This window comes from Echiichthys vipera (genome assembly GCF_963691815.1).
Source record: "Echiichthys vipera genome assembly, chromosome: 7".
Taxonomy (NCBI): Eukaryota; Metazoa; Chordata; class Actinopteri; order Perciformes; family Trachinidae; genus Echiichthys; species Echiichthys vipera.
This window is the reverse complement of record NC_139832.1, coordinates 14,864,337-14,989,529: the sequence shown is the minus strand read 5'-3', so window position 1 is coordinate 14,989,529 and position 125,193 is coordinate 14,864,337. Positions and strand designations below refer to the sequence as shown.

At 39.4% G+C, this 125,193-nt stretch overlaps 10 protein-coding genes and 2 pseudogenes across 13 annotated transcripts; 3 read left to right on the top strand and 9 right to left on the bottom strand.

The window, feature by feature from the left end:
• Window positions 1-469: 469 nt before the first annotated feature.
• Window positions 470-9,904, bottom strand: LOC310949112 (protein mono-ADP-ribosyltransferase PARP6-like; the record flags this gene model as incomplete). Its single annotated transcript, XM_083916444.1, has 22 exons — window positions 470-566; window positions 676-760; window positions 857-920; window positions 1,035-1,114; window positions 1,203-1,272; window positions 1,863-1,935; window positions 3,389-3,501; window positions 3,639-3,687; window positions 3,803-3,870; window positions 4,004-4,069; window positions 4,174-4,299; window positions 4,652-4,744; window positions 4,843-4,938; window positions 5,512-5,643; window positions 5,778-5,919; window positions 6,010-6,159; window positions 7,219-7,285; window positions 7,384-7,474; window positions 7,558-7,618; window positions 7,701-7,795; window positions 8,668-8,745; window positions 9,893-9,904. The coding sequence occupies 22 exons, from the start codon at window positions 9,902-9,904 to the stop codon at window positions 470-472; spliced, it is 1,908 nt and encodes a 635-aa protein (XP_083772570.1).
• Window positions 9,905-13,145: 3,241 nt separating this feature from the next.
• pkmb (pyruvate kinase M1/2b) lies at window positions 13,146-20,359 on the top strand. Of its 2 annotated transcripts, none has more exons than XM_083916727.1 (11): window positions 13,146-13,257; window positions 14,537-14,715; window positions 14,804-14,895; window positions 16,185-16,316; window positions 16,433-16,619; window positions 16,738-17,008; window positions 17,091-17,241; window positions 17,327-17,479; window positions 18,618-18,784; window positions 19,423-19,604; window positions 19,775-20,359. In XM_083916727.1, the coding sequence occupies exons 2-11, from the start codon at window positions 14,565-14,567 to the stop codon at window positions 19,879-19,881; spliced, it is 1,593 nt and encodes a 530-aa protein (XP_083772853.1). In that variant the 5' UTR covers window positions 13,146-13,257; window positions 14,537-14,564; the 3' UTR covers window positions 19,882-20,359. The 2 variants fall into 2 exon arrangements, with proteins under 2 accessions (XP_083772853.1, XP_083772852.1); XM_083916726.1 differs by lacking the exon at window positions 13,146-13,257 and adding an exon at window positions 14,182-14,297.
• A 4,081-nt stretch (window positions 20,360-24,440) lies between these two features.
• LOC310949313 (potassium/sodium hyperpolarization-activated cyclic nucleotide-gated channel 4-like) lies at window positions 24,441-37,659 on the bottom strand (the record flags this gene model as incomplete). Its single annotated transcript, XM_083916716.1, has 8 exons — window positions 24,441-25,999; window positions 26,833-26,997; window positions 28,075-28,315; window positions 29,278-29,424; window positions 31,156-31,374; window positions 32,362-32,523; window positions 33,267-33,690; window positions 37,010-37,659. 8 exons carry the CDS (start codon window positions 37,657-37,659, stop codon window positions 24,441-24,443), a joined length of 3,567 nt encoding a protein of 1,188 aa, XP_083772842.1.
• A 5,719-nt stretch (window positions 37,660-43,378) lies between these two features.
• Window positions 43,379-56,980, bottom strand: nptna (neuroplastin a). Its single transcript, XM_083917355.1, has 9 exons — window positions 56,692-56,980; window positions 51,309-51,656; window positions 50,058-50,226; window positions 49,871-49,965; window positions 48,905-49,038; window positions 47,939-48,212; window positions 45,711-45,732; window positions 44,102-44,178; window positions 43,379-43,934 (listed from the first exon to the last, which is right to left on the bottom strand). The coding sequence occupies exons 1-8, from the start codon at window positions 56,780-56,782 to the stop codon at window positions 44,118-44,120; spliced, it is 1,194 nt and encodes a 397-aa protein (XP_083773481.1). The 5' UTR covers window positions 56,783-56,980; the 3' UTR covers window positions 43,379-43,934; window positions 44,102-44,117.
• Window positions 56,981-62,894: 5,914 nt separating this feature from the next.
• On the bottom strand, window positions 62,895-64,509 carry LOC310949541 (UDP-glucuronosyltransferase 2C1-like; the record flags this gene model as incomplete). Its single annotated transcript, XM_083917017.1, has 1 exon — window positions 62,895-64,509. One exon carries the CDS (start codon window positions 64,507-64,509, stop codon window positions 62,905-62,907), a length of 1,605 nt encoding a protein of 534 aa, XP_083773143.1. The 3' UTR covers window positions 62,895-62,904.
• A 2,470-nt stretch (window positions 64,510-66,979) lies between these two features.
• On the bottom strand, window positions 66,980-68,584 carry LOC310948786 (UDP-glucuronosyltransferase 2C1-like; annotated as a pseudogene). Its single transcript has one exon. The product of its transcript is annotated as a UDP-glucuronosyltransferase 2C1-like (transcript).
• Window positions 68,585-70,563: 1,979 nt separating this feature from the next.
• LOC310949111 (UDP-glucuronosyltransferase 2C1-like) lies at window positions 70,564-74,247 on the bottom strand (annotated as a pseudogene). The gene is made up of 3 exons: window positions 74,186-74,247; window positions 71,106-72,674; window positions 70,564-70,578 (listed from the first exon to the last, which is right to left on the bottom strand). The product of its transcript is annotated as a UDP-glucuronosyltransferase 2C1-like (transcript).
• A 729-nt stretch (window positions 74,248-74,976) lies between these two features.
• Window positions 74,977-77,262, bottom strand: LOC310949534 (UDP-glucuronosyltransferase 2C1-like). Its single transcript, XM_083917011.1, has 2 exons — window positions 77,131-77,262; window positions 74,977-76,744 (listed from the first exon to the last, which is right to left on the bottom strand). Exon 2 carries the CDS (start codon window positions 76,723-76,725, stop codon window positions 75,121-75,123), a length of 1,605 nt encoding a protein of 534 aa, XP_083773137.1. The 5' UTR covers window positions 76,726-76,744; window positions 77,131-77,262; the 3' UTR covers window positions 74,977-75,120.
• Window positions 77,263-80,194: 2,932 nt separating this feature from the next.
• On the top strand, window positions 80,195-91,022 carry LOC310949376 (ubiquitin-conjugating enzyme E2 Q2-like). Its single transcript, XM_083916819.1, has 13 exons — window positions 80,195-80,404; window positions 83,305-83,409; window positions 83,957-84,079; window positions 84,166-84,222; window positions 84,332-84,484; window positions 85,985-86,069; window positions 86,178-86,238; window positions 86,330-86,420; window positions 86,513-86,571; window positions 87,842-87,890; window positions 87,976-88,071; window positions 88,336-88,402; window positions 88,493-91,022. Exons 1-13 carry the CDS (start codon window positions 80,246-80,248, stop codon window positions 88,522-88,524), a joined length of 1,137 nt encoding a protein of 378 aa, XP_083772945.1. The 5' UTR covers window positions 80,195-80,245; the 3' UTR covers window positions 88,525-91,022.
• Window positions 91,023-94,918: 3,896 nt separating this feature from the next.
• scamp5a (secretory carrier membrane protein 5a) lies at window positions 94,919-99,554 on the bottom strand (the record flags this gene model as incomplete). Its single annotated transcript, XM_083916786.1, has 7 exons — window positions 99,469-99,554; window positions 98,488-98,566; window positions 98,186-98,305; window positions 97,124-97,280; window positions 96,928-97,029; window positions 96,533-96,650; window positions 94,919-95,107 (listed from the first exon to the last, which is right to left on the bottom strand). Exons 2-7 carry the CDS (start codon window positions 98,492-98,494, stop codon window positions 94,919-94,921), a joined length of 693 nt encoding a protein of 230 aa, XP_083772912.1. The 5' UTR covers window positions 98,495-98,566; window positions 99,469-99,554.
• Window positions 99,555-102,557: 3,003 nt separating this feature from the next.
• On the top strand, window positions 102,558-107,864 carry parp16 (poly (ADP-ribose) polymerase family, member 16). Its single transcript, XM_083916055.1, has 7 exons — window positions 102,558-102,611; window positions 104,003-104,199; window positions 104,978-105,115; window positions 105,203-105,409; window positions 105,602-105,773; window positions 105,877-106,021; window positions 106,946-107,864. The coding sequence occupies exons 2-7, from the start codon at window positions 104,011-104,013 to the stop codon at window positions 107,079-107,081; spliced, it is 987 nt and encodes a 328-aa protein (XP_083772181.1). The 5' UTR covers window positions 102,558-102,611; window positions 104,003-104,010; the 3' UTR covers window positions 107,082-107,864.
• A 6,534-nt stretch (window positions 107,865-114,398) lies between these two features.
• Window positions 114,399-123,833, bottom strand: ctdspl2a (CTD (carboxy-terminal domain, RNA polymerase II, polypeptide A) small phosphatase like 2a). The gene is made up of 12 exons (XM_083917046.1): window positions 123,523-123,833; window positions 121,969-122,180; window positions 121,037-121,340; window positions 120,693-120,920; window positions 119,909-120,002; window positions 119,292-119,403; window positions 119,096-119,182; window positions 118,941-119,003; window positions 118,752-118,831; window positions 117,018-117,144; window positions 116,821-116,916; window positions 114,399-115,948 (listed from the first exon to the last, which is right to left on the bottom strand). The coding sequence occupies exons 2-12, from the start codon at window positions 122,152-122,154 to the stop codon at window positions 115,883-115,885; spliced, it is 1,443 nt and encodes a 480-aa protein (XP_083773172.1). The 5' UTR covers window positions 122,155-122,180; window positions 123,523-123,833; the 3' UTR covers window positions 114,399-115,882.
• Window positions 123,834-125,193: the final 1,360 nt, after the last annotated feature.

Below are 125,193 nucleotides of genomic sequence, written 5' to 3'. Positions count from 1 at the left end.
TACTTACAGACATATAGAATGATAACTTTCATGACAGTTGAGGGGTTTTATTGACTCCGTGTTAGCAATGAAAAAGCCCTCAGTTCCTATTGGTTACACTTCCACCTTGTGGTATAAAACATAAATTACACAAATGACAAAATGGCACTTAAAGATGAGAAGAAAGGAAAATAATGATAGGAAAATAAGCAAATAATGAAAATCTTTATTTTAAAAATGTGTTTATAAAAATGTACAAAATATGTGTTTACAGTACAGAGTAATTACACAGATTAAAAAAACAACAAAAAAAATGTTTACTTCGACTTTTAATGAGATGCCCTCTTCATGCCCTGAACTAGTTTTTATTATTCAAACAAAAGCTGATTAATGTAGCATTGTTTTATGTTCAAAGAAACTAAGATCTATCTTCAGTCATTATAAATAAAATGAAAACTGCACTTTCGTCAGTCATAATTCATTTGTTTTCTCAGCACGGCTTTGAAGCAATTACTTGTAAAATTTCCTTGTGGATCCTGGCTTCCTGAGTGTCAATGTGGGCATCTCCCACCTGGCCGTTCTCATACCTGAGGAAGCCAGAAGCAAAACGCTGTAGAAATTTATAGTGCAGTCTGGAAATTTATCATTACACAAGCAGAAAGGTTTTCCAGCCAGTTCTCTCTCTGCTATACTCACACAAAGAGGAAACGAGTGCACACATGGTCAGATATCGGACACACCCAAATGTTCCCATGTTTTTGAAGGTCCTTAGAAGTTATGACTGTCAAGACATGATGACAACTTTCATAAAACACTGTCAAAAGAGCATTCCAATTATCAAATCATTGCTCCTCGCAACATATTATCTCAAACGTACCTTCACAGAGAGCAATGCAGTTTAGATTCCTGTTTTGCAGAAACCTGGCTAGCCCCGGCTGTTCCTAAGACAAGGAGAGTAAACCGGATGAGATATGAACAAAAACAGAATAAGACTTCCATGTACAGTGTTGAGTTCAGCTAGACACATTTTGGACAAACTGTGAATGATTCTCTACCTGTTTGATTGTGTTTATTTGGTTGTATTTCGTTATGAGTTCTTCTTTGGTAGGCATTTGATGTCGCCCTTTACCCATTTCTGCACAAAGAGGAAGGATCCTGTGAATCTATAAGCCATGGCATTTTGTATGCACAGTATCATGAAACAATATAGTGTGCATTCATACCAGAATATCCAAATGATATGCTTGAGATAGGACTCAGATAGATGCCTTTCCCATATGCAGCACCATGAACCTTGAATAAGAAACAATGTGAACACTTCTGTTAGTTCCAAATCTTTGAATAGGTCTAATTATATTCTATCTATCTATCTATCTATCTATCTATCTATCTATCTATCTATCTATCTATCTATCTATCTATCTATCTATCTATCTATCTATCTATCTATCTATCTATTTATCTATCTATCTATCTATCTATCTATCTATCTATCTATCTATCTATCTATCTATCTATCTATCTATCTATCTATCTATCTATCTATCTATCTATCTATCTATCTATCTATCTGTCTATCTATCTGTCTATCTAACTATCTATCTATCTATCTATCTATCTATCTATCTATCTATCTATCTATCTGTCTATCTATCTATCTATCTATCTATCTATCTATCTATCTATCTATCTATCTGTCTATCTATCTGTCTATCTAACTATCTATCTATCTATCTGTCTATCTATCTATCTATCTATCTATCTATCTATCTATCTATCTATCTATCTGTCTAGCCGTCTATCTATCTGTCTAGCGATCTATCTATCTATCTTAAAGGCTAGCTCAAGGAATACAAACACCCTTTGGTATTTTCATACTCTACCTGTAATTTTGTGCAGGAGGCATTGATCAGCCCATTTCTCAAGATAGAGTGCCAATTTTCAATGTGGGAACCACTGAAAGAAGAGAAGATAGGGTCTGAGCCTATGAAGCAGGGATCATATTTAATTTCAAATGTATCTGTTTCACTCACAGTATTGCACAACTCCAGAAAAGTAGTTTTGAAAAAAGTGATTTGCAATCAAAACACAACTCTATCTACTTATACCGTTAATGAAAAGGAGCAGGGAAAAGAATAATAACAACTTTATATTTTCTTATTATTTTCTTGAACTGAAAAGTATTTATACAACCCTTTATATAATTCTGTAGAGAATTTCACAGTTTGGCGCTGAGGTAGGCTTACACATCTGCTTTAAAGCCGCTCATGCATACTTGGGCTTAAAAGAACATTTCCTTCTATGGACCTCGTCACCTTACAGATTTTCTCAGTCGCTTTTGGTACATTTCTCGAATCATCCTCGAAATTTCCAAAACAGTAAGTGCATTTTTCAAAACAATTCGTACAAATAGCAAAACCCCATGGATAACCTGCAAAAGCCTGTCTCTTGCTCAAAATCCTTAGTTCATCTCTCAAAAGTAAATATCATTGGGATAAGAAGTCAAAATGCTTATTGTTCTGTCAATATAACAGTGTACCCCTGATGGGTGTTCTGATGTAAACTATGGCTAGTTCTGATGACATTTATTGTAAATTGTAAGTTACATCTTAATGTGGGAGATTTGTTGACAGACCATGTCATTGCGATACAGAAAGGAAAAGACAGCACTGCATAACACAAAGAAAACAAAACAAAAGAACATAGGACAATCTCCTTAGGGGAAAACTGTACATACAGCGCTGTAGGAATTGCAGTGCAGTATTCCTACACCTCCTGACGTTACTGTCTGTCGGGGCCATAAAATTCTCTTAATTTAGAAAAAAAGTCTGATGGAAATGTATAGAAATATGCTTGACATATTATGACAACTTGTTCAACGACTTTGCATGTGAAGATTTATGCGATGATCTAATGCCTAAATGTTGTGGGGGGTGAGACTATTCATCAGAGACCCATTATAATACATTTTTTATCAACACGACATAAGCAACTGATGATGTAGGAAACAGCAGTGAATTGTACATAATCATTTGCATGTATGTACCAAAGCGTTTGCAACTTGTTCAAATAAATGAGAAACTGCTTATTTGATGTGCACAACTGACACAATGATGTGAAGATTGAACAAGTAGTTTGGGGAATTTCAATTCTGATCTGAGAAATGTACCAAAGCGTCAGAAAAAAAAACTAAAAACAAGAAACTTTTGTGTTGTATTTCCCGGTAACACACTACTTTTCACCCTGTACATAACTTATAATGTCTGTAAATGAACTAAATACTTAAGGGTTGAATATGTAGAACTTTATTAAAAGCTATATTTAAAAAACAAAAACAAACCCACGGAGCGTTTTGAGGGGTACAGAATGAATGTATTGCTTCAGTGGCAAAGTTTTGTTTTTAACTCACTGGAAAGCGAAGGTGCTGCCATAAAGTTTCCTGGCAGTTTGAAAACGAGCCTCTTTGGATGGAGCGCTGCTGATCAACAGGAACTGATGGGGTGTGTGCATGAACTTAAGTTGCTATTGTGCAAGTGTTAAAAAAAAACGAGAGAGAAGAAATTAAAAGAATAAAGTTAAAATAAAGTTTAAAGTCATGTAATAGTTAACTGCTAATTTGAATTACTAGTACTGTAAAACTGTGAACTGGTCTGTCATACCCTGTTCGGCAGAAGCTTGACAATGTGTGATCTGTTGCTTGCTAAAATCCTGTTGTGAAACATACAAACACACACCTGGATATGAATCTAAGAAACAGTTAGATGCAATGACATATCAAGTTTATGAAACAGAATAAAAAGTGTGTTTTGGTTGTGTCTCTCACCATTGTAGTAAGGGATGAGCCAGTGGGTCTATCTTGTCCATCTGCTTCTTTATTTCAGAATATGGACCCTGGATATGATAAAATACAATTTCATCCATCTGATATGAATACAGCTGTCAAGGAAACATTAGCCAGATTTTCAGGTAATTCTCAGACGACCAGATGTGAATTTTGAAAACAGATCATTTTAAGACCAGTCACCTGTGACATCCTCCTGATCAACAAGACACTGTCCAGCGCCTTTTGCAGCCGGTCGTAGCTCTTTCTCTGCCACAACAAAACAATTCATGATTCCTTTAGGATAATAAAAAACAGCATACTGAATGATTACAAATCAAGCCGGTCATACATTAGGTGAGTTCAGCTGATACCTTAGGATTAAAGGCCAGGGTTTTGGGGTTGCACGGATCAACAACAGAAGGGTACGGTTCAAATATGATGCTCTTGCGTGAAGACTGAAGGGCAGCTCTGCACATTGCCACCAGCAGGTCAATTACCTGTAGAACAACCATAACTGTAATACATCAGTATCAGACTATATAGTGTGTATCAAACTCAATTTCAAAACACTTTATTTTTTCCCATGAGGTGGTGGAAAATTTGCAGAGGTACGTAGAGTAGTAGGCTACAGTAAATATAGGAAAATAAAAAAGACACGTAAAAGATGCAACATGTAAATTCAAAAAGGCTGCAAAAACCAAAATAATAATGACATGAGAATGATAATCTTAGTGCAAAAACAGCTGTGCTCATTATGATAATAATGATAATGATATGAGAATGTTGTCTTGGTGCAATAAAAGCGTAATGCAGTATACAGTATATATGTGTAATATGTGTGTTACAAACCTCTGCACCGGTGGCAACCTCCTCTGTAGCTCCAGACATAACCCCCAGCGTATAAAAGGAAAACACACATAGCTCCCTGGTGCAAACTGCAGGCTACGAACACATACAAAACAAAATAGTTACAATATATATATGAATTAACAGTTATCAGCATTCTGAGTTTCCATTCAGCAGATAAGCCAGGAGTGTACCTTTAACATGGGGCCATTTTGAAACACATGTCGCTCATCACAGACAACACAGTATTCACTCAGCGTGGAGAGTCTCTGCTCAGTATACTTTATTATCTGTCAACACAAGGGACAACACATTTATAGATTTTGGGTGTTGATGTTTCAACTACTCCTTTAACAATGCAATAAAAGTGCCATGGTGCCATGCTAAATCGCTGCTGAACTGCTGTTTATGAAACTGGGTGCAATTACTCATTAATCTCCCCCTCTGACAAAATAAGATAAGATAGAACCTTTATTGATCTGGGTGTTGCAGCTGCACAAAGACAGAAATAACTACAGAGTGAAAATAAAAATAAGAGGTATATAAAACTAGAGAAGAAGAAATAAAAAATGAAAAATGAATTAATATAATAGCAGTGAGTATGCATGTATATGTGTATATGTATATGCAAACACCAGCATACTATATACGTAATATATATTAGTGTTGTCTGTATTAATATAACAAAAATAGAAATATAATACAGAATATGATGGGGTAATAGGGGTGGGGTGATGTAATAGCAGAAACAGTAATTCTATAATAATTATAATATTACAAATAATTCCAACAACAACAACAACAACAACAATAATAATAATAATAATAATAATAATAATAGTACTTGATTTATTGCACTTCACCTGTACCAAGAAGCCGTGCTGCAGCGTTGGGGTGGTCTTACAGTGTCTGATGGCCTGGGAGGAGAAAAGCAGCTCCATCAGCTGTTTGGTACTAAGCTGCGCTGATGACTTGACTGCTGATACCACCACCCTCTGTAGAACAAAAGACACAAACCATTTTATCAAACTAACAGAACTTATTGAGTAATATGAGAAAGATTGCCGTCAACACAGCAGCAACCATAAAATACTCAAGTGAGTGTCACAGAGGTATATTTTGACTTCACCTTCCCACTGGGTGTGTAGGTGAAGAGCTCTCCTGAGGAATTCTTGATGGTGTAGGAAGTTGTATGATTGGTGAAACGGTTTAGTTTCATCGCTGGTGATATGATCCTTGCTTTCACAGCATGCTCCTGCAGCTCACTGGACCTGCTCACATAGGGGATGAGGAAGCAGTGAATAGAGACTTCGGACCAAATCAGCAATAAAATCTGCTAGATTCATTAGATCATTTCATACTTTGATGGTGTAAGCAAGATGTTAAGTCTTGCACGAAATCTCTTAATGGTTCCACTTGGCCTGAACCAGCTGTGTCTTCTCTTCTGTCGGACTACGACGTTCTCATTAGTCAGATGTTTCCACTCCCGGGATAAGAAGACTGTGAGAACACTGGGGACAGAAATTAAGAGTCAGTCTGAGCCATCAGTAGGCCACGAATACCATGTGATTGGGAGAATTACATTTTTCCCTAGACAGTTTGGGTTAAGGTCCAATCCTTGTTAGTATAGTGGGTGTCTGTTCTAATTATTTCTTTGTCAGTTATGTTAGATTATTTCTGTTTCAGTCAGGCTGCCCTGAAAACTCCCTGGAGCCTGTCAAGGCCATGAATCCCTTGGCGCCTTCAATCTTAAAGTCATTTTTTTAGCCATTGAGATGTCTCGATCCACCTTCCAAGTATAAGAATCTGGGCGTTGAGTCTCAGAATTGAGGTGTTTCACGCATTACTTTGTGTTGATGACTCTTCTTACACAACAATACATTCTTCCCTAGCATGGAACTAAAACATTTATCATCTAAAAAGTGACGACGTGGAAGAAGCTTATTACAACATGAATCAAAGCTGGAGTAGGCAGGGATTTTTTTATCTGTTGGGTTATTTTCTTTCCATCATAACCGTTTAGCATTTTGTGACTCAAGTGGAAAACTTCTCGGCTCTGTTTTCAGGTTGTAAAAAATCTATCTGTGATAGGAAATTCAATCACAGGTCGTTTCAGAGAGAAAGAGCGAGAGAGAGAGAGAGAGAGAGAGAGAGAGAGAGAGAGAGAGAGAGAATGCTATGCAGGTCCCTTCGGCTGTTTAAAGCCTTACTCAATGATGGAAAATTCTGCAAAACCTGTTGCTGATCCAGAATTGGCAAATTGTAAATATTTGTAGTTTATTTCCTGTTGAAGCGTATGTGAATGATATCAACTGACAGGAAATAAACCAGGGCCCAAGCTGTTGCCTAGTAATGGGATTTCATTGAAAAGGTATATAGACCTTTTCAATGAAATCCCATTACTAGGCAGCAGCTTGGAGGATGATAGACTAACCAAAAACTATACAGAAAACAATAAAAGACGTGTCAATATCGGCAAAGTGTTTCAGAGATGGAGAGAACATTTTACCTATAGTTTAGTTCCCTGCCCCGTCTATAAATGCCATAAAAGTTATAGTATGAACACTCACTTCTGTAATTGTTTCCTAAGGCTGAAATGATCCTTGTTGGATGGTTGAAAGACTTCGACTGAAGGTGCTGTGGTGAGAAACATCATTTGATCAGGTGCCACATTGACTTACAGTAAATTTAAAAGTATAGTAAATCTGGTTTGCAGCAGTGTTGCTGATGCTCACCAGGTCCATCGAGATACTGAGACGGAGAAAAGTGCAGACGGATAATGATGGGCTCGGATGTGTCAATCCTCCAGGCCTTGGCCACTTCCTCCTGTGGACATCACACAGAGTAATCATACTAAACACATGTCTGTATATTGTACTTTAATTAAATGTATTGTAAATTTAACTTACATCCAAAAAGTTGGCATTTATGTTTAAGTCTACATCCACAGCATCAATTGACCCATACTCCCTAGAAGAAGAAAAGGAAATGAACAATGTAGAAAAGCAGCAGAGATCCGGGGAAGACTGTGAATATGAAAATATGTTCTGACCTGATGGAGACGGCAGAGTCTGAATACAAAGTCCTGACTGTCTCTATGTCAGTATCCAGCTGAGGGTGGTGAGTCAGGTCAGTGGCACAGCTCTCCTGTCGAGAAAAACAACACATTCACCTTCGGGTCCAAACAACTCAGCACAACGGGGGGGCTAAGAAAAAAAGGCTTTTACTCCCCCTTAAATAAACTGTGGGTAAAACTCAACAACCTCTATTTTCTATTTAGCGTTCATAAGCAGCATAAACATGGTTTATAACCTACTGTTACACACTATACTGTAGTTGTAAGCAGATATAAGGAACATTTTAATGCAATTGTCAACTGTATTTGCATAACTACTGTTTCCTAATGAATAGTGCACAATGAATGATTAGATATTCCAGATGTTTAGTATACAAATTAATGATATATGTCTTTATTAATTAATAAATACTTGGATATTGAGTTAAGAAATTGTCATCATAAGTTTTTAACTTATTTATTTAGCTGCTTGTGAATGATCTGTACATATATATATATATATATATATATATATATATGTATATAAAGAGCAAATAAATGCTTCATAACGCACTGTAAATATTTGTTTGTGTGTATAATCAAATATAATAAATATGTTATAGTGTGTCATCAGCCATTTAGTTTATATGCCTGTTTTAGTTTATATCCCTGCCTCAACAGAGAAATCACAATTGTATACAAATACATTATTGTCCTTATCTGCATACTGCTATATAATAGTGTTATAACCATTTATATATAAAGTATATTCTGTTTTCTTGATCTAACAATCCTGCAAAATATGTTAACCAAGGGAGGTCATTCCCTCTTCAACATCCAATGATAACTTGTGATTTTTAATCAAACTTCATATGCAATAACTTCTGTAGATTGTTGACTGATAAAAAACAACTGGGATTGTGCTAATATGACATTCAACCATCCAGCACAAAGAAATGCTTACATGGATTCCACACAGGATCTCCTCTAAGTCACTGTCCTCATCAGTTTGGCTCTCTGACCACTGCTGGCACTCAGTCCCCTGTCGGGTTAACGGGAGAAGCTGTCAATGAAAAGATCCTCTTATTTTCTCCGCTAATTAGTTCCCTCTGTCCACCCAAACAAAGTCAACTAACTGTGCAGCTAAGACTGCCACTGATTTCAACACATATGTAGGTCAAACCTTTGATCAATTATCAAAATTGTTCCTGGTTAGGTCCGACCAACAAATTAATTAATTGGCCAATGATATCAGTTCTGGTAGAAACACGTTTATTGCCTGTCAATGCAAACAACTTGCTACCTTAAACACATATGCAGACTGTGTGATATTAAGAATACAATATGAGCATTAGATGGATATTTAGGGCTTTTAGAGACTCACCATGATCAGTTCTTTAGCATTTCTTCAGTAAATCAACAGTCTGATCCCTCCACTGTGACTGGCAGTAAACATCCTGACGGAGAAACACATGTGACTGCGTTAGTTCAGCTACCTCTACAATATACATATGAACTCACTACTGAACATGCAAATAAATTAATTCCAAAAACAGGAACATGCTTTGCAACAATGTGTTAATGGTGTCAGTGGCACAAAGCCAAAAAAGAAGCTTACCTTTTCTTCCAAAGAGAAACTTGGAGTTTCCACATATTCCACATAAACACTGTAATTATAAAAACAACAGCAACAGCAAAATCCTCAATATGTGACGCTGGAAGAACAAAAGCAATGAATATTCCTGTTTGTTGGCTCGGCTGGCTGCCTGCGTTTAGCCGTCCTCCCCCCCTCTGATTTTGAACAGCAGGAAGTGCCAAATGTTCAGTCTCTGACTTGATTGGCTGCAGGTACTGACGGACTGATCCGCTGAACCTGGTCCAGAGAGAGGAGAGACTGAGGCTGAGACCTGCATCTCAAGGTCTATAGTCAAGACAGTTCTTTATGCACATTTACATTTTCTCTGTCTTATATTTGTGATATGAGTGCTAATCCCTCCACCGCATAGTAAAAGAGGAGAAAAACAAAACAAATCCATCATACTATCATCCAGACTCTTGAAAAGTCAGAATCATGAGTCAGTTTTAAGATGAGAACAGTGAGTGCCCGGTGGCCCATTTGAAGGATGGTGATATGGGAGATGTTTGGCATTTATTAGTCTTCCAGTCTCTCTGCTGCACTGCAGTCTGACCTTAATCGGCATTTACCCTTGTTAGCAGTCACCTGCTGCTCTGCAGTCTGGCCAGATTAGACACTTCTAGGATAACATACATCTGTGCAAGTCTTCTCTTAACAAGTGCTTTTCTCAGACTAATCCACTTAAGACAGGAGTGGGTGTTTGTTATGTGGCCGTGTTTATTTATAGTGTGGACACAATAGCATCAACCCCTGTACTTTACACTAGGCCTATATATGCTGCCATTTCAAGGCTGTTCATCGCAGTAAGAACATGAACTGAATACAAAGCATCTCCTTCTGCTGTGAGCCAACTCATCTCACACATATACTAGACAATTCATAAAATCAATCCAATGAACCCGGCTCAAAAGATTGTTTAAGGCTGCAACTATAGAAGGAACAAAACTTCATATGAACTCCAGAAAGGAATTATTTGTAGTAAGGATATTGATTTAAATTATTTTACATTGTTCAGTTTTTGTGTTGCATCCACCCCCTTCTCATTTGATACACCTACTGTTATATCATAATTTCCAGGCCATATCTGTCCAACCCAGAAGATAAATGTACATCAGGTTGACTGTGAATGATACAGGGATCATATTTCCACAGCAACCAGCTCTTACAAATATCTACTGCATCCGTTTTAGACACATACCACTCAATAATTATCAGGAAATAAGCTGACACAAATACAAGTTGGTATTTAAACAGATCTCTAATTAAGAATTAGATACGTCACTCTTTTGTTTGATAGTGACAGTGGAGACACACACGGGACCTTCGTTATCCCCAGGACACCCGAGGAAGCTAGAGCTCTTTACTTATTCAGCATAAAATCATGTAGACAAACAAACACAAATTAAATACACTTACACAACATCCACATTAGCTTTCTGTTAATGGAAATGATTATGGGATTTAGAAATTTAAAATATGTAAAGAGCATTGAATTTGAAAATGAATTTGAACATGAGGTGCAGCTAAAGTTTGTTCTTTTTTTTTTAAGTCTTTTGACCTTAATTCCAGCACATTTTGTTCTGCAGGTTGACACCAGATGACCACAAGAGAGAGCTGTTGTTGAGAGAGAGAGAGAGAGAGAGAGAGAGAGCGAGAGAGAGAGAGACAGAGACAGAGACAGAGACAGAGACAGAGACAGAGACAGAGACAGACAGACAGACAGACAGAGACAGAAAGAGAAACAGAGCACATTTTGACACTATTTGGCCCTAAACAGAGAACATCCTGGCAGAATACATGAGCCCTGCAGATCCAAAATTCAGGAAATCTGCAGACTCAGTGAGCACAGCCGAGCTTCAGAGGACAAACACAACATGAGGTGGAAGCCGAGCTGCACTTTTTAACTACCTGCCAGCTGCACTAAGACCTCAGAGACATAGATTTCAAAAACATAAAGTGAACTGTGGCATTTCTCTGCAGCCAATGGCTCCACCAACCAGTCCATCTTTAGGTTGCACATGTATCCGTACATGGACGGAGGAAGGTGTAAGTCAGTTTGGAGTCAGATTTCCACCTCTTGGAGAGTCCCAGCATCCATATGTTCCAAGAAGATTAGGGGGTCATAAATGACACATAGGTCCGGATGAAATGCAATGTATGTACAATGTTTTGAACATTTATTTTTTGTTATTGTTCTCTATAAATGTTCATGTATATAATGTACAGGACTCACTACATATTTCTGGCCAAGTTGAGGGACATTTTAACTCTAAATCATTTGTGAGTTCAGTTCAATTAGTTGAAGATCGTAGTTTTTCAACTTCTTGTGCAAAATTATTTTTCATGCTTTTTCAATATCACATCCAATGTCATGCTCAGTATTGCTTTATTTTTTCTAGCTTACTGATTTGCTAAATCTTACTTTTTATTGTTTTTATTAGACCCATGCGTTAACATCACTCCTCATACACTTGACATGTATTTCTGTTTTATTCATATGTATGTCTGTTTTAAAGAAATTAGAATAAAGTTCTACCTTATCTTTTTTAAACAAACCTGAGACTTCCCATCCAAATAATAAATAGAAACAAATATTTTAGATATGTTTGTCTAATTATTAGAATAAATATGTCTGTTATAAAAATATGATATGCAGTAAAGGCAGTTCCCCTATCAGTAGATCAAAATGACTGGATTACTGAACAGAGCTGAGACAGCACATTTTGATTGGATTAAATAACTCTGAGGGGAGTGCACATATGTGTTGAACATGCTACCGGGTGGATCTGGTTTTATGGTGTAGTACAGTATGTTCCTCAGGCTATATGGAGCTGAACATGGCTCAACTATATATATACATTTACCACAACATATACTGAATTCTACTTTTGCTGAAATGGCATAAAAGGAAAAAGGGAAATGAAATTAAATTTCAAATAAATAATAAAGAAAAAACATCAAATATATTTAAATTAAATAAAGAAACAATATTGAAGAAATGATAAAGTCATGACATTGTTGTTGTTGGCCAGGTGTGCATCTGAAGCAGTGTTGGCAAATTATTACCATTTTTTTATTAGATGTTGCATGATGTATCCTGGAAAGTGTGTGTGTTTTTGCATTTGTGCACTCACCAAAGAGCCTCACAACAACAGAAAAGTTGGAAATACATTTTCCATTACACTAATTTAAAGAGCTTGAACCGATTTAAAGTTTGAATTCAGAGTTCAAGTACAAAGGGAAAGTTTAGGGTCAGAGGTCAGTGGTCAGAGGTCAGGGCAGTATAATAAAGGCTGCTCCTAGCACCACAATACAGACATTTAAACATCTATTTATTAAGTTATCAAGGTACAAGCACAGACAACCATAAACCATCTAATACTCGAACACGTTAAAGAAATAACTTCTACTAATAAGGTCAAGATAACATAAAGAAACATAATAATAACATTATTAGTCATAAAAAAAAACCACAAGATACAGCAGAACGACAGGTACATGATTCTTCATTTACAGCAGCAAAGTAGCTGGAAATGGCTACAGTTGAAATTTCATTCAGTTTAGGGGCCTCAGGTCTAAATTGATGGCAGGGTTATGTTTCAGTATCAGCGGAGTGCTCTGTGATTGGCCAGGCGAACAACGCTCGCACCGGTGTTGTATCCTCCCTCAATATCTCTTCTGTAATTTTAGATGGAAATTTAACATTGGATTTGATATTTAAATTTACAATACAACTTCCGTGTGACAAAAAACCCGTTAAACTCCCATTCAAATTGGTAAACGGCGCCTTAACTCTGGCGCACTATAGTCACCAGGCGGTGTTCACGCAGGAAAGTAGTCCCGGTCAGTGAGGGGAATAAAAACTTCCGCTCCAGCAGCTCCAGCGGCGTCTTGGTCTCTGCAAAGTTCACCCAATAGGTGAGTATCAGCAACTAGACTCAACTATATGACAGCTAGAGTGGAGAGGAAATTTTCTATTAGTTTTTCATGTTTGGAACTCATTTCAATCACTGGCCATGTCTTTTGTGCGAAAATGTCCAAACTTATCAATATATTTAAAGTTTTTGTGCATGATCATGATAATTATGCATGAATTAAATTGTATGAATAACCTAGATGTTTCAAATATACAAATAGGCTGTATCTAAAATGTCCCTTTGATCTGGTATATCAGTGCACATGTTTTCACATACATTTCCTTTTTTGCACATGTGCCAGGGTAAAGCCCCACACAGCTGTCTAACTTTAATATGTTCATATATTTTTTATTTATCTGTATTCTGCTCTGGTACTACACCAGTGCTTTGCTTCTTGTGAAGATGAAGACATGTTTTAGAAACTTTCTTTCTTAATTCAATTCATTTATTACATCAGTAGGTTATTCAGTTTTAGCAATTATCTGTTACACGAAAATACCGGCAAGATGGCTGTGTGTGTGTGAGCATATATAAAACACTGTTCTTTAATGTGTAATTATGATACATTTTGACATTTTAACTGATGTTTATATACTGATATATAACAGTTCAAAAATGCTCTCAGCTGCCCATGTTATTTTAGGTGAATGCTGGGGGCAGGAATGGTGTCCAGCACACCCCCACCATGTCTCCATGCACTGACTGACAACACACGTTTGTCATGCATGTTGCATACCTCTATGATAGCCAACTGTACGCTAAATCTGTTGCTTTGTCCTTTGAATGTAAATTGTTTGCATGATCAACCAGCATTGTACCCCAGGTAGCATAGATGATGTGCTTCTGTGTCCTGGAGTTATTCTTTATTTATATAAATCACCTTTAGCCTCTGTCCAGTGATCAGCTCCTCTTCTTCTGCTGCACATAAAGTCCTTCTGGAATGTGGGAGAGTGCAGTCAGGCAGGCACATACTGTTGTTGTTACTCAGCACAGGCTGTTCGGTCAGCTTACACAGTCACTCTGGAAAGGTCATACCTTCCAGTAAGTGTTTACTTTTCCATTAAGATAATTGATAGAATGTTAATAGAATTTCAGATTTACCATCCACACAATATTTATGTGCTCATAATCAGGGATAATTTATTACCTTAATGTAGCTTCTATTACTCTTGGTGTCAGGAGGAATTGTGTCACAATTTAGATTCACCTGGACTGTCCGAGAGGTTGAGTTGTCAAGTACTAATTGATCATCGCACTTGTTTCCTCCTCTGTCTCCACAGGACATTTCCTGCAGACACAGATTCAGTCATGTCGAAGTCAAAGGATATGAGCTCTTCCATCATCCACACCCAGCAGATGCATGCTGCGATGGCGGAAACTTTCATGGAGCATATGTGCCTTCTGGACATCGACTCTGAGCCTGCTGTGTCTCGCAACACTGGCATCATCTGCACGATTGGTAAGAGTCATTTACAAGCCCTGTTATTTCGTTGTATTTTTAAAAATACCATATTTAGCCTTTTATTCATTCACCTGTTTTGACGTAGGACCTGCATCCCGATCTGTGGACATGGCCAAGGAAATGATCAAGTCTGGGATGAACATTGCAAGAATGAACTTCTCTCATGGCACACATGAGGTGCGTTAGAGATGATAAATATTCAACAAATACAGCCCCTGCTTTTTTGTTCTGCATCTCCAAAACTTCACTAAAACGTTCTAGTCTGTTGCATTACACAATCCCAAATGGTGATATTACAGCAGTTGATTTCCCATCGGCTGCAAAAGTAAAAGAAATATCTGCTGTGACATTACTGATTCAAGTGTGTGCAGAGTTTGAACCCATGTGAAGCAGTGCAGCAATTCTTGCTTTGCACTCTGCAAGTGATTCGGAGGTGGATTTGCCCTTTACAGCTGAAGCTGTCCGAGTGACATTACTCTTGTGGCTCTAGTAACTTTCTGTGCCTGTAATGTGATCTATGAGCTTGTACTTACCCCTTCAGTACCGGGTCTGTGTTGTAGCTGGAGATTTGGCCAAGCCAGCTGCATCACAGCCAGCTTTTTGGTCGACCTGACACTACTGACCCTTCCCCTTTAAAAGTCATGGCTCTTTACCTTTATCGCTGTCACCTGAGTGGACGAGCCTGCAAATCTATCATCAACTGTAGTATGACCACACACAGTGGACCTTTGGATCTTCAAAGTCTGTATTTTGTCTGTATTTTGTCAAGTTTTCAGCAACCAAAATAGTAAAATTGATCATCGTAACTCCAGCAAAATCACAACTTAGTGGATATACGATTTGTTATGAGAAGGGCAAAATAGATCTGACCTCTGTCTCATTGGTGTGTCAGTTGTCAGTACAACTATAAATAGGTCTTCTGTGAGTGTCAGCCTCATAGCAACAGTAAAAGTATGAAGCATGAAGTGAGGCCTTCAATATTGACTGAGGACAGTCATAGTAAGCAGACTAGAATTGTACCGTTTCTTGTATGTAGTATGCATTTACCGGCTCCATAGCTGTAGACAAACAGTGTAGCAATTGAACAGGAATCTACAAGTATTTGTCTTTTTTATTTAATTGCTTAAACTCCATTTTTAAACATTTATTTCCCCAAGAGGGATTAATAAAGTATTTTTAACTACTATAGCTCAACTATTTTGGAAACTATTCATGTAATCCCTGACAGCTATTTATGTGCAGCGAAAAATTGTCATGAGTTAAACACGCGTTGCAGTTGTCCTTGTGACTGCATGAACCACCTGTTTGTCCACCTGTTCTTCTAATTAAATTTTAATAATTTAGAGATAATAAACAAGGTATTATGACTAACTTCACCAATGTAAATTCTTTTACTTTTTATGCTATTCTAGTTTTATTGAGGTTTTCAATGTCTTAACATTTGCTTTTCACCCCACATCAAATAGTACCATGCTGAGACCATCAAGAATGTCCGTGATGCAACGGAGAGCTTTGGTGCAGGATCTGCTGACTACAGACCAGTGGCCATCGCTCTGGACACCAAGGGACCAGAGATCAGGACCGGTCTTATCAAGGGCGTGAGTTTCTGTCAAATTACCATTTTTGTTGTCCTGTACAAATAAATGTATGAAGGTTGCATGCTGTGGTTTTCATCCCGAGAATGATCAAGCTCTCTCTCCCTGGTCCTGTTTAGAGCGGCACTGGTGAGGTTGAGCTCAAGAAGGGTGAAACCATCAAGCTCACACTTGACGACCAGTACATGGAGAAATGTGATGAGAAAGTTCTGTGGCTTGACTACAAGAACATCACCAAGGTTGTGCAGACCGGAAGCCACATCTTCGTTGATGATGGTCTGGTTTCCCTCAAGGTTAAAGAAATTGGTAAGCACACAAACAATCATCTGTTTGGTTCATCTTGTGTATCTTCCATGCAGATTTTGCTTTCACCTTTCTGCTTAATGCTAGAAATTAAGTTTCTCTTCATTCTGTGTGTCATAAGGCAACGACTTCCTGATGTGTGAAATTGAGAATGGCGGTACTCTGGGCAGCAAGAAGGGCGTCAACCTGCCTGGTGCTGCTGTTGACCTGCCTGCTCTGTCTGAGAAGGACCTTAAGGACTTGCAGTTTGGCGTGGAGCAGGGCGTTGACATGGTATTCGCCTCCTTTATCCGTAAGGCTGCTGACGTTCACGCTGTCAGGAAAGCGTTGGGCGAGAAGGGTAAGGACATCAAGATCATCAGCAAGCTGGAGAACCACGAGGGAGTGCGCAGGTGGGTGGATTACCAGCGGTGACACTCAAATCAGCACATATCTGAATCTTTTGAAAATCATTTAACTGTTTTTGTCTGGTAGATTCGATGAGATCTTGGAGGCTAGCGATGGTATCATGGTTGCCCGTGGAGACCTGGGTATTGAAATTCCAACAGAGAAGGTCTTCATCGCCCAGAAGATGATGACCGGCAGGTGCATGAGGATGGGCAAGCCCATCACCTGTGCCACACAGGTCTGTGACACCAGTTGGACAATTGTTTTGTGGAAAACAATTTAAAAAGAAAAGTAAAGTTGAAAGTTTCATTGTTTCTCCTCAGATGCTGGAGAGCATGACCAAGAAACCCCGCCCCACTCGCGCTGAGGCCAGCGATGTCGCCAATGCCGTGCTTGATGGCAACGATTGCATCATGCTGAGTGGTGAGACCGCCAAGGGAGACTATCCCCTGGAGGCCGTCCGCACACAGCACATGGTAAGAGCACCATTTACTGATCTTGTTCCTTAATGTTAAAAGACTAACAGAGTTCTTGCACGGTTTGATGATTTTTAAAAATTTGACGTGAAAATGTGCCATCACCCGTCTGTCTCATCTGTTTATGTGTTTGGGGATGTGAGAAAGCCTGCGTTATCGGTAATAAAGCCCTCTAACACTTGTTGTGGCATATGGTGCATTCATGTGCTCTTGGGAAACTGACAAGTCTTAAAGGTTGGCTGCCAAACAGCAATGTTTTAATGACAAAGGCTACCAAATTGGCACGATTAGCATTTACATTGCTGCTGGTAATTTAATGGCTTCGCACTCTTTGGCTTTTTATTATAAGACACACATGTTTGTGCAGACATGAAGCTGCTTGTTACACATAAAAAAAAAAAAAAATAAACTTCTGAAGGAGAATTTTGCTCTTGGTATTGTCAGTCTAATTTGATTGTGTAAGTGTTGACCATGAATATTACATAATAATTTCCTCTAGCTTCTTTCAGAAATTAGAACTGTGCACTATGCGTTTTAATAATTTATTATCATCTGACCACAAGTTCCATGAAGGTGCATGATCAACGTCATGAGTAATAAACAATAAACAAGCACATTGATGAAATATGTTTAACTAAAATGTACTCTCATGACAGAAATACAAACAGACCATGAATACCACGGATGCTTCTCTTGGTGTAAATTGTTTTTTCTAAAACATGTAGAATGAAAAGTAGCTTTCACATTGTGAGCACATCATACCAGCTTGAGTTTTACTAACAGCTTATTTAGAAGGCCTGTTTGTTGAACTTGCTTTGTGTGTCCCTGTTGCACCGCCCCTCCCTCCGTCCATCTGCTCTCATTGTGCTTTAACCGTGTGTTCATATTACTCAATTAGCATGTGTCTGAGGATCTGCAATGCACAGCAACAGTCCCTGGACATCATGGCCGCTGCTGTTGTTTAGCTTCATGTCTCAGTGTGATTTCAGGTATGAAGACCTCAGCATTGAGGTTAACTGCCCCTTTGTTTTGTCCTTTAATATACAAACTAACTCCTGCAGTTGAAACTGGCTGAGTGACTGCAGCTTGACACTATTCTAATCTGTCTGTTTTATTTCTCTTTTCTTCACATGTTCAGATTGCCCGTGAAGCTGAGGCAGCCATGTTCCACAGGCAGATGTTCGAGGAGCTGCGTCGCACCTCTCACCTGACCCGTGACCCCACAGAGACCGTTGCTATTGGCGCTGTCGAGGCTTCCTTCAAGTGCTGTGCCAGCGCCATCATCGTGCTCACTAAGTCCGGCAGGTGAGACTCCGAGAAGTTCACACTGTAAATCTCCCCTATAACGCTCTGAGTCATAATATCCTACGCAGCACCCACTGTGAGCAAAGAAACCGATACATTATAACATCTCTCTATCCCTCCGCCTCCGCTCCCTCTCTAACCCAAGCCCTCTGCTCATGTGAAGTGTGCCAACTTTCATGGCACCCACAATCTCTGCTCCACTTGTGACCTTTTAAGATCTGAACCCTGACATTTTATTAAGTTAATTTTAACTCCCTGTTCATTCCTCTCCACTTGAGTTCATCTTCACAACACATGATACAGAACACGTAGATTGATTTCCCAATGATAATGGCGTAATTAAAGCAGCTATGATTAAAATGTACATATTAACAGTGATCTCTTTACGCTCATTGTATTAGTAGTCCAACTTAAACTGTATTGCTTCACTTTCACCGCCCTCATTGCGTCATTTTCAGCAGCTAAAGAGATAGATATTCACCAAGTTCACCAACTAAACATAAAATGTTTTGTTTTAAAACATGTTCCCACTTCACCTGCAGCTAAAAAATCATTTATGGAAGTTTGCAATTTTATCCACTCGTTTCTTTCAATTGGTACTTTCAGTTCTACAACTCAATAATAATTTGTACCTGCAGGTCTGCTCACATGCTGTCAAAGTACAGACCCCGTGCACCAATCATTGCCGTGACCCGCTGTGGCCAGACCGCCCGCCAGGCCCACCTGTACCGTGGTATCTACCCTGTGCTCTACACCAAGCCCGCCAACGATGTCTGGGCTGAGGACGTCGACCTGCGTGTGAACTTTGCCCTGGAAGTTGGTGAGTGGTGAAGTTGTTTGTTAAAGAATGGATTTTATTATTATTTAGTTTAATAAATAAAACTGTAATGGGGGAATAGATCATTTTGTTAATTGACAATGAAATATATTTTTAATACATTTATTTCATCCTTATTGCCCTACTAACTCCTCTCTTTTCTTTATCCATAGGCAAACACCGCAAATTCTTCAAGTCTGGTGATGTTGCCCTTGTTGTGACCGGCTGGCGCCCAGGCTCCGGTTACACCAACACTATGAGAGTTGTGCTGGTGCCTTGAACTTCATCAAAGGACATTAGTAACAACTCCACCCCCCCTGTCCTGTAACCTGCCTCCTCCCGCGAGTTGGACTTTTTCTTTTCTTTTGGTTTTCATCCCCAGCAAAAAAGTCAAATCCAAGTTGCTCCTTCCAAAGGCTTTTGAAGGGGTCGTTCCCAAACCTGATTCCTGTCTTCCATATCTGTAATTTATCGTCTAAATCCTGCTGCCAGAGACTGAACTCAAACCCTTTTAATGGAAACTCTTCTGTCATGTGTGTGCGCCGACTGGAAATCGCTGTTCCTCTGATTTCACTGTGCACCGTAAAGTACATATTTTGTCATGCCTTGGTTTTTTGGTTCTTTAATTATCCAGGGATAAACATAAATATTTACTATTATTGTCTTCTCAGTGGTTCGTGCTGAACTGAAAGTTGGTACAAAGTGTCATTGTGATCTGGCAAGACGGGTTTCTGTCCATTAAAAGGAATTATTGGGTCTACTGTGTTTGTTTCCCTCTCGTGTCACACTACACTAAGTAGTAACATTTTTTTCATTTTGTATTTTCCATGCTTAGTATTCCAGCAATATTTATTTTTGGGGGTGGGGTATGTTATGCCTTCTGTCATTTAGGGGAGCCGGGGAAGGAAGTACTCAGATCTTTAAATAAGTAAAAGTATAAATACCACAGAGTAGAAATGTTTCATACCGGTAAGTAAAAGTCCTGCATTCAAAACTGTACTAACTGTAAGTAAAAGTTTAAAGGTATTACCATCAAAATATACATAAAGTACCAAAAGTAAAAGTACCCATCATGCAAAATGTTTCAGAGTAGTGTATATCAGTGGTTCTAAAACATTGTACACGACGTACCACCTCAGTAAATATCAGGCTCCCTCAAGTACCACCACTGAGACCAATGTTTAAATATAGCAGCATACACTACTACACACTATTCAGCTACGGAGAGGAAGGTTTATTCCTAATCAGGAGATTATTTATTGTTGACGGTCTTCATCCACAGCCACGCTGTAGGAAGGGTAGCATCAGAACTGACATGTCAGTGTTTTCAAACCATCATTTTACCTCTGCTTACTATCCTACCATCACAGCTTAGCTCGTGACTCATGAACATGACTATACAACAGGCTGATAAATATTACAGGAAATGTTAAACTTATTTTAAATTACATTTCACAGATCTTAAAAGTTTAAAGTTAAAAGTATTTTCTTAGAATTGTATTCATTTAGTGATTAATGTTTCCTTTTTTAATATTTTGAAATTCCTTTGCGTACCACCACAGAGAGCTTGAGTACCACCAGTGGTACAAGATCCACAGTTTGAGAAACAGTGGTGTATATGATATCATTGTATAATAATAACTCATGCATTAGTGTGTTCATCACTTTAATGGGGTGAAGGTAGGGCTAAGCCTTAGTATAGGCTACTGTGGGGTAGCTTTGGATTTTCCCACCAGAAATGAATCAATAATGCATAATGTTACTTTATATTGTTAACCTGAAACTGTAAAGTAACCAGTCACTAAAGCTGTTAGATAAATGACAACAACATTTCCCTCTGAAAAGTAGGGGAGTAGAAATATCAAGTAGCATTAAATGGAAGTTTTCAAATAAAGTAGAACTACCTCTAATTTGTAGTAAAGTACAGTACTTACTATTGAGTAAATGTACTTAATTACTTTCCATCACTGGCCATTAGATAGCATTGTGGGGAGATGACAGGAAACAACGGACAGAGACTTAAATGGAAAAATTACAGACAGTTGTGGCAGATGTACTCAATACCTTTTTACCCTAGTAAAAGTTGCACTCCCATGCTGTTGAAATAATGTTAGTAGTAAAAGTTAGTAGTCCTGCTATGAGGTAATCTTTTACTTATAATTTGGAAAACTATAAGCATAATCCAAAATACATAGCACAAGAAGCACAAATGTAATATGCATAATATGCTCATCACTTTTAACGTTGAAGCTGGTAAAGATGGAGTTTATATTTTGACTTCATACACTGCAAGGTAGCTTTGGAATTTCATCAATAACACATCATAATTTATTAGTCCATTATATTTTGTAATATTAATCTGAATCTGCAAAGTAACTACAGTTGTCAAATAAATGCAGTCTAGTAAAAAATACAATATTTCCCTCTGAAGCAGTAGTAGCAGAAAATTGAAATACTAAATTGAAATACAGGGAGATACTTACTACTAAGTACAAGTATCTCCCTGTCCGGTACGACAGGCTGAGTCAGTGTCTTCCTCCAGATCTAAGTTCAAAACATACCTTTATCACATTGCCTTTCCTGATTTCTCCTGATTCTTTATATATGTGTGTGTGTGTGTGTGTGTGTGTGTGTGTGTGTGTGTGCGTGTGTGTGTATATAGAATATTCTGTTTTGTTTTTACTATTTTTATTTTATGTAGTTCTGTTATTTTGTTATTGCTGTGTTTTTACTTTTCTGCTTTTATCTGAAGCTCTTTGTAACTTGGTTTGGATAAATGTTATATAAATGAAGATATTATATCAGAAAGATATTACTTGAGTAATACTTGAGTAAATGTTCAGCACTCAGACTTTTATGTAATAATGCAATCTTCAAAAGAGTGGAGTTATTAAAGGACAGGGAACAGTTATCAACTCCATGTCAGCAGATAATTTGCTTTGTGGTGAAGTCCCGTAGCTTGCACTCCTGGCTGTTTTGAATGATGGCACTGAACAACACCAAGCGGCTCTCAATTCATAATCCGGCTTAAAGTCTGAAACTTCACCAGCGTTTTATCAGATTCTCCTTACATGCCACTCTCTACTCTTGAAAAGAAATCAACAGTTGGGACGAGCATCGTTGACCATATGTTATTTTATTGCACTGAATTAAGTTGCTAAAATAAAAATATGCCTAACATACGTACATAGGTGATGGAATTCTCAGATTTGTTGGTTAAAAGTCATCAAAAATGAGAAATAAATATATAAATAGATGAATGACAGACACCGCCTCTCCTACACACACCTTTAAGTTGAAAGTAACCTTACACCCGAGCTGAAGCCTCCGGCAGGTGGTGTGGTGGCGCGGGGTTGGAGGAGAATAGTAATGAGGGATTGATCGAGCCCATTGGCAGTGACTGGATAGTGACTGATAGTATCTCTCTTCCCTCGGGGGCGTCAGAGTCAAAGAAAACCCTCAGGTTCAGTAACCAGGCAGTTAAAGCCACCGGACGGGATCCTCCTACAGTTTTGACCTGCTGACCTGCTCACAGTTCATTGCCGGCCACAGAGAGAGAAAGAAGAAGCATCTAAAACACATGAACTTGATAACAAGTAGAACGATCTAAGAGTCTGTTTAAAAAAAAGCAGTCAGTGATACCTCTTATTGAGTCAGCATAGCATCACAAAGCAGCAATTGTTCAACAACAGATGTCAAATCTTACAATCAAATTATGTAAAATCAAAGAGGTAAATATGCAGCAATATGACCCATCAGAGTTTCTTGTTAACCACATTTCCAAGTAACTGCTTTTAGCCCTTTGACTGGTGCAAGAAACATTCAGATCAGTCTCAGTGCATTGCTGGTTTCCGGATGTTCGATTATCCACACACTCTCGTTTTAATCTGTTCTAACTAAAAACAGAATCTCACTCAAGTGCTTCGATTCACAGTACCTTTGCATACCCATAAAAAACAGAGATTATTGCATACTATGCTGATGGCACACAAACAAATGTTCCATACCCAAGGTTTTGTCAGACTGAAATGAGTTGACATCAGCCTTCACAGTGGAAATGTGCGTTGTCTCTGAAACTGGTTGCATTTCCAGTACTCTACAGAAAACCATCATCACCCTTGAGTTCAACACTTTCAAAAATGAATCCCGCTTCTCCCACTCAGACAGACAAACATTACATTACATTCATTACTTCAGTTCTTTGAGTTTGATCTGATTTATGTGACCCATTTGGGTGTGCAATATTGCTGAAACGCTATCTTGGAAGACGTGCCGTCATCAAACCATTAGGTGATCTCTGAAACGAGCAAAGTGCACAGTCTGTTTCTCCTCGAATCTCTTAGAAACCTTGCATTCACACAACACACTCTGTGGTGGGAAGGGACATAAAAAAGGACAATAATTTTTGGTTTCAACCATAACCGGATACAGTTGTGGACAAATTTCCAACTTAACGAGTGTAGCTAAAAGGTTACACAAAAATGAATGGACAATGGGGTTTAAACAAAATACTTCAAACAAATCACACGGTGTGGTTATAATACAATACATAGAACAATTGATATTTTCATGAGGTGATATACAGTATATACCCATCAATAGGTTTGGGATTTTATTACAATATTCAAAGATGCAATATCCTGTAAAAAAAACAAAACATCATTGTCCATAATTATCCTTGATCCATTCAGTCTGATTAAAAATGAAACAACCGATATTCAATCTGTTTGGTATAACACACCCTCCAACTTAAAATTTGACAAAGTAGTGGTTACCATAATGCCAAGCAGGAGGGGAACTCCCGTTTGTTCAGGCATTAAAGGAGGGTGTGTCTGAACCTCACAAGTTGGATGGAAGTTTGGACTGTTTGTGTTCGGTCTCTAACATCTTAGCAGGGGATCTAGTGTGCGGTGAGTGAACGCCAATGGACTCGTTCTGAGGTTCAGGCCCTGAATGTGTCCGACTGATAGGAGCAACTTGACCCGGGATCGGGCTGTATGGTTTACTGACAGCTATGGGGGAGGAGAAGGGGCTGGATGCCCCTGCCACCCTCTCTGAGGAGACGCTCATGGCCAAAGGCCTTTCCTGGTGTATAGAGCTGTGAGAGCCTGAGATAGTCTTTATTTCCTGGGTAAAGAGATCCACCGAGGACTCAGCCCTCTCTTTGGGGGTCCAGGCAACCCTGGAAGGGCATGAGGTCTGAGGGGTTAGTGGGCTGTGAAAGTCCACAGCGCTGGGGAGCTCACTGTGGTAAACTGTCCTTCCTTTCACAGGGCTCTGTATGCTGGGACTGTGGACAGGAGGCGTGTAGCAGGGCGAGGCTTCGGCGGAGCCATACTGGGCCAGGGAGGCGAGGGCCGAGTGCTCAGGGAGAACCTGGGGGAGGAAAACGGATTGGAGACCTGCGAGGCTTTGCTGTGCCAGAGAGGATGCGGCCCCAGCACTGACCGAGTAACCTGGTTGAATAAATCCAGTGGAGGACCGAGTGCTAGTGATGAAGGGAAAGTATGGAAAGTTCCGACCACTGGATGTCACGCCCGCTCTCTCATGACTGTACCCCATCTGCTGTACGGTGGCGTGAGAGGTCTGCTGCAGCTGGCTTAGTATGGGGCCGACTGAGCTGGAGATGAGAGGGTTTATGGTGGAAGAGGAGGGGGCTGGGAATCTCCCTGACAACCTCCCTGGCACCCCCTGCTGGAGTAAACCTATCGGGTGTGGTGGGGTGGTCATAGCACCGTGGAAGGGCTGAGGGTGGAGCTGTGCAGAGCAGGCATAGGAGACAGTGGCCTGGCTGATGGGGAAGACTGAGGCCATGCCAGAGTGGGGAATATGGTGCGGGATCTGGTGCAAGGGCGGAGGGGCCAGAGGCTGCAGGCCACTGGTGAAGATGGGCTGGGACGTCTGCGTGGGTGACACAGGCCCAGTAGTGAGATGCTGTGCCCTGAGGGACGCCAGTGTGGGAGTCTCAATCCCAGATCTGAATAGGTTGGAGCTGGCAGGAGAACTGGGCCCTGAACCACAGCCACTGAACACGTTTGCTCCAGCATGGACTCTCTTTGGATGGCTGGTGGGGTCCTTCAGGGGGGCCGGTGTCAGAGGATGGTGGAAGAGGATGGAAGGCAGCTGGGGGTGGTGGGCTAAGGCCAGAGCAAGCGGGGTGGTGGCAGCAGCCGCCTGGAGCGGAGCCTGAACCAGCGGGGCCCAGATAACCGGGGTGGGCGACGGGGGAGCGGGGACGTGGTGTAGGCTCTGCGGGCTGGACTGGATCAGCTGCGTGCACTGGGCCATGTCACGGTCATGTTGCACTATTCTTTGGATGATCTCGGTCTCTTGGAAGTTAAGCGTGCCTGAACTTTGGTGATGCTGGACTTTATTCTGAAGAACAGAGTTCCGCTTCCCTGTTAAGAAAATACAAATAAGGTCACAAGGACAACTCATCAGCACCACAGCCTTGCCTCTCTTAACTGGAGGGTTTAAATGCGATAGCATAACATGACATATCTACATATCAGCAGCCAATTTACATGGGAGGCGTTACAATGGGCAGTGTGGCTGAAACAGTAAAGACAGAGTGGGATCCAAAACTCCGTCTAGATGAGAGCAAAAAATTGTTAATTAATCCACAGTCCCTTGTATAGAAAGAACTTGATAAGACACTTTTAGTCACATTTAGAAAATGGTGCTGATGAACTATAAACTTCTACTAGAGACTCAAATGGGCATGTATTTCTTTTAAATCGCAACCCTTAGTCCTGTCAGTCCTCCAAACCATTACAGAGTGCAGAGCAAAGACAAAAATATGTGAGTTAAAATATGGACTTTTCAAATTTAATTTGGTTAATATTTTATGGATTTGTTTGAGTATACAAATTATTTGTATTGCATTAATTCATTCATGCATGATTATTGATGCATTAATTATGTTTACCTGATTTACTTAATTAATTACATTTAATTTGTTGAGTGCAAGTATTTCTTTTGATATTTCATATTAAACGTGACATGTTCTGTGAGCAGATGCAGATGCCGTCACATCACTGTAGGTTTCTCAGTTTCTTAGTGTACAACCAATAACATATAATAAAATATGATTCCTCTTATTGAAACTAGACCGGCATCAAATGTCATATATGGAGAAGAAGCAAGCAAAGTGGAATATAAACGCTAAGATAATGAAAAATAATTGACCGTAAAACCTGAATGTGGCTCTTATATACAGGTTTTCTCTCACCTATGCGGTCTAGGCGGTCCAGTGCCACGGTCTCAAAGGCCCTCCTCATCATGGGAAACTCCTCCAGCACCTCGTTGAAGTTGTCCACCGACAGAGAGTACAGACGACAGTAGTTATCTGCTCGCACGCTGGCTGTCCTCCTGCCCCGGGTCAGCAGGCAGATCTCTGCAGGGTGGGAGGGGAAAAAAAGTTGAATTATGTGTACTATTTCTTTAAAACACGTCCTGCGTAGTGCAAGTCAGAGATTTGTTTTTAATGGGTAATTAATATAAAGTGATATAGGATGATTTTTCACTTTTCCCATACAAGTTGTGTGATACATTACAACATTTCTATCATGTTAGATCCATTCACAAAAGGAAACGAAAAAATAGTATTATTAGTGTGAGACGATAAAACATGAAAAGACTCATGCCTCTGAACCCCACAGATGGAGCACTTAATGCAATTTCTGCAGCTTACAGTTTGTCCTGACCTCATCTGTCGTGCCAGATCAGAAAAATAAAAATAATGCGGCATTTAAAAAAAAAAGTAGACATATTTTTGAGGGCAGACATATTGAGGATATAGACACAAACACACACAGACTCACACACTCGCTCTCTCCCTAACACAGTTCCTGTCCTCATTTTCACATCTGTGTTTGTGTGTGTGTGTGTGTGTGTGTGTGTGTGTGTGTGTGTGTGTGTGTGTGTGTGTGTGTGTGTGTGTGTGTGTGTGTGTGTGTGTGTGTGTGTGTATATGTGTGTTCAGCTTTGCGGAGTAGCTTTAAGCCAAAATATAGAATGCTTCATGATTACCATATCATTCTTGTGTCAAATATGCTCGAGTAAACACTAAAATGTGGTTATAAATACTTGTTTGGGTTGTCAGAGTACACCACTTGACTTTGCAAATGCAAGTAAATTAAATTATATTTTTATACTTTCCTGGGGGGCGACGTAAAACAAAAGTTGTGGATTCCAGCCTTAAATATGGCCTTATCAAAAGGGGGAAAACCCCACAGATGGAATCAAAGATCGCAAAGCTTTGCTCCTCTTAGTCCTGACCTTTTAAAGAGATGATGTGGACAGTTTCTCCCAGCTGTAATATTCAGGGAAGTTAATCTGCTGAGTGCCAGAGCAAAAATAAATCAAAACAAATCATCCTATCAGCTCCTTCACATACATTTAAACTGACTCAGTGCCAGCCAGAGAATATATTAGCATGCAGTCCACACCGCAGGTTGTGTGCAGACATTACCTCCAAAATAAGAGCCATCGGACAGCTTGGTGTCTATGCTGCTCTTGGTGATGACACTGACGACGCCGTGCTGTATAAAGTACATCTTATTGCCGATGGTTCCCTCTCTGATGATGTAGTCGCGCGGCTGGAAGACCTCAAAGCGCAGTTTGGTCAGCATGGAGGTGACAAAGTTCGGATCAGCGTTGGCAAACAGAGGCATGGAGGCCACCAGCTTACGACAGTTAAAGTTGATAATCTCCTGCAGAAGACACAAAAAAAGTGTTTCAGATATAAGAGTTGAGGTGTTAATACTTGTGTACATTTCAATCATTATAAAAGCAGGGCGGTTAACGGCTTAGTGCTCTGTTAATGAGATCCTGTGTCCTCATAAAGTCTCCAGCCATTACTAATCAGATTACATGACTATTAACATTATCGTGCAAAGTAAGAGAGGCATAATAATTAACTGTAAACCATTTACATCGAGGATTCTCACTTTATTAATTCACATAACTGCAGCAGAGAAAACAATATAAATAAATAATAATAATATAATAATAATAACACAATTCCCCATATTTAGCATATATACACATTATATTAAAAAAAATTATTGGGTTATGACAAAATACTGTAGTTGTAAACAGATATAAGGACATTTCAAAGTAGTTATTAGTGCTTAGTCATTTTTAATAAGCAGATGTCCTATGAGGAATAGTATTTTATACTATTACAGCTGTGTTGTACCACATTTATACAACAGCCTCCACTTATTGATGCCCACAGCTGGGCGAGTTATAGTTGTTGAGAAATACTTTTATATCTGCTAACATCTGCATTATATGTTGTGTAAACTTTTAGATATTTTAGTAATCTTCTAGTATTTACTACGTATAAGTCTGTTGCTGTCTATTGCTTTGCATTTATGTTTGTTTTGTTTATTACTGCCTGTCTATCTGTTTTTTTTTGTTCATGCAAGGTGATCTTGAGTTTTATGAAAGAATAAAGATAAATAAAATGTATTATTATGTATTGTTTTTTTAAACAGTGAAACATTATTTATGCTAAATACTGCTTATACATTCTAGGCAGAAAGAGTTAAACTCAAGTGTTTTAGTTGGGATAGACATTGAAGCCAACATTATGATGTCTCAGCAGTACACAACAACAACAACAACTACAACAATAACAACAACAACAACAAGGTAGATGACTTCTGACCTCTCGCAGTGGCTCATTCAGCTCCTCCAAAATGCTCTCCTCGTCAAACATCTTGCCCTGATAACGGTGTTCGTAGTAGTCGTGGATCCTCTGGCGCATGTCGGCGGGGAGCTTGTGGAAGGACATGTACTGCTCCACCTGCTTATACTGTAACAACAAACACCAGTCCAATGAATACAGTCATAATATTATTCTAATATTAAAAGTATTTAAGTGAACGACCGCCACAGAAATACTTGCGCCTGTAAGTGAAATGTAACTGCAAGAGAAAATGCAAAGTCATGTCAAAATGAATATATTAAAGTGATTGATGTGTTGGCTCAGAGGTGGACTATAATGTGTCTCATTATGTTAACAGTCAACTGTCAGGCCATCTGTGAAACCTGTCCACTGAGTGATGTTGTGCCTCTGTCCCATCTGACAAATACAGTTGCACTCTGCAGGCTGCAGCTAATAACATTAACTACTGTGTCCTTCAGCGGTGTACTCTACAAGCACAGCACCACGAATGGGCCGTGTACCCAATCTATGTGAGTTATGTCCTGATGGAAGTCGCTGTACTGCTATTATTAATTAGTTCTTTAACTCTCTCCAGTTTTCTTTCTTTTTCTGTGTTCACAATTCACAACAAAGAAAGATTTATGGTAGATGAGTGAAAATTCGCGCAAATACTTTATACGTATCATCGTCACCATTTAAACTGAACTTCGTGGAATAAGTTTTTAAATCCTGAACTTAAATGTCACCACAATATGAGATTTTTATTCCATGATTATTGTCAGGGGAAATATCACTGTTTTCACAATACGGTTATTAATCAGGGAATTTATTTGGCTCTATGGAAGGAAAAAGACACACAAGAACTGGAGTCTTCCTTCAGGTAACTAGCCTCCTTTATTGTACCTCGAATTGAGCATCAAGGGATGATGATGTTTAAACAAATTCACAGTGTTGGACCCTTTGCAATCACTTTAGATGGCACGCTTTACAAATCGGATATCCATCTTCTACAACAACTCTATGGTCATGTAAAATACACACACCATGCCGATTTAAGGCTCTTTGTTTAACACTTCAAGTGTGTGGCTTGCAAGATTCGTTTCTACAGGGCGACAATGTATGCTTATTAGTCTGGGCCTTCTCAGTTCATTTTTGATTTCCAAGGCGTCTTATCAACGGTGCAAAATGCTTCTGGACACAACTGGATAGACTACAACCAATCAAAGCAGCAAAACGGCAATGCTGGCTCAGTGGAGAAGAAGTGGGTAAGAAACGTTCTCACATTACAGCTAAGCAGTACACTAACATGTCTTAATGTGAAATAGGTAACACAGTGACAGAATAACGAGTCATATTTGATCAGCGCTGTCTAGTTTCACAGTTTGACCAGAGTTCCGTGAGCCTGAAAAACTGCGCTGAACAGACCTGCAGACTGGTGAGCTGTGAGTGTAAAATATGTCTGCACGGGAGAGGAGCAAGACGTACGTATCTCCCAGAGCAAATTAAACTGAGTTTGGCAAATTTGTGGATTTCAAGGCTACATCCAGGAGGTTACCCAGAGCCAGCTAAATCACAATCAAAAAATAATTACAAGTAAAAGTCCTGCATTCATAATCTCTTCATGTGCTTCCAGCTCCATCTTTTTTTTTCATCTTTTTTACTTTCTATTTGGGAAATCCATGTTAAACAAAATATTAATCATAGCAGACTAGTTTTTACATAATTTATAACATGTCTGGAGTGGGATTTTAATAAAACTGTTAAATAAATGTAGTGGAGTACAAGTTTAAAGTAGCATAAAACAGAATTACTCTCTTCCTTCTAAAGGAAGATGATTTTCTTTGTCAAATATCAGCCATGCAGATCAAAAACACCAACCTTTTCTTGATACTGCCTCCTGGAGGAGTCCAGAGACTGAATGAGTGCAGTCGCGTGCCCCACAAACATGGCGAAGCAGGTAGCGCCCACAATCATGCTGAGGATGGTGAGCCACACGTCAGCCATGCCAATAGGGGGGTACAGGCCGTACCCGATGCACAGCATGTGACTCATGGCCTTGAACAGAGCGTAGGAGTATTGCTGACCCCAAGTGTCATTCTGTAAGACACGAAGAGGAGGAAAGAGAAAGTTTATCAGCACAACATTAATGCTGCAGCACACTTTTGACAGTTGATTCCCAAGACCACGGGAGACGACACCTTTATTTTCCAAATTTGTTGGCTTTGAAGAACCCTACTGAGGAGCTCAAGTCTATTACAAGTGCCAGTATACCTATCATTATATTCTATATTCAGAGCTGTAACTAATAAAGCTCCTTTATAATATTTGAACATGGTTATGGCTGCACCTAACGAATCTTTTCATTATCAATTAATCTGCCTATTGTATTGTGGCACAAGGTGATGTGTTCTAATATCTTGTTTGATATTTGCTTTTCTATCATGTATGACAAAGAAATGAGGCTGAAACCCAGGGAATGTTTATGTTGTGTTATGTATATGTAAATGTGTTTGCTTAAAAAGTGACTGCAACGATTAATTATTATTAAAATAGCTGCCAGGTCTGTCAGTCGACTAATTGTTGCAGGTTTGAATATGAAAACTGTCTATAGTTTTAAAGCCCCTAAATTTCTATTAAATATCAATAACAAAAATAGGAAGTTGAAGTTTGAAAAAAAAAAAAACACCTTTAAACATTATGTATTTAGAGTTTGATAATAAAAAAAAGCTCTTTAAAGCTCTCAGCTCTTCTGCTTCATCAGGACTCTGTGTGTGTGTGTGTGTGTGTGTGTGTGTATGTGTGTGTGTGTGTGTGTGTGTGTGTGTGTGTGTGTGTGTGTGTGTGTGTGTGTGTGTGTGTGTGTGTGTGTGTGTGTGTTGTGTGTGTGTGTGTGTGTGTGTGTGTGTGTGTGCGTGTGCGTGTGCGTGTGCGTGTGCGTGTGCGTGTGCGTGTGTGTGTGTGTGTGTGTGTGTGTACAATACAAAAGAAATCTCTCATGCCAAACAACTAAAATGATTCTAACTTGGAAGAAAAGTCTGTGTTCATGCAGGACCCCATTATTCATAGTACAACTAGACCACCTACCACCATCTTGTTTCTAGTGACCCAGCAGTCGGCAGGGAAGTCCTGCAGCATGGGAACCAGGAACTGCAGACAGCCATCCCAGTGACACAGTAGCAGCATCATACCAATCAGGTTCATGATGCGCACCATGGCACTGGCCAGGTCATACGTCATATGGAAAACCTGTGACACAGATTATCAGCATTCATGAAAACTGAATCAAGGAAAACACATCTCACTGTACATAAATGTATGATATTCCAATTCTCTCACGCAATCAGAGGATTTGAAATATACAAAAGGTGCTTTGTTGGCCGATGGACACGGGGGTCCTATACCAGACAAGGCTGTTCTTAATCTTCTATAGACCACCAGAGGCTGTTTCAATGTTATGTAATTATCTGCAGGCAACATTAATGGCCTATGGGGAGTGCAGCCAGTTGGAATTATAAAACTGAGATAATGCAGGAAAATATATGTTATGATTGTGTGTGAGCTTCAGAGGGGAAGTAACAACGAACTCTAAAGCTTTAACAATGTATACATTTGTTTTTAAAATACACAGTACTTTCCAGACAAGGTTACTGCTAATGCAAGGGAAACATTTCCGTCAGAGGAACGATTACGATAACTTTCATCATTTATTAATCTGTTTGTTCGATAATGTTGCTTAATCACAGGCTCTCAAGGCATTGTGGTAACTTTAAATTACTTATTTTGTTCAATCAGCATTTCAAAACCCAAATATATTCAGTTTACTATTTAACATAATGGGGGCTGATGTTTTCTTTCGCTTTTTTTCTTTAAAAATACTGCAGATTCATTTTCTGTCAAGTAATTGCTGTACTAAACTAACTGTTGCAGCTCTATTAGTTAATTTGAAGTCTTATATGAAGGTCGAAAGAGCCTGTCCCTGCAGGATCTACCTCTTCCCACTGGTGGATGTAGCGAATCAGTCTGGAGAGGCGCAGCAGCCGCAGCAGACTGAGGATCTTGGTGAACCGGACGATCCTTAGGGCTCGGGCCGTCTTGTAAAAGTCTGAGTCGATGCGTGTCTCCACAATCAGAAAGATGTAGTCCACAGGTATGGAGGAGATGAAATCCACCACGAACCAGCTTTTCAGGTACTTGATCTTAATCTGATGCGGGTCCAGGATGATCTCTGTGTTGTCCTCCTTCACGATGCCTGTGCGGAAATTGAGGACCAGGTCCATGAGGAAGAACGTGTCCGAGACCACGTTGAAGACGATCCAGGGTGGCGTGTGCTCGTCCTTGAAGAAAGTTATACCCACGGGGATGATGATGAGGTTTCCCACCATCAGCAGCAGCATGGTCAGGTCCCAGTAGAACCTGAACCAAATGGACACACACATAACTCATGTTGTAGTTAACAGCAAGCCAAAGTCTTTTAGGGGTTTAAAAATGATATATACATTTTTATGTCTTTTGTTGGAGATTAAAGAATGAAGAAAAGCAAAATGGTTCCAGTTACTAAATGCTTTTCTTTGTCATATATTATAGTTAACTGAATATCTTTGATCTACTGGGAAATTATACAATTTTTGTACATTTTACAGACAAAATGATCAATCAAGATAATAGACACCAGATTAATCAATAATGAAAATAACTAGAAAACACTCGATTTCAGTGCAATACGGGCCTTCTGGCCACAGAGACGGAAAGGAAAATTGGTTATAGAAATGTATCTGATGAGGAAGTATTGATTTTCACGACTAACTAAATCCTAAAGAGTCAGCATCAGAACTGCTTTGATCTATAACTGCATGAAAAAGGGGCTGCATTTAGTTGTTTACAGTTAACTCACCAAATTGCTTTTTTAAGTATTGCAAAACATTGACATTCAAATTCATAGCTTCATTAAGAAATCTATCAAATATGTGCCAACAGCTAAATACAAAATAGTTAGTAGTTACCTGTAGGGCTGTCGCCAATGGTCATTTTTTTCAGGCTGAATGACTTATTTCCAAGAAATGTATGAGCACATTTCTGGTAAACACAATATGTAAAGTGGTGCTTTTGCACCATTTGTGGAGAAACTCAGTTTAACAGATCTGTCAATGAAATCAACTGACAGATTAGTCAACAAAATCAAATGAGTGCTACTTATCTGACACCATACAGACCTGTGAGGACACAGGCATTACACCTCTTGAGGGTACTTAAAGAGTATGTGAGGCAGCATACAGTAGCCGTATCGAGCTGAATGCTTGTTGTAAGGAATGCAAAGGCCTCACCATCTAGTCAACAGGTATAATTAAAAACTTCTGCTCATGCCTGACTGAGAGTAACATTTTCTGGGCTCAAATGAGAGTCCAGGAACAAGGCGTCCAACGGTAGAGATGTGTTTGACCTATTCTAGCGACTTACAGCAAACCTTCACAGGAGAACGTCACAAAAAGAGGGAACCGGTGAGGACATTGTGGCCATTTGTTCTAATCAGCTTTCTGTTGTTCCCTGCCAAACAAAGCATTTGCATTCCTCTCTTCATCTGCCCATTTCTCTCTGTGGTGACACACTGGTCCTAATTGCACTTCCCCTCTCTAGCTAAATCCATCGTTATCTCCTGGGAATCCATGTCATCTCCAGAAGTCAGCTCCCATCAGCCAGATGTTGAGTAGTTAGCATTACTGCTCTGCACACGTCACCGTGCTGCAGTACCCTGGAACAGCTGGACCGAAAAAAAAAAAACCTGCGGGGGGACAGTGCATTACTGCCCCTGCAGACCATCTAGATTGCTCATCAGCTGACTGTGCACGCAGCATTCAAGCAACAAAGATAAGACAACTTGCTGCTTTAATCTGTTACCATAAACAAAAGGCTGACTGTTGAGGGGGTCTCTGGGCCTCTGCTGGTCCAGAGAGGAATCTTGCATTATTTGGGTCAGAGTGCAACTACATTAAAGAGCATGAGAGCACAAAGAGATGGGAGTTACAAGCAAAGTGAACACAAAAAGGCTTAAAATGGTGAAAGAAGCTTAGATCAATCAGGACAGCTGAAAAAGGGATCACATTTGTACTAGAGATACTTATCTCTTGCTGCCAGGGCGCAGCTGAAGCACAACAGCCTGCATGCAGCTCAGTGGCTTAACACACACCTGTACTGTGGCTCAGACCCACCAGCAATCATATTAACCATATTTACGCAGCGTGCCAGTTAAGTATGTCTCCTGCCGTGTCCACGCATAGCTTTAATAAAAGACAGCAGTTACTTATGCTATGAACAACTCAGAGACTGCGTTTCTAAAGGATACAAGGAGAGGTTACACTGTGCCGAGCTGATGCCCAAGTGGTCATGGAAACACGCAGTATGTCAGCACAGAACTGTTACAGTTATCAAAGGAGCGTAGAGTGTTTGCAGGATTGGTCTCGATCGTGTCTCATAAGACAAAAGTAATCATACGGTTTACAACTGTAACTTAAAAAGGACCTGCAGGATAACATTTTCACCTTAAGAGGCCCAAAACCCTGCTCCTGCTCAAAGTGTGACCCAGACCGAGCAAGAAGTAATGACACCTCATACACAGTTAACAGCTGGGTGTCCTGATTCCTCACAGCAGAATTTTTTTTTCATTTCAACCTCTCTTTTTCCATCTCTCTCTCTGTGTGTGCAGCATTTTGCGGCGTGTCCCCTCCCCGTCCACACCATCTCTGCTCCATTACACTAATTGTACTCTAATAATCTCCACTGATGTGTGCTTCTAATATCTCGAATGGTTATGTTACCCTATTTTGATTACCCCATTTCCAAGCCCCTGCTGCACTCTCTGTAATCCATTGCCCTCGCTAAATGATAAAAAAAAAAAAAAAAAGTGTAATTCAGATGAGTGCAAAAAAAAAAACCTGCAGTGACACACATCGGAGCACAACTGGTCGGTGAAAATATGATGACAGTGGGCCTCAAGGTTAAATGTCATGAAAATCCCTTGATGGCGGTGATGAGCAGAGTGCTGGTTTGCATGCAGCGTGCAGTGAAATGTGAAGTGTGCATGTATGATGGTAAATTAGGGAATTACAGTTTGGTAGCACAAATCTACTTTATAGATGGAGAATAACGTGCAGACAATTGGTTGATTAGATTACATATAGCCTATTATTGTGTGAATACAACTGTACACTTCTCTGAGCCAAAAACAAAAGAGGGACTTATATCCTTCATATGTATATGTGTGTATGCCAGTCACTGCGCTTCTAAGAGGATTCGATATGCAAGTCAACTCCTTTATGTTACATCAAATCTTTCTCTGTAAAAATAACCTGTACAATAGTGGCTAAGTCTTTAGAGAAGGATCATTTTGAGAAATTAAGCCATTTATCTATTCAGGTGTGAATGGTTTACTGAAGCTCATTTTATGATACATCTATTTTGCACAGGCTGACCCTCCTAACTGTTATGTTATGGAATTATCATCACCTGATCAAAGAAAACAACTCTGTTATATAGGGTATTGGTGTGTGCTAGGTGTATAGTGGCCTTATCCTATTTAATGGTATTTTATGTCTCATCAGGATCAGGCTTTTCCAGAAATGATGAGTTTTCCTGCATTTGTATACCAAACAAGCCTAAATGTGTGCCAGGGTCGCTGCTTTTTTTTTCTTGTAGGACACCACTGTTTGTAAAGAAAAGGTTTTTCTGTCACATAAATTACCTAAAATCACTGTACGGGTGGATTATCCAGAAGCCAGCAGACTTTACTCGCTCCCTCTCATGCTCCACGGCCCTCTCGCTCCCCAACATCCGCAGGGAGAACTTGTTGACTCCCGGTTGGAGCATCGCCCCAAACTGCCGGTGCATGAAGCCAGCTTGGTACAGCCGGTCGTCCTCGGGTATGATTTGCTCGGTACCCTCCAACTTGATGAAACTTGACTGGTCAAACACAGATTCTTGCCCGGCTGCGCCACTCAGACCACCCGTTGCCCGCTGCTGGGCCCCGGGGCTTTGCTCACCGGGGTAACTCTCGCTGACACCTGCCTCGGGGATGAGGCGCCGATGCTCCGCTGGATCTGACCCGGGAGGATGCCGCCCGGTGATGGAGGAGATGCTGCCCCTAAATAAACGACAGTCCCCGTTCAAGTTGGTCTTCACAGTAACGTCCCTTCCCAAGTCTTCGCTCCTGGCCTCCTCAATGCTCCTGTAACTGCTCGTGGGAGACGGAGGGGACAAATGTTTTAGCCGAATACTTTTCCTCTTAGTGTCCTTGTCGCCGTTGTCTCCTTCGTCAATCACGAAGGGCTTTTGCCCAATGTTTTGCGGCAAGCTGTACAGCCGTTTGCGCATGGAAGACTGGAATCTTTCCATTTTGAGGAAGCTGAAGAAATACGCTTTAAGGATAGCCCGTGGAAACACAGGGATGAATCATGAATCTCATACACTTGAGGTGCCACTGGAGGCAAAACAGTGACGGCGCATCCTCAGGACAGGTTGTATATTATTTGACACTTGGGACGTGCCTCTCTCCTCCGGTTCGAACATTGAGATGCGTCAACAATATGTGGCCGCTTCAATCCGACGGTCATGTGAAAGCGGTGAATGGGAATTCCGTGTAAATCCAGGTAACCACACAGCGTGCAGACGAGAGCGCATCAGGATGCAGCATGCTGAGCGTCGGACGTGCCGGAGTGGGAGAAAGCCGCCGCTGCTGCTGCTGCTGCTGCTGCTGAGCTCCTCAATGACAAAGCATGATCTCCACCCCCCCCCCCCCACACACACACACACACACACACACACACACACACACACACACACACACACACACATACCCCTCCAAGGTGATGCCACACACACACAAACACACACACACACACACACACGCACGCACGCAGCTGGCACATGCATCCAAAGAGCGCTGACATCAGTGACCCATCAGCTTTCCAATAACGTGAATATTGATGGAGCTGATCCCCCCATGCATCATCAGCTTCATATAAGTTTGTCGTCGGGCCTGCATACTGCAGAAACAATAGCCTACTGTGCCAGCCAATTTATATCTGTTCATCCATGAACTGCGTTTATATAAGCATGTATGGTAGATTATAAATAGGTTTCCGCTTTTAAAAAACAAATAATTGCATGTAAATTTAGGCTACACGCGCATTAAAGGCACTGCAGACTAAATGTCCATCAATGTGTTTTCAGTTACACAAAAAACTGCCACTCATACGGTCTTATGAAGGTTTAGCGCAAAGGAAGACTGCGCATTGCACTGATGCATCAGACACAGTATCCGGGATTCACATCCTGACAATTTTGGGGGTAAAAAAGTTTGCGAACTCGGCGCAGACATGGCTCGTTGGTCTAGGGGTATGATTCTCGCTTAGGGTGCGAGAGGTCCCGGGTTCAAATCCCGGACGAGCCCAAGTTTTAGTTTGGGTGATACATTATGTAAAATACAATCTAGGGATAGAGTGAAGTGTTTTAAAAAAGGACTGTTGGACAAATACGGCTCATGTAATTTAGAAATTAGAATAAATACATTTAATAACATTTGTGATTTGTGATATTGGGTTATATAAAGAACAACAAAGTTGACTTGACTTGCAATTGTATCAGCCCTCCGGGTCAATACACTGCCTATCTCTAATCACCTGTAGAGACTGTATTTTCTAATAACTAACTAACATAACTGATATGGTACAGGGGTTGAAACATCTCAATTGAACAGAGGGATTGATTTTGTCCACATTTACATCCACACATCTTCTGATTAACCTTTGAACATACCACTTGAGGAGAGAAGATTGTGAATAATGTTCTAATACTTTCCTTGTTAATGGTGGATATGTTTCGACCTTCATCACTTACTGTGCTGATAATGCACTGAGGTACAACCTGGCAGACGCGTTATTACTCTCAGTGTCTATGTTTCATTTTTATTCCCTGAAGAAGCCATTTTAAGTCATATAGCAAAGTAGTGAAATACTTTCTGGCACTGACCAACATGGAAAATTAATCTGTTGAAAGGTTGTTGACAGCTGTTGTTGCATTACTGCTGCGATGCAAATTTCACCCAATTGATTTAAACCATGCACACAGCAAAATATTACAGGAAGTTGTTTTTTTTCTGCCTGTATAATAACAAATCGCTATGTTTAAATCAAAGTAAGTATTCACACAGTAAGAAAAACAATAAATCATGAATAGCACTTGTTTTTGCATAGATAATTGTTTTATAATAAAGTCGAATTGTGAGATACACAACCCTAACTGCACCATACCAAGAGGGGTTTCTAATATTTTGTCCGTACCTTTTAGAACCGCTAGATACCTGTATGTTCTTTCGTTGACGTGTTGCTGCCAGCTTTTATGTCAATGGGAGTAGACTAAATATAGTTATAGTTTTAACTATGTGTACCTTACGTGTTATGCAGTGGCGATTGCTCTAAGACTAAGAGAAAAAAAAGTCACCCAAAAAAAAATTGTTGAAATATGGCGTTGATCGTGTTTCACATTGTCCAGCAAAGATCTATGGATGTTCTGTACTGCAAGAAAAGAACTGAGTCTCTTCTTGCTTATGTCAAAGAGAAGAGTACAGAGGGGGCTTTCCAGGGAGTCAATGCCAAAGCAGCAGATCTCACATTGGACCCACGAACTTAACCCCAGAGAAAGCGCCGTCTCTCACAATTGCAGGATCCCAAGGAGCGCTACAGAAATCTGTACATGGCCATCCTAGGCAATCTTTCAGAGCAGATACCTCAGCGTTTTGCAAATTTGGAAAGCATGCGCTTCTTAGAATTAGTCAATCCAGGTACATTTGATGAGATGAGACAAGTGTTTCCAGAGGAGGCGTTTCAGACTGTCCTGAACAGCTATGGTCAGTTCTTTGATTCAGGGAGACTGAGGTCTGAACTTCAGGTCCTTCATTCAAACCAGGACTTGCAGGACAACAGGGGAAAGCTGTGTGATTTATTGCTATTTCTGAAAGACATGGAGTTGGACAGACCAAAGCCTCAGCTGTACAAACTGTAGTCATTAGTAGCAACAGTTGGAGCTACATCTTCAGGTGTAGAGAGGAGCTTCTCCTGTTTAAGGCGGTGCAAGTCTTACACCCGCAACACAATGGGCCAAGGCCGTTTAAGCAGCCTAGCTCTGCTGGCCATTGAGAGGACACTGGTCAAGTCCCTGGAAAAGACGCCTAGTTGGTACGACAAGGTCACCGATAATTTTCTTAAAAAGGAACAAAGGGTAGAGTTTACATATAAATAAACAAACACATTTCTGATGTAGGCCAGAATAATGAACTTCCCCTCCTTGAAAGACCAGCAGCCGCCACTGGTGATTTGTATGCTATTTTCACTTTATCACAATGTTCTTACCGTCATGAAATACATATGTCAATTGAATGATTTTAACACTCTTAAAATATAACAATTCACAGAATATCAAAACAGTTGTGAATTTCAACATGCGGGTGGCAAACCAGTAGCAGTCCTCGTAATGTTAGATACAGTACGTGGCCATAAAGATGTTATCAAGCCTCCAGTGCACACATACACAGAGGAACATCATGTGTCCAGCACATTTGACACATGTTCTGGATTTTCAAATGAGGGAGAACAATTTTAAGTGGAAAGCCCATACCAGACAGAGCACGCTATTCAAAGCAGAATTTTTTTATGTTGTAATGTGTTACGTTGTACAACATGTCTAGAGTGGATCTTTTAAAGTAGAATCAGTCTGGTCACAGAGGATTAGGATTTTATTAAGATCCCCATTAGCTGATGCAGAATGTCAGATACTCATGCTGAGGTCCACACAAAACATAAAACATGACAATAAATGAGACAAAATAACCAAATGATGTTAAAATCAGAAAAAAAACAGATGTTTTGTTTATATGCACTAGATTCATAAGCACTAAATATACCTAGAAAGTCACATCTTACAACATACTCCTATACATGAAGTAAGGAGGAGGAAAAGGAGGCAAGCAGCAGAACAACTCGAATGAAAATCTAATGTGTGAATTCATTAAATATACAATTATAAATCTTTCCAACAAAGTTGAAATCAACCCACTAAATATGTTAAAGACAGTCCACTGGCCTGTTTAAGAACTAGTCCATCAGATTTATCTAAACTTCACCTGACTTCTCATTACCCGACTTGGACGTTAATCCACACAGACAGAACTACAAATCATTTTTGTCAAAAGTTGTGTTCCAGTTTTTTTTGTTGTTTTTTTACCAAAGTCACAGATGTGTCCCTGCTCTAGAAATGGACTGCTCTCATTACTGGAGAATCTCACAGACAGATTAATCCAGGACACCATTACATGATGGGAATCAGCTCTAGACAATTAAAAGACCAGTTTTAAGGTATGGAAACAACATTACAGTATTTCATTACTCTCCAGCTGGTAATAGTTAAATGACAGGCCAAAATGGGACCTGACCGCTAGTGCTACAAGGCAATAAAATAGCGCCCCCCTTTGCTGTACTGCTGCAATTTCCCAATGTGCTGCCCACTACTGTTTGAGAATAAAACAGGAGGAAAATACACGTGGTTGCCAATTTATTAGGTATACTGACTAAAAGCCAGATGTAGGTAATATTATATACATATTATTTATATATACACACCCAATTTATATTTCATATTATATATGAGGGTATTATTATGGCTAATATTATGAACACCTCTCAGTATAACATAATACAATTCACAAGCCTGATAAACCCCAGTCTCCAAACTCATCAAGACAACACCTTCATTAAAGATCAGTTCTTTGGCAGGATTGTCTTATTGGGACTGCTTAAGTTTAAGTAGGTGGTCCTAGTAAAATAAGTGTATACCGTTTTTCTGTGCCTTAGTAAAACCCTGAAATGCAAAAGTGCACACAATCATGACGGAAAAATACTGTAATTGCTTGGTACAAAGGTTTAACATACTCTCAATTGCAAATGGAAATGGATCCATTTCATCAATAAATTGGTCTCTGTTCAATACCTGTGCTAAAACCACAGGGCCGCTAATAGTATTGAGAATTTGGAAGTTTGTTCTTTTCAAGCCCATCAGGATTTTGGGAATACTGGGGCAGATGTTTTTCACCTCCATCTATCAAAAATCCCAGAAAAGAAAGAATTAAACCCTGGACGCTTGCAGTATTACATTTTCCATCTTTTTACATTGGATCTGGAGCTTACTTGAAAAATACAGGAAAGAAAAAGTGTAGTATGAGAAGAGTAAAATCCCTGTTTTGTGCATACATTTGGTGCTACTCAATGCACATTGCTTAAGAGAAAAAAAAGAACTGTAAATGAGCCTCAGAGGCTTTTTTCATCCGTTATCGTTGGCCAGATGTTAAAAAGAACTCCAGAAGTGGGATATCAAGTACCTGTTGTTTTTTTTAGAAATCTCAAGTCTTAAGAGATATTTTTTTTCTGGGATTTTCTTTATCACCGAGTGAGGATATTTAATCAAGGTTTGTTGATCCTTGTTCCTCAGATGTGAAGTTCATCCTCATGTTAACCATGTCAAACAGCTGTGAGTCACTGAATACCTCACTAGATGGCAGTGTTCTCAACATGCTCATGTTGTCATGCATTCTCATGGGACGGCCTGTGCGCTTGATTAATGGTACAAATTAATGTCACGATTGTCACAAAAACACTCAACAGACACATTTTATTTTTGGAGATATTTATTCTTAAAAATGAGTCGGGGATCTTGGAATTGCTTCATGTGTGTCAGTCCTGACGTTGGCTTCTTTTGCCGCCTCGCACGTCAGCTGTCGAGAATTCATGCAGCTGTGTAGTATGCCATCAACGCTTTACGGTGATCCTACTAGTTTAAAGCTTTGTCACAGAGAAATCAAAAGCTGCAATGATTTTCAATATATTGATATGGATAATAATTGCATAGGATAATAGCCATGCTGTACATACACATACTTATAAAATAATATGTTAGAATGATTAGTACAGATTTCTTAAAGTAGGTTTATACAGTTTTTCATTATCCTCAACATTTAAGTGCATCATATCATATGAATAGACTTTATATTAACGGTGATCTGATACATAGTTATAGTGATTTAATACATACAGTACATACAGTAAAGTAAAGCTTAATCAAATTTAGAGGGACATTTCAAAGCCCTTAAAATGTCAGATACTTTCTGATAAAGTTGTATGCAGTGGAATGATAAAAACTGTACACAACTGTCATACCGGATTATGGTGGCATCTTCGTTTACATTGCCGAGTTTTGTTTTTCCTCTAGAGCAAACAGTACAGATGATCTAAATGAAGCCACTCTCAGCAAAAAAAAAAGCCATTTCTGTCTCAAACAGAAGGTCAACATCTTGCATGCATTATTTTAGAAGTAGTAAAAATGTAAAATGAGTGGCTAAGAAGGGGGGAAAAAATCATAAGCGTCACCAACTGCATGCAGCAACAATGGTTATAATGTTAATAATTCCATCTTTCATATTCACACCCTCACACAATAAAATCATAAGGCATGCCTCATTGAACTCCACAATCAAACTCCTAATGGCAGATACATCCTATTGACAACAGGTTTGGATTCCCTTCTTTTTTACCTTCATATGGTCAATACATGTGTAATGAAACCTGCAAATGAAGAGAACATTCAACTCATTAGCCCAGTCTGACTGCAGTCGTATTTTGGTTGACAACAGCATTCAGTGAGAAGATCATATGGTGCGGTTGTATTTGTGGCCACAGGCTTGTAACACATATGTACCATCAGGCTTCCCTCCTAATAATTTAATACTTACGCAGCAGACAGGCTGCTCAGTTTGTATTCCTCTGGCGCAGATTCTTGTCTTTGTGATTGTTGGTTGAATTAGTTTTCCTTTGAAAAAGGAAGCAAACACAATCAGTTCATACTGCGTGTATATCAGACGAGTGCTGAAACAATCAGACAATTCATTAATTAGTTGATCGACAGAAAACATTTAGCTGTTGGTGGGGAATATAACATTGGTCTATAAAAACACAGATCTGATTTTCCACTGTTTCACGTCTTTATAAGCAAAATACTTTTGGTTTCTCTGCTCAACTTTTGATGGAAATTTTGCCTCATTTCTGACATTTTAGATACTAAACACTCATTCAGTTTCGAAAACACATCAAAATTGTAGATTAAAGGGGCATTCCCTTGATTGTACACACGGTTAGTAATACTCAGCCTGTAAAAGCAGTTGTCTCTTATAAATTGTCTATTTTGTACCTCCTCGTCCCCTCCGTCTTCCTGCCTGTGACCCAGAAATCAATCTAAGCGTGTCATCTTGAAGGGTGTCTGAGTTCTTTAAATACATCTCGGAGAGAGAGGAACAAAAGAGAGGCGATTTGCCAGAGGAGCTGGGAGCGAGTCTTTCTGGCACTTGTGACGTATAAAAGAGGCCTGACACAGCTGGGATAGACAAACAATGGCAGCCGTGCCACACGTCGTATTTAATGCTGCTTTAAAAAGACGTCTCCGAAGCCATGAAGTCGCATTTTGTTAAATTACTGTTGCCTCCTCTCCTCCTGTCTTTTCCTCACCTCCTCCACTCACACTGCAGGTGAAAGGGACTTAGATTCAAGGAGAGGAATCAAGGATGTCATTAGAAATGAATAGAAGGGAGAGTCTTCTGTGGCTCTGAAGGGAGCATTCAAAAGAAAACTAGGGATGTAACGCCCCTTTAATCAACAATGAAAACAATACTTAATTGCAGGTCTAGTGTATACTCAACAGCTGATATGATGAACACTAATTTTACTTTTCACTGTGGAGCATCCCACACCTGGGTCCAGTTACATATTTGTTTTTGTTGTTTATTCTTAGCAATATTGTTATCCTTCAATGATAAGTCCACAATCTATACACATGCAAACATTTAATAATAATGTAAATATAATGTAGTTGTAAGCAGGGACATTTCTAAATGGTGAATGTAGAGTATGTTTTATTAATAAAACTTATCCAATGAAAACACATTTTATGCCATTACAACCACTGTGTTTTACTTTGTCATTTATTTTCTATTTATATACAAATATATTAAAACGTATCCCTGCTTATAACTGCATTACAGTGTGTTATAAACAATTAAATGTTTGCATAACTTAAAGTAAAGTGTGGCCTTTTTAAGTCTTAGAGTATCATAGGCAGGGATTCCCTAATCGGGACAATTCAAATGGTAACGTAAGCAAAAAAATGACTTTATACTTGACTCCATAGATTTCCTTGTGATTTATATGAATACAGCAAAGCACCATCACATGATGCTCCAAGGAGTGTACACTGAACTCTTAACACAGTCAGGAGTGGATAAATCATAAGCTAAAACAACACACACATTATCAGAGATACGTTATCGAAGGTAAAATGTTTATACTTACACTGGACCTGCGTGGTCATCATCTGATGCAACAAGGGAAAATATGGAGAAATTAAGAAATACAATAATCGCAAGGAAGTTGCACACGTTGATGAAATGACATGTACTTCGTTGGGTTTTTAACAGAAAGCAAGTGTCAAGGACAGCAGCTGCAACTGACACATGGTGCACTATAGTTTTTCAAGAGATTTTATGATTGAACTGTACTGCATGTGTAGACTGTGTTATGGGATGAAAATGTAGCACAAATGAAGAAATTAAAATAGTAAACAACAGGCTGTCGTGCTGCAGGAAAAAACACCCCACAAACACACAGAATGCAGTTAAATCCAGCACACCACATTAAAACAATTACATAAAGACAAAATTCACGTTTAAAAAAAGATATACAGTTGTCATGCAAACAACGAACAGCTGTTCACTCACAGAGATTAGTGAGGAGCGGCTCCATTAATATCAGCCCTCTACTGAGGGTAATAAAGTCACTGAAGCAGCGTGAAACTGCTGCAGTTTGATGCAAAAACATGAAGTTACCGTAAAATAAAATCTTGAAAACAAAAGGTTTTGAGCAGCACTTGAATGTTGAGGCAAAACCGAACCGTGCACTGTGCTGTGAACCGGTAGAAGATGAGGCTGAATGCTTATTGAAATTCATAAAGCATGCAAAGGCTCACACTTACCACAAACATGGTTTAGGTTGTGCAATTTGGGGAAAAGGGGAGGATGGGAGATATTACAACAATCTGTTAAAATATTCATCAGCCAAAGCTAACCTATGTCCAATATGAAGTTTTAAAAAGTCATGCAAGATTTTACTGCATGATTTACGCAATCCACATCCATTTTGTAAGACTGTGAGGACTGTCAAGGTGAATTAAACACCATGTAATGACAATATATTTCTGTTTAATACCACTGACTTACTGACTGACTCTGAGGTGTCATTCGCTGCACGTTGCGTCTAATCAGCATGTGACAACATCAAAATTCAGTTTGAGAGGAAAAGGTCACCCAAATACCATTAATGCATAATTTATGATTATTAGACTCTTGAAAATGAAGTACTCAGTAGCATTAGAAGGTTGTATAGCTAAATTATGTGTCTCTTAGGGATGGGAATCGTGAGCCGGTTCCAGTTGAGAACTGGTAAAAAATTGGAATCAGAACAGGAATCGTACGCCTTCGACCTTAGCAATTCTTTTCATCAATGCTGGCATGTTTTTTCTGACCGTTGCACATTGCAAAATAATGACTACACTAATGCATCTATGCTGCTGGAAACTTGCAACAAGAAGGAGTCATGGAGAGAGTAGTTTACTGTCCAAAGCCTGTGAATGTTCTCATTTGTCCAGGTCATCGTTATCCATAAAGCAATTTCAGTCAAAAGCAACTGGGCTTGGTTATTTGTCTAGGAAGATGTTTCACCTCTCATCCAAGAGGCTTCATCAGTTCATGTACGCATCTGACCAGGCTGGGACTGGTCCTAGACAAATAACCAAGTCCAGTTGCTTTTGACTGAAATTGCGTTCAAAAGCGTGGCATTATTATATAGCACCATGCATGCAGGCAAACCTCAAAACCTAAATAAAAAAGAAAGCTTTACAAATATTATGTCATTTAATATACGCTGTGTTTGGACTTAGCTTATACTTAAAAAACCTGTGTAGGTTTCCACGCAGAAAATCATTCAGGAATCAATAAGGGAATGGATAATGAATTGGGCCGATAAACAGAATTGATACTAGCGTTGGTGTCAATAAAATCTTATAATTTCCCATTCATAGTCCCTCTTGTGGTTAAGCTTGCAGCCACTTGGGGACAGCACAAGGTCCCTGGAAAGCTGTTAATAATTTAAACTATCCACTGCAGTATCATATTTCTCATGAATATTAAATGCATGAAATTGTCCTGACAAGGTGCGACCTCCTGCAACAGTGTCTACCTGTTGGGTCAACCTTGCCAGACTGAATTATTGAATGCAGGGACAGCACAGTGTCAGGTGACTCTGTTGGTATCTCTGGCGAAGGAAGGACTTAAGTAGATACTGAAAAACAAAGTGTGCTTCTTTTCAGAGACACCTCATTGCCCAACATCCCACTGACAGGTTTGGAGTGCAAATATACTTTGCACAAAATTCACAGGAGAGATCCAAGTGAAGGCTAAACCAAAAAACGAGTTTCTCCTTACATATATTACAAACAGCCCTGAGCGCCTCCGCCGGTGACTCACCATCTTGTAAATCATCGGGCTTCTTACGCTTCTCGTAAACGACGATGATGACGATCAGGATGATGATTTCAGCCAGAACCCCCAGAAGAGGCCATAAAGGAGCCAAGTGACTGCGAACCCTCAGCACGATCTTCTCATCACGGGTGCCGAGCATGTTGGTGGCATTGCAGTGGTATTCGCCTGGATCTAAATTAATGTCCAGGTTGGCAATGTGGAGCTCAGTGTAGTTGTCTCTGCTGTTGATGGAGAAGCGTCCGCTTGAGTTGTCAATTTCCTGTTGAGAAAGAATCATACCAAATGATTTTGACTGTCAATAACGTTTGAGTCAGCATATACAGAGTTGCTTTTAAAGTATAGTCAAGGCCATGAGGTCTTAAAACATTACACACTATTCCATGCTATATTACAGGACCAAGTCATGAAATAACAATAAACCCTAACCCCTAACCCTCAGCTAAATCACACATTTGAAACCTAAAATACGGCAAAGGAGACCCTGAACTGTTGAGTAGCTGTTGAGAGCAATTGGTCTCCTCAGTTCCCAAACGCTTACAGAAGAAGAAGAAAGAAGAAGAATTCTTTTGTTAATCACGCAAGGGGAAATTCGGTATAAATATGATTTTCCAAAAAGCAGATCAAAATGCGTGTTATAAACATATCCCTTCTGCTGATAGATAGGTAGCTGATAGATAGCAGTGTTTACATATTGAAGTAGGTGATTATATACCCGCCATTAACTCTACCTTAACATAGATAATAATGTTCAGTTTTGATTGATATTGTCATAATGCAGTCCAGTACAACAACACCACCTTAATGATAGACACACAGTTTGATGAATACCTCTGACTGTCAAAAAAATCTGAACATTACAATTGTTCTAAATGTAGAATTTGTATTGGACTGCATTAGTAGTATAGGTGTATCTAATAAAGTGGTCAAGGAGACTGTATTCATATCACATACCCTATGGATGCCGTTTTCATATTTGCGCCAGGTCCAGACAGGGTGCGGATAGCCCACAGACTTACAGTAGAGTACAGCAAGCTGGCCCTCATTCTTATTCTCACTGCGCTTGTGGCCTGTAATGTCAGGAGCAGCTAAAGCAAAAATAACACAGTACAATTGTTTTAATACATTCAAGAAATTCACAAAAATAGTGTTACAGGGTTACTGTGGGTGCAGGTATTTATAAATGTAGGTATAGTCATGTGAGTTGCGTGGAAACAATAAATGGGTTACTAATTTGTACTTTTGATCTTTTCATCTTAAAGTACAAACTGATAATAAAACAATATTCCTTTGCATCGATCTTTTAAATAGTTGAGTAAGCAGCTACAGTTAAGTAGTTTACATCTAAATCTTTCAGGAAATGAATAGCTGCATAGGATCATACAAATGATTGAATGATTGAAGAAGTCTAGCCATGTCCGGGGGATGCAACATAGGGAATGTTGAACAAAAGTGAATTTTCAACATCAAATATTTCATCTTATTTGTCAGGAACATGTGTAACATCAAGCTTCCTGTATTATTCTGTGTATACTGTATATAATAAAACTGCAAATGTTATTTTCTTCCCAGATGAAAAGAAATGTCCCATAAAATAAAAGCAAACTAAATCCAATTTGCCTCCATAGCGATGCGTGTGACAGCAGAAAAGGCTGACCAGATTTTACCGTTGAGACATAATCCCTTGCCATCAGACAAACAAGACACCATCTGCTGCCACTGAGCCGGGCATTGGTTAGATGGAGGTGTCAAGGGCGCCGGCTGCCCCATGAGCAGCCAGCAGAGCCGCTTGAGATCACAGGTCCTCACATGACAGGGCTGCTGGTGCTCAAGGCCATTGGAGGCATTTTTATTTGGTGACATCTCTAATGTGGCCTTGAAACTGACACAAATGCCTGCAGCTCACAAATCAACACCTACATTTAACTTCTATGGTGGCGTTTGCTGGAGGAGACGTCTCGAAGGTGTAGACACACATGTACACTCCGGCAGCCTCTCCTCGTGGTTTTTTCAGCCTGCAGGAGCAGAAACACAAGTCACGTGACCCAACGCACACGCACACGCACACGCACACGCATAAAGCATAAAGATTTTCCGTGTTTCATACTTATACTCAGTGTTTCTATTTTGGCTGCGTGTTTCTGGGATCTCCTCTCCATTCTTCATCCAGAAGCTCTCCTGGTGGGCACTGTGGGCGCTGGTCAGGTTGCACTGCATTATGTAAGCGTCGCCTTCCACAGGAAGCGTGGTGTGTTCAGACGCGGCGATTGACGGCTCTGTAAGAAAGACGCCGATCAGCTACGACAGAAGCGATGCATACTGGGACTCGTGGGTGAGGGTGTGTTGGAGGAGAAACAACAACAACAATGCACAAAGGGTTCAGACAGACTCCACACACAACCACAATTTATAGAAAACAGCACAGGAATAGAGTCTTGAAGTGGGAGGAATTATTTTGGGATCTAGGGTTCCTTAAGTAGAAGACTTTTTCTGCATTGTTAGATGACTGGGAAGTGGGAGCTTCTGCGAGGCTCAGTAAAACTCCCTCAGATGAATCATCGGTACAAACGATGACCAACTGCATTAGGAAATATCTGGTGCTTTAATAAAAAAGTTAAGGTACAAGCCTGTGAAGATAACAACGTAAGAAGGGAGAAGAAATACAGCTAGAAGCATGCAGTCACTGTGCTTTAAGTTCAGTCACATGTGCCACTAGCAATGAGCGAAAGTACTTTGCATCTTATATAATTATTACAGCTCAGGTTCAGCTGATGTGTAATGATGAATGTGCAACTACTAGCACTGTGTTGTAGTCTCAGCTTCAATGATGAATCTGCCAGAGAAAAGAGCATGACTTCTCAGAAACAAAGTTGTATGAATTAAAACTGAAGGTCATGAAGTAAACCCAGAGTATCATTACACTGAGGAATGCTGTGAATACAAATTTTGAGTGGGGGAAGGGTTATCTTCAACTAGACATTACTATTACGCTACTGGAATAAAGGTAGGTCTAAACGCTCAGAGATTCTGGTTTAACCTTGTGTGTTATTAAAGTCGGCATTGAAATAAGACAGATAACAACAATAATAATAATAATCAACAGAAAATTATAATAATGATATAAAGTCCAGGGAAATGAGAAGCAGAGAAGAAATAGAGATGGAGAGGAGATTAGACTAAAGGTTGAAGGATGTACTGAAAGGAGGGATGAGCACTCAAAGACTATTGCTGGTGTTTTTCTTCATTTTCCAAGTCTGCAGGGGAGGATGGCAACTACGGAGGAAGATAGCGGTCCCCTGGAGAGGTTTGAGGGACGCTATGGGGGGGGAGGGGAGGGTCCTCTACAGTGACCACTCACTCTGCAGCACCATTACAGTGGCCTGAGCCCGGATCCAGGTGGTGGCTGGATTTTGGTGCAGGTCGTTACGCCGCGGGTCGTTGCTGGCTCTGCACTCATAGGTCCCAGCATCGTCCAGCGTGAGACGAGAGACACCCAACACACTCACGGCGTTGGAGCCGTAGGCCGTGCTGATGGACACTCGCCGCTTACGGGCACCGTCCCACAGCTGCCTGAAGGAATCGGCTCGGTTGATCTCAGAGTACCACCACTGGATTTCTGGGGTGGGGTTTCCCACCACGTCACAGTACAGCTCAAAGGTGTCGCCCGTGAGCTTAGTCTCAGAGAACGGGGATTTCACAAAGCCCGCTGACGGCAGTGGCGGAAGTTTAGAGGGCAGCATGTGCAGAGATGAACCCCCAAAAAAAGAAAACAGAAGGAGGATGGAAAGGCAAGAAAACAACAGGGTAAATTAAATAGAGAAACAGAAAGTAAAGAAAAATAGAAAATAATCATATGAAATACTCATAAATATACTGAGAAAAAATATATTAAAGTGAAATAAAGGTTGATTTAAATAAATAAAAAAATAGTAGAACATGTAAAACGTAAATAAAAGGATAAAACAAATACATTTTTATATCAAATATATCAATGCAGATTCCTTTTCTTTTGATCAACAAACAAGTTTCAGCTTCTAACACAAAACACTGACATCAAACATCAAACTGTCTGTCAGGAACGTCACATCAACTTGTGAGAGAAAGAGAGAGAGAGAGAGAGAGAGAGAGAGAGGGAGGGAGAGAGAGAGAGAGAGAGAGAGAGAGAGAGTGAGAGAGAGAGAGAGAGAGAGAGAGAGAGAGAGAGAGAGAGAGAGAGAGAGACAGAGAGAGAGACAGAGAGAGAGAGAGAGCTCAAATCCGCCTAAACCATTATTGCTGCTATTCCTATGAAGCTTCATTCTATTCTGCTGGGATGTCTTTGTGTGGCTGCTCTCCTTTTATTTTGTCCAATTAATGACATCACATATATCTGTGAGGGACACAGCACTAAAATTCAAAAGTCCTCCAAGTGACCTTGTCATTTTCAGTACATCTTGTCTTTATAATGAAGACATCAACAGTAATTCAATAAATGGGACACAGATGCCAGGCTAATTGTACTGTTAATTTCAGGGAATTGAAATATCTCCGTCTGGGAGCTGAAAGCAATTAAAGTGAAAAAATTGATCACGGCTGAACAGATTGGAGGAGGAGGAGATCGGCTGGGGGGGACTGTAGTCATAAGCGTGGTCTATAGGCACCGCGGACACATGAGATAGAGAGGAGATTTATAGGAACTGCAGCTCTCAATCTCTGGGGAGTGTGTGGGCGACTGGTGGTAGACCCCCTCCGTTTCCATAGAAGCACTCTAGAGCAACAAAGTGGGAAGAGGAGGAGACGGCCAACCGGACCGGGCTGATCACCATAAGGCAGACAGACCTGTCAAACTGACATCATAGACCCACAGATGGTCTATCAAGACTGGCACACTTACTTTAGGCACAAACAGATTCTTACATAAAACCATTGGTGTCTAATACAACAGTCCTGCAATAAATGTTCCCTTCATGGAGGTGACAATGTTGAATTGTAATACATTATACTGAGAGGCGTTTCCGTTATTCAGGCTAAACTCATTGATATAAATGAAGTGGACATAATAACAGAAACAGGTGTCTAGTGATTGGAATTAAGAACCGGTTGCAAATCGTACAGGATTCCTCAGTTACTCTTCCAGTATGTTTACGTACCTGCTTCCCAATCAAGCAGCAAGACTGTTACCAAGGGTAGATAATGACATTACCCTCATGCAGGCAAGGTTGGCAGATTTTTCTAAATGGAAAACTAAAATGAAAGCTACACAATTATTCTCTAAATTTCATCTACACTGTGTTCAGACTCAGAGATGATAGTATAGTAACACTGACGCTAAAAACCTGTGCAGGCTGACTTTTTTTCCCCCACACACAGAAAACTGATGAGGAATCAATAAAAGAATCTGAGCGTTAAGCAGAATCGATGATGTCATTGGTTTCAATAAAGTATTATCAATTCCCATCCGTGCACCCATTACAATTCAACAGCACCACAAGCTGCAGCCTTTACAAATGACCTCTCAAATACAAAAACTGAAGTAATATAGTAGTAGTAATATACAGTAATATATACCATAACTGCAACTGAAAAACTAAAAACCAGCACCTCAGCTCTTAGCATACATTAGGACTGCTGAGAGACAGATCTGTCACCTCCGATAGATGTGTTTAAAGTGCTGAGCCAGTAGCATTGTCCTGTAAACATGAATGACGTCACTCGTGCCGAGTTGGTGTTGGTTTAGTTTTTGGCATGCTGTTATGTGTGTCTTACGTACTTCTTCAGTTTTGTTTGACGATCACTTCATCTAAAGTCATCCACATATTCTTAAAGCATGATTTCTATTATAAATTAATCAATTAGTTATTTTAGTATGGGTCCAATACTGAGATCGGATATCGGGCTGATACTGACTCCAATAGCTGGATCAGTAACAATCTGATTCAATCTATTTACCTGAATTCTATGATTATATAAAATATACTGTAGATTATAAACTTGAACTTTAATTCCTGTTTAGGTTTTGACCAAGCTGTCGGTAAATAGTTTATTATTTTAATAATAAAAAACAATTCATTTAATTTATTTGTTACATTTTGTTTTACAATGTTAGGAAAGCAGTGTTAAAGTCACACCTGATGTTTCCTTCCACATGAAATAATGATCCCAGTCACTACCACACAGTGAGGCATACGGCTTATTTATTAAACACTAATATCGTATCGGGACTAAAAAAGCCAGATAAGGTGCATCCCTAACTTTTTGATCTCTGTAAAAAATGTCAGATAACTCTTCTGAATGCTCATCACAATGTATTAAACCCCACCGTATAACCATGCACCGTATAATTTCTTGTTTTATCCCAAAATATATTTAATATTAAGGCTACATTTATTTTTATTGTTTTATCCGTCAAATATTTTTGCGATGAATGCACTCGCCGCCTTTAAAGGCAGGATAAAGAGCCACTCATTTAAAGAGATTTGGAAGATGATTAATATGAGGTGTAAAGCAGAAAAACAGAAATACAAATAATAAGTTAATACCCTTAAACTTTAAGCATTTTTTATTCTTAGTGGAGACTGATTTGATTTTAAATTGATGATAATTTCTTTATTCAAACTAAATCTGACAGCACAACCTGACAACAGATGGCCTGGAATAGAATATGAGTCTGCCTTGCAGATATTTTCTCACCATCTTCTGATGAATTCATTCAAACCAGTATAATTATAATGTAATTCTGGCCACGTAATTACAGTCGTAATGTACCAACACATATCGAGCAGCTGATTGGATGCTAAATGATTATGATCAGAACAGAAGTGACTCCTGAAGAACAGAGAGTATTATAAAAAGCAACAGAAATACTTAAGATTGATATACTATACTACTATATAATTTAATGTGCTTTAAACAACCAACTTCATAATTTGAATTTGAAATGATAAAAATCTCAACCCCTCTGCTTTACAGTGACATGAAAGCAAGATGGATTATTCCCAAATACTCATTGATTTCACTTAATTCATTATTGAAGCAATAGAATCCTGTTTGCATTGATCCGTTTATTATTATCCGACCTCCATGTTAGATTTCTTTTTTTTTGTGGCTTCTGTATGAGAAAATACAAAAAAATAGTTTGATTGATACAATTAAACAACCTCCTTGGTAAAGGGCACTCTATTTTAGATGAAACACACATCCTTAGGTAACCTTGGCAGGAATAGCATCACATGTGAACAGTCATTAGCAGATACAAATGGCTTCTATGATGAGGATGGCTGCTGTGCGTGTTAGTATCTTGCATTACCAGACTGAGCTTATGATATATATGTGTGTATATATAAATATATATAAGTATACGTGTGTGTGTGTGTGTGTGTGTGTGTGTGTGTGTGTGTGTGTGTGTGTGTGTGTTTGTGTGTGTGTGTGTGTGTGTGTTTATATGAATTACTGTATATTGTGTCATTACCTGAACCACGCGCGTCCTTGGACTATTTGAAAACAAGCAAAGCTGATAAAAAAACATCAGAATTTCTAATCTGTCTGATGGAAAGCCATCACATTTATGCAGAGCTTCACTGGTGTTCTGATTGAAGAGGAGATGTAATGAGTGGGTGTGTAGGATAGGAGGAGATGTGTAATGCATTCACATCGTCAACTCCACGGAAGGCCGGAGCTGAATAAATTCTCACTCATTCTCACGCGATGCTTGCAAATCTACACCGCACACTTACAGTATTAACCCCAAATACCCAGCTGAGGCAGGTTTACGCTGCCCTGAACTATTTGGTGGGTGAGATTTATGAGCAGAAGGGTCAAATGGACCAGGAGAACCTCGCTGAGAAATCAATGTCATTCTGCAGTGCAGTGCATCTCGGCGAAGAAGACTCAACAGATCCACTCTTGCAAGAGGACATTAAAGCCATGGTCCCCAGTGCAGCATCTCTGCTCTAAAAATAGAAGCATGCAGCAAAATGAACTGGTTGTGCTATTTACAGCACTTCTGAGGTCCTTACATCTTATTGCGTACATGTTATGCTCCATTATAAGGAATGATCTCTCCCTGTATGGGAGTGGACTTGGTGGTAACGCTGCTGGATACTGGATTCCTGAGCCGTATCCTGACATACCTGAGCAGACCCAAGCCAGCATGTTGATTGTGTGCGTGCGTGTGTGTGTGTGTGTGTGTGTGTGTGTGTGTGTGTGTGTGTGTGTGTGTGTGTGTGTGTGTGTGTGTGTGTGTGTGTGAGTGCGCGTGTGTGTGCATGACGGATTTTGAACTTCTTGTGTGACACCATTTCCCTGTCAGTTCATTTTCCCGACCTAATGAGACTAACTTGTCCTTGCTGCCTGATCGGATCATGTGTGCAGCTCCACACTTAACTAAAGGACATTTTAGAGACATCGCACAAACAGGCCTCCGTGTGGCCCACTTCAGCTAAATGAACAGGCTACAACACATTTTAGCCCATTAATCATTAATTGATCCTTTCATTTCAAACGCACGGAAAGCCAAAAACAGGCGACTGGTATCATCTTCCTTAAGTGTAACGTTAAGGGATTATCTAAGACAGATCTGAGACTTGCCCGCCGGTGAGTTATTCGTGAAGAACTGACCCGTCTTGCAATGATTCATTAAACAAATGCCCCACTGCAGAAACGCAGGCAACATCTCAACACCGACCGATCACAAACACCGCATTTTCACTACGATGCGAGATCACCGCCGTGTGTTTTCTATAAAGGAGAGCTCGTTTTCCTACCGTTCTGGGAAGAGACGGACTGCAGCATCAGGGCTCCAAGTATCGCCACCGAGAAGGACATGACTGCAGCTCTTCGTTTGCCAGGTATCATCTTTGGGAGACGGGAGATGGAAAAGGCCGGTAGGAGAGCGCTAAAGGTGACCTGAGCGGGGATATGATGCTGCAGGGGTGGATTCACCTCCACACACTCCAATCCTATCACGCAGAGGCGGAGAGGGAAGTGTCACTAGGTAGACTCGCGGAGGAGTGCAGCACTACTGCCGGCTACCTGTGCAGCTCTCTGCTGACAGCCCGGTGCAGCAAGGCGAGGGAACCACCTTTTTTTTTTTTCCCCTTCCCTAACACCACCCGTTTAATCTTAAATCCCGCGAGATCTTGGAGGCGGATACACACTGGCATAGAGTAGAGCAGAAGTAAATGATATGTAACAATGCAAGATGCTTTTATAGAAAAAGGAAGATAACCTCTCATGGAGAGACTTATTGGAACTTCAATGATACAAACTGGAGCAGAGCTTGGCTTGTCCCATTTAAATGTTTAATTTCTAACATATTTGTAACACCTTACATCTCAATCTATAACATAAAACATCTATCCTACTAATGCATACATACCCAAATGTTCTGACATTGATGACAGCTGTAAAAAGATAGAGAAAGTATCTTCCATTTATTTTATACGTGTCTGTTTTGTATCACCTTTGGAAAGATTTGGAAAAATGTATTTTTGCTACAACTACAGTCAGGTATCACTTTGATGAGAAAACTATTATTTTTGTCTCCTTCTCTCACAATATTGAATTTAACATGATTAATCTCTTCATATTACCAGGTAAATTCCATATACATAAAGTCAAAATGTCCAAGGCAACCCCTTCATTCCCATTATTTTTAATTGAATTAAAATATATTCTGAGTCCCTGTTGTATGTTGAATCCACCAAAAATGTTTATCAGCTTTTGAATTGCATTCAAATTACATTCAGTGAATGTACTAACTAACCCTAAAGTTTGTCCTTATATCATTTCGACCTGTGCCTTTGTCGTGTCTGTTGCTTTGTTTTGTTTTTTGTCCCTTTTTCAATTGTTCATACTAGTTGATGGTAAATAAATAAAAGACTTAATAAAATAAAAATGTACTATTGAACCATAACACTGTTGCATTTTATTTTAAAAATAAACACCAATTGTCTAAAAGAACTGAATTTGATTTGAGCTCCTGGCAATGTGAATTGTACCTGACTTTATTTTGAAATGTATTTCTGGAATGTAATTTGTGATATAAACCTTCCATCAATTAAAACAGTGCAGCTCTTTGTTATGAATCTAATTTTGTCTTGTTGTGTTCTTGTCCATTTATGTGTTCTGTTTTTATGTGAAATAATAAAAACAAAGTAAAAATATATTAATGAAAACAATACACAAGATGGACGCTATTACTTTCTCAGTCAGCTTATACCATACTCACCATTTTTAGAAACTTGTTTGTAACCAAATTTTACGTAGACTACGCAAATGTGGAGTAATTAGGCCTACCTGCGAGTTTACAGCGCAGTGATTTAGAATGTGGTTAAACTTTTGACCATCTGACTGATTCTAGGGCTGAATCTGTGTCGTGGGTGAAGCAGTCTCTCTGACTAAGCCCTGACCTCAGGAGCATCTAGGGCTTTAAGTAGACTTTTAATCCTTTGAGCTAATGGCAGCCTCTCATCTACACCACAGTGTAACTTTGTTCCTCAACGAAATGAAGCTTGTATAGTGGCCTAATTTACTTTAATTATGGTCAGTGTTTCATGGCATAATTGGTGTGTGACTTACATCTGCAGAAGCTGCTCTAATGCAGAAATAAAAACATTACTCAGCTGTTATAACAACCAAACAGCTATTATGTGGCAACATAAATATTACATATTATTTGACATTTCAAGATAGATTACCCATTCTCTCATTTTGTGCATTCTGAGCAGCTAGCCTGTGAAAGTTAGCTAGCGAAATCTCATAGTTTGACCTATTCCATTAATTTATTTTACGTATATTTTACTTTATGTTCCCAGAGTCCTATGTTCAATTCGATTCAATTCAATTCAATTTTATTTATAGTGCCATAACAAAAGTTATCTCAGGACACTTTACAGAGTAGGCATAGACCCAACAATTCCCCCAGTAGAATACGGTGGCAACAAAAACCTTCCCTTTAACAGGCAGGAACGTCAAACAGACACAGCTCTGTGGAGGACGGCCATCTGTCTTGACCGGTTGGGGAGGAAGAATAGGAGAGAGAAAGATAGAAAGACAAAGACAGACAAAAGACAGAGAGACAGACAGTAACAGTAACTATAACAATATCTATAGTAATGTGAATATGACTTATATGTTGTGGCAGTTAATACAGAAGAATAGTAGGAACAAGCACAGCTAAGGTGATAGAATATGAAAATGGTAATAATTATGACAAACATGATCAATGATGAGTAGGGGCAATAGCAGCTACGATACAGCAAGACATACCACTGATGGTGTTTTTATGGCTACAAATTTAATAATTTATAAGACTAGTGACAGTATAAATGACTAATAGTTATAGAAGTAGCAGGAAGCCTCATGCAGGACCATGGCAGCAGGCACCACCACGATCAGCAGAGACCTGTGAGACGACAAAGCACAAACAACTCCGGGGAAGAGGTTGAATTAGTAACATGCATTGATGATACATGAATGACACAGACAGAGAGGAGAGAAGGTCAGAGTATTGGGAGAAGTATTATCCCCCGGCAGACAAGGCCTATAGCAGCATCATTAAGCTGAACAAACTCAGCTAAAAAATAACAACATAGCTGAGGGCTTGTAAGCCCTAGCTGTAAGCTTTATCAAAAAGCCCTCAAAGCAATTTCAGTCAAAACCAACTGGACTTGTTGGGTCCCAGCCTGGTCAGATGCGTACATGAACTGACGAAGCCTCTAGGATGAGAGGTGAAACGTCTTCCTAGACAAATAACCAAGTCCAGTTGCTTTTGACTGAAATTTCTTTGAGGGTTAACGATGACCTGGACAAGTGAGAATATTCACAGGCTTTATCATAAAGGAAAGTTTTAAGTTTACTCTTAGATATGGGGACAGAATAACACTTGGGAGTTGGTTCCACAGGAAAGGGGCTTGGTAGCTGAAGGCTCTGCCTCCCCTTCTACTTTTGGAGACTCTAGGAACGACACGTAGCCCTGCATTCTCAGAGCGCAGTGATCTAGTCGGGTAATATGGTACTATGAGCTCTTTAAGATACGATGGAGCCTGACCAATAAGAGCTTTGTAGGTAAGGAGAAGGATTTTAAATTCTATTTTATTTTTTACAGGTAGCCAGTGCAAAGAAGCTAATACAGGAGAAATATGTTCTCTCCGATTTGTTTTAGTAAGTTCACAAGCTGCAGCATTTTGGACCAACTGGAGACTCTTAACAGACTTATTGGAGCAGCCTGATAATAAGGAGTTGCAATAGTCCAGCCTAGTAGTAACAAATGCATGGACTAGTTTTTCTGCATCGTTCTGAGACACAATGTTCCTAATTTTCGTAATATTACGCAGGTGAAAACAGGCAGTCATTGTTGTTAATTTTATGTGAGAATCGAAGGACATATCCTGGTCAAAAATAACACCCAAATTCCTTACTGTGGTGCTGAAGGACAACACAACATCATCCAGAGTAACAATGTCTTTAGCTATTGAGTTTTGGAGGCCTTTGGGGCCAATTACAATAACCTCATTTTTTTTCTGAGTTTAACATCAGAAAATTGCAGGTCATCCAGCCTTTTATTTCCTTAATGCACATTTGAAGTTTATCAGTGTTGCCCAAGCCAAAAAGGGTCCGATGTTCCCCAGTCGCATAAGCCTCTGCCTTCGCAGTTTTAATTCTGCATTTTGTTGTGGTTAGGGGTTATGGTTACGGTCAGGGTTAGGGGGTAGAGTTAGGGGCTATATAGGCCTATTTTTCGGGGGATTCGGCACTGATTGTGGAAAAACTAACAGACCGGGGAACATAGAACCATTTCTGGGAAAAGCGTAGGAACAGCGGCCACGGGGAACAAAGTACCCTCCCTACGCAAGCCTAGTGCTGCTTCTGACTAGCGATGCTGCTGCTAATACATCAGATGTGGAGATGGACAGATTGACAACAAATTAAAGTTTCAAGAACTTTATTAGGCACCAAAAAAGACATAGAAAGAGAGTAAATGCTGTTTTTTTTACCAGTCAGGTGGGGGAAAACACAACTCCAATGGGTGATAGGCTCTGTGTGAAGGCACCACTTATCTCAATTTACAATGCAGCCCTCTCATCCCTTCCCAGGAGATTCAACAATCCAACCTCAAAGAACAACTGTTCACAAATGGCCTCATGTGACTCCAACGACTGTCGTTAAGACTCAATACAGAACTAACGAAGTTGAAAACCTACTTCCCACCAACGACTGTCACTCTAACGGTCGTTGGCACTTGGAGCATGAAGGGTTCCAGTGACATCATCGGCCTTGTGAGAGGTTAAAAACCTGAATCTTCACACCAGATAGTTGGACCAGTCCCAGCCTGGTCAGATGCATACATGAACTGATGAAGCCTCTTGGATGAGAGGTGAAACATCTTCCTAGACAAATAACCAAGTCCAGTTGCTTTTGACTGAAATTGCTTTGGGGATAACAATGACCTAGACAAATGAGAACATTGAGAACAGTATTTGCTAACATGTTAGCTCTGACAAAGTGGTAATGAGTCCGACCTGTGTCTGTTAGCTGGCTCAAAAAAAGTGTTTTTTTATATTTGCTGAAATTGTCATTTTATCCTTACTGCACTGAAAAATTAATGTAACTCTGCTCTCTTTCTTTCTCTTAATGGCATCTGCTGGATTCAACCGCAACCGACCCTCAACCTCAGAGCTGAGGAGTTTCTGATGCAGTGTTGATGATTGCTCTGAATTCCAATTAAACATTGAAACTAGGCAGCTCTGATGAAATATAAACTAATATTCTGTTACGGTATTGCCTATTTTTTGCATAGTGTTTTCATAAATAAAAGAGAGCTGAGCTGGAAGGCAAACCTCTCGATCTACCAGTCAATCTTCATTCCTATCCTCACCTATGGTCATGAAAGCTGGGTCATGACAAAAGAACGAGGTCGCGGGTGCGAGTGGACGAAATGGGTTTTCTCAGGAGGGTGGCTGGAGTCTCCCTTAGTGATATTGTGAGAAGTTCAGCCATCCGTGAGGAACTCGGAGTAGAGCCGCTGCTCCTTTGCATTGAAAGGAGCCAGTTGAGGTGGTTCGGGCATCTAGTAAGGATTCCCCCTGGGCGCCTCCCTAGGGAGGTGTTCCAGGCACATCCAGCTGGGAGGACTAGTGGAGAGATTGTATCTCCACACTGGCCTGGGAACGCCTCAGGATCCCCCAGTTGGAGCTGGTTAATGTGACCCAGGAAAGGGAAGTTTGGGGTCCCCTGCTAGAGCTGCCGCCCCCCCGACCCGACCCCGGATAAGCGGTTGAAGAAGAATGAAAATGAGACTTTAGTGTACTGTTTAGCTGTAAAATAAGAAAGTTTGTCTGGGAGGGTTGGCTCGTGAATGGTGCTTGGTTTTGGCTTGACTTGGTCACAAACTGTCTCGTTTTACTTACTTTCAGTAGTTTTAGGTTTAATATTTGATTGACAGTACAGCAATCGATAGTAATGCAATACACAGCACTGAGTAATTTAAAAAATGACAAAAATAAGAAACACAATAACTCAATGCAAGAACCCCCAACCCATGCCTTTTGTAGTCAATAACCGGAATAAAATCCTCAATACTTTACAGAAAATTGACGAGGTGTGTTTTAACAAGAGGAATGTGAAGGTGATTTGACTGTCTAGTCTATAGACTGTACATATAAATTGACAGCTGACAGCTGCCCAAAAGTGAAGACAAACAGATGTTTGTTGCAACATTACTAGATGGCAGCAGCCATCGATATTTTGGCTTCACTTTGTCCAGCGTAATTGTCCATCTCAATGAACTACCCTGGTAAAGGGGAAAATCAGAATTCTGGGAGATGACCATAATCATGTCAACAGATAAATTTAACAATGACATAGAGTATTTTTCTTAACGTTGTCAACTTTAGCAACAACAAAAGGAGAATTGCTGGGTTAATGTTTGGTAAATGTTAAATTTCGCACACAAATCCAGCAAACTATTTTTCATGTCATTCATGTTTAACTTTTTTCCCAACGAAAATCATTCTCCAAAGTAGTCTTACAATTGAAAGAGAAGTGAATGTTACAAGCAATGCAACAGCCAACAAAGCAGCAAAGACATCAACAGAGTTGTAAACAAACCGGGACATTTTGTAGGACTGTGTTTGCAGGTGACGGGCTCCTTTATGTCTGATGACATATTCTATCCAAAACATTGCCCGCTCCAGTGGTTTTATTGGCTGATCTCTGTGCAGCCTGGAGAGCCTATGCATGTTTTCCCTGTAAGAGGAATTGTAAAGAGCTGTCATCAGGGCATCTGCAAAGATGTGTCTGTCAAGCTCGGCAATGTCCACAATCACAGCTCCTCCCTTTGCTCTGATTCTGGAGAGGTTATCAGGCTGATCAAAGAATAAGGGAAGTCCAACTACAGGAACTCCGTGGTAAATTGCCTCCATAAGCCCATTAGTGCCTCCATGGGCGACAAACACTCTAGTTTTTGGATGTCCTAAGAGGTCGTTCTGTGGCAGCCAGTTGACCATTAACGTGTTGTTGCCCAGGTTGGTTGGCCTTTGTCCTGTATACCTCCATAAAACCTTCTGAGGCATCTGGGCAAAGGCTGCAGCAATCTCCTCAGCGGCATCTTGAGGAAGGTTCCCGAATAAAGATCCCAAGGTCATCACAATGACCCCGTGGTCTCCAGAGCTTTGAACAAACTCCTCTAGGTCTGCAGGGAGAGCCTTTGGTGGCTTGCACTGAAATCCACCCATGTAGACTATATTTGGCATTGTTGGGCGTGGAAATTCAAAGACAAAATCATGCCTCATAAGCCATATATCAGCATTCAAGAAAAACGTCGAGTAATCCACACTGGGACCAATGTACTTCTTAACAACTGGTTTGTAATGAGGTTCTGTGATGTATGACAATGAGTATGTCCCTACAATATAACTCAAAACATTCTTTATTCTTTGAGGGAAGGTCATCTCATCAGTCAAGTCTGTTGTAATGAAAGGCACATATGACAGAGGTGAGGGGGCAATAAGGAAATGAACTTCACCTCGAATGGTCCATTTGGCATTGCAAACAAGAGGAACTTGGAGTCGATGTGCCAGCATTGCCCCTCCGGCGACAGCGGGGTCAGTCAAAACCACGTCATATTTGGCTTCATGGAAAGACTGCATCAGGGTTTCATCTTCAAACATCTGAATGATCATTTCACTCACTGCCTTATGGATCTGAGAGAACAACTCTAAAGTCAGGCGCTGCATCTGAATATGAGTCCAGATTTTAGACCAAACAGATGCATGCCTGCCCTGACGCCGGATCTCCAGCTGTCGAGACAAAAAGGCTTCAAAGGACTTTGCCTCAAATCCACCAAGGCTGGGAATAGTGACAGAGGTGTAGAGAGGCGACTTTTCACTGATGTACCAGCTATTGGACGCACGAACCACAGTGACTTCATGGCCTTTTGCATGCAGTTCCTGTATGAGTACTTTCATGTTTATCCAATGACTTCCATCAAATGGGAACACCAGGATTTTCCCCCCAGATGTACTTGATAGTTGAATCAACAGTAGAGCAAAGGTGATCAGAGCGGAGTGAGGCACCTTCATACTGACGTCCCTCAGAGACCTTAAAATCACACAAAAACAAGTCAATAAGAGAGTACTGTCTCAGTGACATTTTTGCCGGAGAAGGTCAAGGGTGGCCCTGATACATTGGGCCCCTGCGCCTGTGCCCATTAAGCCTTTTCCATAATCTATTCATTCAATCACCTTAGCTTAACCTCATATTTTAAACCACAATAAGCTTGTGTAAACATGAAGTTGAACATTACTTGCATAACCAGTTTAATAGTTTTATTACCTAATAATTACCTAAAATTATACTACCTAAGCTGAAGGTCTGCAGGCTATTTAGCTACGGAAACTTTAATGGGACAAATTAATTTGAAACACAATGTTGTGGTTTCAAGATGTCACAGTTTTTCCTCACCCTGGAATCTTTGCATTTTCATACCCTTTAACATTCGTTTAGGCTATCTTTCTGGGGATGTATTAATGAAATCCGAGCACAAATACAAAAAGGTAAACAAGTACATATTTACCAGTTATTTTAATTCTAGTCTAGCATTGCCAGACCTATCTGAACAGCACTGTGGAGTCTCGGGAAGCTCTAAGCCAACGGTGCCCTTGCAAAATAAATACGGGAAGGGACCTGCCCGACCTGACATCCAGCAGATGAGAAAGTGCAGGATGTAAATTTTTATCCCAGCACTGTACACACAATGGATGACTACTGTAATACAGTAAAATGATCAGCTGAATGAACTGACTCCAAAATATTTTTTTTTTAGATTGTAGATTCTCCATGCTGCTCCATTTTTTCCCTCACACAACCGAGGTCACCTGAAGCCTATTTTATACTCTGACACTTGATTGAATGTTTTGCCAATTGAGTTTGAACTGATGAAAGGTGACCGACACCAACTGGCAATCAGGTTGTAGCATTTTAACGACTCATGTTTTCCAGGTGAATAAAGTGTGATAAATTATACCATCTGAGATTTTGCAAAAATGTGATTTAGAATTTCTATCTGAGTAAAAACAATGGAATAGTGCTTTGGGTTAACCGGTCTTGCTGTTGATTGAAAAAAAAAAAGGATTGTAAACACAGTTTGATGCCAAAAGAGCCAAGATAACAACTGATGAAATAACATTTCAAAACAAAAGTTGATTGCAATAAATGATAACAAGCGTTACCTTCTGTTTAACTTTACACATACAGTACATGTATTCACTAAGACCTTCACAGACCGCATTTAAAAACAAAACACACATTCCATGGTTGTTTTTAATTTACTTGTGCATAAAAAAGCTTCTTATTATCACTTACCCCAAATCAACACGTACAGGAGAAGAAATACAACTTCAAAGTGTCAGTGTAACAACAGTATTAGTGATCTGATAAGATGGTGTGCAAAGTTGGAAATAAATAATGGTGAATGCCCCTCCTAGAAGAATAATTCAGTTTGCTTAATATAAAATAGTCATTGTCCTGCCCTGCCCAAAGGATATTTACACAAGGTCCTGCAAGAATCATCAAAGAGAATCAATCTAGATCCCAACCACCCCCAGCACCAACCTTTTCTCCAGCAGGTGGCAGATACACCAGACCTGCACTGAGAGGCTCAGCACTGCATACATGGAAGGAACTGATAGGGATTACATTTCACTAAAATTGTATTTGATAAAATGTTAAGAGACAAATTGATTGATTGTTTGATTCATTGATTGATTGACTGATTGTTTGATCAATTGATTGATTGATTGATTGATTGGTTGTCTGCCTTCAAAGTAATTATTGGCTAGCATGTGGTTACATGTAATGTACAATAAACTGCGCTAAAAGAAGGTGTGTAGTGCTGCAGTTAATGGCCTTGTTGTATAATGTGCGTTCTGCAATGAGAGTCCATGTTTACTTGTAAGCAGAACACATTTATCTGTTGTGTCATATAGTGTCGAGTCAGTGTACTTAACGTTAAATTGCTCCTGATTGTTGAACATAGCAGTAATATAAACCTCTCTATTTTTTTTCACAGGGCCATGTCCTGAAATAACAATTTTCCAAAAAAGCACTGAACCATAAAAAACCTTCTTCTCAGATGAGTTCTATTAAGAGGCCTGTGGGTGGGAGTAAAGAGGCATTCAAGGTGGCCTGTTAATGTTGGGATTGTGTTCATGTTGCAGTGTTAATGTCTTACATACTACAAAACCTGCACTTACTGAATGAGTGATCCCATTTAGTAAGTCCTGAAAAATATGAATATAAAAAGAGATCAAAAAAAGGCTGAACTCCAATTCAAATGCATGTAAGATCACTGTATGCATTTGTGTTGAGCAATCAATCAATACTATACAGTATATTGGGGTTATTAGCCTTGGTCATAAACAGATTAGTTTAACATTGGCATACATTATTTTTGTTAATGCTGTCAACTTTAGCAACATCACACACAGAGAACTATCTGATTTCTGGTAAATTTTTAACTTTGCAAACAAAGCCCACATTTTATTTTTCATGTCATTCATGTTTAACTTTTTTACCAACGAAAATCATTCTCCAAAGTAGTCTTACAATTGAAAGACAAGTGAATGTTCCCAGCAATGCAACAGCCAACAAAGCAGCAAAGACATCAACAGAGTTGTAAACAAACCAGGACATTTTGTAGGACTGTGTTTGCAGGTGACGGGCTCCTTTATGTCTGATGACATATTCTATCCAAAACATTGCCCGCTCCAGTGGTTTTATTGGCTGATCTCTGTGCAGCCTGGAGAGCCTATGCATGTTTTCCCTGTAAGAGGAATTGTAAAGAGCTGTCATCAGGGCATCTGCAAAGATGTGTCTGTCAAGCTCGGCAATATCCACAATAACAGCTCCTCCCTTGGCTCTGATTCTGGAGAGGTTATCAGGCTGATCAAAGAATAAGGGAAGTCCAACTACAGGAACTCCATGGTAAATTGCCTCCTGGACCCCATTAGTGCCTCCATGGGCGACAAACACTCTAGTTTTTGGATGTCCTAAGAGGTCGTTCTGTGGCAGCCAGTTGACCATTAACGTGTTGTTGCCCAGGTTGGCTGGCCTTTGCCCTGTATACCTCCATAAAACCTTCTGAGGCAGCTGGGCAAAGGCTGCAGCAATCTCCTCAGTGACATCTTGAGGAAGCTTCCCAACTAAAGTTCCCAAGGTCATCACAATGACCCCGTGGTCTCCAGAGCTTTGGACAAACTCCTCTAGGTCTGCAGGGAGAGCCTTTGGTGGCTTGCACTGAAATCCACCCATGTAGACTATATTTGGCATTGTTGGGCGTGGAAATTCAAAGACAAAATCATGCCTCATAAGCCATATATCAGCATTCAAGAAAAACGTTGAGTAATCCACACTGGGACCAATGTACTTCTTAACAACTGGTTTGTAATGAGGTTCTGTGATGTATGACAATGAGTATGTCCCTACAATATAACTCAAAACATTCTTTATTCTTTGAGGGAAGGTCATCTTATCAGTCAACTCTGTTGCACTGAAAGGCACATATGACAGAGGTGAGGGGGCAATAAGTAAATGAGCTTCACCTTAAATGGTCCATCTGACGTTGAAAACAAGAGGAACTTGGAGCCGATGTGCCAGTATTGCCCCTCCACCGATGCCAGGGTCAGTCAAAACCACGTCATATTTGGCTTCATGGAAAGACTGCATCAGGGTTTCATCTTCAAACATCTGAATGATCATTTCACTCACTGCCTTATGGAGCAGAGAGAACTGCTCCACAACCAGGCGCTGGATCTGAATATGAGTCCAGATTTTAGACCAAACAGATGCATGCCTGCCCTGACGCCGGATCTCCAGCTGTCGAGACAACAAGGCTTCAAAGTACTTTTCATCAAATCCACCAAGGCTGGGAATAGTGACAGAGGTGTAGAGATGAGACTTTTCACTGATGTACCAGCTATCGGACGCACGAACCACAGTGACTTCATGGCCTTTTGCATGCAGTTCCTGTATGAGTACTTTCATGTTTATCCAATGACTTCCATCAAATGGGAACACCAGGATTTTCCCCCCAGATGTACTTGATAGTTGAATCAACAGTAGAGCAAAGGTGATCAGAGCGGAGTGAGGCCCCTTCATACTGACGTCCCTCAGAGACCTTAAAATCACACAAAAACAAGTCAATAAGAGAGTACTGTCTCAGTGACATTTTTGCCGGAGAAGGTCAAGGGTGGCCCTGATACATTGGGCCCCTGCGCCTGTGCCCATTAAGCCTTTTCCATAATCTATCCATGCAATCACCTTAGCTTAACCTCATATTTTAAACCACAATAAGCTTGTGTAAACATGAAGTTGAACATTACTTGCATAACCAGTTTAATAGTTTTATTACCTAATAATTACCTAAAATTATATTACCTAAGCTGAAGGTCTGCAGGCTATTTACCTACGGAACCTTTAATGGGACAAATTAATTTGAAACACAATGTTGTGGTTTCAAGATGTCACAGTTTTTCCTCACCCTGGAATCTTTGCATTTTCATACCCTTTAACATTCGTTTAGGCTATCTTTCTGGGGATGTATTGATGAAATCAGTGCACAAATACAAAAAGGTAAACAAGTACATATTTACCAGTTATTTTAATTCTAGTCTAGCATTGCCAGACCTATCTGAACAGCACTGTGGAGTCTCGGGAAGCTCTAAGCCAACGGTGCCCTTGCAAAATAAATACGGGAAGGGACCTGTCCGACCTGACATCCAGCAGATGAGAAAGTGCGGAATGTAAATTTTTATCCCAGCACTGTACACACAATGGATGACTACTGTAATACAGTAAAATGATCAGCTGAATGAACTGACTACAAAAGGTTTTTTTTTAAATTGTAGATTCTCCATGCTGCTCCATTTTCCCCTCACACAACAGAGGTCACCTGAAGCCTATTTTATACTCTGACACTTGATTGAATGTTTTGCCAATTGAGTTTGAACTGATGAAAGGTGACCGACACCAACTGGCAATCAGGTTGTAGCATTTTAACGACTCATGTTTTCCAGGTGAATAAAGTGTGATAAATTATACCATCTGAGATTTTGCAAAAATGTGATTTAGAATTTCTATCTGAGTAAAAACAATGGAATAGTGCTTTGGGTTAACCGGTCTTGTTGTTGATTGAAAAAAAAAAAAATGGAGTGTAAACACAGTTTGACGCCAAAAGAGCCAACATAACAACTGATGAAATAACATTTCAAAACAAAAGTTGATTGCAATAAATGATAACATGCGTTACCTTCTGTTTAACTTTACACATACAGTACATGTATTCACTAAGACTTGCACAAACCGCATTTAAAAACAAAACACACATTCCATGGTTGTTTTTAATTTACTTGTGCATAAAAAAGCTTATTGTTATCACTTACCCCAAATCAACACGTACAGGAGAAGAAATACAACTTCAAAGTGTCAGTGTAACAACAGTATTAGTGATCTGATAAGATGGTGTGCAAAGTTGGAAATAAATAATGCTGAATGCCCCTCCTAGAAGAATAATTCAGTTTGCTAAACATAAAATAGTCATTGTCCTGCCCTGCCCAAAGGATATTTACACAAGGTCCTGCAAGAATCATTAAAGAGAATCAATCTAGATCCCAACCACCCCCAGCACCAACCTTTTCTCCAGCAGGTGGCAGATACACCAGACCTGCACTGAGAGGCTCAGCACTGCATACATGGAAGGAACTGATAGGGATTACATTTCACTAAAATTGTATTTGATAAAATGTTAAGAGACAAATTGATTGATTGTTTGATTCATTGATTGATTGACTGATTGTTTGATCAATTGATTGATTGATTGATTGGTTGTCTGCCTTCAAAGTAATTATTGGCTAGCATGTGGTTACATGTAATGTACAATAAACTGCGCTAAAAGAAGGTGTGTAGTGCTGCAGTTAATGGCCTTGTTGTATAATGTGTGTTCTGCAATGAGAGTCCATGTTTACTTGTAAGCAGAACACATTTATCTGTTGTGTCATATAGTGTCGAGTCAGTGTACTTAACGTTAAATTGCTCCTGATTGTTGAACAGAGCAGTAATATAAACCTCTCTATTTTTTTTCACAGGGCCATGTCCTGAAATAACAATTTTCCAAAAAAGCACTGAACCATAAAAAACATTCTTCTCAGATGAGTTCTATTAAGAGGCCTGCGGGTGGGAGTAAAGAGGCATTCAAGGTGGCCTGTTGATGTTGGAAGTCTGTTCATGTTGCAGTGTTAATGTCTTACATACTACAAAACCTGCACTTACTGAATGAGTGATCCCATTTAGTAAGTCCTGAAAAATATGAATATAAAAAGAGATCAAAAAAAGGCTGAACTCCAATTCAAATGCATGTAAGATCACTGTATGTATTTGTGTTGAGCAATCAATCAATACTATACAGTATATTGGGGTGATAAGCCTTAGTCATAAACAGATTAGTTTAACATTGGCATACAGTATTTTTCTTAATGCTGTCAACCTTAGCAACATCACACACAGAGAACTATCTGATTTCTGGTAAATTTTTAACTTTGCAAACAAAGCCCACATTTTATTTTTCATGTCATTCATGTTTAACTTTTTTACCAACGAAAATCATTCCCCAAAGTAGTCTTACAATTGAAAGACAAGTGAATGTTCCCAGCAATGCAACAGCCAACAAAGTAGCAAAGACATCAACAGAGTTGTAAACAAACCAGGACATTTTGTAGGACTGTGTTTGCAGGTGACGGGCTCCTTTATGTCTGATGACATATTCTATCCAAAACATTGCCCGCTCCAGTGGTTTTATTGGCTGATCTCTGTGCAGCCTGGAGAGCCTATGCATGTTTTCCCTGTAAGAGGAATTGTAAAGAGCTGTCATCAGGGCATCTGCAAAGATGTGTCTGTCAAGCTCGGCAATATCCACAATCACAGCTCCTCCCTTTGCTCTGATTCTGGAGAGGTTATCAGGCTGATCAAAGAATAAGGGAAGTCCAACTACAGGAACTCCATGGTAAATTGCCTCCTGGACCCCATTAGTGCCTCCATGGGCGACAAACACTCTAGTTTTTGGATGTCCTAAGAGGTCGTTCTGTGGCAGCCAGTTGACCATTAACGTGTTGTTGCCTAGGTTGGCTGGCCTTTGCCCTGTATACCTCCATAAAACCTTCTGAGGCAGCTGGGCAAAGGCTGCAGCAATCTCCTCAGTGACATCTTGAGGAAGCTTCCCAACTAAAGTTCCCAAGGTCATCACAATGACCCCGTGGTCTCCAGAGCTTTGGACGAACTCCTCTAGGTCTGCAGAGAGAGCCTTTGGTGGCTTGCACTGAAATCCACCCATGTAGACTATATTTGGCATTGTTGGGCGTGGAAATTCAAAGACAAAATCATTCCTCATAAGCCATATATCAGCATTCAAGAAAAACGTTGAGTAATCCACACTGGGACCAATGTACTTCTTAACAACTGGTTTGTAATGAGGTTCTGTGATGTATGACATCGTGTATGTCCCTAAAATATAACTAAAACATTCTTTATTCTTTGAGGGAAGGTCATCTCATCAGTCAACTCTGTTGCAGTGAAAGGCACATATGACAGAGGTGAGGGGGCAATAAGTAAATGAGCTTCACCTTGAATGGTCCATCTGACGTTGAAAACAAGAGGAACTTGGAGCCGATGTGCCAGTATTGCCCCTCCACCGATGCCAGGGTCAGTCAAAACCACGTCATATTTGGCTTCATGGAAAGACTGCATCAGGGTTTCATCTTCAAACATCTGAATGATCATTTCACTCACTGCCTTATGGAGCAGAGAGAACTGCTCCACAACCAGGCGCTGGATCTGAATATGAGTCCAGATTTTAGACCAAACAGATGCATGCCTGCCCTGACGCCGGATCTCCAGCTGTCGAGACAACAAGGCTTCAAAGTACTTTTCATCAAATCCACCAAGGCTGGGAATAGTGACAGAGGTGTAGAGATGAGACTTTTCACTGATGTACCAGCTATCGGACGCACGAACCACAGTGACTTCATGGCCTTTTGCATGCAGTTCCTGTATGAGTACTTTCATGTTTATCCAATGACTTCCATCAAATGGGAACACCAGGATTTTCCCCCCAGATGTACTTGATAGTTGAATCAACAGTAGAGCAAAGGTGATCAGAGCGGAGTGAGGCCCCTTCATACTGACGTCCCTCGGAGACCTTAAAATCACACAAAAACAAGTCAATAAGAGAGTACTGTCTCAGTGACATTTTTGCCGGAGAAGGTCAAGGGTGGCCCTGATACATTGGGCCCCTGCGCCTGTGCCCATTAAGCCTTTTCCATAATCTATCCATGCAATCACCTTAGCTTAACCTCATATTTTAAACCACAATAAGCTTGTGTAAACATGAAGTTGAACATTACTTGCATAACCAGTTTAATAGTTTTATTACCTAATAATTACCTAAAATTATATTACCTAAGCTGAAGGTCTGCAGGCTATTTACCTACGGAACCTTTAATGGGACAAATTAATTTGAAACACAATGTTGTGGTTTCAAGATGTCACAGTTTTTCCTCACCCTGGAATCTTTGCATTTCCATACCCTTTAACATTCGTTTAGGCTATCTTTCTGGGGATGTATTGATGAAATCAGTGCACAAATACAAAAAGGTAAACAAGTACATATTTACCAGTTATTTTAATTCTAGTCTAGCATTGCCAGACCTATCTGAACAGCACTGTGGAGTCTCGGGAAGCTCTAAGCCAACGGTGCCCTTGCAAAATAAATACGGAAAGGGACCTGTCCGACCTGACATCCAGCAGATGAGAAAGTGTGGGATGTAAATTTTTATCCCAGCACTGTACACAAGTGGATGACTACTGTAATACAGTAAAATGATCAGCTGAATGAACTGACTACAAAATATTTTTTTTTTAGATTGTAGATTCTCCATGCTGCTCCATTTTCCCCCCACACAACAGAGGTCACCTGAAGCCTCTTTTATACTCTGACACTTGATTGAATGTTTTGCCAATTGAGTTTGAACTGATGAAAGGTGACCGACACCAACTGGCAATCAGGTTGTAGCATTTTAACGACTCATGTTTTCCAGGTGAAGAAAGTGTGATAAATTATACCATCTGAGATTTTGCAAAAATGTGATTTAGAATTTCTATCTGAGTAAAAACAATGTAATAGTGCTTTGGGTTAACCGGTCTTATTGTTGATTGAAAAAAAAAATGGAGTGTAAAAACAGTTTGACGCCAAAAGAGCCAAGATAACAACTGATGAAATAACATTTCAAAACAAAAGTTGATTGCAATAAATGATAACAAGCGTTACCTTCTGTTTAACTTTACACATACAGTACATGTATCCACTAAGACCTTCACAGACTGCATTTTAAAACAAAACACACATTCCATGGTTGTTTTTAATTTACTTGTGCATAAAAAAAGCTTATTGTTATCACTTACCCCAAATCAACAGGTACAGGAGAAGAAATACAGCTTCAAAGTGTCAGTGTAACAACAGTATTAGTGATCTGATAAGATGGTGTGCAAAGTTGGAAATAAATAATGCTGAATGCCCCTCCTAGAAGAATAATTCAGTTTGCTAAACATAAAATAGTCATTGTCCTGCCCTGCCCAAAGGATATTTACACAAGGTCCTGCAAGAATCATTAAAGAGAATCAATCTAGATCCCAACCACCCCCAGCACCAACCTTTTCTCCAGCAGGTGGCAGATACACCAGACCTGCACTGAGAGGCTCAGCACTGCATACATGGAAGGAACTGATAGGGATTACATTTCACTAAAATTGTATTTGATAAAATGTTAAGAGACAAATTGATTGATTGTTTGATTAATTGATTGATTGACTGATTGTTTGATCAATTGATTGATTGATTGATTGGTTGTCTGCCTTCGAAGTAATTATTGGCTAGCATGTGGTTACATGTAATGTACAATAAACTGCGCTAAAAGAAGGTGTGTAGTGCTGCAGTTAATGGCCTTGTTGTATAATGTGCGTTCTGCAATGAGAGTCCATGTTTACTTGTAAGCAGAACACATTTATCTGTTGTGTCATATAGTGTCGAGTCAGTGTACTTAGCGTTAAATTGCTCCTGATTGTTGAACAGAGCAGTTATATAAACCTCTCTATTTTTTTTCACAGGGCCATGTCCTGAAATAACAATTTTCCAAAAAAGCACTGAACCATAAAAAACCTTCTTCTAAGATGAGTTCTATTAAGAGGCCTGCGGGTGGGAGTAAAGAGGCATTCAAGGTGGCCTGTTGATGTTGGAAGTCTGTTCATGTTGCAGTGTTAATGTCTTACATACTACAAAACCTGCACTTACTGAATGAGTGATCCCATTTAGTAAGTCCTGAAAAATATGAATATAAAAAGAGATCAAAAAAAGGCTGAACTCCAATTCAAATGCATGTAAGATCACTGTATGTATTTGTGTTGAGCAATCAATCAATACTATACAGTATATTGGGGTTATTAGCCTTGGTCATAAACAGATTAGTTTAACATTGGCATACAGTATTTTTCTTAATGCTGTCAACCTTAGCAACATCACACACAGAGAACTATCTGATTTCTGGTAAATTTTGAACTTTGCAAACAAAGCCCACATTTTATTTTTCACGTCATTCATGTTTAACTTTTTTACCAACGAAAATCATTCTCCAAAGTAGTCTTACAATTGAAAGACAAGTGAATGTTCCCAGCAATGCAACAGCCAACAAAGCAGCAAAGACATCAACAGAGTTGTAAACAAACCAGGACATTTTGTAGGACTGTGTTTGCAGGTGACGGGCTCCTTTATGTCTGATGACATATTCTATCCAAAACATTGCCCGCTCCAGTGGTTTTATTGGCTGATCTCTGTGCAGCCTGGAGAGCCTATGCATGTTTTCCCTGTAAGAGGAATTGTAAAGAGCTGTCATCAGGGCATCTGCAAAGATGTGTCTGTCAAGCTCGGCAATATCCACAATCACAGCTCCTCCCTTTGCTCTGATTCTGGAGAGGTTATCAGGCTGATCAAAGAATAAGGGAAGTCCAACTACAGGAACTCCATGGTAAATTGCCTCCTGGACCCCATTAGTGCCTCCATGGGCGACAAACACTCTAGTTTTTGGATGTCCTAAGAGGTCGTTCTGTGGCAGCCAGTTGACCATTAACGTGTTGTTGCCCAGGTTGGCTGGCCTTTGCCCTGTATACCTCCATAAAACCTTCTGAGGCAGCCGGGCAAAGGCTGCAGCAATCTCCTCAGTGACATCTTGAGGAAGCTTCCCAACTAAAGTTCCCAAGGTCATCACAATGACCCCGTGGTCTCCAGAGCTTTGGACGAACTCCTCTAGGTCTGCAGGGAGAGCCTTTGGTGGCTTGCACTGAAATCCACCCATGTAGACTATATTTGGCATTGTTGGGCGTGGAAATTCAAAGACAAAATCATTCCTCATGAGCCATATATCAGCATTCAAGAAAAACGTTGAGTAATCCACACTGGGACCAATGTACTTCTTAACAACTGGTTTGTAATGAGGTTCTGTGATGTATGACATCGTGTATGTCCCTAAAATATAACTCAAAACATTCTTTATTCTTTGAGGGAAGGTCATTTTATCAGTCAACTCTGTTGCAGTGAAAGGCACATATGACAGAGGTGAGGGGGCAATAAGTAAATGAGCTTCACCTTGAATGGTCCATCTGACGTTGAAAACAAGAGGAACTTGGAGCCGATGTGCCAGTATTGCCCCTCCACCGATGCCAGGGTCAGTCAAAACCACGTCATATTTGGCTTCATGGAAAGACTGCATCAGGGTTTCATCTTCAAACATCTGAATGATCATTTCACTCACTGCCTTATGGAGCAGAGAGAACTGCTCCACAACCAGGCGCTGCATCTGAATATGAGTCCAGATTTTAGACCAAACAGATGCATGCCTGCCCTGAAGCCGGATCTCCAGCTGTCGAGACAAAAAGGCTTCAAAGTACTTTTCATCAAATCCACCAAGGCTGGGAATAGTGACAGAGGTGTAGAGATGAGACTTTTCACTGATGTACCAGCTATCGGACGCACGAACCACAGTGACTTCATGGCCTTTTGCATGCAGTTCCTGTATGAGTACTTTCATGTTTATCCAATGACTTCCGTCTAATGGGAACACCAGGATTTTTCCCCCCGATGTACTTGATAGTTGAATCAACAGTAGAGCAAAGGTGATCAGAGAGGAGTGAGGCACCTTCATAATGACGTCCCTCAGCGACCTTAAAATCACACAAAAACAAGTCAATAAGAGAGTACTGCTTGGTTTGCCATTTTACATTTACAATCATAACATGACTCTGATTTTTCTCCATCTCAGATTGACTTTTCACTCCCTACATTGCTTGGCAGCACAAGTTACTATTTAATAAGTTCATATTTAGGCGTTTATCTAAACTTCTCAGGTGTTCCTATTTAAATAACAGTTTGAGTCCAAAAGACAAACACATCCAACACATTATCATGTAATGCTAAGTATTACTTACCGTTAAACTTTACACATACAGTGCACAAATCTACCAGCACTTGCACAGAACATGTTTCAACTAAACGCACATTCCACGGCTGTTTTTACTTCACGTGTTTAGATTTTCGCACTATCACTTACCCAAATCCACAGGTACAGGAAAAACAATCTGACTCCAAAGGGTCAGTTCAACGACAGTGTTTGAAATATAGAGTAGTAAAAGCACCTCCTTCTGAACTCAAAATCATGACTGGCCGGCATCTAGTTACCTGTAGTGTATTGTGAAATGCTTGGTTGTATAAGAAAGTGTTGTGTAATGTGCACACTGCAAAGAGAGTGAACAAGAGTTCATGTGTATTTGTAAGCAGAACACAACTATCTTTATTGCCATCTTGTGTTGAGTCAGTGTATTTAATGTTGAAGTGTTGATGGTTGTTGAACAGAGGAGTAATATAAACCGGTCAATATTTTTTCACAGCTTACTTGAAGCCATGTTCTTAAACAACACTTTTCCAAAAAAGCACGGAGCAATAAAAACATACTTCTCAGGTAAAATCTTGGGCTTTAAACATAAAAAATGACAGGTGATGAGCAGGTCAAAGAGAGAATTATTTTCCCTCTCAGCATCAGTTTGTGCTTTAATATCCTATGAAACAACTCACAACCCCTCAGATATATTTTGGGACATTGTTCGGGGTCATGACCCAAGGTTGAAAACCACTGCTCCAATATACTGTACATAAATGATGTGAACAAACTTTACAGTACTGTATCAGTAAATATGGGGTTGGGTTTTCACCATTAACAGGACTTTGCTTTTAAGGCTTTTAGATTGTGATGTATTTAGTTAAATATACTTATCAGATGTTTTGATCTTTGCAGCTGTAATATCTTGAGTTATTATTGAGTTGAGTTTAGTATACCTGTGTTTTATAAAGATACCTGCAATGGGAGTAAAGGGGGATTTAAGGTGATCTGCTATTGTTGGAATTGCTGTGTTCAAATAATCAATATCATCTGTATATTTTTTTAAAGGTAAATTGAGATGTGTTCCATATAGGAAGATAGCTTTTGATTCAACAGGCAAACATGCATTTTTTTTCTTTTGTAAAAAGGACGTTGAATCAAACAGAACTGCAAAAAGACCATGGATGACACAATGAAGTCCAAAATGTATGGTGGTCCTCGATGTGAAGATAACAAAGATGCAGGAGGTCAGGCCGCAGAGCGACATTACCAACAAGCCAACACAATAAATACATATCATTACCATTAAAATCCCTCCACAGAAATATGTCCGGTAAAATTAACTTTGGGTTACAAGCTTTGATTGATTATTTTTATTAGTTTAAGGACCTAGTTTGCAGCATATTTATTACTGCCTTATAGGTATTCTGCTTACATCTCTATGACATAGTCTAACTCTTAAAGATCCGTACTTGCTGCAAAGGTTTGTGTTGGATTGCATCATACTATGCAGGTGAAAACTTAAAGCTTTAAATATATATGAAGAACATGACTTTAATCAATGCCTTTTTAGTAGTATGCTTTAAACTATGCACATTTTTTACATGGCTGGGTTAGGACGCCTCAGGGTTTGCAGCTGGGCTCGCTTTCACATGTTGACACATTTCAGCTTTTGTAGAAGTGTATTCATCTAGATTACTGCTGTCATAACCGGATATTTATTCTCTACAACGTCGTGTTGTAGCAGGGTTCAAATAACTATCTGTTGAATCGTGTGTTGACACTTTTGCAGTATACAAGTTTCCTTTGGTTATTACATTCTAGCATCTACCAGGGAAAATGGACAGCTAGCTAAAATAAAGTGATAGTTAGCTATCTCACTTGTTGGTGAATACTGTATCATGTCACAGCATATTGTAGCGTGCTAACCAGTGGCTCAGTTGTACAGCACTGTTCTCTCTGAGATTATCTTGTTTTAAACATGTACTGTATGTACCAAGGGGCCAAGGTGTTACACTTTATGTATGCACCCAGGGGCTTAGGGGCCTTACTGGTCATTGATCAGCTTTAAGCGTAGAGAGGCCCAGGGACCCTCAAACTGTAGGTGCTGAGGGACCCAGGGGCCCTAGTAGTCAGCTTAGCTTCACCAAGGGCTCTTTGGGCCCGCCATTGAAAGTGCTTAGGGGCCCTAGTGGTTAGCTCCTGTTATAAGCACTCAGGGGCCTCAGTGGTCAGCTTGTGCTGAGTGCGAAGTGAGGGCCCTGGCGTTCAACTTCCTTCAGAAGTGTTGGGCCAAGCACCGCACACGGCCTGAGGCTTGGAGGCCCCCTGGCAGTCCAAGCTCCCAGTGCACTGGCCCCACTTGCCCAGTCCGTAATCCAGCCATGGCTGGGCCCCCCCTCGCCTGAAAGTTCCCATCAAGTAGCCTGCAGAGCACACTAATGGTAGCTTTATTATATTTCACCAAGATGCCCAGAAACAAACCACTACTGCGTTAATATAATGTTTTTTTTAAGTCAGTAAGTTTATGGTAATTTCATGATACACACTTTTATTAAGCAATAGAAAAGATGTGAGCATAGTATAAAGTAAAACACAACACCTTTAAATAATAATGCAGTTGATAGTGTGCTGTTGAGGTGGAACTTCAAAAAGAAATTTGCAATTAATCAAATACATATTCATACACATACACACACGTATATATATATATATACACACACATGTATATATATATATATATATATAAAATAAAACAAATAAAAGAAATATATATATATATACACACATGTATATATATATATATATATATATATATATATATATATAAAATAAAAAAAAATAAAAATAAAAATTAATATATATATACACATGTATATATATATATATATATATATATATATATATATATATATATATATGTATATATATATATATATATATATATAGTCTACTGTATTTATGCTTAAGTTAGTTTTTAGTCTATCTTCTTTTTATAGGCTCCCATGGGTTGTGAGCAAATTTGTGCCAAATAAAATCACAAATCATCATGTAATTTAATGATAATAAAATAACACAACAAACAATAAAACTAAAATATCATTAAGTTAATTTGTTGTGTCTTAACTGTCAAACACTGACAGTGTTCACCAAAGACCTAACCCTCCAGCCCTTTGTTGTTGTTCTCACGCTAATGTGCGAGATCCGTAGACCCGACTCAACTGCGCGGTCACATTCCGCCCCGACTTCCCCCTCTGCCAGCGGCCTGGTGGTTTGAGATGAGTAGAAGATGTCGGTTTCGGGGCTGAAGGCCGAATTGAAGTTTTTGGAGTCAATTTTTGACCCAAACCATGAACGATTCAGAATAATTGACTGGAAACCCGACGAACTCAGTTGCCAATTCAACGTAACGGGAGAGAAGCTGCTGATCATTCACTGCAACATCACGGTGAGTCCAGGGCCAGCTCTGCGCACACAAGCTAGCCCAGCCACTGACTATCGACTGAAACCAAATCATTCCGCGGAAGGTTCCGTGTTTACAAATTAACTACGATTAAAGTGTTAAGCTTTTTATTCCCATGTTGTGTTTGAAGCCATCGAGATCCGAGTAACCTCAGTGATTCATAAAAAACAACACAGCCCCAGTGTTAAATTCACTTTGAAGAAAGTGTACAAGAAAACGTCGTATAGTAACGACGCTGCGGTAGCTTCTTGTTAGCCGTTAGTTAACGTCAACTGAAAGTAACTGATGCTAGCTCGCCTTGTTAGCCACAATAACTGCGTGACTGTTCGCAGTGCAACGGCTGCTAACTTTCCAACTATTGAACCGTATCTAGTTTCATTTTAACGTTATTTAGCTTAGTCATGGGGAGGCTTTAACAAAACCACAGCTGTTTACGACATATATAACGTTATATACGTATGTATATATAATTATATGTGTGTACGTATATGTATTTTTAAAAAATACATACTACTGAATGTCCTCTTCACATCTTTGAACGTTAAATATAAGCGGTTATATGTAATGTTGTTTTCTGCATTTTCAGTAAATAGACAGATCCCTGTGGCGAACTTATATTAAAGCTGTGACGTACAAAATATGTTGTGTAGATATGAAGGAGTCTGCACTGTGTTATACTTCGCTTTACCAAATAATGATAATGTGAGCTTAGCTGTAAATTTATTTTGTTAACGTTAGATACCGTCAAAATGGGCCTGGTACTTGTTTTTAATTAATTTTAACACCAACTTCTTTTTTTTTTTCTTTTGTCTTACTTCATTTTTTGAGTTTTAGACACATTTTGTACACAATAAATCCTAATAAAAAATTCTACATGTGAACATAAATTTAAAGATAGCTCCCAAAAGACACTGACACTGAATTGCGAGCATTGAATACAGAGTAATTAAACATGTAAATAAATAAAATAGGCAAGTAAACAAGTACATTCAAAGAGACAGTAAAAGAATATTAATTTATAAAGTAAAATGTGAGGGTTTGTTCCTATTTACTCCTTAGTGAATATATTTTTAGGAGTCTAGCCTCAGCATAAATCCTGCTCCACTTTTCTTCTTGGGCCCTAATTGTTAAAGTTAATCTTTCCATGTGCAAAGTTTGTTGTACAGTTAAAAGCCATAATACTAAAGTTGGTGGCGCTAGCTGTTTCCATGTCTTAGTTACCTGCTTTGTGGCTGTGACACTAAATATATTAAACAGGCTCCTATCATTTTGTTTTATATAGACAAAACACCAACTCCTTGAAGCCGTGTACATATATTAGTAATGTAGATAAACTTCAATCTTACGATATACCGTGTAAATTATGTCACTAACAACTGAGGCCCACTCTTGTCACCAGTGGTGATTAATATATATTATAATGTGTAATTATTATATATACTATAAATAATTAAATACTACTAATTATGGAGAAGGGGTGGGATTACATAAGTTATACTTCTTCCCACTCCTTTTCGAATATGTGAATTTAATTTTTCTTTGCTTGAATTGTTTTTTGTATGCGTTTTTTTATTTTTTTATATATTCTTTTGTCTGCTAGCAGTGGTGCCGCCATTTTGCTTTATTATTAATATATATATTGTTTTTGCTTTAATATGTATTTACATATTTGAAATAAACAAATCAATCCATCCATCAATCAAAAACCTCTATTTGTATGGTTCAGGTGTATGGTTCACATCATTCACACACAATCCTAACATCCTGACCACGTCCTGTCCTCTAAACACACACACACACACTAACACACACAGTAACACTTATGCTCGATTTTGGGGGAACACAGTCATGGCTTGTAAAAAATTAAATCAGTCCTGTCCCTGAGTGTCTTTTTTGAATTTGCATTAATGATGGTTAGTGCTCAAAATAGCATTCACTTCAACATATAATTATGCTAACAGTACTTTTCTGAAAGCTCAGATATGACTGACTTGGATGCCTGAAACACAGAATTGTCTGAAAACCGAACATTGATGCCATATGTCACCCAGTTAAGGTCAAATTGTACAGTTATAGGGCAACATTGTCATGAATGTGCAGTACTTTAAACCCTTGCATGACTAACAAAATGATACAGCAGCTTGAGTCTTGTGACCAATGACGTATGTTTGTAATTAATTAACGTGGAAGTCTTTCCCATCTTTGGCATCCAATGCATATATATAACATGATGCTGTATGATACACTCCCAGAGTCATACCCTAACACATCTGTAGCTTTATAGCTAAACCTCACCAATGCTGTATAATTATGTGCAAATGTGGTTATTTTGTGTTCTTGAAATTGGACATGGGATCCTTACCACGGAAAATATTACTAATAAATTACATGCATACCGCACATACTACACAGCTTGAGATTATTTGATAGATTACACAATCTGTATTTTTTTTTCCTCTACTATACCATGATTTTCCTGGGATTTAGAATTAGCTCTTTATAATTCATTATTTGCATCTTCAGTCATGTAAACACAAGGCCACACATGATTAAAAAAAACGAATTACGGTCCAGTTGAAGGTTTAGCACAGCACTCAGTCACTTGTCGTCCAGTGCAGGTGATACTCTTGCTCTACAGCGGACAGTAGACAAATCCTTTGTTCAGTGGGTGTTTGTGGGGGCTAAGACATTCGGTCTAAAATCATTTATACCTTTGGAATAAACGTTAACATTTTAAGTAGACTTTCTATCCCTGGGCAACATTTTGGTTTCAGAAAAGCTGTGTTGTCCTCTTAAGTGTTATATACAATCTGTAGACAATAAAACCATTAACATACAAGCATGACTGTCTAAATTTCCATATCCTCCTGTTTTCTCTGTTGCAGGAATCCTATCCCTCAACACCCCCAATATGGTTTGTTGACTCTGATGATCCCAGTCTGGCTGAAGTGTTGGAGCGCTTAGAGGATGTGAGAAAAGGCAGCACATTGGTAAATTTGCTGATGTGGATTAGTGGTCGATAGATATGAGTTTTTCAATGGTTGATACTGATATTTGTAGAGCAGAGTGACCAATGTATAATGACGGTATCATTTTGTTGTTTTTTCGTATCAGATAAAATACAATTTAGCAATAACAAATGACACACAAAATTGCTAAACTTAAATGAGCATTGATTTCACGATGATATTGTCTGCATTGTCTCTGTTTAGTCTGTGTTTAGTTGTAGTTGTGTCGTTTTCAAAATGTTCCATGAAAGGCTTCACACCTGCTTATCGTCCCACAACCATCCCAAATGTCAAATCTGAACAATATTTTACTTGTAGGAGTGGAGGCTGGAGATGTCCATACAATAGTTTTTTGGTACCTTTAGGTTAGTTTAGCTTGTTGAAGGCTTGTATCTGCGGACATTTTTGTTAATTAATCGGCTTACCTATTAATGAGTCCGTGACTAATGTGGATCCAGCGTCATAGGGGCTTACAAAATGGGAATGCCACGTGTCACAAGTTTATTTATCTTGCTGATTTCCCATGCAGCTCCTTCAGCAGTTGAAGCGCCTCATTTGTGATCTCTGCCGGCTTTACAACCTGCCACAACATCCAGATGTAGAAATGCTCGACCAGCCTCTACCCCCTGGTCCGATTACCCAGGAGCGAAAGGTACTCACTTAAAGCAAAATTCAACTCTTTTTGTTGCTTTTGAAAACTCGCTGTTTGTCAACTTACAATGTTTCACCACACTGCAGAATGGGCCATCAGATGAGGTGACATCTGAAGAGGAAGAGGAGGAAGAAATGGCAGAGGTACCTACCTACATGTATAAATGACAGTTCCGTGAATCCATACTCTTCATACCTTAAAGGTCAAAGTTATTTTACATCCTGGTTCTAAACATAATTCATACACTGACAGCAGGACATTGACCTGGACCAAGACCTGGACCATTACGACATGAAAGAAGAGGAGCCAGTTGATGGAAAAAAGTCAGAAGATGACGGGATAGAAAAAGAAAACCTGGCCATCTTGGAGAAGATTCGTAAAAACCAGAGACAGGATCACCTGAATGTATGTGCTTATGTGGGTCATGTTTTTCTTTATTAAGTCTGCTTTGGTGGCTGTAACATAGTGGAGGAAAATTCTCATTTGAATGTTAACTTTTGGCAACGACCTCAGTATAACTCATCACAAAACATGGGAGTCTTCTGGATAGCATTTAATTGAATCTGAAACCAGTATCAAATCCAAATCCTTTCAAATCCTAAAATTAAATCTAATTAGGTTTCACATTTATAGGTAACGGAAGTAATACATAATTATAACCATGCATAACCTGTACAGACACGTTTCTAAACACTAGAACTGTTTGATAGTACTATTACATATAGATAGTGTTGTTACTGGATGTTAAAAGCCTGTAAGTAGTGTGTTTTGTTTTGTTTTAGTTTTTACATTTCCTCCTGCACTGGTCTGATGTGCAGTAGAAGCCGCCCACAGCCATGCGCTGAGATATGAGCTTAATACCCATTTCATTCCTAACTGCTCCATCCAGCTCTCCCTGTATTTCCTGTTTACCGACGATGCAGAGGAACTTTTGCATGGAAACGCAAAAATAACTCTACGGTGTAACGAACTGAACTGAACTGGACTGCTTGGTGGAAACGAGGATTAAAACTCAAAGTCAATTGAGATCTGTAATCACATTTTGTTTGCTGAGAAGGTACTGCAAATAAGATAATGTTCACATGTCTATCAACTATCAACCTAAAAATGAGATCAGCAACACTAGATATATAAGGTGGATTAAATCCCTGCTTTATGGACATTTTATACATTTCCCTGTACTGATAAAAAAATTTGATGTGGATATTGTAGCCAAAGACAATTTGGCAAAATGGAACAGTTTATTGGAACCCAAACCTGGTTTCAAAGTACTGTTGGATTATGCTCTAGCCACTAGACACACATTCTTCTTTTTTATTTCTTCTGTCAGTCTCACCATGTTCAGATCAACAGTAGCACTGCGTCCAAAACGCAGACTCATCGTTCCTTTCACTGCTGACACAGTGTGGCTGATGCAGCAGAGGGCTCCAGCAGAATAAAATGCTAGGCTGTCCAGCGCAAAGTTTAGTTGGCTCTCAACTTTTGCAGCAACGCAGTCCAACATCATCAAGCAGCACAGTGGATAAAAGATGCCTTCTGAAATCAGGAACAAAACACCAAACTTTAGTCGTTCCAAACGGATACAAAACTGAACTGATTAAAAATTGCTGAATTTATTATGATTCTATGAAGGCACACTTTATGATCAAAGGTTTCTCATATGGGCTTATGTTTTTTTTTTCACTCAAGGAGAATTGGTTTTCCTTTTAGGTGAAGAAAATGCTCAATTTATGATGCTGTCAATGGACAGGGTTGTCTGTACATGCTGTTCAATTGTACAGGACTTTCTCATCAGGATCTCTGTTTGCCCAGATGTAGCCCTGCCCACCTTTTATAATGTACACTATCTTATTGGTCCAGGTGTCCTACCATCTGTGTGTCTTACTTTTGTGGTTTGTATTGCAGGGTGCAGTGTCTGGTTCTGTGCAAGCCTCAGACCGCCTAATGAAGGAACTCAGGGAGATCTACAGATCACAGAGTTACAAGACAGGTGACAGAAATTCAACATTTCCCCACAGTAATAACTTTGTTTATTCGGTTTTAACGTTTCCTCAGCGGATGGAAGTAAAGCTCTGTGTTTGTGTCACATATTTCACAGGTATTTATTCAGTCGAACTAGTCAGTGACAGCCTTTATGATTGGCATATCAAGTTAAGGACGTAAGTTCTCACACTCAGTTGCTTTTAAAATTTTCAAATATTTTGTTGTAGTGTTTTTTTGTTAGATTTGACTTGTTGTTCTTTATTACAGGGTAGACCCAGATAGTCCATTACATAGTGACTTGCAGGTCTTAAAAGAAAAGGAAGGAGTGGACTACATTCTTCTCAATTTCTCTTATAAAGTGAGTCCTTTAGTAATATATGTTTTTTTTTTTATTTGGGAAAATTGTTTTCTTGAGACTAAAGCTTTGTTTTGTTTGTCTTCATATGACAGGATAATTTTCCCTTTGACCCACCTTTTGTACGGGTTGTTGCACCTGTGCTCTCCGGAGGGTGAGTATGTTGTGATCTCTCCCTGCCCAGTTTGCATATGAAATGCTCTTAAGAAAGTACACAGTCACTGGGACAAAGTTCACTCTTGTTATGCGCACAGTTTTGAGATGAATATTAAAGTTTTTTGGGAGAGAAGTGTTTCGCATCAAATGTGGTGCTGTTATCAGCTGCAGATGTGTTGATACTGTGCTTTGCTTGCTTACAGCGTTATTTCTAATTCTTCAATGAATGAGAACATTCACAGGCTTTAATGAATCACTTTCTGCTTTTAGCAGGGTTCCCACACATTCTGGAAAACCTGGAAATTTAGGGACTAGCTTTCAATCTGAGGCGCGGAACGGACTTACAGCGATCTTTTCAGCGTACTCTCCGGAGCCGCGAGTTGAAATACTGTAGATAGTCATATGTCATGATTCATATCTCCCAAAACAATGCACATCACACGTTGGTCAGTCTTTCTGAGCTTTATTTCAGCAGCGTCATTGCTATACTGCCTTTTAAAATAGGTAAATAAGATACTTAAGTAACTGCTCCATTCATCTTTTTCCTATTCATCAAGCTAGTGGCATTTGTAAATAAAATAAAATGTTAGGCCAAAATTTAAAGAGTCCCTGAAAATACACGCAGCACAAATGTGTGCCTTTTAAACAACCTTCACATGTGAAATTATAATTAAAATAATATAGGCCAACCAGTAGGCTAAATTGTGCGACTGTGTGTAAGTGCTGTCCTGTATTTTTCAGGAAAAACTCTGTTTTAGGTGCAGGGTGGACTTTATTTTATTTGCATGATATAAATACAGTATGTAACCCTACTACAGTGTAGCACAGGCTATGTGGTTTGCTTAGGACTGGCTGCAAATTATCATCTCTGACTCTTAAAAGTAAATAAAAAGCATCCCCATACATGCAATGCATTTGAACAAGACCTTTTGTCATTTAATTCAATGCTTTAACTCTGTGATACAAATCCACCATGCATCTCAAATCATGCAGATTCTTCAAGAGTTCTTATTATTAATAATAGGCATAAAAACATCTGCCTGGGGAAAAAAATTAAAAGATTTCTTGGCGCATCCAAAAGTTGCCTTCACAACCGTCTGTAGATTCAAGTGGCTCACCCACAAGACAAATCAAGATATTGTGAAAACAATTTGTACAACACATTTGCAAAAAAAGTGAACACTTTCTTGATCTAATGTTCATACTTGATTTAATATATATTATTTAACACTTATCCTTTATACTGAGCGTTTATCTTTTCATTGCAGTTATGTTCTAGGAGGAGGGGCCTTGTGCATGGAGCTTCTCACAAAACAGGTCTGTATATGAGTTTGATGCGTGGTTTGGCATTAATTTTCTTCAACTTTAACAGCAGAATCAATAGTTTTGTGTGTGTTTTCAGGGCTGGAGCAGTGCCTATTCCATAGAATCTGTTATAATGCAGATAAATGCAACTCTGGTTAAAGGAAAAGCCAGGGTGCAGTTTGGAGCCAATAAGGTAACTGATGTGGGGGTGGTATGGTTGGTATGGTTTAATGATTAAACAAGTAGTACATCTGAAGTATACGGCGGCCCTTAGACACCTAATTGTGTTTCAGTCGTGTTTCGGTAGCAATCAAGTGAAGGGAAACATGTCTCATACCATACATATATATATGGAGAATGACATGCAGCAAAGTTTCCCCTCCAGATGTGAGTTTTTCGTTGATTGTAGCTAGTGAGCTATTTCTGTGCATCTGACTGAACATTATTTGTTTTTCAGAACCAGTACAATCTTGCCAGAGCACAACAGTCGTACAAATCCCTTGTGCAGATTCATGAAAAGAATGGTGAGTAAATTGTCCTAAATGTTTGGGCCTCAGAAGACACACCTTGTAAGGGATCCGTTGGCAAAAGGCTTTCTCTTTCCATGTTTACAGGCTGGTACACACCACCTAAAGAGGATGGATAAGGAGCCACTACCACTATGCACTGGGAACATGTCTTTGGGTCAAAGTATCTTGTTTTCTTTGGAATATCTCCCCCTCCTCTGACTTAACTGGGGATATATCATCTTTCTCGCGGAAACCATCTTGTTGGCTCATCTGACAAGTATTCCTTCGCCACGCTCCAGGAAAAGACTTTATTCTGGTATCGTTTTGCTTCTCCCCTCTGTGTTTTAGTGAGGAGGAGGAAATGAGGGTATCACTAGTCCTGTTTTTCTACATATGCTCATTTGTCTTTTAAAAAAAAAACCTTTCTCCCTTTAAATGTGGGGAAATGCTTTTTCTTTAGCTGCTTTGACAAAGTGGGCTTCACAAACACAGTTACCCCTCCTTAAATGGGAACTTTAACAGAAGATTGATACTGAAGCTCTTGATGTGGCACCTAATGGCACCTTTATTGGCCACAATTTTGTCCCCCATTTATTTTCCTTTGGAAATGAACTGGTACATTATTGCAAATTTTGTAGAAATATTATTCAGCAATTGTTTTTATTATTTGAGCATCCGAGATAATAAATAAAAACATCTCATATTTTGGAAGCTTATCCTAAACTTGAGATGACCTACAACTCGGTATCTTTTAGCTCTTACTTTTTAAATATGTGAAGAATATCGGGCCAAGCAGAATCAAACTGTGCGATGTTGTCGAACTAAGATGAACTGTTGTCGATAAACAAATCCACCAGTGGTTGATAAATAAACCAGTCCAGTGGACAAGAAATATCTCAGATTCTGCATGTTGCATATCTTTGGAAGAGGATATATTTCCACCGGGAGATAGGTTCAACAGATCTAATGAAGCTAAAGAGCTCTATTTGCCTCATTTCTGCACAACGGCCCTGTGAGCACTCAGCTTGGCTATTTGTCTTTCTCTTGATTATAGCTGTAGAGGTTGATGGCTAGTTTGAATCTGAAAATGAAGCCCCATGTGTGCAACGGCGCCATGTTGCACAGGAGCCTCGTCTCGACCGCGGTTTAAAAGATAACTGAATTTGATTACAGTCAAGCAGATTTGCACTGGGACTGGCTTTAAAGAGGAAATAAATGAAGGGTGTTCAGATGTGATTTGTTTTTTTTTCATAATTTTTCCCAGTTTAGCAGCAAATTTTTATGTCATATCTTCCTGGCAAACATTAATTGTGGAGGTTTCCCCCGCCCACTTTAAATTTGAAAAGGCTTCCCTGTTACATGACGTCACATGCAGATGGATTCATCTCCTCTCTGCTGTTTACTCAGCCAGCAGTTAAAACATCCACCATTTGCAGGGCTTCCTTTGCCACAACAATGAACCATAAATATGTTCCGGTGGCGCTTTCGGTGTGTAACAAGGATTATTCAGAAAATGATCTGAAACTCTGTATGAAACTCTACTTTGACCATGCAATATACCGCAGTACACCATCACTACTGCTGTTCCCCATACTACAGGACACACACTGTATCTATCAATCTATTGGCTCTTTTGCAGTTTATTTGTTAACACTGTCTGCAGAAGTATGTTTGAATGGCAACTCAGGTAACAAACAATACTTAGGAGGGGAGTCTGTACATGTACGTGTTGAGTTTGGGGTTATTTTCTGGGATTAATTAACTCTGTGCCACTGACATTTAGGATTACTCACACACTGATCTGATGTCAAAAACAGAAAATGTAATATGCTTTACAATAATATGGGCCACATGTTTCCCTTAATTCAAGCAATGTAAGAGGAAGGACATTTGCAGAAAGATTTTAACGGGATTGCAGCGGCATGATGACCACCCCATGTTCAGGCTCATCAATTCTCACTGTAGTATTCAATGTTTTCTTTTCATCCCAAGTACTCGAGTAGATTTGATTTCAGTGTGTGGTCTTTAAATATTTCTGATAAAAAAATATTTGCAAAACTGGCAATCTTGTGCCTGGAAAAATCAATTATAACAACAAATATTTGAAGATCAGGAAATATTTGTTGTTTTTGTTTCTCTCGGCACACATCCCGTTGTTACACGTCAGATGTAGCTGAGGGGAGGATGAGTCGCCAGGGGTCTTTATCAAGAAGGGTCCTCACTGGAAGGACCTGTGTTGTCTGACCAGGACTCTGGTCAGAGGGGATATTCAGAGACGAACAGAGTTTTAATAGTCATGCCGTGGTGAATAGACTTGCACGCTTCTTTAACTGGACTGTGTTGAAAAGATTAATTTATCTCAACTGACAATTCATTTTCTGCCACAAACTATACATGATCAAGTCTGGCTCCGTTGGCTCGTTTTTGGGTTTTCTTTTATTTCTCATTTTCCATTTGAAGAAATTTTGACCATGTACAGTAATTTGTAAACTTGCATCAAGTTTATGAATAAAGAATTTTAAGATTATTGCTGTTTTACTTGGGTGCCTGTGTATTATTTTCTCACTGTTACTTAATGGATTGCAGATGTAATGGGCTGATATTGATATTTTATTAAATGAATAAAATAATTTACTGCTGACACGACTTTCATAATGATTTCATTTTGTATAAAAGTGCAAATTCACATCAAAGACTTATCTGTCATGTACTCACTGAATGTTTATATTTACAATGACAAGTTTGGGAGAGCAAAAAACTCCATTTTCCATTGAGGCTCTCAGAATTGAAGTTAATATACTATCAAATAATTTGAAAATAGTCAGCAATTAGATCAACATACAACTCCGCAACCCCTAGACAAAAAACTAACAATTTTATCACAAAGCAGTTGCCATATTCAAATAATTTTTTATTATAACAGGTGACGTCTCCTTCCAGGTGGTTGAGGTATTCACATCCTTATTAGAATTAATGCTACAACAATGTACAAAGATTACATCCTGCACGTGTGAAACTAAGTAACCTTGAGACATTATACCTCCTGCCTGAGTTTAACTACAGAATGCAACATGTTTATTTTGAGGGGAAATGCTTTTTGAATTGGATTTACTTTTGTCCTCGAAAGCAAAATAATTAATTAGGAGTTGTTGTGATTCCACACTAACAACGTAATGTTCACCAAGAGTAGGATCCTCTCTGTTCAGAGTAGCTCACTAAATTAGATTTATAATGTTTCAATAAAGGGAACCATACATAATTCACATTTGGAGGGCAGATGAAGCTTAGAAAAACTTTAGATAGGCTGTTATAGGTTGGCTGTCTGTTATTTTACAAGCTAAGAAAAGTCTTGTATTGTTTTAAGCTTTGTGACTGTGTTTGCAGTTCTCTTTTAGTCTTTTTCATTCGTAAAATGTAAAAATAACCTAAATGAAGAGACCAATGGTGCTTCTACGTCTACAGCAACGGACCCGTGTGCAAACTTGTCAAATAATGAAGCAGGATGCAACAATAACTGTTTAATATCTATTAGGGTAAGATCAAATAATACAAAAGTAATACACAAAAATGTATTCTTCATTTACTTCACTTGTGGAGACACAGCCTCCTCAAACGTTTCATTCACCTAATAAGAGCATGTTTCTATTGAATGTGTTTATCAATGGCAAATATTCACCTCACCCGAAGTAATTCTATTTTTATATCTAGTTATGATATAGTACATGATAATACATATCAAACAACATACAGCACATGTGGGAACATGGGGGAGTTTATGGGAAATGGCTTTCAGAAGCTTTGATACAGCAGCATGAAATGTATCCAGTGCACTGCAGTTCCTGCTGCACAATAACCACACAGCTGTGGTTTCCATAATCACAATAACTGTGCTGTATGTACATTTGCAAACAAGTTAGGACTGATCCAAAATTCACCGCAGAGAAAAGTGGCTTATTTGTTCATCTTTTTACAGACTTCACACTTCATTTATAGAACGGATCAGCTAAACTTTGTGCATTTGCTAACAGATGAGCGTGGGGATGGTACAGTTTACAGGGTTATAGTTCATAACTACTGCATGTGCATCTGCTGGTGAAAATGTTATGCATTCGTAAAATTATATTAGCAGTGTTCTTCAACTTGACAACAGACCCATTTTTCAGTTCAGAGCAATGTTATGTCTGTAGTGTCTGTGTTTGATACCACCACTACAGGACCCCACTTGATCCTAATAAGTTTGCTGTTTACTACATTTATGTCAGTATTTCTCCACTGTGACCCACTGTGGATTTAGTTTGCATCAATGTCAAGTGTAAAACATTATCTATTTTCTTTTAATTATAATGAAAAAAACTCAAAGTCTGTTACCCACAGCCATGGAAAGACACAACGAACACATACTTCAAACTCATCCACACATCATCCAAAATACACAAAATAATAATAGGCTGGTACAAAAAACAACAACAAAAGTAAAACAACAAACAGCCTATTGAATACCACATCATCACACTCACACAAGACAACTCACAAGTGTTGTAATAACGAGCATTCAGACACAAATCTTCACAGCTGTTTCAAGTCTAATACTGTATTACTGTAATAACCATCTACTGAATCTTGAAGACGTTTTCAAAGACGTGAGTGACACTAAAATCAACATGACACTGTCTCTGACCAAACGGCAACATACAAATATTCTCCCTTTCAATTTGACTTCGTGAAGAAATAATTGGCTTGAATCTTATATTTTCTTTTATATAAATATCATATTACACCTACTCATAGAATAACACCAACAGCCACAAAATGACACACTAAGGCCTGAAATCCAGAGCTTCAGAAACAAGTAGTCATTTAAGCGTTTACATGTAGGGATAAGTGGGAGAATTTGCCAAACGGGTGAGAACGTCCATCACTTCATACAATGCATTGAGCACCTACAACTATGATTATTAATATTTACTGTTTTGGTTTTTGTTCACTTTTAACCTGTACAGCATTGATTTGGAATGTTTTATCCAATAAACTGCAATCCTAAATACTGCATGTGCTTCACTTTAACATGTAATTATATTTCATTTCACTGAAATTAACCCGCTAAACACATAACCAGTGTGTAATGAAGGAAGCAAACATCCCAAATGGTTGAATAACGGTGATTTAAAGGGGACAAAGCCGACACGTTAAGAGCTTTACAGTAGGAATTTAAAACCAGGTCTCACGCATTTCCTGAGAATGTAAAAACAAAACCTTGAATTAAACTGAATGGTTAACTGACACAGAGCACCTTCTCATCAGTTACAAGAGAAACACAATCAGGTCACCAAAACATGAAAGCATATTTTTGAGTTGGGGAAAAAAATCTACCCTGCTTGATAGCATCGGTTTCGTGTCAGAGATCGCCTCCAGCTGATTTCTTCTGATTTTAATAACTTTGGAGAATTCTTTTTAAATTAATTTTAGTTTTTTAGATTTTTTAAAATTCCGATTATTTTGTCATTTAGGCCAAGTTCAACTTTTTCTTCTTCAACAAAAGAATAGGCTAACAAAGTTTACATAAAGGTTAAATTAAGAAAAAGATTGGCCAGTATCAAAGGGATAATATGTTCCTGAATTAAAAAATTAACAACTAAGGTTTAATAACACACTGCACTTAAAGGAATCGTTTGACATTATTTGCTTTCTCACTGAGAGCTGGATGAGAAGACGGGTACCACTCTCATGTCCGTACAGTAAATATGAAGCTACCAAGATAGATATAAGATATAATGTGCTGATCAGACCACTGGGCAGAGCCAGGCTAGCTGTTTTACTCATTTTTCCAGTCTTTATGCTAAGCTAAGCTAATTAGCTGCTGATGGTAGCTTCATATTTACTGTACGGACATGAGATCGGTATCGATCTTCTCCTCTAACTCTAAGTAAGAAAGCAATTAAGCATATGTCCCAAACTGTCGAACCATCCCTTTAATGAGACGTCGCCTAATATCAAGAAACTTCGGTAACAACTGAAGGGCAAGTGTTTTAAGCATTTGGTGACCTTCAAGGCTAGTGAAAGTAAAAACGCTTAACAATATACTGTAGCTACTACAGTACATTAAAGAAAAACATTAAAGATAATTTAAAGATGTCTTAAAAGTGTAACACAGGCGGAGGCAGACGTCACTCAGTGCTGATAACAGACAAATAAACTGATGAAGCTCAGATATTATGTCTCTGTTGGAAAGCAATACACACACTGACCAGCTAAGATTAGGCAGCGTACGGGATTTTCTTTAAAAAAGAAACAGCTTTTTTTGTTGTGATAACTGTCTGTTAATTTACATGTGAAGTGACTTAAATTATTCGCTCCCACGTGTGTCAGAATTCAACAAACGAACACCAAAAACATGACTTTTTCTCTCTCTAAATTGTTCTGGTTGTTGTTCAGCTCTACAGTGTTATAATGAAGGGCACCTAATTCTGAAGTGTGTTCTTAATTGATCCCTTTTTATGTCTCCCCCTCGGCAGCATAGCCCCCTCCTCTGCCCTACATCGGATCGTCGTAGTTGTAGGTGGGAGCTGCTGAGTACTGGTTCTGCTGCATGGCTCCCTGCGCAGCTCCCATGGCCGCTTGTTGAGCTGCCTCCTGGACGTGGGGGTTCTTCCAGGCCCCGGAGACCCACTCCTCTTGGGCCTTACCCATGCTGCCACCGCTGCCACGGTATAAGTTATGAACCTGCAAAAGAAGTTGTAATGTAAAAGGCATTTTACTATCATAAATGTCTTTCAGGGGGGAAAAGTCTACAGTATTAAATTCAAACTGAAATTAAAACATTTTTTGCTAAAAAGTAAAGAAGGGATAGTGCTTCCTGCAGTTCTCCAGGTGGCATGAATTGTTTGTGCCACTGATGATTGTCAGGTCTGTAATTTGTAACTTGGTGCAATATAACAGTGTAGGCAGCCACCAGCGGGGAGACAGACGCGGTCAGCTTTTGCTTGGTCGCATCTGTGATTTGAGTCCTCTATACTGACTATACTTCAGAGCAAAATGCTTTGTTCCCAGGGTCATCGTCATCGTGAGAGATTGGTATGGGTTATCTTTGCAGTTCATAACGCAAAAGGACGACGGGAGACAGAAGTTTCAAATGCAGGGTAAAGTCAAGTAAACTGTAGGTTTCAAGGAGTTCAACAGTAGGCTATAAGTGATTTCAACAAAACTGACCCAGGGTAAACAGCATTGAACATTTGACCTATGGAAAAACATTGCTGAGAACATAAAACCCTTTAAAACAGGCATCTCCAATCCTGCTCCTGTACGGCTGCTGCCCTGCATGTTTTAGGTGCCTACTTTAAAAGGTCTCCAAGGGACACTGGGAACATACAGATACATTCATATCATATAGGCTGGGAAAGATTCCCATGTTAATAACTTGGGAGTGTTCATGTCATCTGTCACTGAACAGTGTGAGTGGTCTATATTGGTTTGGTTTCCAGACCAAGAGCCGAGTCAAATGTATCAGAGTTTGACAGTCGACTTGGATACGAATCACTGGTTAACGTACAACGTACATGACTACTCATGGCTGTACGTTTTGACAGTTTTGTGACTTGCCATCGCCACAGTTGGGCCCATTAAAGAGAGATATACAGCTAAGGCTAGCTTTGCACAGTGTAGCAATTAGCTTTCACTTTCTAAGTCGAAGCTAGTAAGTTTGATGGGTCCATAATTAACACTGTGTAGACTGGAAACAGTCTGGAAAAATGTCTTGTATCATGTCTTTTAAATCAAGGTATAGGCTACAAACACCACAGTTTGTCTCCTAGCAACATCAGACCTAACATCCATTTCTTAGAGCTTTAAATCTGTGACGGTCTCCACAAATGTAAAAAAAAAAACAATAATAATAAAAATTACAGTCTTATTCTCTTTAGAAAAATGGAAAATAATGAATAAATAATGATACAATTGTATAATAATAGAAACAATACATTTATAGTTTATTTTCCCTTGAACAAAAAGGGAGAATTTAAATTTCAGTTTGACCATAAAGAGCCTTTATGCCAAATGAAAGCCCACAAAATGCTAAATTCTGCTTCTGGAGAAAGTGCTAAAACATTTTTTTTTTTTTTTTACTGAAAGAAGTAGAAATGTCTAGGTCACCTTTGTGAGGGCGATGAAGGACAGTACCGCCACCGCAGTAAACATGATGGTGGGAATCAGCATGACCACAGCTGAGCCAATGTTGGTGCTGAAGAAGGTGATGGTAGCCAGCCAGCCGCTGATGGGGACAACAAAAGAGTTGGTGACATCTCAAACTCTTCATTTGGGGTACAGACCAATTTTAGGGAAAATAAATATATATGTGGAGAAACATAACAAATACAAATGCTTGCATACAGGAAACATGACATCGCTGAATGGTGGTTCACCACATTAATCTAAATAGATGAATATATTTCATGAGAATAATGTGTTTTTTCCTTTAATTCGTCACACATCTGTATTTATGTTTCATATCAAACAAATTAGATATCTGTGTTTGTGAAAGCTCTCACCACACTCCCCAGCCTGGAATGCCGACAGCTTGGATAATACTGATCACCACCTGGGCCATGAAGACGAAGAAGAAAGCCATGAAGTTGAAAGAGCTGTCCGTCCTGCAAAGAGAGAATAATGAATGTCAGGAATGATGTGATTCAGCAGAGCAACAAGTACAAGGTGTTGGGTCAGTTCAGATTAGGACCAACTCACTTGAAGGCCTTGTAGATGGGCCTGAACCAGCACACGTAGGAGCAGGGGGTGAAGAGGATGAGCCACAGGATGGCCATGCCGAAGTTGGTCACTCCACCACCTCCGCACGTCCACGCCAGACAGCCAATCAGATTAACAGCCAGTGTGGCACTATTTACTGTCGACACCACAGGAGCAAGGAGCGAGGATGACCAAAACATGGCACACTGAAGACAAAAGCCTCTATAGGGAATATCCCACAGGCTGCTGTACTCATAATTCAGAAAACTTTAATCACAAATCTCAGCAACTACTCAAAACCATACTTTCAATTCTATATTAAAGCAAACACAGAACACAGGTTCTACTCTACAAGTAACAAACATTTTTGTTCACTAATCGACATTTTCACCAGACTTACATTCTTGTTTTCAAATGGCAGAACCTACGTGGTAATGAAAAAGATATGATGCTCACGTAAATATTACAATTTGACACATTACTGCACTGTTATCACTAAGAGCTTCAACTAACAATTGTGTTCTTAACTGGTTAATCTGCCAATTATTTTCTTGATTAACAGGTAATTTGTTTGGCATAGATGTCTTTGAAAATATTTTCTCTATCTCAGAGATATCCGATCCTCAATGATTTGCCACAAAGAAAAGCATTAAATCTCTTTTAAGAAGCTGGAGTCGGAGAAATGTGGCATTGTGCCAAAAAAAATGCCTGAAACGATGACATCGAAATAATTTAAAACATAAAAAGCAAACAAACTTAGACACAATATTTCAATCTATGCATACAAATGTACAAGAGAACACATTAAACTGTGACACACAGTGAGACCGGTCTCACAGCTTTTGAGTGTGTGTCTCTGATGTTCGGCTCTCATGATGTTTTGGGTAAAAACAAAGTGACAAGGCATGAAAACACAAAAGTGTATAGGTTCACAGCTTAGACCATGATGCAGGCAACATACATGCTGAAACTTCAGTTGTAGTAAAAAAAATTCTTTAAATGCTGTCCAAGTACTGCACGCCAACTAGTCAATACACAGACATTTACTGCAGGTACACTCACAGATCCATAGGTAGTAGATCCTCTTGCACATGGTGCGGTGGTGGTCTGGGATCTCATTGAAGTCTTGGTAGAAACACGGCTTGAGGGGAATGAATCGAGGCAGGGGAGGAAAGTTGTTTTCTAGGACACAAAGACACAGTTCAATGCAGCTGCCGTGCCCACACACACACCAAATACATATAAAGAAATCAAGACAGCTGCATGAAGGATTACAATTTAGCCTTTATAAATGGGTTGAGTTTTGTGCATAGACTCTAAAATCGCATGCACACTATGTAGTTAAATAGAAAGGAGAAGCTCACCTGCCATGATGACTGTTCAGTATTTTCCTCCACTTGCAAACGGACACAAACTTCAATCTCAGCTGCCTTGGAAACCAAACTGCAGAGAAAGAACAGAGTTGTTGTTTTAAGTGCAACATCACTCATCACACTGCTCTCCTTGTAGACAACAGGGCCACAATCCTCCATATAGGCCTCCCTGTGGGTGCAACACACACACACACACACACACACACACACACACACACACACACACTTCATTGGAATACAATACTGTAGTATGATTTCATTAGGTGGTGCCCAGCCCTTCCAGTGCATCCACACCTATCGTTGCATCATTCATTAAGATCGACAGAGACAGACCTGATCTCTCGGCCACACATTACAGCTGTGTATTCCGCGCGCGGTGGGAAACAGCGTGGCCTTGTCGCGATTTCTAAAATGTATTCATAACCCATGGGCGCAAAATAGGCGTGTTACGGGCCTGCATAGTAACCAGATTGAACTATATGTGATAGAGTGTCTATTTAGCTATATAACCTGCCAATATAATTTAATCAACCTCGTTATTTGACTGTGTTTGAAAGCCACATTTCAATACATATGATGGTGGATGTGGAGTATCTGAAGGGCATCTTTCAGCCACACAGTGAAGCGGTATATATGCCGGGGAAAACAGACTGGTCCTGGTTGACGTTTAGATGCATTTTGATTCTACAACTGCCTTCTATGTGTATGTGTATCACCGGCAGGCAGTGGTGCTGCAATAAGGTACAGTGCATCGTGATCTAAGGCGATGGAGAAGCGTCCTTCAGCCTGTGCGACACGGTGTATCGGTGCTTCCTCTTCATCCGGACGCAGGAGCGGGTCAAGCCCAAGCTCCTTAAAATAAACCACCCGAGATCGGGATTTTACAGGCCTTACTGATGCTAGAATTTATTTTAATACATTAATTTCCCTCCTCCAGTAATGAATGGAAATGCAGAGATTAAAACGCCTTACCTCCTGTTTAGTCCGAGAATGTCGCTAGAACCACTCGGTTCGTTTCAATAGCATCCTACAGATGAATCTGCATTGAAACACATCGGAGTAAACGGATCCGCCACTGCTTGAACAGAAATATGTTAGGTTATTCCTCAAATGATGGGTTTGGGAGTAAGAGGCGGTCACGTGACGTAAGGTCTTTTCTTTACGCACATACTCCCCCCTCTCGGGCAGGAACAGGGCCCCTGACAGAAGAGAAGAGGATTTGTTGCTGGCTGAAACCGACCAATCAGAAAACAGGAATATTTCATCAAGCCCCGCCCCCCCTGATGCTCTCCACAGTGCTGAAAAACCAGAGGAGGCATTACACAATCTGATCTGATTGGCTGCTTGTCAGCACAATATTAAATGTAACCTACTACTTTAGAAATATCACAGCAAAAAATAAAAATATGTGTGACATTGCTACTCTGGGGGAACATTATATCACAGTAATACAAGGTGTGAAAACTTACAACCTTGTTTCCAAAACAGTTGGGAGGCGGTGTAAAATGTAAATATAATAAAAACAGAATGTTAACACTTGCAAAATCTCATATTTAAAACCAATATTGGATTGCCGTGATCTTCGGGCCATCAGACGGCAGTGCATTAAAAACAGACACGATTCTGTGTACACCAAAAACCATTGTCTGTGAACACAGATCATTGCTGCATCCACAAATGACTGAATAAAGGCTAAAGGCTAAAGGCTGAATCTTTAACATGCAAAGAGAAAACTCTATATAAACTAGATCCAGAAACGTGTCTGCCTTCTCTGGGCTCTTCAACGTCTTCTTCAGGCAAGGCCTTGCTTTTTTCAGCAGGACATGGGTGCAGATCCCAGGGGGACGGGAAAAACATGGCTTGTCCACCCCAATAAAAATACCCTAAATTATTCAAAATTGAACCGATGCATTTTCAGACTTCACGTTCTTCACATTTTAGATTCACATCTAGCAGGGAAATGATTGAAATATATCTCTGACTTCACCTTCCATCTCTGCTCTCCTCCACTACAACACGAACAGGTAGTTTCTTACACAGACACTGATGATCAGCAGGCTTTAAAAAAAGGGCTTCATATTTTGATATTCATCCATATCAATTAATCCTACATAAAGTAGTCCCATACACTGGGGACCAAGGAAGATGGTGAGAAGAACTGGGGGGGAGTAGACATTATATGCCCGAGACCCTTAAAATGATGGATATTATTATTATGAACTGTTAAGTAAGCAGTGATACACTCTGTTGGCTGTTTAGGACAAATAATCAAGAAAGGTAAGCACAGTAAATGATTTCCTGCGTAGCACTCTTTGAATGATATGGCGAGCCGCTGCAAAGCTGTAATGTATCGTGGTATGGTAGAAGTTGCATACAGGCAAAAAGCAAAAAGAAAACTTTTGTGTGTCCCCCAATCAGATCTGCACCCCTGCAGCAAGACCATGTTAAACCACACTCTGCACGTATTACAGCAGCATGGCCCTGTAGTAAAAGAGTCCAGGTGCTAAACTGACCCGCCTGCAGTCCCGACTTATTACCCACTGAAAATGTTTGGTGCGTTAAGAAACTTAGAACTTAGACCTAGATTTAGACTTAGTCTCCTCTTTATTGATCCCTTTGGGATGACTCCCACAAGGAAATTGAGTTTCCAGCAACTTTCAAAAACACAAGGGAGGTATAAAAAATAAAAAACAGTATGAGATACCCAATAAACTCTTAGATAAATAACTACAGAAAATATAAAAAAAACAATACAGTAAACAATAAACTCTCAGTTAAATATATATGAAGTAGATCTAAGAATACAGGTAAAATAAAATTCCTGGAAAATGAAATCAGATAAGTTGAGTGTAGACAAAATATGTACGACTGTATATGACAGAAATGAGCAGTGAGATTAAATTATTGCACTTAAGTGGTGGACTAAGTTATTGCACAAAAAAAAAGGTTAAGTGTCCAGGTATGTATGAGTAGTTGAGCTGTTGAGCAGCTGAAATCCTTCATCAAGCAAGAATGGGAACACACTTCACTTTCAAAATGACAGCACCGGTCTCCTCAGTTCCCAAACACAGAGTGTTGTTTAAAGAAGAGGTGATGCAACAGTGTTAGTAGGTGATAATCATTATCCTTTTTTTAAAACATGTTGCTGTCATCAAATTCTAAATGAGCGTATAATTTTGTGCTATTTTCAAATGCACATGGGGTTTCAATGCTTTGCAAATCCGCTGTCTGTTTGATTTATATTTTACACAACGGCCCAACTTTTTGAAAAGATCCATTATTGAGAACAACTTTGCCAGGTTGCCAAGTTATAAAAACTAATGGCCTTGCGTTCATAATATATCAGTTTATGCTCTGAAATCACTAGTTTCAAACCAGTGCAGAAAACTACATTTTCTCTGTCTTTGTTAGGACTTTGACAGAAGAATTCTGAATGAGCTGATGTTGCCTGACTTTTTTGAGGGCACATCCAGATCCATACAGGGTCATGGTAAGACCTGTGAAAAGAAATGAAATGAAAGCATGGATTCTGTATATAGATCATCTCATTCTTCAATACAATTTAAGACAATTTTTGGACAAATCAGGTTGGAAAGTGTCTTTGTGTCTTCTCTGTCTCCTTGTAAATACCCATGGCTACAACACCTGTGTTCTAACGATATACTGTAGATTGTGCAAGGTAAACAAAGGTATGTTTATATGTTTTGGCCTTTTTTTCCACATTCTTTTGTAGTGGGTGTTTTTTTGCCTTTGACGTCCACGTACCAAAGTCTCTCTATGGCCCTGAGCAATGCTGCTTTCAGGAGTCCTCCTAAATTTCCAGTTATCGGCGGCTTCTCGTACATAATAGAACGGATATTAAAAAAAAGGCACACCACGCAAGTATTGTTATTTTTTTTTAACCAAAAGTAATTGAGTGCTTTTCATTTTTCTATTAATTTACTGTCACGGCCCCATGCACCTTTCCAATCGCTAATATATCTGTCACGTTTGTGTTGTTTGTGTGTGCCATGAAGAGCTCATAGTTCCGTTATTTTACACGGCACCTAAACGCAGCAGCCCGTAGAGCTAACGTTAGCTCCTCCTGCAGTGCTATGAGTTGAGGAAGACTGAAGGTAACGAGAAATAATGATATAAAAACAAATAATGATATAAAACTAGTGTCTGTCATGTGAATTAGGTCTGTGGACTAAAGGGTGTATTTCTGGTGTGTTCAGGATCACGCAGTAGTCCGACATTGTTGTGTTTGTCATCAGTTTGTAGCTCAGCTAATGTTAGCTAATGTAGCTTCCTGTAATGTTAGAGACGCTAAAGGGACAACATCACCAACTACCCTAAAACAGATACTTTGGTTATTTACATCAAGATTATCAGCTCAGAAAAAAACAAACACTTTTTGTTATGATGTTGACCATAACTATTACAGTAACGTAGACGTTATGTCCCCATAAAAGTAACACATTAGTGTTTACCACAACTTCATCATACGGAGGACTAAACATGACTAAGCTAAGTATATATTACATTTATGTAAATTGATACTAAGTATATATTAAATGTATGTAAATTGATACTAAGTATATATTAAATGTATGTAAATTTATACTAAGTATATATTACATTTACGTAAATTGATACTAAGTATATATTAAATTTATGTAAGTTCATATAAACTTGATATAAAGTATATACTAAGTTAATATTAAATTCCTGTACATTCATATTAAGTATATACTAAGTGTATATTAAATTCATGTAAATTCATATTAAGTATACCAGATATATATTAAATTCATACAAATTCATATTAAGTATATACTAAGTATATATTAAATTATTGTAGACGTTATGTCACTATAAAAGTAACATAACTTAGTGGTTACCATTACTTCATCATATGGAGAACTAAACATGACTTCAGACATGAAGTCTCAATAAATAAATAAATAAATGCATATATACATTAATAAATAAATATAAACATAAATAAATGCATGAATAAATGGGACCTCCTACCTCATTAACATGTGGACACAATTACATAAATAAATAAATGAAGGTGAAATAATGAAAAGCATTTATTCATTTTATATATAAAATAATATAACGCTGCCTCTCCACGTTTAGTCCTGACTCTGGGGACACAGAGCAGACTGACCCAGAGGATCTGAGAGGTCTGGATGGATAGCAAAGCAGAAGATCAGAAATGTATGTTTGCCCTAAAAACAGGACAGGTTCATGAGTACACAGCAAGCTAGGTGTGATGCCAAATGCTCCTCCTGCATACGTTTTGAACTACGATGAAGTTAAAGCAGAAACTATAAGTTGATTAAATGTGGTTAGTCTACAGAAAAGGAATCAGTAGTCATTTGTATAATGTTTAGTGATGTAGTCCATTTCTGTTCGCGCTCACATATGTTGTCATGACGTATTTGCTGTGCTGTAAACTGATAACTTACTCTTGGCTGTGCTCACTTTTGTTGTATCTTATCACCTCTGTCTGCAGTGCTGGGAATGCAGCCACCGCTCCCACCTGACGCGGTCAGAGAGCTGGTTTGCTCCTGTCTGCACAGAGACCCAGTAGCAGCAGATCTCCGCTGCAGTCTTTTTGTAGCCGCTGCACAGAACTACAAGAGGGACTCTTTGCTCAGACCCTTCCCCCCTAGATACATAAGTGGTGACAATAAGGACTTTGAGGAGCTGGTAAGATGTGTATACATATATATATATATATATATATATATATATATATATATATATATATATATATATATATATATATATATATGCGCAGCAATGGAATCGAACACATCACAAAACAATTCTCTTGGTATTCGCGTGCATTCACGTTCAGTGGCTGTTCTCAATCCAGTGACTGTTGCAGGTCTCATAGCGTAAACTTGTCTTAGAGGTATCCCCATTAAAAAAATATCTATATACACTGTATACAGTATATACAGCTACTAAAGTGTGACACCATAAGCATGGTTGTGGCATGATAAACGTACACTTGGTGGCAGTAATGTGCTTTTAGAGGCAGCAGTCTGTCAGTTAAAAAAGGGGAAGAACAAGACTGCAAGTTGATGCAGATTCAAAACTGAATTACATTTAAATTACAAATGTTTGGTAGCTATAAACAATGCATATAATGAGAAGATTGAAAGTATGCCAAATAAAATAGTGTTTATTTGCAATAAAAACAGGTACAGACACTTACGAGTTTGACGCACATTTGATGTAAATTACAGAACATTTTTCTTGGCGGTGTACACATGCTGTATTACAGATCTTTCTTTCTGTGGCCATGGTCATGATATAGAATCACTTAAAAGGACAAATTGAAAACAGACATGTGTGTTGACATTAATGCAGAGATGACAACTCGGTTTCAGAGACACATGGATCAAAGAAATACAGCTTCCCAGGTGTGACTATTTCTGTTGTGACAATATGACCAAAACAAGTTTGTCGTCTTCTCCAGTTGGCAGATGTGAACTCTTTGCCTGGTGTGAGAGAGTTGGTGAGACTGCGACCCAGGGAGGGAGATCATCATCTGGCTCTCACGCACTGGATTCTTTCTTCAAAGAGCTTCGCTGTGAAGACGTTACAGAAAGATGAGGTACGTCACTATGAGCATGCATACAAATATGTCTTTCACTACCTGCTTTTGTTTTTTGTTGACTTTTTTTTTGTCAATCCCTTCCAGTATGTCAAACTTTGTGACCTGACGGAAAATGAAGGGATTTCTGCGCCTGTGCCTGACTTCCTGTTTGAGCTGGAGTACGGTGATCAGATGAACGCCAGGTTTGAGAAGATGAGGGAAGGAAGAGACGTCTTCTATGCATTCCATGGGAGCCGCCTGGAAAACTTTCACTCCATCATTCACAACGGGCTACATTGTCACCTCAACAAGGTTAGGGCAGTCATCATGGCGTCATCTTTCCTGTGGCAAAATCGTCTCTTTTATGCATGAGGAAAGTACTGAAATCGTCCCATTTATAGAGCTGTCATAGTGCAATATAATACAGAAGACTTAATGGGGCTGTTGAGATATTGTGCTGTGTCATTCAGTCAATTTGGTTTCTTTTCTGCATGTTGTTTGCAGAACTCAGTGTTTGGAGAGGGGACCTACCTCACCAGTGACCTCAGCATGGCTGTCCTCTACAGTCCCCACAGCAGCGGCTGGAGAGAAAGTCTCCTGGGCCCACTGCTCAGCTGCGTTGCCCTGTGTGAAGTCATCGATCACCCCGATGTTAAGTGCCAGGTGAAAAAAAAAGGTGTGTGAACCGTGTGACTCGCAGGATAAAACACTGAATTTGAAAAACATTGACTTTTAAAGCGCTTCATATCAAAACGGGCCTCTCTTTTTCCCAACTTTAGATTCTGAAATCATTGACCGCCAGCGGTCAAGAGCAAAGAACAGCGAAGGAGGGGACGTACCGCAGAAGTACTTTGTAGTCACCAATAATCAGCTTTTGCGAGTCAAGTACCTGCTTGTTTACTCTCAGAGGAGGCACCTGTCCAGGTAAGAGTCTTTTGTGAGTAAAGGATGAAATGATGATAAAGTATTTATAAGCAACGTTACACACAAATATCTAGAACACATTTTCATACACATAAGCGTAAACACTGGAGACGTAACAGCTTGCTTTCATTATGAGTTGAGAAGCATGTGACTTAAAAGGTACACACACACACACACACACACACACACACACACACACACACACACACACCCCCATGGTATGGGAAAATTGAGAAAAGTTCATCGTCTTCGGCTGAGTGTATCGGCCAATTAGATACTACTGTTGAATGAATGAACCGTATACCTTGTCATGTGAGTTAAGTATCTGGCTTGACATAAACATTTAGCCTAGTTAAAAAAGGTAACAAATTAACACAGATATACATTTTTATTAACGATTAACAAAATTGTACATTAGCAGCAAAAAGAAATAAATGACACTTACATGTAAAGTGCACTGCAAACAGATATTTTAAAATGTAATATAAAACCCTAACCTGTGTTAGGAATTAGCAAACATAGAATTGAAGTGACTAGATCACTGCTACTGTATTGCTGTGTATGATATTAATAAAAAAGAAATGGCTGGCTCGTAATGCTGGATCGGCCTCATTCATCCGATATCTGATCCAGCTAATAAGTCAATATCGGAGCCGATATCCGATCCGGGTGTCTACAGACTCTACAGCAGGGGGTGTCCGCTCATTTTAGTTCATGAGCCACACGCAGCCCAATTTGATCTCAAGTGGGTCGAAACAGTAAAACTAATGCTTAATAACTGATAAATAACAACATCTCCAAATTAGTCCCTTTCTCTTAGTGTCAAGAAATGTCCATAATTAACAGATGACGATGTTTTGAGAAGGAAGAAGGTTGAGACATAAACAAAATGTCATTTTTCTTGGTGTTTTTTTTTTTCTCCAGACGTTCCCGAAGCACCTCCTGGCTCCTCAGACACCATTTTGCCATCATGATGAGTCTATACCTTCTGCTGCTCATATTCATCGGTGCCTTTAACTCCACCACCTTCGTATCCTTTTGGAACAGACTGTTAAGGTGACAAGACAACCGGGACAGACGGCCTGGATGTGTATAATCCACAGTGCCTTCCTGATCAGAGACTGACTGGAGGCCTGAGCAAAGATAACGTTTTATGCACCTTTTTATACTGTTTTCTTTCTACAATCATTCTTTATTTGTACAAATAACCATAAGTACTGTTATTCCTAGATAACATATCTTTTCACATACCAGCCATTGGGATCATAATGTGTATTCATTTGTGTGGAAATGTGTAATAAGACCATTCGGCATTGTGAAGATATTATGCAATGTTTCACTTGTAGTTTATTTGGTTTGGTAAACATGCTGTTATTTTAATACAAAGAATATCAAATCTATGTGGATCAAGTCCTCTGATGTACAGAGTTACTAACCAAAGGGTCAAAGATGTCTTTGTTTGCATAGGTCTTAAATTCTGAGGATGAGCACATGAACTGATCGCATTGATTCATTAGTGTCAGTGACTGTTGATCCGACGCTAATGACAATGTCCCAATTTAAATTCTTAAGTCATTTTTAATAATATGATTTTGGATTATTAAGTTATGGGTAGGGACCTTTTCTAACTCATGTATTCAGTGTAATTTGAAGGTGTTGACTTTAATGGTTTGGTTTAATAAAGGAAAGATATATGAGGTTATAAATTCATATAGTATAAATACATACATAGTATTATAATGATGGGTCACCGAAAGGCCATCTCAGTCATAATAATTTTTGATATTCTTGTATATCCTTATAATAAAGGATGTAGACTGTATATTCGCTTAAAGGTTCCAAATTTTTGACACTAATAAAAAGATACTTTTGATTTAAGTTGTTTCAAGGATTCGAGTGGGGTTGGTTTGTCCCAAAGTTGAGTTTAAGTGATGAATATCTGACAATCAGATATGCTGGGAGTAATCATGTCTAAGAGAAATCTCTGCAGGGCTTCCCGTACATCAACATCTACTTGAAGGTCACTCCTTCCTAATAATCTCTTACACTTTTCTATTGTTTTGTGTTGTATTCAAACTTTAACATGTTTTTTATCACAGGGGCACATTTATTACCGCTGGCACGCACACTGTCCTTTCTTATCTGTTGTTTTTATCAGTAAAAAAAGAGCGAGACAGCTATATGGGATTGATAACAGAGGCGGCCTGCTTTGGTGACAGATCCTGTCCTTCTAATAGCTACCTCATATGCTGATGTCTTTCCACATTAAGAAGCAGAAGAAATGTGCAAAAGAAAGAGAATTTAGATGGTTTTTTTATGCCTTTTTATGCCTTTCCACAAAACCTTTTAATTTACAAATTTCACATAGGTAAGTTTGTGAAGTCTTAGCTTACCTCTACCTTAGCTTTGGTAGGTCTTCTATAGCCAGATTTGTAAACAGCTGGTGTACCTTTAAAAATGATGCAATTCCTTTAAGGATAAATACTTGTACAATACTGACAGCACATACACGGGACAAATAGCTGCACACTCCTCTTTCTCGGACTAAGCACCAGATATTATTTAGATATCAAACTACTTTAGTGATGCAACTGATTGGCAAGTTTAAAGAAGATGAAAGAAAAGGCAGGCCTTTGTTTTGGTATAAAAAACAATTTCTTCTTGCGAAATCCTTCAGATAAACGGCTTCTCCTCTTCAGAAACGGCACAGAACAAACTGTCCATTGTTGGTCCACACTTTATTCCCTTTCTGTGCAAGCTTCATTATTGCTGCCTCATAAACTATCTGTTATTCAATAACCATCAACTGTCAGGGGGGAAGCGATGGAAGAGGGGACTCGAGAGAAACTTCACTTCTCCTGTGAGCCAGAAAAGACAATTCACACGGAAGAGACACAGTGCTGGACTGATATGATGGTTCAATCTACTCTAATGTTGCACCAGGATTATTCCGCTGCATTTCTCTGCCTCGAGTTCAGTTTGCATTTCGGTTTTTGAAATCTTGCTGCATAGTTTTTACTTCATTGTTCTTCACTCGTTCATGCTTCAACGTTCACCATAAAGGTAGTTCTTAGTAGAAGACTGAACTTGAGCACACAATGTTTTAAGCTAAATGCTTATATCATCGTGCTAAAATGCTCACAATGTCAAGGAAAACATTACCTTATTAGCACTGAGTACAGTACAGCTGAGGCTGATAGGAATTTCATTTGTTCTGCAAGTATTTAATCGTAAACCACCTGGCCCTGATGTCTGCTCTACAGGGAAGGTCTAATGATTCATCCTACCTCATGAACGTCTGAACTGAGTTTCATTCATTCTTCAACTTCATTCAAGTTGTTGACGTATCTCAGTCTGTACCAAAGTGACGAACAACTATTATTATCACTAGAGCCACCCCTCTAGCATGGCTAAAAACTGTATCTAACCCTATTTCATTTTGCGACTACAAAAACATGGAGTGTTATAATTTTCAAAGCAGGTGGATATTGTGTACTGTACTTGAATCTTATTCAACTTAACTCTGTGTCCATGAGGGGAAAATGTATATTGGACGGAGGTAAAAACAGGTTTAAACTTAAGATAGACAGAACATACACTAAACTATGTAAAATTTAATGCTTAAACCCACGAGGTCACTGATAAAAATGTGTATTAAGTGATGTAAGCTGTCAATGCAATCATCAGTAGTGACAAGATGAAAATCAAAAGAAATGACAGTATCACACTCATTTTATTTCTCATGATTTAATAATACATTACATTTCACAGGTTTTACTCAGGTGTACATTGCATACAAAATGTAATAATATAATACATTTTCTTGATATAGGGCTTCTCATGATACTCAAAGACAATTTACATATAAAAATATAAAAAAAGAGCAACAAACTAAAAGAATCACAGTAATAATCACAAGTTAAACTCACACAGTTCTGAAGACGTGAGTTTTGATTAATGATTTGAATGTTGTCAGGTTGGTGCGGCCATGGATGTGTTTGGGGAGAGAGTTCCAGAGGTGAGGGGGGCAACAATGGAGAAGGCTCTGTCACCCCCAGGTCCAGTGCTTGGTCCTTCGTAAAAACAGGAGGTTTGCATCAGAATAATGAAGGCGTGTGGTGGTGCAGCAGGTCCGTGAGGTAGGAGGGGGCCTGGTCGTGGAGGGCTTTGTAAGCGAGCAGAGGGACTTTGAAGTGTATTGGTTGTGGGACAGGGAGCCACTGGAGTTTCTGGAGGACAGGGGTGGATGTACTTAAGTTTATTGAGTACTTAGGATGATAAACCGTAAAGGAATGCTGTTGCAACAGTCGACTCCGGATGTTATGAACGCGTGGATCAGAGTTTCAGCAGCAGAGAAGGAGAGTGATGGATGGAGACGAGCTATGTTTTTGAGGTGGGTGAGGTTCGAAAGAGAGGTGGCTGTCGAAAATGATTGATGATGCGATTGATAAAGGATTCCCAAGTTATACACAAAGTTTATAGATAGCTGCCTTTTCCCATGTTGCTAAAGGAACTAGTGGAGATTTCCTCTCTTTACAGAGGGGAGTTACTTTGATTCGTTGGACAGGCTGGGACTAAACACAGAAAATGCCCCTCAGGATGGCTCTGTAGAGGGAAAAGGAAAGACAGTGATGGATGAATGTGTCAAGTGCTTTAAGGCAGTATCGCATAATGAAGAAATGCAGGCGGTTAATGTAGCTTTCCGGCGCTTTTCTTCCACATACCTGCAGGTTGTTGTGGCATACAGGATTATGAGGTGCTTTCAGATGATTGTGCACACATTTCCCAAAGTGGAGTAGACAGGGGGAATCAGAGGGGGCGCAGGTCTGAGGGCATGATGGGGGTTTCAGCAGCAGACAGCTTGAACAGGAGGTGTGTTGGCAGGAGCCCTGACATGCTGTCTTCTCCAGGGAGACAAACCTACAGAGCAGGAAATTCAGATTTCTGTGAAAAATGCAGCACAGGAATTTTCTAAAGGAAAAAACGTCCTCTTTTTTTTTTTTTTTTAAGTCACCTGGCGGAGCAGATTTCAGAGGGGTTGGTCTCACAGTATTCCCTGGTGCAATCTGGGTGACAGCTCTCTGGATCCAACGATTGAATCACTGCAAGAAATGAAATATAATAATATAACAGCATATAAAACCTTTTAAACACTGAATAAGAAACAGAACTTTCAATTCAAAAGTCATATCGGATATATCAAATTTAATATTTACATCTCTTCCATGCAGCAACAAAACGTAAAAAATGCCTAATCTCCTACTACGTCTGATACCGTATCAATAACGGTGACAACTGTGTTCGCCGTGGCGAGATAAGAGGTGTAATTATGGCTTAACTGTTGGCAGAAACCTTTGAATCAAAGGAAGCCTTGACCACGCTATCAGTCTTCACAGCTCATAAACAAGATTTACCTCTTTGGCGCCATTCCCACTATAATGACACTAAATGATACTGAATTTCTGAGGAAAATCTTGTACTTTTTGGTTACATTTACTTCACAGCTATTAGTTATTTTCAAAACATGTAATCAGTTTTTTAAATATAATGCACTGCTATAGGTGAAACCACCTCGCAGTATATGAAATAGTTAAGACCAGCTCTCTGGATCAGCTACAACATTAAAATGCATCGTTTGTTTTGATGGATCTGTAATAACACAGTAATATAACACATATAGATATAACGAAATGCTGAGAGGAGCAATTTTACTGCATGATGGGTACTTCACATTTTATACTTGAAGTGCATTTCTCTGATAATGCTTCTGTTTTAAGTAACATTTTGAATATTTATATATTGTGGCATTTACAATCATTCATTCATTCATCTTCAACCGCTTATCCCGGGGTCGGGGTCGCGGGGGGTGCTGGAGCCGATCCCAGCTGACATTGGGCGTGAGGCGGGGTACACCCTGGACAGGACGCCAGTCTATCGCAGGGCACATAGGCATTTACAATGTTTTTTTAAAATATATTTTTATGGTAATAAATTCATACATCCGTGTATCCACAAAATGTCCAATGTGTTTAAATATATTTGCATTTATTATTATTTTTGTATTTTATACACCCAGTAATACAAACAGAAAAAAATAGGAAAAAATAAATGAAATAAACAAAAAATTAACAAAATAAAGCCTACTGAATTGAATTGAAATTGAATTGAAAGCTTTATTCGTCACATTTGTAACGGAACATATACACACAGTGAATCAACAGTGTATTATTTACATTATGTTACTGATGCATCTTTTTTTAAATTCAGTTCAATTCAAATACAATTGGTGATTAATGTATAAATACATCCGGCTCACTGAGGCGTATTGTTAATCAATGATGAAAAAGTCACATCACATTACCTGCTTGATACTAATTGAGGTTATAAACTATATGATCTCACCTGCTCTACAGATGCCTGTGCGCTCTGCGTCTGGTTTGTCAGCTGCTGAGTCCTCCTGGTAAACACACACCAGTCCCTCATCACACTTGCCCATATAGTCCCATGTTCCTCCACAGGCCTCCCCCTCTGCTCTGGCACAGACGGGGCAGCAGCCGCACACATCTGTCGTGACACTGCCTTTACACTGGAGCTTCAGCGCCCGCCGGGTGGAGCAGTGTATCTGCTCGCAGGGCGGGCAGTGAAGGGCCTGAAGCTGCTGAGCTGCTCCAGAGAGCGTTTCCTGTGACCCCAACGCCCCCAACAAGGCACTCACTAAGAAGAGCATCCACATCCTCAGTCGACCTGATGTTATCCTGGGGGGAGGACACCTGTCAGCATTGTTTATATACCTGGGATAACACACCAGCGAGGCTTCATAGTTTATGAGCCACAACCTCCACCCCCACCAGCAGCCAATAGATGAGGGCAGAGGGGTTTTCACTAAATAAACTACTATTCCCACGTCTTATCTTCACACTATCAATAGTGCAATTTTGTTTTGAAATAATTCTTCTGTTTGAACACCTGTCAGATAAGTCTGATGAAGACTGGCCCCCTTTGTATTTTGAGTCACATGACCTCTGGAAGGGGCAATTCAGTGCATGCCTACAATCAGGTAATGACCTATTTCTTGAAAGAACAAAAGGATAAAAGACCTCAGCAGGTTATCTGATCAAGACATCTCGTAAGTTTCATACCTCTGAATAAAGAGGCTGTGTACATAGCACTAAAAGATGACTACTGTCACTGGATATCTATTAAGTTTAGCCTGAGGTTTCAATATAAATGTCTTTTTCTTTTTTAGCTGGCTCTCTTTTTACAGGGCGGCAAGCTGAAGATTACAAGAAGATCACTCATAAATCTTACGCTTGCATTTCTGGCACAAGGGGATTGTAAGGGGATTGAATAATGAAAAGACACATGCATTCGGAGTTCAACAGCAACTACCTTTTCAGACTGCACCTTGGCCCATGAATCAAAAAAATGCATACACTATATAAGATGTATAAATGTCTCTGTAATATGTAGCACTTGAATCAGTTTGGTCTATTTGATCATTTTTATGTACCCGTATGATTCTTGCACTTTTTGGGTAGTACCTACCTTGGTTACCGGTCAAGGCAGACAACCGTCCACCATAGAGCCACAGCTGCAGTGCAGTTAGAGTCGTTGCCCGACTGCAATGAAGGTGCAGAGACGCAGAGAGTAAAGAGGCAGCAGACCCAGAGACGCTGACCAATCAGAGCATACTGGGCTTTTTCAGGACGGAGGGTGAATAAAGGTATATTCAGACAGTATGAAAAAACATAATGTTCTGTTTGAACATTAAAGCATGTAAACATGTTCTAGTAGAAACCCAAAATACAAGTTTGAATGTGATGAATTAGTATAAATCACTATTAATATGGGACATTTAAGAACGAGGCAAAGCATTTAAGTATTTTAAATGAAATAGAAATGTCTATGGTTAATTACAGTCACCTATACTTTTGTACTGTGGTGTATTTTACTCTTCAGTCTTAATCTGAGATTGCAAAGTGGTCCATTTGAAACAGGCAGTCAAGACACACCTTTGTTTACACTGTGACTAACGTTAGGATACTTTTTTGATCCTACCTAAAATCCTTTATCTTTGTCTGTGAAATATGTAACTCTCTAAAGGTCATGGGTAAAGAATGTTACACACTATAAAAGGATTGGTTTGGGGGAATATTAAACCCATCTACATGTTTAAGAAAAAAGTTTCATTTAGTTCTAAAGTAGACTCAAAATTTCAGTTGCAGGCACAAACGGGTTTACTGTATTGTTAAACTGGAGTAACTTTACAAACTAACAGGCATTTTTATTTAAAAAAAACAATCATAATAATGATGATCAAAATGTTCCTAAACATAACCAATGTTAGAAACTTGAATTATCAGTAGGAGGCTCTGAGTCGTATAAAAATGTATTTATTTTCAAGGAAACCATTGAGTAACACTGAATACAACAGGAGTGATCATTCAATAGTCAATAAAACTTGTGACTCCTACATCATAAAGATCCCACATACAAGACGTCTTGGAAAAAAAGATTTTCAAAGCAAACATGTTGGCAATTTGCTGGTGCTACAATTTATCCCCCCCTACATAACAAATTGAGGTGATACACAACTGTATAGAAAAGTGACAAGATTTACATCAACTTACAAAGGGCTGGATGTCAAAGTGCAAGATGCCTGAACCCCCTACCCCACCCCTCGTTAAAAGAGGACGATCAAATACAAATCTTCAAAATTATAATTCAGCCATTATGGCTTTGTATTCAGTTGAGACCCATGTCTAGCTTACTTTACATAGCTTTAAAATATTGTTTCAGAAACATCTTCCTCCCAAAGATACTTTTTTTTTTTTAAACTGCACCTTATTACAGACAACTGCATGTAATGGAGTAAAGCATCACAGGAATAATGCAGGCATACAACAGAAAAGCAGCTGTTTATCAACAACTTCAAACAAAACACACTAACATTTTGTTGGTTTATAAAAGCAACCGAATCAAAGAATACATACTAAAATCTGAAGTGAAAATAAAATGACTTAAAAACCTTCAAGAAAAAAAAAAAATATGTACATATATTTACAAGTAAATAGAGTGAATATTATACAGGTTTGACTGGCCGTTCGAGGTCAGGCTAAAGCCACCAGGGTCCATATGATCCAACACTGCATGACATTCAGTTTTGTCAATCCAAAATAGCTGTTAAAAGACAAAATTCCTTCCAGGAAGCCACCTTCCAAGTCGCATTATAAAAACAAGTCGGCAAATTCTGCCACAGCGAGCAGGTCTGTTTGTTCTGAATCTGGTGAGTGTGTTTTTAAAAACATCCAGGGCTTTTTGACTTTCACTTCTTTTGCATGATTCAAAAAACTAAAGTAGAGAGTTAAAGTGTTTTCCCTTCCGGTGGACCACCATGGGACCTTATTGCAGAAAAAAACAAGCTATTTATGGTAGTTAACGCAAGAGACTTTTTTTTTTTTTAAATGCTGTTTGATTAGTGTCATTATGACACATGTCAAGGACCATATTGCAAGTCAAGAAAGTTGCAGCATAAGTCTGAAAAAACGTAATTAGAAAGAAAAAGAAAGCAACACCTTTCTGAAACTATGATGCTTGTTTGTGTGTGTTTTTGTTCCAGGATGTGACATCACTCACACCAGCAACAGGTCGTGCTTGCTCTTAAGCTTCCTTGCTGATGACTACCTCACATATTTTTTTTCCAAAATAAGGTCCTTGGAGGACACCAGAAACGGAGGGACTTCACCAATCTATGGCTATGTTTGTAAAGAGAAATCCGTTGAATTGTAATCTTCTGGGAGTCCGTTTTTTTTTTTTTCCAATGTTGATACCATCTTGAACTGAGAGACGGACATGAGGTCATCAGTCTGGAGGAAGGAGGTTGTGCAACCGAAACTGTTCTCGAATATGCGGCCTGACGTCCTCATTCTGTGATTAAAAAACAAAACAAAAAAACAAGAGAGAGATCAAAACAACAAGAAAACAGTTTGTGCAGTGTGGATGACTAATGGCGGTTTACTTTGACGGCAGAATTGCTGCAAAGCTGTCGCCAGCACAGAGGCATAAAAAAACAATGCAGAGCATCAGTTCACTTCTTTTGTCTTTCAGGCCCTGTAGAAATATCCTACATCCTTACAGCTTACTTCTACCCATCTGCAGCTGGCCTCATTAACAAGGCCCCGGACCCCCATTGACATGGACTCTTCCCCCACCCCAAAGACGCTACACATTACATTAATATCTCCTTCTGTCTGGTTACATTGATGCACATCCTTGGGACTATATTTCTATACATTGCATATTGTTTTTATACTTCATACTGTGAACCATTGCACATTTCTGCACACAACTACCACTTCTTAAGACTATCTATTATATTTGAATGTCTCGATTACTGCAATAGTTGCTTTTATTCTTCAGTTCATTTTCTCTTACTATGTTTATATTGTGTCATTTTATGTGAAAATCTACTTGGAAACAAACCATATTCTGATTTAAAGATATTCATATGATCTCTATTATCAGTACTCAATGTAATACCTTGTGACTTTATCCACATTAATCATCAGTGAGTTACATACAGCCAGTAGGTTCTGTCATAGCTGCTCAACACAGATGATAGGTTTGTTTTATGTCAGCTTCAGTATCCGTAAAATACTACAGGCACTGTGGCACACATTCAATCTTGAGATTCTCAGTCTCCACAGGGAAGAGTAGGTGGAATATTCATCAACACACCACTGGCGGTGTAGAGTGTTTCTGTCAGTACTACAGAGACAGACAGAGGCTTGGATACATACCAGCTCCACAAGCTTCTCGAGGAAGGGAACAAGCTTTAGAAGCTCGTTGTCATTTCTATCCACAAACCAGCTCTCAATGGGGATTCCATTGGAAAGCTGTAAAAGACAGAAAATCTATGCTTTGGTATCATTGCGAAACAAAACATCAGTAGAAAAAGAAGGTTTTCATTTTTTTAAAAAGTGTGAAGAAGTTTTACCTGATAGGCAAAGGCTTGGGGTGAGTTGTCGATTATTATCGTCTTGGAAAGATCCCGTCCGAGAATGTTTAAGTCTTTAATATAATTTCCTTGAACACACACACAGTGCTCACGAAATAGCCTATGTCTAAAAAAAAGAGAATATTGCTCAGTTAAAACATGCAGTAATAAATCTTTTCAACAAGATAAAACAAAGACAAACGAAAGGATCCCAAACCATAATCTGTGTGAGTGAGTCATAATTTTTTTTTTTTAAAAAGCCATATTGATTAAAAACACTATGCTTATATTGTGGTGAAACAGCACAGTTACACGAATGTTTTCATTTGTCCAGGTCAACGTTATCCCGGAAAACATTTCCTAGACAAATAACCAAGTCCAGTTGCTTTGGGGACAGCACAATTACATGTCAGAGTGTTTAAGTGTTTTAGTACTGGGTCAGTATGAACCTCGTAGACCTCTCAGGTCGGCTGGTTGTTCCTAATTGCCAGAAGTGCTTAGACTTGAGACGATGCTGACTGCTTTCAAATCCAAGCTAAAGACCCACTTTCTTACCATTGGTTTTAATTAATTTTCTACATTTTTATTTTGTGTGCATTTGATTGTTTAGTTTGAGTTTATTGAATTATTATGTGCCATTACGTGCTTCCTTTGTTTTTATTCCATATGTTGTTGCTTGCCTGCTTTGCCAGAGAAAAGAAGACTCTCTCACCTGTTCTTTAAAGCATCCTCCACAAACACTAAACCAGCTATATTAACAGTGACCATCATTGTGCTTTCTGTAAGCCAATCAGGTTCTCTTTCATTTATTCATTTGATTAAAGTAAGAGTTCTGCTGCATTTACCCACACTATTGTACATATTGTATTTATGGCTGATAAATTTAGGAAGTCAGAGGTGTGGAGGACCAGATCTGAAAGTAAGGGTGTGTGTGGAGGATTAACAAAAACAGTTTGCACCCTGCCGTCAGAACTACCGTAACTCTTCGTGGTATACGATCAACAAGGGGCTGGAAACATTCCTCACACCTCTTGATCCATATTGACATGATAGCATCACAGTTGGGAAATATATCGTTGCACCACTTCATGCCTGAATGCATTGAGTTTCTCCCACTTGATTGGCTGATTAGATATTCACATTAAGCTATTAAGTTATCCAATTAAGTGTCTGATGAGTGAATGTTTAATACTTGCTTAATGGTTACTTGCTATGACAAGCAAACCAGATTAACTTCAAAACCTGCAACAATGACAGCACTATGACGTGTGGAATCAGTCATTATGAAAACACCCTTTAGCTTAACTTTCTTCTCTTTTCTTCTGAAGTATTTGAGAGACTGTTTAAAGCAGGGGTGTCCTAGCCTGGGGAGTTACTGCCCTGCATGTTTTAGGTTTCTTTTACACCTGATTCTAATGATCTGCTCAGTTTCAAGCAGCCAAAGCTTGTCAGGGATTTGATAGTCAGAATAGTCAGATAGTTAGAATCAGGTGTGTTGAAGTAGGAAGAAACCTACAACTTGCAGGGCAGTAGCTCTCCAGGAGCAGGGTTGGACACACCTGCTTTAAAGCTCATTTGTCCTGCTGACAAACTTTATATCTTTAATTACTTCCCAAGGCAAAGTGTAGCAAAAAGCTAGTCCATTTCTTGGTTGAATCATAGATGACTCTCCCTTTGTTGTATATGCACATCCTGTTAAATCAATACCATATTATAAAAGCTGTAGTCACAGACCTGACCAACTGTTTCTTCGGATCCAGGATGTTGAGCAACTTGTCGGCGTACACTTTCTTTGAAGCCGTGAACAGAATAATCTGAAATTGTAATTGACAGCAGTAATTAATGAGTAATATGTAAACTAAGAGCAGGTCAGATTAAAACAGATACTGTTGGAGTGTCTTGGAAATGAAAGATGCATCTCACCTCATACATTTGAGACATGCGCTCAAGAAACTCACGGAAAAAGGGCCTCAACCGAACATACACCTTCAGATTAAAAACAGAACAGAAGAAATTTGACCACAGCAGGAAGAAAATGGAGACCTTGGGATTATTGAATGACATGTAGCATTTAGTACCTGGTATATTACATCTTGAAAGAGCACAGGGAATGTCAGGGCTGCGTCTTCTAGCTCATTCAAACTACAGTGGACCAGAGTTTCGTCCTGACAACAGAAAAAAAAAAAAGAAAATCAGTAAAAAAACAACAACAAAACGGTAAAGCAAATTTACTTTTAATATGATACACAGCACAGGAAATCTTTTACTGCTTACCAGATCCAAGACGAGGGAAAACTCTGGTGTACTGCGTGTTTTCAAAGGTAGCGCTGGTTTGCGTGTTAACTGCTCTTCCGTCAGCGGAGGCACATGCTTTATGAAGAAGTACCTTAAAGCAGAGAAACCATATTAAGATTAAACCAATCAAACAAGGCGTGTCCCAACAAACAGCAACATATTTAGGAAATATTTTAAATGAACATTTATTGCCACAGGGGTCTGAAATGATTCAAAGCAGAGTTTAAATGTTTAAAGTGAATCAACTGAACAGTTAAAAGGTCTTTAGTCCAATGAAGTAAAGTAAAGGAGTAAACATGGTGTCACATGTCATCACAGAGTAGTCACACAAAGGCTGAAAGTCGTGTTTCTGCTGCCATCTAGTGGTTGAAAGTTTAACATTGCAGCAAGCTGCATCCACACACCAACAAGCAATGTCACCTTGGAAGTGAGACTAAATCTGATCACAGTGTGCGTTGTCAAAAGTGCAGAGTTGAAACTTTAACAAAAAAAAATTGCTCCTTATTTTTACTTTACAGCATTTTTAAAGGAATCATTTTTAATAAACACATAGATATGGTTGCTTTAAGCTGCTTGTGAAAGGTCAATTAACTTACGGATCAAAAACTTCCCATTCCTCTTCATATGAGGTTTCTGGAGGAGCTGAAGGTAACGCATGTGGGTAACCACCATCGGGCATACAACCAGGAGCTGATGAAGACAGAGAGATGGAAAAGGAGTTCAAATATTATCTTTGAGCAACAAAGATTCAAAGTCATGACGTCATATTCAGGCTAATCTCTGTACCACCGCCATCTGAGTCAATGCAATCTCACATTCAACATATGTGGCCCATCACTCTAAAAAATGATGCCTGTTCTTGAGGTTTACTGTTTAACAATGGAAATGTTGAATATTAGATCATTCTTTAAAAATGGCTGCCCTTACCTAAACTAATGGAGTAAACCTCATAACATACTGAGTTATTGAGGCTCTGTTCTGAGGCTGGATGGTTTAGTTTTTAAATGTTACTACAAATGAGTTAAACAGATTTTGATTGAGGTTTTCTTGCTTCTAAAAAAAACCCTGGAAGTTCCAGTTTCACTACAGCTCTCTATTGTTAAATATAAAGCAGAAGTTACAACTATGTAAACAGTTTAAATGTTTAAGACACAGACAGTGAAACATGACTGCATATCTTTCAAAAAGAGCAGTGTTACGTTCACAAATCTGCGTAGCCAAAAACAAAAAAGATTAATTTGATGTAAGCATCTTACTAATGTTAACCCCACCCATCCCGTCATCAAAACACTAAACAACGAGAACTGTCTGCAGTTAGTATTTGTCTCCTGGAAGCATATTATGATGGTCAAGAACGTTTCTTTCTGAGAGTGGTCGTACCTGTTAATGGTGGCATGTCAGTTTCAGTGACTATTACTCCTTCTTCTATGGTTGTATCAGAGGTGATCTGAAGCCTCTGCGGTAATATCGGGGCAGCGTGACACGGAGCGATGCCTTCTGTGGATGTGAGAGTGCTGCTTGGCATTTCTTCTGCCGGCTCTATGTCCAGCTGTTTCATGATTTCCTCTGCCTCCATCGCTTGGCCAGGAGAGTCTGAACCAGGAGTGGCTGAATACAAATGACCAAAACTGTCAGTAAAGTTCGGTCACATATCACAAAGGGAACTTTTATTAATTATTCCAAGTATTCTTAGACATTAATATCTAAGGATTCTCCTGTTTTACCAGTTTTAGTTGCTGGTGAGAAAAAGTTGAAGACTGGCGAGAAGATGGTGCCGAGCAGGGTGGTGCGTGGTGGGCTGCTTGCTGCCTCGACCGGGACCTCTAGTTTACCGTTCGGTTTCAACGGTTTACTGTTGCAGGTCATTGTGTCTAAAACTGGGTCTTTAATACCTTTATTTGGACTTTTCCGGCAAACTCTGGTGACCGCTTTGTTGGAAAGGCCTCTAGTCTGTGGCGTCGAAGTAATGAGATCGCTCTCAGAATTACAATCCATACGACTCCTCTTTGCAGGAATATCCTGCTCCACCTGAGAAAAATAAAAGAAATCAGGGATACAGAACCAGTCAAGGTTACGAATCCATCACATCATTTCAGCTTTTCTGTGGCTTTTTAGTCTTTTAACTTGAAATCTGCAATGTATTATAATGAGAAGCACAAATCAGTAGTGTTGTAAAAATAAGTTATGACAGCATAAATTCGCAACAGCAATCAAATCTTGGTGTTTTGTGTTTCAGTCGAAATCTTAAAATAGATGTGCTAAATTTAGAAATGACGCAAAATTCTTCTATACACAGGAGCTGATAAGATAATAATTACTTTCAGAGTTTAGAGTGCAGAGTTTTTCTGTTAATAACCAACACACAGTTGGTAATGACCAAAACGTTTACCATAACAGCTGCCAGAATGAAAATAGAGGAAGTTCACAGAAACTTACAAAAAGTCAGTTGGAAACTTTGTTGGCTATAATATGACTTTCCTTTACGCGTCTAATAACACTCCAAGTTATTTGTGCATGCATTTTAAATTATCAGCAAAACATGCAGCTAAAGCACGGATTCCTTAATTAAAAGTTAAGAGTGTGTGCTTCTACAGTGAAACATCAAGTTACGGTAACAAAAACAAAACGGCAGCTGTGCGTCCTGATATGAGCCCACCTTGACAGCATTTCCACGGATGAATTTCTTTATAGTGGACAACAGGCCTGTTTCATTCTTCTGCATTTTGCCTCGACCTCTTAAACGGGATGGTTCCACTTCACAGTGTTTCCGTTTGGCCTGGGTCGGGTGGGTTCGACGGCCCAAGTTTGGCTGCTGAGGAGCTTTACGCACTCTCAGCCTCATCCTGTTCCAGCGTCACATAGAAAGATCTGACATGGGTGGAAGAAAAACATTGCTTCAATAGTGAAAACAATACATTACTGAGAAGTTGATGGACTTGGACAAAATCCTTATTTTCACTGAACAAAAGAACGCAAAGTTGCTAAATGTTTCAGTTAATCTTGCTTACAATTACATTTTCAAAGACATGATATGATTGTTGTACATGGCAAAATTAACGATTATTCATAATTAAGCCAAAAATGTTTAAATCAGTCATATTATAAATCAATACAAAAACCTTATTGCTACACTGATAATTCTTCAGGTTGGTGACATTACATCACAGCTATTAAAAAAGAAATCTAATTTCGTAAAAAAATAAAAGAAGCACTAAAACCCAGAGTGAAGATTGAAGTTTGTCATTTGTCCATTATAGTAACATGTATTGGTACTGATTGAACAGAAGGTAAATGTTTGTGTTTAATAATTTAATTATACATCAGTAATCTAAGTAAGTGTGCTCCATGAAACATCATAATATTCACTAATACTGTAGCTCCAGTCTGAATGTGATTATCGGTAAATCATTGAGGATAAACTCATATTTCTCCAGTGGTTGTCATGGTAATTTACCAAGATTACAGGCAAAGTTTAGAGCACAAGTTGTTATGACCACATGTACGTCAGTGGCTATACACATTAATGGGACATGCGAGGCCTTTAATACGTTTAAATTGAGCTGGTGTTTAATACAAACACCTTATGGCTGCATGTTTTTGAATTACACTGCAGCTGTAATTGCTACTTGTTGCTAAATGAGATCTGGAAGCATTAACAGCATCGGTGACTGTGGTTATGTAACAGCGGCTCCATCAACATCGTCAGCTAGTAGCTAACGTTAGCCAGCTGCTGCTATTTAAAATCGAAAGCCAAACAGACGCAAGTGGCTTGACGGTGGTACTCCTGTTGTGGTAGGGCAAAACTATGAATGAATGTGACCACAACTGTCCGCTAAATAGATCTACTGTTAAGTGGCATCTGTCTTAACTTAAACCAGATGTAGATGGTTCCGCGGCTAGTTGATGCAAGTAGCTAATACAGCTAGCTTGTTTAGGCTAACAAAACGGCCAATGGCAGCAAAAGCAAAGCCGTGACATGATTCACTTCAGGTCCTACTGCACGCCTCGCAAGTGTCCCCGTAATTACATGTGTTTAACGTGCAAACTGTCCGTCAATTAATCGGTAAAATAAAGCTATTCGTCACCTAGCGACGCTCTGGCTAACGCGTCATTTTGTTCCAGAATTCTTTTCAGCCGTTAGACTACGCCCCCTTCACTGGCTAATGTTAGCCGCCTTTTTGTTTACATGTTGACGTTGTTCGTTACTTACTGATGTTGTAGGAAGCGCTTCAAAAACGTTCCGCAGCAGCTCTCGGTCGCGACCGTGGCGGTACCGCCGGTAGAGGTCGGGGCCGTGGTTGTTGTTGCTGCACAGCTGTGTCTGTCTGTCGCTTCGGTAGCTTTTAGTCCTCACAGTCCAAACATGTCTGCGGACGCCATTTCCCGCCTCATCACAAACATAACGTTGGTAGTGCGCAGAGGAATGCGACACACACACACACACACACACGTACGGGAACCAACGTGGCGGAGAGTGGAGTCAACAGAAAAAAATGGCTATGGTGCGTGTGCGTGCGCGCAGCTGGACCTGGAGCGAGACTCGCTACCACACTTTGTCCCTGCCGGTGTTGTTGTGCGACTACAAGGAAGCTGTAAAGAATGTGTCTACTGATATGGAGGACTAAACATGACTTAAGTCTAAATAAATAAATAAATGCATGTGTAAATGGGACCTCCCACCTACTCATTAACATATGGAACAGCAATACAGAAATAAATAATTGCAGGTGAAGAAAATGTAGAAATAAATGTAAAGCATTTATTAATGTATTATTTTATTAATACATTAATTCGTGCATTCATTTATTTCTGTATTTATTTATACATTTATTCCATTTCTGTATTTATTTATTTATTGAGACTTAAAGGTTGAATATGTAGAATCTTTATCAAGCTTCACCCACGGGGCGTTTTGAAGGGTACATAATGAAAGTATTTCCATTTAAAAATATATATATATTTAGTCTGAGTAGTAGTTATTTTTTGTAGGGGTTTGACAATTACTGTCCTTCCCGTTCTGTTTACATTGTAGCAGCCAATAGCAGCAGGCATTGCGGGTTGCCAGGGTTGTCTGTTGTTGGGTAAAGCTACTGTTGGCTGGCATTGGGTGAAATGGAGTTTACCAATCCTGCAGCTGCTTATTTGTCCCAGCAGCTGAGTGACCGAAGACGGACAAAAACAAGTCAATATAGGCCAAGCATTCACTCCATGGACTGAGATTACGGAGTTAAACGGCATTAAAACACATGCTGAAAAACTAACTTTCATGCTTACTTAGCTGTAATGTCTAACAATAACTGTCAGTCAAACTCCTCTGCAAACCTTGTTTTTATGGTGCGATTTGTGAGCGGATGGGTTCAAACAGGCTCCGGTCTCCCGTAGGCTACTGGACCGGGTCTGACCAACCTGGCAACCTGAGTGGTGGAATTATTTTCTGTTGTTGCGACTACGATCTTGAGACACTAGATGGCGTCATTTTGCTCATTCTACATATTCAACCTTTAAGTGATGTTTAGTCATCCATAAACTGGTGCACCACAGACAACAGCAATTATTATTATTGTCAAATGTTGTGCATTATCTGAAATTTCTTAGTATAACTAAAGATGGGCCAGACTGTTGTTTGGCATCTTCTTTGTTTAAATAGTGGCAGAAGTTTTATAATTTTTATACAGACAATGCAAATGCAGAGGATGCATGTGTAATCTGCATTTGATTGCTTTTTGCTAGAAGCTCTGGGCTCTAGTCCTGGCTGTCCATTGCACCAGCACTGAAAAGCCTTTGAAACACTCAGCTGCATTGACAAGAAAACTTTGATATACATTAAAATGCATGTGGATTTAGCAAGTTTCAGGCATGGAGGGTTGGCTTTCACACCAGA

Excerpts from the sequence above, each read along its gene's own strand:
- pkmb (XM_083916726.1), top strand. The coding sequence starts at position 14,197 with ATGTGGGAGAGTGCAGTCAGGCAGGCACATACTGTTGTTGTTACTCAG. Across the intron at positions 14,896-16,184 it reads TCTCTCATGGCACACATGAG|TACCATGCTGAGACCATCAA; the intron begins GTGCGTTAGAGA and ends CACATCAAATAG. Across the intron at positions 16,317-16,432 it reads GGACCGGTCTTATCAAGGGC|AGCGGCACTGGTGAGGTTGA; the intron begins GTGAGTTTCTGT and ends GGTCCTGTTTAG.
- parp16 (XM_083916055.1), top strand. The coding sequence starts at position 104,011 with ATGCAGCCACCGCTCCCACCTGACGCGGTCAGAGAGCTGGTTTGCTCC. Across the intron at positions 105,116-105,202 it reads AGACGTTACAGAAAGATGAG|TATGTCAAACTTTGTGACCT; the intron begins GTACGTCACTAT and ends AATCCCTTCCAG. Across the intron at positions 105,410-105,601 it reads TACATTGTCACCTCAACAAG|AACTCAGTGTTTGGAGAGGG; the intron begins GTTAGGGCAGTC and ends TGTTGTTTGCAG.
- ctdspl2a (XM_083917046.1), bottom strand. The coding sequence starts at position 122,154 with ATGAGGCTGAGAGTGCGTAAAGCTCCTCAGCAGCCAAACTTGGGCCGT. Across the intron at positions 119,004-119,095 it reads TTCAAGATGTAATATACCAG|GTGTATGTTCGGTTGAGGCC; the intron begins GTACTAAATGCT and ends TTTAATCTGAAG. Across the intron at positions 116,917-117,017 it reads CCCAAGCCTTTGCCTATCAG|CTTTCCAATGGAATCCCCAT; the intron begins GTAAAACTTCTT and ends TGTCTTTTACAG.
- LOC310949534 (XM_083917011.1), bottom strand. The coding sequence starts at position 76,725 with ATGAAGGTGCCTCACTCCTCTCTGATCACCTTTGCTCTACTGTTGATT.
- nptna (XM_083917355.1), bottom strand. The coding sequence starts at position 56,782 with ATGATACCTGGCAAACGAAGAGCTGCAGTCATGTCCTTCTCGGTGGCG. Across the intron at positions 49,039-49,870 it reads CGCCACCATAGAAGTTAAAT|CTGCTCCTGACATTACAGGC; the intron begins GTAGGTGTTGAT and ends TTTTTGCTTTAG. Across the intron at positions 45,733-47,938 it reads GCCCGATGATTTACAAGATG|ATGATGACCACGCAGGTCCA; the intron begins GTGAGTCACCGG and ends TTGTTGCATCAG.
- LOC310949376 (XM_083916819.1), top strand. The coding sequence starts at position 80,246 with ATGTCGGTTTCGGGGCTGAAGGCCGAATTGAAGTTTTTGGAGTCAATT. Across the intron at positions 80,405-83,304 it reads TCATTCACTGCAACATCACG|GAATCCTATCCCTCAACACC; the intron begins GTGAGTCCAGGG and ends TCTCTGTTGCAG. Across the intron at positions 84,485-85,984 it reads AGAGACAGGATCACCTGAAT|GGTGCAGTGTCTGGTTCTGT; the intron begins GTATGTGCTTAT and ends TTTGTATTGCAG.